Source organism: Carcharhinus amblyrhynchos, chromosome 13, assembly GCF_965287045.1.
Source record: "Carcharhinus amblyrhynchos chromosome 13, sCarAmb.v2.hapA, whole genome shotgun sequence".
In the NCBI taxonomy this organism is placed as follows: Eukaryota; Metazoa; Chordata; class Chondrichthyes; order Carcharhiniformes; family Carcharhinidae; genus Carcharhinus; species Carcharhinus amblyrhynchos.
This window is the reverse complement of record NC_137336.1, coordinates 66843731-66987909: the sequence shown is the minus strand read 5'-3', so window position 1 is coordinate 66987909 and position 144179 is coordinate 66843731. Positions and strand designations below refer to the sequence as shown.

General features: G+C 42.5%; 1 protein-coding gene and 1 pseudogene across 1 annotated transcript; both read right to left on the bottom strand.

The window, feature by feature from the left end:
* Window positions 1-83701: 83701 nt before the first annotated feature.
* LOC145351564 (fibroblast growth factor 18-like) lies at window positions 83702-141528 on the bottom strand. The gene is made up of 5 exons (XM_080201157.1): window positions 141434-141528; window positions 141219-141255; window positions 137757-137934; window positions 90373-90479; window positions 83702-84119 (listed from the first exon to the last, which is right to left on the bottom strand). The coding sequence occupies exons 1-5, from the start codon at window positions 141463-141465 to the stop codon at window positions 83853-83855; spliced, it is 621 nt and encodes a 206-aa protein (XP_080057283.1). The 5' UTR covers window positions 141466-141528; the 3' UTR covers window positions 83702-83852.
* LOC145351619 (small nuclear ribonucleoprotein-associated protein N pseudogene) lies at window positions 106694-107343 on the bottom strand (annotated as a pseudogene).
* Window positions 141529-144179: the final 2651 nt, after the last annotated feature.

Genomic DNA, 144179 nt, shown 5'->3' with positions numbered 1-144179 from the left:
TTAAAGTGAATTAATAGGATTAGTGAATCACACAGGGCAAATGTGTAGTTAACCTCTTGTGTAGGCTCCCTCAACGTTGATCCAGATTGAGGCCGTCCTCATGTGTGCGGAACTTGGCTTTTTCAGGAACCCGGGATCTTGGGTTCATGTCACACTATCTGTAACCCCCACGACTTGTCCGGGCTTGCAAAATCTCACTAACTGTCCTGTCTGGAGACAATACACACCTCTTTAACCTGTGCTTAATCCTCTCTCCATTAACATTGTATGTACCTTTCAGGCTTGATTATCTGTAAAGACTTGCATTCCAATCATTATTTTGTAAATTGAGTTTGTGTCTTTATATGCCCTGTTTGTGAACAGAACTCCCACTCAACTGATGAAAGAGCAGCGCTCGGAAAGCTTGTGGCTTGTGCTACCAAATAAACCTGTTGGACTTTAACCTGGTGTTGTGAGACTTCTTACTCTGCTAATCTTTCACAGATCATTCCACATTCCCTATGCTATATATAGTTTCCCAATTGGTCAGATCAGACTATTGGAGTTTTGCGACATTTTGCAGCAAGTAATCAGTGTGAATGTGAATGTTGAACCATCACCAGGATAAAATAGATGTATGCTCAGAGTCTTTATGTAGAAATAATACAGGACACAAACTATCACTGATCACTCCACACATCATATGCCTAAGTCAAAGGGACAGACTTATCTGTCACATGGTGAGAAACATATATTTAAACCTTATTTAAGTCATATATTGTAGTATAATGTGAACGTTTTATACAATGGTTGGGCATTAAAGGAGTTAAAATATATCCTGGAAATGGTTTTTGTAGTACGTAAAGTTTGCAAACCTCAAGCCCAGGTTATGTGCTCAAGTCTCTGGATAGGGGTTTGAACCCCTGAACTTTGAATTGAAAACTGTGAGTTCAATTATGGAATTAAGATTTACACTCAAGTCTTTCCCGGTTATATTTTCAGGAACAGGAGGATGTGTTGGTGACTGGAATATTACGGATGTCTGGCAGAGCCCACAAGCTGCCCAACCTGTTCTCAGGATATTGCTCATCAACGTCAGTGGTGACATCAACTCGGGTTGGCTCTTGTATCTGTCCATTCTTTGTTCCACTAAACAAGTGTGAAGGAAATCCTGATGGATCATCATCTCAGTGGATGATTTGTGAACAAGGCAACACGAGCTTTAAGTGAGAGTTAGAGCATTCATTGATGTCAGGAAGCACTTCCTCACACAAAGGGTGATGGAAAATTGGAGCTCTGCCTCTGCGAAGTCTGATGATTCAGATGTTGTGTTGCAGTGGCGGGGGCGGGGGGGTCAATTGAACACTTTAGAACAGAGGCTGACAGACTTGGGTTAAGCAAAAGCAATAACAGTTACAAAATCAAGGCAGTAAATGGGAATTAAGATCAGAATTAAGAATGGCTGAATAAGCTTGAGGGGCTGAATGGCCTCTTACTGTTCCTATGTTACTATGTTATTAGATAGAAGCCAAAACATCTTTCCAAGCAGTGTGAACAGCAGCCTTTAACTGCCAGAACACAAGTTTCCATTGAAGTGGATTGGTTGAGCCTTGCAACACAGCACACATACAATATTCTGAAATTATGCTTTGAGCAAAAGTACTTCTCCAGCAGCAAAGCAATACATCGTTTTAATAAATATAAGTGATGGGCCAGCTGCTAGGAGATGAAACTGGAGATTTTATTGCCAGTTGGATTGAAAAAGAAACCTGCATTTGCAGATTTCATTATAAACACTACCTTAATGGGATTTGTTTTACATTCATTTATGGGATGTGAGCATTGCTGGCTAGGCCAGCATTAATTGCCCATCCCTAGTTTCCCTTCAGAAAGAGATGGTGAGCTGCCTTCTGGAACCGTTGCTGTTGCCGAGGAATAGGTACACCCACAGTGCTGTTAGGGAGGATGTACCTACTCCTCGGGATTTTGACCCAGTGAGAATGAATGAAGATATATTTCCAGTGTTCTTTTCCTGTTGGTTAACACTTCAGCGATCACGGGCATTCGGCCTCTGATCTTTGGGTAAGCGTGCTCCAAGGCGGCCTTCACGACACACGACAACGCAGAGTCACTGAGCAGAGACTGATAGCCAAGTTCTGCACACATGAGGACAGCCTCAACTGGGATCTTGGGTTCATGTCGCACAATCGGTAACCCCCACAACTTGCCTGGGCTTGCAAAATCTTGACTAACTGTCCTGTCTGGGGACAATACACATCTCTTTAACCTGTGCTTAACCCTCTCTCCACTCACATTGTCTGTACCTTTAAGACTTGATTACCCGTAAAGAGTCGCATTCCAACCATTATTTTGTAAATTGAGTTTGTGTTTTTATATGCCCTGTTTGTGATCTGAAATCCCACTCACCTGATGAAGGAGCAGCGCTCCGAAAGCTAATGGCTCTTGCTACCAAATAAAACTGTTGAACTTTAACCTGGTGTTGTGAGATTTCTTACTGAATATATTTCCAGGTCAGGATGCTGAGTGATTTGTAAGGGAACCTCCAGGTGGTGGTGTTTCCATTTGTCTCATGTCCTTGTCCTTCTGGATAGTAGTGGTCATGGGTTTGGAAGGTGCTGTCCAAGACACCTTGGTAAATTCCTAGAGTGTATCTTGTATATGGTACACACAGCTGCCACTATTCATCAGTGGTGGTGGAAGTGAATATTTGTGTTTTGGTGCCAATCAAGTGGATGCTTTATCCTGGATGATGTCAAGCTGGAGAGTATTCCATCACCCTCCTGACTTACACCTTGCAGATGGTGGACAGGCTTTCACGAGTTTGGAGGTGAGTTATTCGTAACATGATTCCTAGCCTTTAACCTGCTCTTATAGTCACAGTATTTATATGGTTAACCCAGTCCAGTTTCTAGTAACCGCCAGGGTGTTGATCATGGGGAATTCGGAGATGGTAATGTCACTGAATGTCAAGGGGCAATGGTTAGATTTTGGATATGGTCATTGCCTAGCACTTGCAAATGTTACTTGCCACTTATCAGCCCAACCCTGGATATTGTCCAGGTCTTACTGCATTTGGATATGGACTACTTCAATATCAGAGGAATCGTGAATTGTGCTGAACATTGTGTAATCATCAGAAAACATTTCCACTTCTGACCTTAAAATGGAAGGAAGGTCATTGATGAAGCAGCTGAAGATGGTTGAGCCTAGAACACAATGCTAAGGAACTCCAGCTGTGATGTCTCAGGACTGAGATGATAGACCTCCAACAACCACAACCATCTTCCTTTGTGCTAAATATGACTCCAACCAGCAGAAGGTTTTTCCCCTGATTCCCATTTTAATTTTAAGATTAACAGGTGTCTTTAAGATCTGCAGTCCAATATCCTCCCAACTGAGATATTTCGACTCCAGAGTGTAACTTAGCTGCTGATTGGGGAGCTCTCGTGTGAGGTGAGTTTGGGGCAACCTCAAGTCCATTTCTCAGTGAGCAATGTTTCTACAACTGCAATAGCATCCATCACCTACACAGCAACACATAGCAGCAAGTTTAACTCTCCATTGTACTTGCATGGACACAGCAATCACATTTCTATTAGCATGTAGCTAATAGAAATAAAAGCCCTTACAACAGGCCACCATGCTACATTTTTGCAATCCAGTAAAAATGGCAAGAATATTCCTTGCCCAGTGGGCTTCCCAACCAAACTGGAAGAACAAGGAAAAGTGATCTCCAGGAAGGTGAATATTTCACTGCATTATTCAATTATTTTCCTGAAGTTCCTTTCACGTACAAAAGGTTTATTTATGTTGCAGATGGTGTTTAGTACAAGCTAAACACCACACACTGCTTCGAAAGGATAACAACACGAGAGCTAATCTAGCCCCACAGGTGCAAAGTGCTCAGTTGGGCCCAAGTAAACTGACCAATGAAACACTATGAGCAGCAACTTTCAACTTACTACAAATTCAAACAGCTGATGGTTAGCACTCTGAGGCTGATGTTAACAACTACCATTTTTAATCACAGTGCTAAGCTTTTAAGTGCTAAGGATTGTATCATTGGGAGGGACAGTTGTTAGCATGGCTGCTTCACGGTGCCAGGGACCCAGGTTCGATTACTGGCTTGGGTGACTGTCTGTGCGTGTTCTCCCTGTGTCCACATGGGTTTCCTCCAGGTGCTCTGATTTCCTCTCACAGTCTAAAAGACATGCTGGTTAGGTGCATTGGCCATGCTAAATTCTCCCTTAGTTTACCTGAACAGGTACCAGAGAGTGGTGATTAGGGGATTTTCACAGTAACTTCATTGCAGTGTTAATGTAAGCCTACCTGTGACAATAAATAATGAACTTAAAACTTAAAAAAAAGCATCTGGACAGAACAAGGAGATGGTATGTAAACCCTACATAAATAACATTTGAAAAACTCCATTCAAAGTCCTCAAGATGACAAGTGCCTCTCTGATTGTCAGACTTAGATGAGAGGAGGTTTTTTTTCAGGTGTATATGGGGTGTGACGCTTATCCCTAATTGCCCTGGAGAAAGTGGTGATCACTTGTTTTTTTGAACTGCTTGAACCTGTCCAATTTGCACATGCACACCCACAGTGCTGTTCGGGAGGGACTTCCAGGATTTTGACAAAGTGACAGTGAAGGAACAATGATATATTTCCAAATCAGGATGCTGTGTCACTTGGAGGAAAGCTGCCATGTGGTGGTATTCTCATGTCTGCTGCCTTTGTCCTTCTAGATGACAGTGGAAAGTGCTGAAGGAACCTTGTTGAGTTGCTGCAGCGTATCTTGTACATGGTGCACGGGGCTGCCACTGTAGACCGATGGTGGATGTGGAGGGATGCAGGGTTTATTCTGGTGCAGTGAAATAGATGGGAGCACTTGACCATCCGGAAAATATCCCAAATGGAGACAGAGGTGTGAAAGTGGCCACTCCTATGAAAGAGAGTGGATATACCATTTCCTCTCACATATAACAAAAGCTAAAATGATTTTAACACCAGACATTGAAATGCAATAGCATGCAAGGCTACGAACCAAAGAAAATGGGATTAGAATAGATAGGTGCTTGATGGCTGGTGCAAACATGATAGACCAAAGGGCCTCTTGCTGTGCTTTAAAACTCTTAGCAGTGCAGAAGTCCAGGCTTATCATCCATGCATTTCAGGTCTGCATCCTATCTCAGATTTTCTGATTACCTTTGGATATCATTTCCCAACTCCCAGTTTCCTCGTTTTTCATGGATATCCAACATTGTGGACCCTTCACCACTCAGAACTAACTCCTTGGACCAACTTTGGTAATCTTATTTACTATCTTCAAATTCCATGGGATTAAAGTCTTTTCGCTGCCAAGGAGAATCAGCTGAACTTCTTCAACCATTTCTCATAACTCTAAGAAGCTGGATTACTCCTCATAAGGACATACCTTCTCTCTGACTGGCTGATTCTCAGGATTTGACCCTCAGTTCACAACATAACCTCCTCCGATTTCTATTCTGTCCCTGTCTTCTTAATTCATGTGCTTATTTATTGTAATCCCTAAGCTTTACCCCCAGTCAACAAATGCTCAATCTAATAGCTACATTGATCATTTTAAATTGTCTACATTAAACTGTACTTGACACTGATTGATCTAATTACCAGAAAGCTCAAAACCCTCTTCAGTCTGGTTATTCATATTATTTATTCCGTCTCCTCTGTCTTCCCCATGGACATATCCACTGGAATTCTACCACCCAGCCCGTCACAGGAATCGGAGCAAGCGAGGAGCAGACATTGGAAGGTCCGTTGACTTTGGGCAAGGCTGTAAAATCCCACTCATTGGCTAAATAAAAAATGGCAGACACTCTCAATGAATCTCTTTGCAACCTAATAAAGTTCCAAGTGATGGCTAGTTTAGCAGAACTGGTTTTCAGCAAATTCCCTGATTGTCACCATATTCTGCTTTTGATGGTGTGACTTTTGACATTTAACATGAATCATAGAATCATGCAATGCAGAAGAGACCCTTTGGCCGATCGAGTCTGCACTGACAGACATCAACATGGGGCCATTTTGATAATTTTGGTATGAAAGGGGTGTTAACAGGGATGCTTAACAAGTGATCATTGAGAATTTACATATTAGTCATGGGCAAGTACCCATTATTTTCCAACCAGCAAGCACAGGTCTATAAATGATTCCTATGATATCAGCTGGATTTGCCCAGCTCACTATGAAGCATCTTCCTCGGGGCTTGTAATACGACCCAACCAAGGGGTCATAAAACATAGATAGGAAGTGTGGTGAGAGGGCACGGTTGGAGGGAGCTGACTCACAAGCAATTTAGGAACAGTAACCAATAGACAATCTACACAAACACAGGAACAGGAGTCAATCATTCAGTCCATCCAGCCTGTTCCAGCATTGACTGATCTGTATGTCAGTCCTATATACACGCCTTGTTTTCATATTCCTTATCTTCCCCCCCACCAAAAAAACTATTGATCTCAATCTCGATACTTTTAATTAACCCAGCATCTATAGCTGTGGTGATTGTCCCTTCAGGGATCCAGCTGCAGAATAAAGGTCATGTGATCCAGGAGCCAATAGGGAGCAAGTGGAGGATCGCCCTGGTGAGCTGAGTGAATATGGTTTTTTTTTGCTAAACTGGTGAACAAGAATTATTACAATAACCTACTGTAGAATTTTCACCATTCTCTGTGTGAAAAAGTGCTTCCTGATTTAATTCCTAAATGACCTTGGCCCCCTCATCCTAGACTTCTGGAGCAGGAGAATTCACTTTTTTTGTATCAGCTGGATCAAATTCTGATATTTTAGTGATCTCAATTAGAGCATTCCTCAGCCTCTGAAACTCAAAGGGATTTATGCAAAGTGAATCACATTATCCTCTTTATTACTCTGATGAATTTGAATGTGCCTCTTTCTAAGGTTAGAATGTGACTGTTGGGGATGTGGGCCCTGATTTTACTGGTGCACCTTGGGTGGGCGTGCCGGTAAAATTCCAGCTGAGGTGTGTAGATCTGAATGCAGTACTGCAGCTGGGACCTAACCGGAACTTTTAATAACTTTATACAGCTGAACTAGAACTTGCACTCCTTTGTATTCCAGACCTCGGAGATAAAGGCCAACATTCCATTTGAAATTATTTTTTGTACCTGTCCACTGGCCTTTCAGTCAGACGCATGTGAGGCTTCTTTTATTCAACAGAACAACTGAAACATTATGGTTGTGATTGGGTTTCAGTGCGATTGCCAGCTGGGGGGCGAGACAGGGGGAGGGGCAGGGGGAGAGAACTGCCTTGTTTATCCTACACCTGATTTTCCTTTTTGCTCAACATTCTCCTTGTTCCTCAGGGCATGTTTGCAAAGCGTCACCACATTTAGCAGGTGTCGCCAGAGAGACAGTGAGAAAGAGAAATTAAACATCCCCAGGAAGTGGCTTCAGCTTTCATCTGGCATGTTTACTGTGTGGTTGCACTGTTAAAAGGCCAGTGTATTTACACCTGCTTTAGCTATTTTGTATGCTTGAAATAACCCACAACCTGTCCCAGTTCCAAAAAAGAACTTGAATCTTTTTTTTGGTTTGGACAGTTACATAGTCGCATGTGAGACACCTTCCCTGAAATGTTTATGCTCTGCTGGCAGAAGATGCAGATTCAGTGGTTAAAGGAGCAGAATTCTGCATCTGCAGGTGGCTTTTGTTCAAAAAAAACTTTTAAAAATCCTAACTTGCCCTCCCCAACAAACAAAAATACCTTGAGCCATTCTTTAGGTGGGGGGTGGTGTACTTCTCAAATCTAATCCAGGAATCGTACAGAAAAAAAATGGGAGGTGGTGGTGTAATGGCATTGTCACTGGACTAGTAATGCAGACACCCAGGACAAGATGTGGGGACCTGGTTTCGAATCCCACCACAACAAATGGTGAAATTTGAATCCTATAAGAATCTGGAATTAAAAGTCTAATGATGACCATTGTTGATTGTTGTAAAAATCCATCTGTTTCACTAATGTCCTTCAGGGAGGGAAATCTGCCACCATTATCTGGTCTGTCCCACAGGGATGTGATTGACCCTCATGCCAAAGGCAGTTAGGGATGAGCAATAAGTGCTGGCCCAGAGAGTGATGCACACAGCTCACAAAAATGACTTTAAAAAGGGAGAACATTCTGCCTATTGCACTGGCACTGTGGAAGAATAATCCAATTGGTCCATATTGCTTGGGAGCTTTTCTTTATTTATCCAATTTCTTTTGAAAGTTCCTATTGAATCTGCTTCCGCTGTCCTTTCAGGCAGCAACTTCCAAATTGGAGCAACATATTAAAAAGAATTCTCCTCAACTTGGCTTTTCAGTCAGTGATCTTAAATCGATGTATTCCGTGTTAATATTAGATGAAAAGAGTTTGATTTACTGCTATCAGCATACAGGAGACCTACAAGTTAATCCTGGAAATAAATCACTTCCCTAATTCTCCATGAAAGAAAATGATTCCATCGCTTCTATCTTGCTGAATCTTTTCTTGGAATGTTCTAGAAAAACCATTAGGAGTCCAACTACAGTTGGTGCCTAAGCCACCTTTGCTGAGCTGAGGAGCATTAAATTACACTTTGCTTTTAGTACAAAGCTGTTTGTTTTCATAGCATTCCCAATCCCAATGAAACTGAAACACATCTGTCAAAGTTATGCCTTTTTTTTTCAGTCAGTGATTTCTCAATAATGACTCTGCATTTACATCCAAATGAGTACCACAAGCATTAACTCATTGCCCAGGAACCTCCCTGAAGGAGAGAAGTGGGACACTTCAAAGAATGCTCTGGTACTAAAGTTGCATTCTGCCCCGGGCACTGCCAATATGTGTGTCTCACCAAGTCAAAGACCACAGCTAGAGAAATTGCCTTCATACCACCATTATATCTGTGCGTGTGAGGAGTCCTGCCCAAGGAGGAGCTTGGCTCCAGGTGAAGATTCATTTTGGATCAGCTCCAACATGAGCTTGGCAGTCTAAGTGAGCTTTAGGTTACTGTACCTCAGCAAAGGTCATCCAAGTCCTGGGATCCCATCGGCAAAAATATGGATTCCCCGGCCTGCAGATTAAATAATCTGCCCTTTCATTTACCTGTGACTTTCAGTGAATTTTCCATCCATTCACTGTCAAATGCTTCTTCCTCTTCTGACTCTCAACTGCCTTCACACAGATCCATGGGACAGAGGCCTCTCACTCCGCCAGCCACTCTCCTGAAACGTGTTGATGTTTTTAGGGCTGGCTGGAAGGCTCTGCATTCTCCTCATCCAATGGACTGCTCTTCACATGAGAGTCAAAACAGCAATCATCACCAAACTGTTGGTCAATGTCTTTAGGCCAGGGGCAACATCAGGTGGAACAATCATCAGATGCTGAAATAAACACAGCAAATGTTTCACTGAAGGCCTGAATTTCCAAATCCATTGGCCCATCCCCCAGATCTCTTTGCGTGACAGCAATAGAATGATAATCAGGAGAAAGAGCGGGATGCTGCGTTCCAACAATCCACTTGATGGGTTCTGCAACACAAAGGGTTTCACTGAGAAATATGTATTTTTTACTCTTTCATGGGATACAGGTGTCACTGGCAAAATGAGCACATCCGATCATGAATGATGGTAAACAATTAATCAACGAACAGGGGGGAGGAGGATCCACAATTATCCCAACTTCAACGATGGCAAACCCAGCACATCAGTACAAAAAAAATGCTGAAACATTTGCAGAGAAGCCGAGCCGGTAATCCATTTTGGGATCATCCTGAGGTCCGGATTCCTTGCTGCTTTCTCCCTCACCTCATGGCATCTAACTTCACCTGTCAGCCTGTTAAAGACCCTCCTCCTCCCTGCAGAATGAAGCCTACAGGGGCCACCCCGTTCCCTTGATTGATGCTCTCCCCCAACATCGCCACCTGCAGCCAAAGGCCGCAATACACACTGATCCCACTTAAACTCAAGAAATAGCTGAAGACACTGAATACAACAGAAGTCTTGATTAGCTTCAGAACTTTCTGCCCCCCCTAACCATGCTGCTCCAGTACAACTACAACACTGGCATCCAACCAGTAATGTGGAAAATTGTCCAGACCTGTCCTGTAAACAAGAAATTTCCACCCCATCAGCCTGCTCTCGATCATCAGCACAGTGATAGAAGGGATCATTAACAGTGTTTTATAGTGGCAATTACTCAGCAATAACCTGCTCACTAAAGCTCAGTTTGGGTTTGCCAGGGCCACTGTGATGAAGCACGCTCACAGACTTCATCAGGAACACAAAGAGTGTTTATTAATGAGGAAAAACTGTACCATGATGAGGAAATCCAACCCCAACCCCTCCTCACAGCTGCCCTGGAGCAACCCACTGCTGCCCCAGTCCCTACATGTTTTCTACTTATATTGAGATTGTCTTCTGCCCAAGATAGAACTCCACTCCCTGGGGCGATTACCCATTCTCAGTTCTAATTGATCCCTCAAACCAGATGGTCCTCTTGTTGCCCTTAGAGGGTGGCATGATGGCACAGTGGTCAGCTCCATCCCTCACAGTGCCAGGGACCCGGGTTCGATTCCCACTTGGGTCGCTGTCTGTGCGGAGTCTATGTGTTCTCCCTGGGTCTGTGTGGGGGTGCTCTGGTTTCCTCCCACTGTCTGAAAGACGTGATGGAAAGATACATTGGCCATGCTAAATTCTCCCTCAGTGTACCCGAACAGGTGCCGGTGCAATGTTAATGTAAGCCTACTTGTGACTAATAAATAAATAAATAAGGACAATCATCACAATCACTCAGCTCCTGACCTCATTTCAGTCTTGGATCAAAAAAGGACAAAAGAGCTGAATGCCTGAAGTGAGGTGAAAGTGATTGCTCTTGACACTAAGGCAGCATCTGACTGTCATCAAGGAGGCCTGGCAAAACAGGAGTCAATGGTTGTAGCCTTCCCTGGCACAAAGGAAGATGGTTGTGGTGGGTGGAGGTCAATTATCTCAGTTCCAGGACATCATTGCTGGAGTTCTCAGGTTAGTGTCGTAGGGTCAAACATCTTCAGCTGCTTCATTAATGACCTCCCTTCCATCATAAGGTCAGAAGTGGGGATGTTTGCTGAAGACAGCACAATGTTCAGCACCATTTACAAACTCCTCAGATACTAAAGCAATCCATGTCCAAATTCAGTGAAGGCACATATTCATACATAAGGCCCATATTCAGGCTTGAACTGATTGCTGGCAAATAACATTCAATCCACACAAGTGCCAATAAACGTCCATCTCCAATAAGAGAGGATTGAACCTTTGCCCCGTGACACTCAATGACATTACCATTGCTGAATTCCCCCACTATCAATATCCTGGGGGTTATTATTGACTAGAAACTGAACTGGACTAACTATATAAATACAATAGCTAAGGTCAGAAGCTAGAAAATCCTGCAGTAAGTTACTCACCTCCTGACTCCCAAAAGCCTGTCCACCATCAACAAGGCACAAGTCAGGAGTGTGATGGAACAGCACTCATTAAGTGGCATATCATGCAGGAAATAACAGTTTGACTGACAACCCATCAACCAAATTAACCACTGACTCCCTCCACCACTGACGCACTGTAGCAGCCATGTGCATCATCTACAAGATACATTGCAGGAACTCACCAAGGCTTCTTAGACAGCTATGACCCATGACCATTACCACTTGGAAGGACCTAGGAACACCCCCACCTGGAGATTCCCCTCCAAATCACTCACCATTCTGACTTGGAAATATATAGCTGTCACTGTCACTTGGTTAAAACCCTGGAATTCCCACCTTAACAGTTCTATGGGTGTAATTACATCTCGGGGACTACAGCGATTCAGGAAGGCAGCTCACCACCACCTTCTCAAAGGCAACTGAAGCTGTGCAATAAATGCTGGCCTAGCCAGCAATGCCCACAACACTGAACAAATGATGAAAGAAATAGGGTCGGGTTAGTAAGGCTACAAAGAATATAAGTGAGGCCGATGCGTTATAACAACAAACTTCATTATCACTTTTCTTTTCAAGTCTGCTTTTTTGACCTGAATGAGGAGCCTAATGAATATTGAAGGAGCTCTCTGTGAAATATAAGCCCCAATGTGTAGGACAGTTATGGGACCACCCAATCTCAAGACTTTTCCTCACTGCTGCCACTGTTTGTGTTCTCTCCAGCCCCACTATCCTCGCCACCACCACACACACTCAGTGGCCCTGGCGAACACCATATCCACCTGTGCAAATAACAGAAACTGCTGGATAAATTCAGCAAGTTTGGCAGCATTTGTGGAGAGAAAGAGAGTTAATGTTTCAGATCTAACTGATCCATCTACACCCATTAGTTGCCCCAGCAAATATCCACTTGCTGAAGCGAATGCCTGTATTCATTTTCTCCATGGGGAAAGTTTCCTAGTGGCACACCAGCTGCTAACAGCTGTCCTGAACATGTAGATAAAGTACAAAGCCCAACACCTGACATCAAACACTCCCAGGACAGCACTGGGTTAGATACAGAGTAAAGTTCCTGCTATATTGTTTTCCATTAATCACTCTCAGGACAGTAACAGCACAGCTTTGCTAAGGCTACTGGGGAGAGTTTAAACTAGAAAGGTTGGGGGGGTGGGAATCAAATTGAAGTAACTGGGAGGGAGGAGGTTAGCTCACAAACAGAGAGAGCTTGTCGACAATATGAGAGGGAGGCTAGGCAGGTGATAGAGAAGGGGAGCGCTCAGACTGAAGGTTTGAGATGTGTCTATTTTAACACAAGGAGTGTTATGAACAAAGTGGATGAGCTTAGAGCGTGGATCACTACTTGGGAATGTGATGTGGTGGAGATTACAGAGATTTGGACGACTCAGGGACAGAGCCAGGTTTCAAATGTTTCAGAAGGGACAGGGAGGGAGGCAAAAGAGATGGGAGAGTGTTGATCAGAGATAGTGTCACGGCTGTAGAAAAGATGGACGCCGTGGAGGGATTGGCTATGGAGTCTCTGTGGGTGGAAGTTCGGAACAGGAAGGGGTAGATAACTTTACTGGCTGTCTTCTATAGGCTGCCCAATAGTAACAAGGATGTTGAGGAGCAGATTGGGAAACAGATCTTGGAAAGGTGTAATAATAACAGAGTTATCATAATAGGAGATTTTAATTTCCCAAATATTGATTGGAATCTCCCTAGAGTAAGAGGGCGGCACAGTGGTCAGCACTGTTGCTTTACAGCTCCAGGGTCCTGGGTTCGATTCCCGGCTCAGGTCACTGTCTGCGTGGAGTTTGCACATTCTCCTCGCGTCTGCGTGGGTTTCCTCCGGGTACTCCAGTTTCCTCCCACAGTCCAAAGATGTGCGGGTTAGGTTGGTTGGCCATGCTAAGAAATTGCCCCTTAGTGTCCAGGGAAATGTAGGTTAGAGGGATTAGTGGGTATAATCTGTGGAAATATGGGGTGGAACCTGGGTGGGATTGTGTTCGGTGCATACTCGATGGGCCGAAGGGCCTCTTTCTGCACTGTAGGGTTCTATGAACAGATGGGGAGGAGTTTGTTAGGTGTGTTCAGGAGACTTTCTTGACACAGTATGTGGATAAGCCTACAAGAGGAGAGGCTGTACTTGATTTGGTATCGGGTAATGAACCTGGTCAGGTATCAGGTCTCTCAGTGGGAGAGCATTTTGGGGATAGTGATCATAACTCTATCTCCTTTACACTAGCATCGGAGAGAGATAGGATCAGACAAGTTAGAAAAGTGTTTAATTGGAGTAAGGGGAATTATGAGGCTATCAGGCAGAAAATTGGAGGCTTAAATTGGAAAGAGGTTTTCTTAGGGAAATGTACGGAAGAAATATGGCTAATTTTCAGGCAATATTTGTCTGGAGTTCTGCATAGCAACGTTCCAATGAGAAATGGAAGTTATGGTAGGTTACAGGAACTGTGGTGTACAAAGGCTGTAATAAGTCTAGTCAAGAAGAAAAGCTTACAAAAGGTTCAGAGAGCTAAGTAATGTCAGAGATCTAGAAGAGTATACAGTTAATAGGAAGGATCTTAAAAAGGAAATTAGGAGAGCCAGAAGGGGTCATGAGAAGGCCTCGGCAAGTAAGATTAAGGGAAACCTCAAGGCATTCTACAAGTATGTGAAGAGCAAGAGGATAAGACGTAAAAGAATAGGATCTATCAAGTGTGTTGGTGGGAAAGTTTGTATAGAACTGGAAGAAATAGTAGAGGTACTTAATGAATACTTTACTTCAGTATTCACAATGGAAAAGGATCTTGGTGGTTGTAGTGCAGATTTGCAGTGTACTGAAAAGCTTGAGCATGTAGATATTAAGGAAGAGGATGTGTTGGAGCTTTTGAAAAGTATCAAGTTAGATAAGTCGTCGGGACCGGGTGGGATGTGCCCCAGGCTACTGTGGGAGGTGAGGGAGGAGATTTCAGAGCCTCTGGCGATGATCTTTGCATCATCAGTGGAGACAGGAGAGGTTCCAGAGGATTGGAGGATTGCGGATGTTATTCCTTTATTCAAGGAAGGGAGTAGAGATAGCCCAGGAAATTATAGACTGGTGAGTCTAACCCCAGTGGTTGGTAAGTTGATGGAGAAGATCCTGAGAGACAGGATTTATGAACATTTGGAGAGGTATAATATGATTAAGAATAGTCAGCATGGCTTTGTCAAAGGCCATGCCTTGTCATGCCTTACGAGTCTGATTGAATTTTTTGAAGATGTGACTAAACACATTGATGAAGGAAGAGCAGTAGATGTAGTTTATGTGGACTTCAGCAAGGCATTTGATAAGGTCCCCCATGCAAGGCTTATTGAGAAAGTGAGGGGGCATGGGATCCAAGGGAACATTGCTTTGTGGATCCAGAACTGGCTTGCCCACAGAAGACAAAGAGTGGTTATAGATGGGTCATATTCTGCATGGAGGTCGGTCACCAGTGGAGTGTCCCAGGGATCTGTTCTGGGACCCTTGCTCTTTGTGATTTTTATAAATGACCTGGATGAGGAAGTGAAGGGATGGGTTGGTAAGTTTGCTGATGACACAAAGGTTGGAGGTATTGTGGATATTGTGGAGGGATGTCAGAAGTTGCAGCGAGACATTGATAGGATGCAAGACTGGGTGGAGAAGTGACAGATGACTTCAACCCAGATAAGTGTGAAGTGGTTCATTTTAGCAGGTCAAATAGAATGACAGAGTATAATAATAATGGTAGGACTCTTGGCAGTGTGGAAGATCAGAAGGATCTTGCAGTCGGAGTTCATAGGACTTTCAAATTGGCTTCGCAATTCGAGGATGTGGTTAAGAAGGCGTATGGTGTACTGGCCTTCATCAATTGAGGAATTGAGTTTAGGAGTCGAGAGATAATGCTGTAGCTGTATAGGACCCTGGTCAGACTCCACTTGGAGTACTGTGCTCAATTCTGGTCGCCTCATTACAGGAAGGACGTGGAAGCCATAGAAAGGGTGCAGAGGAGATTTACAAGGATGTTGCCCAGATTGGGGAGCATGCCTTATGAGGATAGGTTGAGGGAGTTCGGCCTTTTCTCCTTGGAGAGGCGAAGGATGAGGGGTGACCTGATGGAGGTGTATAAGATGTTGAGAGGTATTGATCGGGTGGGTAGTCAGAGGCTTTTTCCCAGGGCTGAAATGGTTGCCACAAGAGGACACAGGTTTAGGGTGCTGGGGAGTAGGTACAGAGGAGATGTCAGGGGTAAGTTTTTCACTCAGGGTGGTGGGTGCGCGGAATGGGCTGCCGGCAACAGTGGTGGAGGTGGATTCGATAGGGTCTTTTAAGAGACTTTTAGATAAGTACATGGAACTTAGTAAGATAGAGGGTTTTAGGTAAGGCTAGTAATCTCTAAGGTAGGGACATGTTCGGCACAACTTTGTGGCCGAAGGGCTTGTATTGTGCTGTAGATTTTCTATGTTTCTATGTTAAATACAGAGTAAAGCTCCCTCTACACTCCCTCTATATTGTTTTCCATCAAACATTCCCAGGACAGCCCCTGGGGTTAGATACAGAGTGAAGATTCCTCTACATTGTCCCCATCAGACACTCCCAGGACAGGTACAACACAGGGCTTAGGTACAGAGTAAAGTGCCCTCTATATTGCCTCCATCAAACACTTCCAGAACAGGTACAGCGCAGGGGTTAGATACAGAGTAAAGCTCCCTCTACACTTTCCCCATCAAACACTTGCAGGACAGGTAAAGCATGGGATTAGATACAGAGCAAAGTTCCCTGTACACTGTCCCCGTCAAATGCTCCCAGGACAGGTACAGCACCAGGTTAGACAGAGCAAAGTTCCCTCTACACTGTCCCATCAAACACTCCCAGGACAGGTACAGTGGCAGGTTAGATACAGAACAAATCTCCTTCTACACTGTCCCCATCAAACACTTACAGAACAGATACAGCACGGGGTTAGATACAGAGTAAAACTCCCTCTACACTCTCCCCATCAAACACTTCCAGGTCAGGTACAGCACAGGGTTTGATACGGAGCAAAGTTCCCTATACGCTGTCCCCATTAAACATTCACAGGATAGGTACAGCATGAGGTTAGATACAGAGGAGAGCTCTCTCTACATTGTCCCCATCAATTGGCATTCAGGTGGGAAGGCCACTCCCCAGGCGCCAACTCAATTTTCAGGTTTGCTGACAACATCACCATGGTGGGTCAGATCTCAAACAATGTTGAGACAGAGTCCAGAAATGAGAAATCTGGTGAACTGGTGCGGTGATAATAATCTCTCCTTCAATGTCAACAAAATGAAGGAGATTGTCATTGAAAATTTGCTAAGGCTATGCAGGGGGGTTTAAACTGATTCAGAGGGGGGGGGTGGGATCCTGAGTAGCAGGGATGAGATTAAGGGGGTCATAGATGAGGACTGTAAAGCACAGCATCGTGGGGGTGGAGTAGAGCATGGTTTGAAATGCGTATACTTTAATGCGAGGAGTATTCGCAATAAGGTGGATGAACTTGCAGCGTGGATCAGTACCTGGGACTTTGATGTTGTGGCCATTTCAGAGACATGGATAGAGCAGGGACAGGAATGGTTGTTGCAGGTTCCGGGGTTCAAATGCTTCAGTCGGAGTAGAGAAGGAGGTAGAAGCGGGGGAGGAGTGGCATTATTAGTCAAAGACTGTATCACAGTGACAGAAAAGAAGTTTGATGAGGACTTGTCTGTTGAGGTAGTATGGGCTGGGATTAGAAATAGGAGAGGAGAGGTCACCCTGTTGGGAGTCTTTAATAGATCTCCTAAAAGTTCTAGAGAGGTAGAGGAAAGGATTGCAGAGACGATCCTGGACAGGAGTGAAAGTAATAGGGTAATTGTTATGGGAGACTTTAACTTTACTAATATTGATTGGAATAGCTATAGCTCTAGCTCGTTAGAGGGGTCAGTTTTTACACAAAGTGTGCAGGAAGGTTTTTTGACTCAGTATGTAGATAGGCCAACTAGAGGTGAGGCTATATTGGATTTGGTGCTGGGAAATGAGCCAGACCAGGTGTTAGACTTGGAAGTTGGTGAGCATTTTGGTGATAGTGACCACAACTCGGTTACGTTCACCTTAGTGATGGAAAGGGATAGGCATGAATCTAGGGGCAGTAGTTATAGTTGGGGGAAGGGTAATTATGAGGTTATTAGGAGAGAATTAGGGAGCATAGGTTGGACTAGGAAACTACAGGGGCTGGGAACATCCGAAATGTGGAGTTTATTCAAGGAACAGCTACTGCGAGTCCTTGATAAGTATGTCCCTGTCAGGCAAGGAGGAAATGGTCGAGTAAGGGAACCGTGGTGCACTAAAAAAGTTGATTCGCTGGTTAAAAGGAAAAAGGAGGCTTATGTCAGGATGAGGCTTGAAGGCTCAGGTAGTGCACTGGCAAGCTATAGATTAGCCAGGAGGGAGCTAAAGAGTGAGTTAAGAAGAGCTAAAAGAGGACACGAGAAGACTTTGGCTGATAGGATTAAGGAGGATCCTAAAGCTTTCTTTAGATATGTTAAGAATAGAAGATTGGTTAGGGCAAGATTAGGGCCAGTCAGAGACAGCAGTGGGAAGTTATGTGAGGAGCCGGAAGAGATTGGAGAGGCATTGAACCAATATTTCTCTTCGGTATTCACGCAGGGAGACGTAAATGTAGTTGTGGAGAGCACTGGGTTACAGGGTTGTAAACTGGATAGTATTGAAGTAGATAAGGAGGATGTGCTAGATATTTTTGAGGGTTTGAAAATAGATAAGTCCCCTGGGCCGGACGGGATTTACCCTAGGATTCTCTGGGAGGCAAGAGAGGCGATTGCAGAGCCTCTGGCTCTGATCTTCAGGTTGTCGTTGGTCACAGGTATAGTGCCAGAAGACTGGAGGATAGCAAATGTTGTCCCATTATTTAAGAAGGGGAATAGACACTTTCCAGGGAATTACAGACCGGTGAGTCTTACTTCTGTTGTGGGCAAAGTATTAGAAAAAATTATTAGGGATAGGATTTATAGTTATTTAGGGAGTAATGAATTGATTGGAGATAGTCAGCATGGTTTTGTGAAGGGTAGGTCGTGCCTTACTAACCTTATTGAGTTTTTTGAAAAAGTGACCAAAGAGGTGGATGGGGGTAAGGCAGTTGACGTGGTATATATGGACTTTAGTAAGGCATTTGTTAAGGTTCACCATGGAAGGCTTCTGCAGAAAATGCAGATGTATGGGATTGAGGGTGATCTAGTTAATTGGATCAGGAATTGGCTAGCTGATAGAAGACAGAGGGTGGTGGTTGATGGAAAGTATTCGTCATGGAGTTCGGTTACAAGTGGTGTGCCTCAGGGATCCGTTTTGGGGCCACTGCTGTTTGTAATTTTTATAAATGATCTGGATGAGGGTATAGAAGGATGGATTAGTAAATTTGCTGATGACACCAAAGTTGGAGGAGTGGTAGATAGTGAAGAGGGGTGTCATAGTTTACAGAGAGACTTGGACAAGTTGCAGAGCTGGGCCGAGAGGTGGAAAATGGGGTTTAATGCGGAAAAGTGTGAGGTAATTCACTTTGGCAGGAATAACAAACGTGTAGAGTATAGGGCTAATGGTGGGACTCTGAATAGTGTTGACAAACAGAGGGATCTAGGTGTATCTGTGCATAGATCCCTGAAAGTTGGAAATCAAGTCGATAAGGTTGTTAGGAAGGCATACGGCGTCTTGGCGTTTATTGGTAGGGGGATTGAATTTCAGAGCCGCAACGTCATGTTGCAACTGTACACAACTCTGGTGCGGTCGCACTTGGAGTATTGTGTACAGTTCTGGTCCCCACGTTATAAGAAAGATGTGGAGGCATTGGAGAGGGTGCAGAGGAGGTTTACCAGGATGTTGCCTGGTATGGAGGGAAGGTCCTATGAGGAGAGGCTGAGGGATTTGAGGTTGTTTTCGTTAGAAAGAAGGCGGCTAAGAGGAGACCTTAATGAAACGTACAAGATGATTAGAGGTTTAGATAGGGTGGACAGTGATAGCCTTTTTCCTCGGATGGAGAAAGCTAGCACGAGGGGGCATGGCTTTAAATTAAGGGGGGGTAGTTATAGGACGGATGTCAGGGGTAGGTTCTTTACCCAGAGGGTGGTGAGGGATTGGAATGCCCTGCCTGCTGCAGTTGTAGATGCGCCAAGTTTGGGGGCGTTTAAGAGGTCCATGGATAGGTTTATGGATGGAAAGGGATTGGTTTAGGTTAGAGGGTCATTGCTTTTTTCTTAATTGGTCGGCGCAACATCGAGGGCCGAAGGGCCTGTTCTGTGCTGCAACGTTCTATGTTCTATGTTCTACTTCAGGAAGCGTAAAGGAGAACATGCCCCTGTCAACATCAATGGGACAGTAAGAAGTCTCACAACACCTGGTTAAAGTCCAACAGGTTTATTTGGCAACACTAGCTTTCCTTCATTAGGTGGGTGAGGGCTTATGTTCACAAACAAATCAGATATAGACACAAACTCAATTTACAAGATAATGGTTGGAATGTGAGTCTTGACAGGTAATCGAGTCTTAAAGGTACAGACAATGTGGGTGGAAAGCACAGGTTAAAGAGATGTGTATTGTCTCCAGCCAGGACAGTTAGTGAGATTTTGCAAGCCCAGGCAAGTTGTGGGGGTTACAGATAGTGTGACATGAACCCAAGATCCCAGTTGAGGCCGTCCTCATGTGTGCAGAACTTGGCTATCAGTTTCTACTCAGCGATTGTGCTTTGTTGTGTGTGGTGAAGACTGCGTTGGAGAATGCTTACCCGAAGATGAGAGGCTAAATGCCCATGACTACTGAAGTGTTCCCTAACTGGAAGGGAACACTCCTGCCGGGTGATTCTCAAGCAGTGTTCATTCATCCGTTGTCCTAGCATCTGCATGGTCTCCCCAATGTACCATGCCTTGGGACATCCTTTCCTGCAACGTATCAGATAGACAACTTTGGCCGAGTCGTAAGTGTATGTACTGTATACCTGGTGGATGGTATTCTCATGTGAGATGGTGGTATACGTGTCGATGATACAGCACGTCTTGCAGAGGTTCCTGTGGCAGGGTTGTGTGGCGTCGTGGTCACTGTTCTCCTGAAGGCTGGGTAGTTTGCTGAGGATAATGGTCTGTTTGAAGTTGTGCAGTTGTTTGAAGGCAAGAAGTGGGGATGTGGAGATGGCCTTGGTGAGATGTTTGTCTTCATCAATGATATGTTGAAGGCTCTGGAGAAGATGTCGTAGCTTCTCTGCTCCGAGGAAGTACTCAATGGGGAAAAAATAGAAAGGGTTGAGAGTTTCAAGTTCAGATCACCAACAACCTGTCCTGGTTCCCCCATACCGACACGGAAAGCCCACCAAAGCCTCTACTTTCTCAGAAGACTAAGGAAATATGGCATATCAGCTACTTTTAGAAAGCATTCTTTCTGGTTGTGCCACAGCTTGATATGGTTCTGTTCTGCCCAAGACTGCAAAGAATTACAAAAGGTCGTGAATGTAGCCCAATCAATCACACAAACCAGCCTCCCATCCACTGACTCTGTATACCCTTCCTGCTGTTTGGCAAAGCAGCCAGCATAATTAAAGACCCCACACAGCCCGGACATTCTATCTTCCACCTTTATTCTGTTGGGAAAAAGATACAAAAGTCTGAGGTAAAGTACCAATCGACTCAAGAACAGCTTCTTCCCTGCTGCTGTCAGACTTTTGAATGGACTTACCTTGCATTAAGTTGATCTTTCTCTGCACCCTAGCTCTGACTATAACACCACATTCTGTACTTTCTTGCTTCCTTCTCTATGAACTGTGTGTTTTGTCTGTATAACATGCAAGAAACAATACTTTTTACTGTATGTTAATACATGTGACAATAATAAATCAAATCAAATCAAATGAACCTAACCTGCATATCTTTGGACTAGTTAAGTTTGGACTAGGAAGTAGCCAGCTCAGTCAATGTTTTTACTATTGAGCCACCCTTGGTGAGGGACTGAAGCCTCCCACCCAGAGTACATTCTGTGCTCCTGCCACTTCAACACTGAGGACTACTGATTCATCAGCTGAAGGAGGCCGTAGGAAGTATCAATAGCAGGATTCCTTGCCCATGAGACTTCTTGAGGTCTGGAGTCAACACACCCAGGGGCATTCCCCTGATCATAAACCTTCAGGTCCAGAACCTCTGGCAAAGTGAATTGCTGTTGGCCAACCATGTCCAAGCAAACACTCATTGAACCATAGGATTCCTACAGTGCAGATGGAAGCCATTTAGCCCACCAAGTCTGAACCAACTCTCCAAAAGAGCATCAACTCTCCGAAAGACCCAACGCCACACCCATCCACCACCAGTCTATTCCTATGAGCCCATGTATTTGCCACACTAAAACAACCTAATGCACATCTCTAAACACTGAAGGGTAAATTTAGCATGGCCAATCCAACTAACTTTCACATCTCAGACTCCTAGTTTTCTTGGAATGCAGCAAAGGATTGCCCTCGATTTTGGTGTCAGCCTTAGGCAGAGCAGTCATACCTCAGAGTCAAGGGTAAGTGGTTCACATCTCACTCCAGACACTTGACAAAAACCCAGCATCGGGGAAATGCTCCATCTTCCAAGGTGCCTATTTTTTGGTTGAGATGTTAAGTTGAGGTCCCATCTGCTATCCTCAGATGGATATCATGTCACTATTTGAAGAGAGACAGCAGAATTCTCCCTGGTGTCCTGGCCAAAGCATATTTCTCAATCAACATCCATAACTAACCATAGTCATAGAAGACTTTTGGTATCTCTCACCATGAGAAAGAGACCAAGAGAACTGGTTCAATAGCTTTAGAGGCACCTCACCACATCAAGCACAGAGAAAAGTGAGCAGTAAGGACTCTATGAATTACCACACCTGGTACGGGGATTGAAACCATACTGTTTGGTGTCATTCTGCACCGCATTCTAGACATTAAGCTAACTGAGCTAACCAGCTCCCGTCCTCCATCAAGACACTAAAACAGATTTTCTGGTCATTATCACGTTACTGTTTTTTTTGTGCTGTGCACACATTGGCTGCTGGATTTCCTGCATTCCAACACTAATTATGCCTCAAAAAGTTCTTCGTTGGTCATGAGGCACTTTGGAACGTCCCTTCGTCATGAAAAGCACTGTCGGAATGCAAGTCCTTTCTTTCTATATATAGTTTGGGAAGCCTGGCTGCGAATGTGAGCCTATCCCCTCCCCAACCCCGTCCTAATATTTTTTTTTAGTCAACAAATGTAGGCAATGTGGAGCGGATGATGGATCTTACTGAAAATAGGTTGCGGTTAGGCAGCTCCTCAAAGAGCTTTCTGCACATTCCAGCTTGAAAAATGAAGCCCAACTCACCAGTTCCCTCACATTATTCCCGGCTATTTTTACACATCCTGGAGAATCAGTGACCACAGTTTCCACAAAGTACCGAGAAATGTTTCTACACTCAGTTACTACATGATCTCTCAACAAGGGATAGCGGCAGCTCCTGACTAGTGGGTTGTTTTGACTGGATGTCAGTCATGTTGGAAAAGAAGCAAGCATTTGATTCTTGCTGAGTTCATTGAATCCCTACTGCAGAAGGAGGTCGTTCAGCCCATCGAGCCTGCGCCAACAACAATCCCACCTAGGCCCTACCCTTGTAGCCCTGCTGGGCACTGAGGGAAAATTTAGCATGGCCGATCAACCTAACCCAATATCTATGGAGTGTGGGAGGAAACCCACGCAGACATGGGGAGAACGTGCAGACTCCACACAGACAGTGAGCCGAGGCCAGAATTGAACCCTGGTCCCCAGTGTTGTGAGGCAGCAATGCTAACCACTGTGCCACCATGCCACCCATAAACATTTGTATGAAAAATAAAGAATGTAACTAATTCACAATCGCAAAGAGCTCCACAACCGATGGCGTACCTTTGGAGCTGTAACCATTGGTAATATGGGAAACGCAGCAGCCAATCTACGCATTGCAAGCTCCCAGAAATACCAATGTGATCAGTTGTTATACGACATGAGGGATAAATAATTACCAGGACACTAGGTAAATCCTGCTGCTCTTCTTCAAATTGTTACTATTGGATTCTTCACAGGCCTCAGTTTGCCATCTCACCTGAAAGACAGCACCTCAGACAGTGCAGCACTGCCCCAGTCCCTCACTGGACTGTCAGCCTATGGTTAAGTTAAAGTAGGGCTTGAACCAATCGACATGACTGGAGGCTACTACTGAGCTGAGGCTGATTGGAATAGAGTTATATATAGCACATCTCTCAAAACATCCCAAAAACGCAGCAGATGATGTTCTGAAGGCAACATGAACAAATGATTCTATGTAAGTTTAATCTCCAAAATCTCCCCCGCCCCTGAAATAGTGCTGTCCTATATAACTGGTTTCAGAAACACCAGATATATTCCATTCTTGATTTGCATATCAGGGTGCGTTTGCTGAAAGCACTTTGTGACTGGCCTTCCTTTCAGACCCAATGAAAGGAAGATCTCCATTGTGGATCCATCGCCACTCTGAACAAGACTCCAGTGTATGTTTTAAAAAGCAGTGTATGTTTTAAAAAGACAAGTTACGTGGGTAAGATGGGTATAAAGGGATATGGGCCAAAAGCAGGTAATTGGGACTAGCTTAGTGGTTAAAAAAGAGACACCATGGACAAGTTGGGCCAAAGGGCCTGTTTCCATACTGTAAACCTCTGTGACTCCATGTTTCAAGCAAGGTCTTCAGTGGGGATGGATGGGTGGGACAGGGTGGAGAGGTGCAGGATAAAATCCTCTCTTCCACACTGGGACATGCTTTGTTGTAGAAATCTTTTCACCATAAACTTCAATGTCCAAATCTAATATACCACTCCAGCAACTCAAGACACTAACCAATTCCTCCTCCGGCATCTCCACATCATTCAACATTACCATCACAATAAAATCCCTCATTTACAACATTCTGGAGGTTATCATTGGCCAGAACCTCGGAACTGGACTCGCCAGATAAATACTGCAGCTATAGAGCAGGTCAGAGATTGGGAATTATGCAGTAACTCATCTCCTGACTCCCCAGAGCCGGGAACACACATCCTGTAAATGAATTAAATAAGGGAGATTGGCTTAGAATGATGTTCAATACACAACTTTCACAGGAGATAGTCAGTGCCCCAGTTCAGGAATTATTGCTATACATAGTGACTAATGAGGTGAGAAGGAAAATGGGCAATAGGTGCCCATAAATTCCACCAGCTCTAAAATGCCCCTCCAAGGTATCGCTATTTGCTTTTAATCATTGCTAGATCAAACATCCTGGAACTCCCTCCCTAACAGCACTGAGTGTGTACCTATATTACAAGGACTGCAGCAGTTCAAGAAAGCAGCTGTTCAAGGGCAGCTTCTTCTCTGCTGCTGTCAGACATTTGAATGGACTTACCTTTCATTAAGTTGGTCTTTCTCTACACCCTAGCTATGACTGTAACACTACATTTGGCACTCTCTTGTTTCCTTCTCTATGAATGGTATGTTTTGTCTGTATGGTGCACAAGAAACAATAATTTTCACTGTATGTTAATACATGTGACAATAATAAATCAAATCAAATCAAAATCACAGGAGTGCCAAAGACCTGATGATAAAGAATGGTGTAACTAAAGGACTGCGGCAGGTTTGGGATGGGATTAGCTCCTGAGCTAATTTAATGAAGAGATGACAAAGAGCAGTAGATGTCAGCAAAATGTTAGGAAAAGGCATAGAAAGTTGCCTGGCAGGTATAACTTTATCAGCAGCAGAAAGGCAGAGAACACAAACGTCCCAATATCTGTCAAACAGCCAGCCTTCTGGGAACAGCGCAAGGGAAGGCTGCAGGAAAAGCACTCCATCTGCGCTAGCAAGAACTACAGAGCAACTCAACAGTCAGCAGAAAAATACCACTGGCCTCGGTGAGGATCAGCCATCTGCCTGGCTTCCTAATGCCAGGAGAATTTCCCTGTCATCCACAGGGGAGGATGTGAGGAATGAAGATCATTGTGGTGAAGAAAGCTTTGAAAAGTTGGAAGTCTTGACTGAAATAAACATTTATTTTAGTTCATTCTTGGGATATGGGTGCCAATGGTCTGCATTTTCATATTTGCCCTTGAGAAAGTGATGGAAAGTTGCCTTCTCAGACCGCTGCAGTCCTTGTAATATAGGTATACCCACAGTGCTATTAGGGAGGGAGTTCCAGGATGCAAAGCACCTATTGCCCATTTTCCTTCTCGACGGAAATCACATGCTTGCCAAAGGTTCCTTGCAAATTGAAAAATAGGGCTCTAACATTAGAAAAGGTTGTGTGTTGGTAGACTGAGGAAGGTTGTGAAGTCAGTATCAAGAAGATCTTTATTTTTATGCTCTTCAAATATGGGCAATGCTGTGCATCCCTAGTGCCACTGGAAGCATTAGGAGTCAACCAGTTAGCAAGGGATTCAAGTCAGTGTATCAGACCAAGCATGGATGACATCTCTCTACTCCAGGGGACATCAGTGAAGTAGTCAAGCTTCAGCAGTCATGGCCAATGTCTCTGATGCCAATCATAATATATCGGATTAGTTGAGCTCATTTTTCCATTGTGAGGTGTGACATTTGATGTGTGACGATCAGTGTCAGAACCAGCAGCCTATTGCATGTAGCTTATGGTCTGAGGCTTTTACTGCAGGCATTACAGAGGAAGTTTGAATAATATATTTTCACACATTCAGGCCAATTAGAAAACTTTAGTTCAGCTGAAGTATAATTTAGAATGGAAAGGGAAAAGATTTGGACAAAGGATATACAGCTCCAAATTTTCTCCAGGGATTTTTCCAAGCTCCAGCGGGCATCCAGCGGAACCCAACTGAATGAGACAATGACCCGGGTACAGCTACATCATGCCAATTCTGGAGTTTCCCAGTTAGCATTTTAAGGAATGAATGATTTGTTTACCCCTAACAATGCCAGTGGAGCTAATATGGTCAATCCAGCAGTGGGATTTCTCACTGCTGGCATTGCCACTTCCTCAGTTAAATCAGATCCCAGTACAACTGAAAGTCAAAAGGGACATCAGTTTTGAAAAGGATCCATGTGAACTTTATCTCAGTGTAGATCTTTGCTAGGGAAGTGGTGTGGAGTTAAATTGGATTATCTCCTTGCAGAGGGCACCATGAGGCAGCAGCTTAGATTGCTGGATCTTCCAGCAGAATGGGCAGTGGATGAGACAATTTGCCTAGACTAGTAAGGATTGAAAACTTCTGGGGAGAAAGAGCAAGGGGAAAAGGAGGCTATTAAGAGGACGGGCAGAGTAAAATTCTTCAATTGCTATGAAATCCTGCACAGGGGATGGTCAGTGTTCTCAGTCTCAACTGGAACTAGGCCACCATAATAAATCCCAGCTCCTTCATGGGCTGAAGATAGGGGAAAAGATCACCCAGGATTCCTAGTCCTGACTGCAATCCAGTGGCCATTGAGAGAAAGCAGCATCAACCTTCATTAGGAGGCCTCACACTCAAGGAGTGGTCAGCAAGATGATCAGCAAGAATGAAAACCTCAAACACATCCGAATCAGCCCTGATCCAGTCAACCTAGTTCCATGTGTACACTCACTCAAAGCTATAAACATCTGGACACAAATCTTTGAGATGATGGTTTACCCTGTGATTCTCAACTCTTCATATCTCACTTTCAAGTCTCGTTGTAGCAGCATCATTCGCATAGAGCAACTCTCGGATGAAGACTTACTGCACTTCTGTTTGGATTTCAGGAAAACAGTGACCACAACACCACACATACTCTTGCAACTTGACCAACGTTGTCTACCTGATATGCTGCAGGAAAGGATGTCCCGAGGCATGATACACTGGGGAGACCGTGCAGACACTACGACAACAGATGAATGAACACAGCTTGACAATCACCAGGCAAGCGGTCATGGGCATTCGGCCTCTGATCTTTGGGTAAGCGTTCTCCAAGGCGGCCTTCACAACACACAACAGCACAGAGTCACTGGGCAGAAACTGATAGCCAAGTTCTGCACACATGAGGATGGCTTCAACCAGGATCTTGGGTTCATGTCACACTATTTGTAACCCCCATGACTTGCCTGGGTTTGCAACATCTCACTAACTGTCCTGTCTAGAGACAATACACATCTCTTTAACCTATGCTTAATGCTATCTCCAATCACATTGTCTGCACCTTTAAGACTTGATTAGCTGTAAAGACTCGCATTCTAATCAGTATTCTGTAAGCTGAGTGTGTGTCTTTATATGCTCTGTTTGTGATCAGAACTCCTACTCACCTGACAAAGGGGAAAACCCCGAAAGCTAGTGGCGTTTACTACCAAATAAACCTGTTGAACTTTAACCTGGTGTTGTGAGACTGGATTTCAAGTGGGGAAGGCTGAACAGCTTCCATCAGTGCTGGTATATAGGTAGGCATCCACTGGAGATCAACTGTAGACATACGACAATAGCAAAAGGGAAAATATGTCAACAAGAATCAATGCCAAAACACAACCCTCTTCAATCCCAATGCCAATCTCAAAGAGTTGTGATGTTGCCCTATCGTAACTGACCGTACCCATCATGTTGTCATGGAGAAAGAAGTCCACATTGAACAGCTTCAACCAGCAGTCAGTTTTCTTCAGCAGCTTAAATAGACTGCTTTTGCTCACATAATCAAATGCCTTGAAGAGCTTAACAAAGGCAATATGGCTTGATCTCCTTTATTCACGCATTGCTGTTGCAGCTACTGGACTGAAAAAGTCATGTTTATTGTGGATCTTCCCATTCAGGCACATGCACTAACACAAGCATACATCCACATGCACATACTCAGATACATAATGCAAATACACAAATACACATTGGTATGCAGACAAATATATACATATTCATACACATACAAGCACCATATACACACAGAAGCACACATATGCACACAGATGTGCATACATTCATGTGTATACATTTGCATATAAACAAATACCCACAAAAATTCTCATACACATACATACTCAAGGATACACAATACACATACATTACACGGGTACACATCACAGATCTGCACACACATACACATGCAGATACACATACATGCACACGCAAGCAAACACAGGCATGCACACAAACACAGCCATGTGCACACACACAGGGAAACATGATGGCTGGAATTCTCTGACCTTGCTCATGGCTGGGATTCTCCAGCTCCGCTGGAATGATTGGAGTTTTGGCTGAGTACCAAATTTGTTGTTCTTGCTGGCAGCAGTGGTGGGGTGAATGAGATTTGAGAATTCAGGCTATATATGTATAAGCACACATGATGTGGGTATGCCGGCGTTGGACTGGCGTAAACACAGTAAAAAGTCTGACAACACCAGGTTTTAGTCCAACCTATTTATTTGATAATATACTCACAAGCTTTCGAGGGGACTGCCTCTTCGTCAGGTGAATGGAGAGTTCTGGCCTCAGACAGAGCATATAAAGCACAGACAGTTTAGAGATTACTGATTAGAATGCGAATCCTTACACCTAACCTGCTGTTCAAGACCTGAAGTGGCTGATAATGTGAGTGGAAGGAGCACTGATCACAGTTTAAAGAGATGTGTATTGTCTCCAGACAGTACAGTAAGTGAGGTTTTGCAAACCCAGGCAAGTCACGGGGGTTACAGATAGTGCGACATGAACCCAAGATCCTTGTTGAGACCGTCCTCATGTGTGCGGAACTTGGCTATCAGTCTCTGTTCAGCGACTCTGCGCTGTCGTGTGTCATAAGAACATAAGAACATAAGAAATAGGAGCAGGAGTAGGCCATCTAGCCCTTCGAGCCTGCCCCGCCATTCAATAAGATCATGGCTGATCTGTTGTGGCTCAGTTCCACTTTCCCGCCCTCTCCCCATAACCCTTAATCCCCTCTCTTATCAAGAACCCATCAACTCGCTTCTTAAAAATATTTAGCGAGGCAGCCTCCACCACTTCAACGGGCAGAGAATTCCAGAGATTCACCACCCTTTGAGTGAAGAAGTTCCTCCTCAACTCCGTTCTAAACCGCCTCCCCTTTATCTTGAGGCTGTGCCCCCTAGTCCTATTGTCTTTTTTGAGCGGGAAGAGTCTCTCCACCTCTATCCTATCCATCCCATTCATCATCTTATACGTCTCAATGAGATCTCCCCTCATTCTTCTAAACTCTAACGAGTACAAGCCTAGTTTATTCAGCCTCTCCTCATAGCTCAATCCCCTCAACTCCGGTATCAGCCTAGTAAACCTCCTCTGCACTCCCTCCAGGGCCAAAATATCCTTGCGCAGGTGCGGCGCCCAAAACTGCACACAGTACTCCAGCTGCGGCCTCACCAATGCCCTATACAGCTGCAGCAAGACCTCCCTACTTTTATATTCAATCCCCCTCGCTATGAAGGCCAGCATCCCATTCGCCTTCCTGACCACCTGCTGCACCTGCAGGCTGGGTTTTTGCGACTCATGCGTGAAGGCCGCCTCGAAAGCTTGTGAGTATATTATCAAATAAATAGGTTGGACTAAAACCTGGTGTTGTCAGACTTTTTACTGTGTTTAAGCACACATAGTCATACCTAAATAGGATCAGATACTGATGAATACATAATATATATAAAGCAAACAGACACATACATGAACACATGTACATGTACATACAAACATGCATAAATATATGCATGAAACATGCTCACAGTTATAATTTACATACACACAGGTACACATACACACATATACATGCATACAAAAACACACTATACACATTGAAATACATGCATACTTAGAAAGCTACATACAAGAAGTATGTAATGGTTACCTTAGTGGACTAGTATTCCAAGCACCCTGACTAATGATTTGGAGAAATTATTTCAAATCCCATCAGAGCAGCTGGAAAAAATAAGTTCAGTTAAATATATATATTTTAAATGAAAGGCTAGTTGTAGTTCTGGTGACAATGAAGCTGGTGGATGGCCTGTTTCACTAATATCGTTTAGGGAAGGAAATCATACGTAGGCCAGGTAGTCCTTATCTGGCCTACATATGACTCCAGAGCCACAGCAATGTGGTTGATTCTTAACTGCCCTCTGAAATAGCCTAAGCAAGGCACTCAATCAAACCATGACTCAAAAGTCCAATAGTACTAAAAACCTTAGGGAACACACACTAATGACTTATGTAGAGGCATGTCGAAGGCCAACCCAATGCTGTCAACTCTGCAAAGTCTTCCTTACCAACATCTGGGGCTGGTGCCAATATTGAGAGAGCTGTCTCACAGACTAGTCAAAAGCAGCCTGACATTGTCATACTCACGGAATCATACCTTACAGATAATATTCCAGACACCACCACCACGATTCCTGGGTGTGTCTAGTCCCACCAGCAGACACAGCAGAGTTGATAGTAGCTGAATTGGAATGGCCCAAGAAGTCCTGAATATTGACTCTCACATCAAGTCAAATTTGGGCAACCAAGTTTTCTGCTGATTCCCATGAACCGTTCCCCCTCAGCTGATGAATCAGTACTTCTTCGTGTTAAACAACAGTTGGAGAAAACACTGAGGGTCGATATGGTACAGAATGTACTCTGGTGAGGGTGTCTTCAGTGGACATCACCAAGAGTGTCTCAGTAGCACCTCTACTGACCAGACATATTCCATTCACAAGAAACCGGACAAATCCAACCTGGCCAATTACCACCCTATCTGTCTACTCTCGACCATCAGTGAAGTGATGAAAGGGGTTATCAACAGCACTATCAAGCGACACTTTCTCAGCAATAACCTACTCATGGACACTCAGTTTGGGTTCTGTGAGGGTCACTCAGCTCCTGACCTCATTATAACTTTGGGTACTCTTCATCATGTTGTGTGGCACCATCACTGTGCTAAATGGGGCAGACTTTGAACAGATATTGCAACTCCAGACTGGGTATCCCTAAGGCACTGTGGGCCATCAGTAGCAGAATTATAAACAAAATCTGTAACCTCATGGCCTGGCATATTTCCCAGTCTCCCTTTACCACTGGGCCAGGGGATCAACCATGGTTCAACGTGCAGGAGAGCATGCCACAAGCAACACCAGGCATACCTAAAAATAAGGTGTCAACCTGGTGAATCTACAATACAGGACTACTTATGTGCCAAGCAGCATAAGCAGCAAGTAATAGACAGAGCTAAGCAATTCCACAACTATCGGACCAGATCTAAGTTCAGCAATCCTGCCACATCCAGACATGAATGGTGGTGGACAATTAAACAACTCACTGAAGGATGAGACTCCCCAGATATCCCCTATTTCTTGAAAAGTAGAGTTAAGAGAGAAATCAGAAAGGCAGAAAGGAGACACAAGGTTGTTTTGGCAGATAAGGCAAAGGAGAATCCAAAGAGCTTCTACAAATACATAAAGGCCAAATGAGTAACTAGGGAGAAAGTAGGGCCTCTTCAGGATCAACAAGGTCATCTATGTGCAGATCCAGAAGAGATGGGTGAGATCCTAAATGAAAATTTCTCATCAATATTTGCTGTTGGGAAAAGCATGGATGTTAGGGAACTTGGGGAAATAAATAGTGGTGTCTTGAGGAGTGTATGTATTACAGAGAAGGAGATGGTGGAAGTCTTAAAATGCATCAAAGTAGATAAATCCCTGGGACCTGATGAAGTGTATCTCAGGACATTGTAGGATGCTAGGGAGGAAATTACCGGTCCCCTAGCAGAGATATTTGAATCATCGATAGTCACAGATGAGGTGCCTGAAGATTGGGGGGTGGCTATTGTGCCTTTGTTTAAAAAGGGCTGCAGGGAAAAGCCTGGGAACTATAGGCCAGTGAGCCTAATGTCTGTGATACATAAGTTGTTGGAAGGTATTTTGAGACACAGGATCTACAGGCATTTAGAGACACAAGGACTGATTAGGGACAGTCAGCATGGCTTTGTGAGTGGAAAATCATCTCATAAATTTGAATTTTTTTGAGAGCAATGCAGTTGATGTTGTCTATATGGACTTTAACAAGGCCTTTGACAAGGTACTGTATGGTAGGTTGTTGCATAATGTTAAATCTCATGGGATCCAGGGTGAGGTAGTTAAATGGATACATCATTGGCTTGATGATAGAAGCCAGAGGGTGGTTGTAGAAGATTTTTTTGCAAACTGGAGGCCTGTGACCAGCGATGTACCTCAGGGTTCGGTGCTGGGTCGTTTAATTTAAATAAATGCGAAGTGATGCATTTTGGTAGAATGAATTAGGGCAGGACTTATTCAGTTAATGGTAGGGCACTGGGGAGAGTTACAGAAGAAAGAGATGCAGGGGTACATGTTCATAGCTCCTTAAAGAGTCACAAGTGGACAGAGTGTGGAAGAAGGCATTCAGCACGCTTGGTTTCATTGGTCAGATCATTGAATACAGGAGTTGGGACGTCTTGTTGAAGTTGTACAAGACATTGGTAAGGCCACCCTTGGAATACTGTGTGCAGTTCTGGTCACCCTATTATTGAAAGGATATTATTAAACTAGAAAGCGTGCAGAAGAGATTTACTAGGATGCAGCTGGGATTTGATGGTTTCAGTTATAAGGTGAGGCTGGATAAACTGGGACTTTTTTCTCTGGAGCCTAGAAGGCTGAGGGGTGATCTTATAGTGGTCTCTAAAATAATGAGGGGCATAGATCAGCTAGATAGTCAATATCTTTTCCCAGTGGTATGGGAGTCTAAAACTAACGGGCATAGGTTTAAGGTGAGAAGAGAGAGATACAAAAAGGCCCAGAGGGGCAATTGTTTCACACAGAGGGTGGTGAGTGTCTGGAACAAGCTGCCAGAGGTAGTAGTAGAGGTGAGTACAATTTTGTCTTTTACAAAGCATTTGGACAGTTAAATGGATAAGATAGGTGTAGAAGGTTATGGGCCAAATGCGGGCAATTGGAACTAGCTTAGGGGCTTAAAAAAAAGTGGCATGGACAAGTTGGACTGAAGGGCCTGTTTCCATGCTGTAAACCTCTATGACTCTATCCTCAATGATGCAAGAGCCAAGAACATCAATGCAAAAGATAAAGCTGAAGCATTCACAACCATCTTCAGCCAAAAGTGCTGAATGGATGATACATCTCAGCCTCCTCTGGAGGCTCCCACTATTACAGACATTAGTCTTCAGCCAATTCAATTCACTCCACATGATATCAAGAAATGGCTGAAAGCACTGGATACTGCGAAGGCTATGGGCCCAGATAATATTCCACCAATAATACTGAAGACTTGTGCTCCAGGATTTGCTGTGCCCCTAGCCAAACTCTTCCAGTACAGGTTCAACACTGGCATCTACCTGACGATGTGGAAAATTGCCCAGGTATGTTCCGTACACAAGAAACAGAACAGATCCAACCCAGCAAATTACCATGGATGGAAGGGGTCAACAATAGTGTTGTGTGGCGGGGATGGAAGTGTTGGCAATGGATTGGAACACTATGGTTATAAGAGCAAATCAGAGGCAGAGAGTAACTCATCTAACTTCCCCAAGTCTTCCCATCATCTACAAGACAAAGTCAGGAATACCCTCCATTTGCCTAGATAAGTGCAGCTCCAACAACACTCAAGAAGCTCAGCACTATCCAGGCCAAAGGAGTCCGCTTGATTGGCATCCCTTCTACAAAAATTCACTCTCTTTACCAATAACACACAGTGGCAGTCGTGCACCATCTACAAGATTACCTCAGCAATTTGTCAAGTCACCATTGACATTACCTTTCAAACCCCAGGCCTCTACCACCTAGAAAGATAAGATCAGCAGATACCCAGGAACATCACCACCTGGCAGTTCTCCGTCAAGTCACACCATCCTGATTTGAAATATATTCCTATTCCTTCAGTGTCGCTGAGTCAAAATCCTGGAATTCCATTCCTATCAGCACTGTGGAGACACATGGAATGCAGCAGTTCAAGAAGGTGACACATCACCAACTTCTCAATCCCAATTAGGAATGGACAATAAATGCTGGTCTAGGTAGAGACATGGGATTACGTGAATCACTAAATAAACTACACATGTGCAGGCACTGGTGAGGGGATTTGACTATCATCCCCTCCTCCCCAGTATAGCTGACATAATAATTACCAGTCCCCCAGCTACTAGTCTGAGGTCAGCTAACTTAGCCAAAGCCAGAAATTGAACCTGGGGCAAGATGGTCAGTGTAGGTCAAATGTAAACTTACCCCATTAAGAGCTAAAACGTGAGCCAACTCCTGCTTCTGTGTCTGATATAAATCACTAAAAAAAAATTGAGCAGGAGTCACCTAAGGAAAGAGTAACTGGAGATATCCCTGGGAAACTGTTTCCCATTTGACCTGAACAGAGTTGTTTTCAAGACCTGGATCAAACGAAGCTTGAGGCTTTTTATTTACATATCTCTGCAGGATTTTGTTTGCTGAAATAACTGACAAAACCGTGTAATTCCAACCCCCCTCCTTCTAAAAAACACTCTGATCTTTTCCTTTGGCTACTTATAGAGTTTGTGCAATCCAATCCTCAGTGCAATGTTTACACTGTGTGGGTAATGGATCCAGCCTCAGTGGTTAACAGTCCAGAATTCTTCTGTGTCTGCCTTTTTGCAGACTGTTTTTCAAAAATGCTAATATTTTACTTTGACTGTTTCTTGAGGCTGGAATTCTGAGAAATATGAGCTTGATATTTGATTTGCTCTGATGTGTCACCCCATTCAATTTGTATAATTCTTGGTCGGAAAGGTGATTTCTGATGGAAAGATGAGTATAACTGTGATGTGAATAACCATCATGAGTATAACTATGATGAGTGTCACTATGATGAGAATAACTATGATAGGTGTAATTATGATGGGTATAATTATGATGGGTATAACTATGATGAGTATAACCATGGTGCGTATACAATAATGAGTGTCATTATGATGAGAATAACTATGATGGATATAATATGACCAGTATAACTGCGATGAGTATAATTGTGATGGGTATGATTATGATGGGGATAGCTATGATGAGTATGACTATGATGGATATATCTATGATGGGTATAACTATGATGGATATAACTATGAAGAGTATAAATACGATGGGTATGATTTTTGCTGAGTGACACTATGATCGGCATTACTATGATGAGTGTCACTCTGATGGATATACCTACTATACATGTAACTATAATGACTGTCACTATGATGAGTGTCAATATGATGAGTGTCACAATTATGGGCATAAGCATGATGGATATAACTATTATGAGTATAACTATGATGGGTATAACTATGATGGCGAAAACTATGATGGGTATCACTGCAATGGATAGAATTATGATGAGCGTAACTACAATGAGTATAATTGCAATGGATATAACTATGATTGGTAAAACTATGAGGACTGCCACTATGATGAGTATAACTGTGATGGGTATAAATCTGATGGGTACAACTATGAAGAGTATCACTAACATGAGTATAATGATTCTGAGTATAAGAATGATAAGTATAATAATGATGAGTATAAAAATGTTGAGTATAACTATGATGAGTGTCACTATGATAGGTATAACTATGATGGGTCTGTGATAGGTAGAACTATGATGAGTATAACTGTGATGGATATAACTATGACTGGTAAAACAATAAGGAGTGCCACTACAATGAGTATAATTGTGATGGTATAAATATGACGGGTACAACTTTGAAGAATGTCACTAACATGAGTATAATGATAATGAGTACAAGAATGATAAGTATAATAATGATGGGTATAACAATGAGTGTCACTGATGAATATGAGTATAATGAGTATAACTATGATGACTCACTTTAATGTGTATAACTATGATGGGTATATCTATGGGTATAACTATGATGAGTATAACTGTGATGGGTACAACTATGAAGTAATGATGATGAGTTCAAGAATGCTGATTATAATTATGATGGGTATGATTATGTATGATGAGTGTCACTATGATGGGTATAACTATGGTGAGTGACTCTATGTTGGACATAACTGTGGTGAGCATAAGTATGATGGCTATAACTATGACGAGTATAACTATGATTATTGTCACTATGATGGGTATAACTTTGATGAGTTCAACAATGATGGATATAACGATGATGGAGCGAACCATGGTGAGTATGATGATGATAAGTATAACAATGATGAGTGTAACTATGGGTGAGTATAACGATGATGAGAATAACAATGGTGAATATAACGATGATGAGAATAACAATGGTGAATATAACGATGATGAGTATAACGATGGTGAATATAACGATGATGAGTATAACGATGGTGAATATAACTATGGGTGAGTATAACGATGATGAGTATAACGATGGTGAATATAACTATGATGAATATAACGATGATGAATATAATGATGATGAGTATAACGATGATGAATATAACTATGATGAATATAACAATGATGAATATAACGATGATGGGTATAACAATAGTGAATATAACGATGATGAGTATAACTATGATGAATATAACGGTGATGAATATAACGATGAGAGTAGAAATATGATGACTGACACTATGATCAATGTCACTATGATGGGTATAATTATGATGAGTGCCACTATGATGGGTGTCACTATGTTGAGTGTCACTATGATGGTTTTAAACAAAATGAGTGTTACTATGATGGGTATAACTCTGATAAGTGTCATTATGATGAGTATCACTAAGATGGGTACAAATATAATGGGTATAACTATAATGGAAAAAAAACTATGATGAGTGTCACTCTGATAGGTATAACTATGTTGGGTATATGATGGATATATCTATGATGGGTATGACTGTGATGAATGTAACTAGTATGATTTTAGCTATGATGAGCAGAACTATGATGAATATAACTATGATGAGTATACCTGTGATGAGTGTTACTATGATGAGTGTAATTATGATGAGTGTCGCTATGATGGGCATGACTATGATAAATGTCACTTTAATGAGTATAATTATGTTGGGTGTAACTATGATCGGTATAACTGTGATGGTTATAACTATGATGGATACAACGATGAAGTAATGATGATGAGTACATGAATGATGATGAGTATAACAATGATGAGTATAACTATGATGGATATGACTATGAATGATGAGTGTTGCTATGATGTATATAACAATGATGGGTATAACTGATGGGTATAACTATTATGGGTATAACTATGATGAATGTCACTAAGATGGATATAATTGTGATGAGTATAAATATGATGGCTATAGCTATGATGAGTATAACTATGGCCATTGTCACTATGATGAGTATAATTATGATGAGTATAACTATGTTAAGTGTAACAATGAGTGTCACAATGGTCAGTGTAACTATGATGATTGTCACGATGATGGATGTAACTATGATGAGTGTCACTATGATAGGTATACCTATGATGGTTATAACTATGATGGGTATATCTATGATGGGTATAACTATGAGAGTGTCGCTATGATGGGCATAACTGATGAGTTTAACTATAATGGATATGAGACATTGACAGATGCAGAGCTGGGCTGAAAAGTGGCAGATGGAGTTTAACCCTGATAAGTGTGAGGTGATTCATTTTGGTAGGGCAAACTTGAATGCGGATTACAGGGTCAACGGCAGAGTTCTGAGGAATGTGGAGGAACAGAGAGATCTTGAGGTTCATATCCACAGATCTCTGAAGGTTGCCACTCAAGTGGATAGAGCTGTGAAGAAGAGCCATGATGGATGTCACAACGAAGAGTGTCATTATGATGGATGGAACTATTATGAGTACAACTATGATGTGTCACTATGATGGGTATAAGTCTGATGAGTGTAACTCTGATGAGTGTGGCTGATGAGTATCATTATGATGAGTATAACTATGATGAGTGTAAATATGATGAGTGTCACTATGGTGGTATTGCTATGATGAGTATAACTATGATGAGTACTACTATGATGACTGGGCCTATATGGGTATATCTATGATGGGTATAACTATGATGAATGTAACATTGATGAGGAAACTATGATGAGTGCTACTATCATTAGTATAGCTATGATGATGTAACTATGATTAGTGGCACTATGGTGAGTATAACTATGATGAGCATCACCTTATTGTCGCATCAATTCACCTCTATCTCATTTCTGCACTCTGTCTTGTCATTGGTTGAGGTCCGACCAATCATGGTGTCATCAGCAAACTTGAAAATCGAATTGGAGGAGATATATCTATGGTGAGTGTCACTATAATGGGTATAACTATGATAGGTGCAACAATGATGAATGTCATGATGTTGAGTGTCACTATGATGGCTATAAATGAGTGTCACTATGATGGATGAACCTATGATGACCATTACTATGATGAGTGTCACTATGATAGTTATAAATATGACAGGTATAACAATGATGAGTGTCACTATGATGGGTACATCTATGATGGGTATAAATATGATGGATATATCTATGATGGTTATAACTGATGAGTATAACAATGATGAGTGTTACTATGATTACTATAACTATGATGAGTGTCACAATGAAAAGTGTAACTATGATGATTATAATTATGATGAGCGTAACTATGGTGAGTATAAATATGCTGGGCATGACTACGATGAGTGTAATTATGATGAATGTCATTATGATGGATATAACTATGATGAGTATAACTATGATGGGTATAACTATAATGGGTACAACAATGATCGATAGAACTATGATGAGTATAACTGTGATGGGTATAACTATAATGAGAATAACTATGATGAGTGCAACTATGATGAGTATAACTGTGATGAATATAACTATGATGGGTATAACATTAATGAGTATAACTATGATGGGTACAACTGATGAGTGTCACTTTGAGTATAACTATGATGAGTATAACAATGATGAATATAACTACGATGAGTGTCACTGTGATGAGTATAACTATTATGGGTATAATCATGATGAGCAAAACTATGATAAGTCACTAAGATGGGTACTACTATGATGAGTATCACTACGATGAGTATAATTATGATGAGTGTAAATATGATGGGTATAACTATGATGGGTATAATTGTGATGTGTATAACTTCGATGAGTGTAACGATGATAAGTATAACTATGATGAGTGTTCACATGATGAGTATAACAACGATGAATGTAACTTTGGTGAGTATAACTATGATGGGTATAATTGTGATGTGTATAACTTTGATGAGTGTAACTATGGTGAGTATAAGGGAAAACTGAAAAGTTTGCAGGAAAGACATGTGCCGGTTAAGAGGAAGGATGGGAAAGGTAGGATTAGAGAGCCATGGATTACTAGGGATATTGAGGACTTGGTCAGGAAGAAACGAGAGGCGTATGTTAGGTCTAAGCAACTGAGAACGGAGAGAGCGTTGGAGGAATACAGAGAGAGTAGGAGGGAGCTCAAATGGGGAGTTAGAAGGGAAAAAAGGGGGCATGAAATGGCTTTGGCAGACAGGATTAAGGAAAATCAAAAGGCATTTAGATCGGAGTTGAGGAGGAACTTCTTCACTCAAAGGGTGGTGAATCTCTGGAATTCTCTGCCCGTTGAAGTGGTGGAGGCTACCTCGCTAAATATATTCAAGTCACGGGTAGATAGGTTTTTGATAGACAGGGGAATTAAGGGTTATGGGGAGAAAGCGGGAAAGTGGAACTGATCCACTTCAATCAGCCATGATCTTATTGAATGGCGGAGCAGGCTCGAAGGGCGAGATGGCCTACTCCTGCTCCTATTTCTTATGTTCTTATTTTACTCCTACGTTAGGAACAAAAGGGTGGTTAGAGGAAAAATCGGTCCTCATAGGGACAGAAGAGGGGAACTGTGCTTAGAGTCGGAGGGAATGGGGGAGATCCTGAATGAATACTTTGCGTCAGTATTCATGAAGGAGAGGGGCTTGATGTCTGGTACTGTCTTGGAGGGAGCTGTAGACCAGTTGAAGGAAATATCCATTACAAGGGAGGAAGTGTTAGGGCTTTTAGGTAGCATAAAAACTGATAAATCTCGGGGCCTGATGGCATTTATCCTAAGCTGCTTAGGGAGGTGAGAGATGAAATTGCTGGGCCTCTGACGCAAATCTTTGTCTCTTCTTTGGACACAGGTGAGGTCCCAGAGGACTGGAGGATAGCAAACGTGGTATCATTGTTTAAAAAGGGTAGTAGGGATAACCCTGGTAATTATAGGCCGGTGAGTTTGACGTCAGTGGTAGGGAAGTTGTTGGAGAGGATTCTTAGGGATAGGATGTATGTGCATTTAGAGCGTTGCGATCCGATTAGGGATTCGCAGCATGGCTTTGTTAAGGGGAAGTCATGCCTTACGAATCTGGTAGAATTTTTTGAGGAGGTGACAAAAACGGTCGACAAAGGACAAGCTGTTGATGTCGTATGTATGGATTTCAGTAAGGTGTTTGACAAAGTCCCTCATGGTAGGTTGGTTGAAAAGGTTAAGGCTCATGGAATACAAGGACAGGTATCTAGATGGATTGAGAACTGGCTTGGTAATAGGAGACAGAGAGTAGTAGTGGAAGGGTCTTTTTCTAGCTGGAGGTCTGTCACTAGTGGTGTGCCGCAGGGCTCAGTACTGGGACCTCTTCTACTTGTAATATACATAAATGACTTGGAAGGGGGAGTACATGGTGTGATCAGCAAGTTTGCAGATGACACTAAGATGGCTGGACTGGCAGACAGTGAGGAGCAGTGTCAGGCAATACAGCAGGATATAGATAGGTTGGTATATTGGGCAGATAAATGGCAGATGGAATTTAAACCTGATAAATGCGAGGTGATGCATTTTGGAAGAAATAATGTAGGGTGGAGTTATATGATGAAGGGTAGACCTATAAAGGGTATAGAAACACAGAGGGACCTGGGGGTGCAAGTGCACAAGTCTTTGAAGGTGGCAGTACAGGTGGAGAAGGCTGTGAAGAAAGCTTATGGTATGCTAGCCTTTATAGGAAGGGGTATAGAGTACAAGAGCTGGCGTCTAATGTTGCAGTTGTATAGAACATTGGTTAGGCCGCATTTGGAGTATTGCGTCCAGTTCTGGTCGCCTTACTACCGGAAGGACGTGGAGACTCTGGAGAAAGTGCAGAGGAGGTTTACCAGGGTGCTGTCTGGTATGGAAGGACTGGGGTATGAGGAAAGATTGGGCAAATTGGTGCTGTTTCCCTTAGAAAGATGGACAATGAGGGGAGATCTAATGGAGGTGTATAAGATTATGAAGGGTATAGATAGAGTAAACAGTGGTAAGCTTTTTCCTAGATTGGAAACAAATATTACAAGGGACCACGGGCTTAGGGTGAGGGGGGCGAGGTATAATTCGGATGTTAGAGGGAGGTTTTTCACACAGAGGGTTGTGGGGGTATGGAATGCACTGCCAAGTAAGGTGGTGGAGGCAGGCACGCTGGAGTTGTTTAAGGGATTCTTAGGGGCATGAGCGGAATAGAGATGGAGGGATATAGGAGACTGTTTTAAATTAGGATCAAGAGCCTTGGGACGTCCTTGGGAATCTATTGATTCCTATGGACCTTCCAACATATTTTCTGGTTCACTTGTTTTACTTTTGAGCTTCTGGGGATTCCCTTGAATGTTTGCATAAGATGTGCATGTTATTGATGTTTTTCTCTTTTAATCCACAGGTGATTCGGTCTGCCTTGTTGAACAACAAGGGGCATACACGTGGTGGGTCGTGCAAGGGCTGCTCTTGGATGTTTTGAGAGTAGCCTAGTGCTTCACGTCATTAGTGTACGCTTAAACTGGACCAGCTGACGGGCAACACGACAGCTCAGTGACTATCACTGTTTGCTGTGCAGGTACATGGATTTGGGCCAGTATCTGTGAGAGTTTGCGCATTCTCCCCGTGCTTTGAGAAGGTGACCAAAGAGGTGGATAGGGGTAAGGCAGTTGACGTGGTATATATGGATTTTAGTAAGGCGTTTGATAAGGTTCACCATGGTATGCTTCTGCAGAAAATGCAGATGTATGGGATTGGTGGTAATTTAGGTACTTGGATCAGGAATTGGTTAGCAGATAGGAGACAGAGGGTGGTGGTTGATGGTAAATATTCATCATGGAGTTCGGTTACGAGTAGTGTGCCTCAGGGATCTGTTTTGGGGCCACTGCTGTTTGTAATCTTTATTAATGATCTGGATGAGGGTATAGTTGGGTGGATTAGTAAGTTTGCTGATGACACCAAAGTCGGAGGTGTGGTAGATTGTGAGGAAGGGTGTCGAAGTTTGCAGGGTGACTTGGACAGGTTGCAGAGCTGGGCCGCGAGGTGGCGGATGGAGTTTAATGCGGAGAAGTGTGAGGTAATCCATTTCGGTAGGAATAACAGATGTGTTGAGTATAGGGCTAACGGGAGGACTTTGAATAGAGTGGAGGAGCAGAGGGATCTAGGTGTACGTGTACATAGATCCCTGAAAGTTGGGAATCAAGTAGATAAGGTTGTTAAGAAGGCGTACGGTGTCTTGGCGTTTATTGGTAGGGGGATTGAATTTAGGAGTCGCAGCGTCATGTTGCAACTGTACACAACTCTGGTGCGGCCGCACTTGGAGTACTGTGTGCAGTTCTGGTCCCCACATTACAGGAAGGATGTGGAGGCTTTGGAGAGGGTGCAGAGGAGGTTTACCAGGATGTTGCCTGGTATGCAGTGGAGGTCCTATGAGGAGAGACTGAGGGATTTGGGGTTGTTTTCACTGGAAAGAAGGCGGCTAAGAGGGGATCTTATAGAAACATATAAGATGATTAGAGGTTTAGATAGGGTGGATGGTGATAGCCTGTTTCCTCGGATGGAGAAAGCTAGCACGAGGGGGCATGGCTTTAAATTAAGGGGGGGTAGTTATAGGACGGATGTCAGGGGCAGGTTCTTTACCCAGAGGGTGGTGAGGGACTGGAATGCCCTGCCTGCTGCAGTTGTAAATGCGCCTAGTTTGGGGGCGTTTAAGAGATTGGTGGATAGGTTTATGGACGAAAAGGGATTGGTTTAGATTAGTGGGTCAATGTTTTTTTTTTAAAATAAGACTGGTCGGCGCAACATTGTGGGCCGAAGGGCCTGTTCCGCGCTGTAATGTTCTATGTTCTATGTTCTATGTTCTATGTTCTTGCGTGGGTTTTCTCCGGTTTCCTCCCACACCCCAAAGATGTGCTCTCAGGCTGATTGGTGTAACAAATTATCCCTAAATTAGTCTCCCCTCAATCTGGTTTCCAATGTGGAGTGCCATAAGCGCAGACAAGGGTCATGGGTGGAAGAGGGGACTCACACCGTTGAAATGGCGGTGCGGGCTCGTTGGGCTGAAGGGCCTGTTTCCCGTGCTGTGTTGTTCTTTGTTCTTTGTTCTTTGTATAACTATGATAGATATAACTATGATGAATACAACAATGATGAGAATAACTATGATGAGTGTAACTATGATGAATGTCACTATGGTAAGTATAACTATGATGGGTATAACTACGATGAGTAAAACTATGATGGCTATAATTGTGATGGATATATCTATGATGGGTACAACTGATGAGTGTCACTATGATGAGTATAAAGATGATGAATATAACAATGATGAGTATAATTACGATGAGTGTGCAACTATGATGACTATAACAAAAATGAATATAACTATGATGAGTGTTACTAAAATGAGTATAACGATGATGACTACAACTATGGTGAGTATAACTATGAAGGGTATGTTTAAGATGAGTGTCACCATGATGAGCATAACTACGATGAGTGTCGCCATGATGAGCATAACTACGATAAGTGTCGCCATGATGAGCATAACTACAATGAGTGTCACTATGATGAGTATAACTATGATGAGTGTTAATATGATGAGTATAACAGCGATGATAATAACTATGGTAAGTATAACTATGATGGATATAACAATAATGAGTATAACAATGATGAGTATAACTCCGAAGTGTCACTATGAAAAGTGTAACTATGATGAGTATCACTATGATGGGTACAACTTTGATAAGTATAACTATGGTGAGTGCAACCATGATGAGTGTCACTGTAATCAGTGTAACTCTGATGACTACAACACTGAAGAGTGTCACTATGAAGAGTGTAACTATGATAAGTATCACTATGATGGGTATAATTATGATGAGTATAACTGTGGTGTGTTTAACTATGATGAGTGTCACTATGATGATTGTAACTATGATTGTTAATATGATGAGTATAACAACAATGAGTTTAACTGAGTATAACTATGATTAGTGTCACTACAATGAGTGTTACTATCTTGAGTACAACAATGGTGATACAACTATGATGAGTGTCACTGTGATGAGTGTTCACATGATGAGTATAACAACAATGAGTATAAAATGCTGAACATAACTATGAAGGATATAACTATGGTGAGTATAACTATGATGGGTGTAAATATGATGAGTATAACTATTGTGAGTATAACCATGATCAGTATAACTAAGACAAGCGTCACTATGATGAGTGTAACTATGCTGAGTGTCCCTGTGATGGGATATATAATATGATGAGTATAACTGTGATGAGCATAACTTTAACGAGTGTAACTATGAGTATAACCATGATGGGTATAATTATGGTAGGTATAACTAGGATGAGTGTCACTATGAGGAGTGTCACTATGACTAGTGTAACTATGATAAGTGTAACATTGATGGATATAACTATTTTGGGTACAACTGTGATGGGTATAACTGTGATGTGTGTAACTAATGAGAACAACTATGATAAGTATAACAATGGTAAGTATAACTATGCTGAGTATAACTATGGTGAGGATAACTATTATGAGTGTCACTATGATGAATGTAAATATGATGAGTGTTATTATGATGAGTGTAACTGATGAGTATAATTATGATGAGTATGATTATGACAGGTATAACTATGACGAGTGTAACTACGATGTGTATAACTATGATAAGTATAACTATGATGAGCATAACTATTATGGGTATAACTATGGTGAGTATAACTGTGATGTGTGTCACTTTGATGAGTGTAACGATGATGAATATAACTATGATGAATATAATTATGAGGAATGATAATTTAACAATAATGAATATAACTATGATGAGCGTAACTATGATGAGTGTCACTATGCCCAATGTAACTATGATGAGTGTAACTATGGGAGATAAAGCTATGTTGGGTATAATTGTGATGCGTGTACTTATGATGAGAATAACTATGATGAGCATAACTATGATGGCTGTTAATATGATGAGTATAACAACATTGAATATAACTATGGTGAGTATAACTATGATGAGTGTCACTATAATGAATGTAAGTATGATGAGTGTCCATAGATGAATGTAACTATTATAGGTATAACTATGATGAGTGTTATTATGATGAGTGTAACTATGGTGAGTATAACTATGAAGAGTGATGATATGATGAGTATAACAACATGAATATAACTATGATGAGTATAACTATTTAGAGTGTCATTTTGATGAGTATAACTCAACTATGATGAGTGTTACTATGATGAGTATAACAATGTGAGCACAACTATGGTGAATATAACTATGATGAGTGTCATTGTGATAAGTATAACTATGATGAGTATAACTATGATTATTATAACTATGATGAGTGATAATATGATGAGTATAACATCGTGAGCATAACTATGATGTATACTCATGGGGGATGGCTGGTGGAAAGAAAATTTCTCTTACTGGGAGAACCTGACTGCAATGGAAGGGGTTTTGGAGAGGTTTGCTATAGCAGGGCCATTAAGTTTTCAGGATCGTTTGCATAGCCTTGTGTCATTTTAATTGGGGTTGGGTGGCTAAGGGGCTGTTTGGTTGTTGTGTGTAAGATTTCATGGGTATGCCTGTTGGGAGAGCTGGATCGGGGGCAGGGGATCTTTTGGCAATGATGTTGATGGATGAGCTGGGGTTTGGAGGGGTTCCTTTTAAGGGTTAGTGTGTTGGGTTCAGGTCCATGAAGCGTTTAAGGAGGTGGTCGTGGGGAGGGGTTTGTATGTCCATCCGCGTTGGCTTATTTTGAGCTCTGAGGGATGGGAAAACACTTTTATTTTGGGGATTTGGACTCCCACTGTGGTGTCAGTGATTTAATATACAGGTGACATTTCCTTTGCTTTGCTTTGGATTCTTTTCTTTGTTTTGTCAGCATTCTTGTCATTTTTATTTTGGTTTTGGACTGTTGAGGGCTGGTTGGATATGTCTTCAAACTAGAGTTTGATAGAGAGGGTATGTGTCCCGCTTTCCTCTTGCTCCACTGTTTCTCCTTTTGGTTCTTAGATCTATGATCTATGATCCAATGTTTCTCCTTTTGGTTCTTATTCAGTTCCCTTTGTTAATGAAGTAAGACTTTCATTAACACTGCAATGAAGTTACTGTGAAATTCCCCTAGTCACCACACTCCGGAACTATTCGGGTCAATGCACCTAACCAACACATCTTTCAGGCTGTGGGAGGAAACCAGAGGACACCCACGCAGATGTTGAGAGAACGTGCAAACTCCACACAGACAGCCACTCAAGCCGAGAATCAAACTTGGGTCCCTGTCACTGTGAGGCAGCAGTGCTAACCACTGTGCCAATGTGCCACCCTATGATGGGCATAACTATGATGAGTATAACTATGAAGAGTATTGCTGGCCTCCATATCGCTGGCCAGCGATCAGGAAGCTGGCAGTGCAGGGCCACTGTGCATGCACTGATTTTCACGCTGATAGATCCGTTCACTATGCTGCCAGCTTCTCCCAAAATAGGTCCCACCCACGGATTTTCAGATGGAATCACGCTGAAGCACTCTACAGTGCTCAGATTGTCGGGGCAGTTAAGCATGGCTAATTAACCTAACCTCCACATCTTTGGATCGTGAGACGAAGCTGGAGCATCTGGAGGAAACCCACACAGACACAGGGAGAACATGTAAATTCCACACAGACAGCACCCAAGGCTGGAATTGACAGATCGGCTCTGAAAATCATGCTGAATCATTCCATTTTCACGCAAATTGGGAATTTAGAATTCCTTTGGGAGAATCCCGGTCCTGGAAATTCAGACCAAACTCTCACTGTTGTTTGCCTCTCTTTGCTTATTTAATGTGCTCCTTAAACCCAAGCAGTTTGATTAGCACATTTATCTTTATCTGACTTGGGTTCAATGCTGTTTGACAATTCTGCTGTGAAACACCTTATTAACTTTGTTAAAAACCCTATATAAATGAAGCTTTTGTAGTATTGCATCAATTGAAATGATACCAGACAGTATATTAATGAAGGCCTGCTGTAGTATTGCACCAATGGCATCAGGGCTGGTGCTTGAAGAATGGGGTTTTCACAAGGGACCTGTGGAAGACCAAGAGAGAAAGAAAGTCCAGGGGCAAGAGAAACTACACTTAGACAATATATACCATTTCCTGAATATCATCATGATGGATATAGTGTTGTATAGTGAAATACTTCACTTTCAAGAATACACAAAGCTCCTCATCCAGGCAAAGCATTAGGGGGTAGCATAGTGGTTAGCACACTTGCCTCACAGCGTCAAGGACTTGGGTTCAATACCAGCCTTGGGTGCTGTCTGTGTGGAGTTTGCTTATTCTCTCTATGTCTGTGTGGGTTTCTTCTGAGTGCTCCGGTTTCCTCCCACAGTCCAAAGATGTGCAGGTTAGGTTGATTAGTCATGGCAAATTGCCCCTTAGTGTCCCAAGATATATAGGTTGGGGGATTACTGGGGTAGATATGTGAGGTTCGGGGTAAATGGGGTATGAGTCAGTGCTTACTCAATGGATCGAATGGCTTCCTTCTGCACAGGAGAGATTATATGAAACATTTAGTCCACACTCTCCCAGAGCAGCAACAGCACCAGGTTAGATGTAACCCTGTTGCATCAACACTGTCCCCATCAAACACTCCCAGGAGAGGTACATCAGGGGGTTAGATACAGAGTAAAGCTCCCTCTACACTGTCCCCATCAAACACTCCCAGGCATACAGCACAGGGTTAGGTTCAGAGTAAATCTCCCTCTACACTGTCCCCATCAAACACTGCCAGGCCTGGTTCAATGTAGATTAGATGTAGAGCAATGCTTTTTCTAAATTATCCATAAAATATTCCAAAGGGAAGTATGAATTAGATAGAGTTAAGATCCCTCTAAATTGCTTCTTCAGATATTCTATGACTAGGCATAGCATGGTACTGAGCAAAGCTCCCTCTAGAGTTTTACAACAAATACTCCAAGGACCATACAGCACAGTTTGGAGAGGAAGAGGAACCTCACTATGCACTGACACATAAAGCACTCTCAGGCCAAGTGCATTCTACAAATTGATATTATTGAAAGTTCTCTGTATACCATTATGTTTAAATTTCTGGTGAATATGGCAGAGTTAGATAGAGTGAAGTACTTTCTACACATTTGCACCAAGCACTCCCACGTCAGCATACTGCAAATGCTTCCTCTGCACTTTTAACAACACACCCGGGACAGGTAAAATATAGCTAAGATACGGAATAAATCTCCCTCTACACTGTCCCCATCAAACACTCCCAGGAATGATACAGCACAGGGATAGGTATAAAGTAAAACTTCTTGTAAACTGCGCCTCTATCACTTTCAGGAAAATCCTGTCCACATATTAAATTTGCCTCTATACTGACATTTCAATCCCCAGGTAGAGCAGTTCATATCTCAATTACACTTCTACTCTGTCCCCTTTCTATAGCACCTTTCCATGCGAGCACAGAAAATGTAACATCTGCCTTTTTACCTCCTCTTTTCTCGCTGTCCAAGGCCCCAGACTCTCCTACCAGTTTGTATTCCTTTCAATTTAGTCTATTGTATTCGCTGTTCACTATGTAGTTTCTACATTGTGAAGGTCATTAGCAGATTGAGTGATGACTTTATAGAACTCTTCCATTTGGTCTGCAAGATTGACCCCCAATCTTCTAATGTTCTGTCATTTCAATCCACCGCTGGCTCTCACACTGACATCGCTGTCCTTGGCCTGTCCAGTGTTCCAGTGAAGCTGTTAGTATATTTTGTGTTTAATGGGGACTGTTTTAAGATGTAATGTTTTGTAACAAGCAGTTGGTTTGTATGGTAGGGATACAGAAAGGACCCCTGCAGTGTTTTCTTTAAATTAAAGTAATGGAAGGTGAGTTAGGGATACAGGATTGTGTGATACTAGAAGTGGGAGGAGCTAGGTTTGTAACAATGAGAAAAACAGCTTGATGTTTAGTTGCTCACTAGAACTTATAAAGAAGAGCTCTGCTCTCTTTCTCCACAGTTTCTTCCTCTGCAAAACCTCTCTGAAGGTTTCAAGACTGTTAATTGAATTAAAGCAAGTATGCCGAGGTTTGCTGACTGTATTTAAAGTGTGCTTTAGATCTATTATGGAAATATTGCTTAACTGGAATTAAAATAACGATAAGTTAGAAATTAGAGTGAGAGTCATAGAATCCCTAAAGTACAGAAGATCATTTCGCCCACTGAGTCTGCACTGACAACAATCCCACCCAGACTCTATCACTGTAACCCCACACATTTACCCTGCTAATCCCCCGGCTAAGGGTCAATTTAACATGGCCAATCCACCTAATGCACACATCTTTGGACTGTGGGAGGAAACCGCAGCACCAAAGGAAACCCATGCAGACAAAGGGAGACTGTGCAAACTCCACACAGACAGTGACCTGAGGCCAGAATCGAACCCAGGTCCCTGGTGTTATGAAGCAGCAGTGCTAACATTGTGCCACCTGCCACTCTGGTTGCTTCTTTTCATGTTCAAAAATTGTTCAAGCATTAAAAGTTAAACTGCTTCATTTTGATTGGATTATACTTAAACTGTATTATGAATGAAGCTTGCTTTGATAAAAAAAATCCTTAATTTGTAGTGGAATGAAGCATCCTTTGATCACACTTAAGCCAAAATAAAAAAATTGTTGGGGTCTAGTTTGGCTTCACAATATATCTGGAGTTCTGATCTGGCACCCCTATAACCATCAGCTGTATCAGAGGTGATGAAGTCTTTTTAATTATTTTTAAAACAGTGACCCTCGTTCTAGATTCTCCCACAAGACGAAGTATTTCTCCACATGCAAACTGCCAAGATCCCTCAGGGATCTTACATGTTTCAATCAAGTCGCCTCTTAATTTTTTAATCTCCAACAGATACAGCCTAACCTGTCCAACCATTCCTTATAAGGCAACTTGCCCATTCCTGGTAAATCTTCTCTGAACTGATTCCAACACATGCACATCCTTCCTTAAATAAAGAAGCCAATATTGTACATAGTGGTTGATATGGTTTCGGTGTTGGGATCCCTGTTGTTGTGTTACACATTAACCATTTGGACATGAATATGGGGGGGCATGATTGGAAAATTTGCAGATGACACAAAGATTGGCAAAGTAGCGGAGGGTGTAGAGGATGACGATAATTGACAAAACAATATTGAGGGTTTTTGAAGTGGTTGGTAAAGTGGCAGTTGGAGTTTAACATAGAGAAGTGTGAGCTAATGCATTTAGGGAGGTCAAACAGTTGTAGGGAATACATAATAAATGAGAATATACTGAGTGATCGATGAAGTGAGAGATCTTGGTGTACAAGTACACAGGTCCATAAAGGCAGCAGTTCAAGTATACAGGTTGTAAAGAAGGCATATGGAATGCTCTCCTTCATTGGCAGAGGTATAGGATATAAAAGTAAAGATATAATGTTGTGATTGTATCAAATACTGATGGGGTCACAACTAGAATATCGTGTATAGTCCTGGTCACCATGTTACAGGAAGGATGTAATTGCTCTGGACAGAGTGCAGAAGAAGTTTACGAGAACATTGCCAGAGCTAGAAAAGTATAGTTATGAGGTAAGTTTGGATAGATTGGTGTTATTTTCCTTGGAAAAAGAAGGCTGAGGGATGAATTAATTGAGGTGTTCAGAATTCTGAGGGGAAAAGATACAGTGGACAGAATAAAATTGTTTCCCTTGATGAAAAATCTCCTTAAATACGTCACTGCAACTCTGTTTAACCTGTTTCCCAGTTCACCTTAGCCAGTTCTGCCTTCATACACTCATAAATATAAACCACTAGTCAGGGATCTACATTCCATCCTTTCAAACTGAAAATGAAATTCCATCATGTTATGATCACTATTACCTAGAGGCTCTTTTACCAAGAAGTTATTGGTTAATCCTGTGTCATTGCACAATAACAGATCTAATATGACATGTTCCCTGGTTATTCCCTGCAGAATGCTCTGCTCTAATAAATTACCCCAAAAACTCATCACCCAGGCTACATCTGTCAATTAGACTTTCCCAATCTACAGATAGGTTAAAGTCATCCATGATTATTGTGGTACCTTTCTTATCTGCTCCGTTTATTTTCTCCTGCATTGTCTGTCTTTCAGTGTTACTAGGGGGTCTATAAAGGACTCCATATGTGACTTCTTACATTTACAATTTCTTATTTCTACGCAAACTGATTCTACACCTTGGGCTTTCAAGCTAAGGTTAGCTCTCAGCACTGAATTAATGTCATCCTCAATTAACAGAGCCATCCCACCATCTTTTCCTAGCTTCCTGTCACTCTGATATATCAATCACCCTTCAACATTCCCTATTTAGTTCCTAGCCTGGTCACCTTTCAACCTTGTTTCTGTAATGCTTAATACCAGCTAAGGGCAACAGGGTGGCACAGTGGTTAGCACTGCTGCCTCACAGCACCAGGGACCCGGGCTCAACTCTGGCCTTGGGTGAGTGTGCAGAGTCTGCACGTTCTCCCCATGTCTGTGTGGGTTTCCTCCGGGTGCTTTGGTTTCCTCTCATGGTCCAAAGATATGCGGGTTAGGTTGATTGGCCATGCTAATCGAGCCTAGGTGGGATTGTTGTCGGTGCAGGCTCAATGGGTTGAATGACCTCCTTCTGCATAGTAGGAATTCTGTGATTCTATGATGATATTTATTTCTATCTGTTTTAGTAATTCATCCATTTTGTTACAAATGCTGTGTACATTCAGATTATAGAGCCTTAAACACTGTTTTTTCACAATGCTTGCAATCTCCTTCATCATCTGCTGCTGCACTCTTATATTTGTATGTTTTGTCCTTTCCTGTTACTCTGTTAATCTTTACCTAAATTGCTGTACTGCTCTATAAATTGTTACTTCCCTTTCTATTATTGTATTTCCTCTCACGTGATCCTTTCTCCCTGCTATTTTGTTTAAAGTGCACTACTCGGAAACTCAGCAAGGTTCCTTAGACAACACTTTCCAAACCCCAATCACTACCATCTGAAAAGACAAGGGCAGCAGGTACCTGCGACACATTACTATCTGGATGTTCCCCTCCATATCCTGACTTGGAAATATATCACCGTTCCTTCACTGTCACTGGGTCAAAATCCTGGAACTCCCTCCCTATCACTAGAGGGAATGAAGAGGTTTGAGAAGGCAGCTCACCACCACCTTCTCAGGGACAATTTGGGATGGGCAATAGATGCTGGACTTGCCCATGAAACCCATGATTGAATTTCTAAAAAAAACAGAATTATACAGAAAACACCATATAGAAATAGGCTATTCAGCCTGACAGGCCTGTGGCTGTGTTTATAGCCCACACAAGCCTCCTCTCACCTCACTTCACCTGTGTGAATGTCCTGGAATCCCTTTATCACTCATGTACTTGTCTAGATTTACCTTTAAATTCATTGATTCTATTTGCCTCAGCCACTCTGCTCCACTTTTTTTTATTACTTTGGATAAATAAGCTTCTCCTTAATTCCTCATTAGACTTATTAGTGACTATTTTATATTTATCAATTTGATCTTCACCATGAGTGGAAGCATCTTCTTTACAAATATTTATTTTGACAGTGGAAAGTATTGTTTCTTGTGCACTTTACAGACAAAGCAGACTGTTCATAGAGGAGGAAAGGAGAGAGTGCAGGATGTAGTGTTCCAGTCATAGCTAGGGTGCAGAGAAAGATCAACTTAATGTGAGATAGGTCCATTCAAAAGTCTGGTGGCAGGAGGATGAAGCTGTTTTTGAGTCGGTTGGTATGTGACCTCAAACAATTATAACCATAGGAACCCTACAGTGCAGAAAAAGACCATTCGGCCCGTCGAGTCTGCACCGACCACAATCCCACCCAGGCCCTATCCCCATATCCCCACGTATTTACCCACTAATCCCTCCAACCTACGCATCCTGGGACACTACGGGGCAACTTAGCATGGCTGATTAATCTAACCCACACATCTTTGGACTGTGGGAGGAAACCGGAGCACCCGGAGGAAACCCATGCAGATACGAGGAGAATGTGCAAACTCCACACGGACAGTGATCCGAGCCAGGAATCGAACCCAGCTCCCTGGAGCTGTGAAGCAACAGTGTTAACCACTGCGCTACCGTGCCGAACATTAGATCATAATGTTCCAATGCGCTGGACAGAGTAGCTGCAGAATCTACACTCCTGTGACCGGTTTTGCTGTAGAGGTTTATGCATGAGGTATTACAAAATTTTAGAAGTCTTGGCTGCAATGGGCCTACATGAACTGAATGGAATGGTGTCCGTGATATCCCCTGCTCTTCAAACAGTGCCATTAGCACCTCATGTGAAAGATGACAATTCCTCTCAACCACACGGCAGTTTACCCACTGAGGTCCTTGAGTGGGTCTTGAACCCACAACCCTTGACTCAGAGGCAAAAGCGCTGCCAAAAGAGCTAAGTCAATGTCTTCAAGTGGAGGATTCAGCAACAAAAATAGATTCTGGATGATTCAACGTATGTATGCACTCAGCCAGGATGAAACAGAACCGGATAATCCCAGCTTCCATCCCTGTCTGTGTGGTTTCGTCTTTTGCTCTAGTCTGGCGCTAACATTCCCCAAATGGTTAAATGAATCAGATTTGTCATCCTTATGAATTTAAATCAAACATCATCTTAATGTCTGGATGAACAGCTGCTCTGTTGTCAAACGTTGCAGAAGGGGGTCGAGTTGAAAAGTATTACACACATTTGATCTCAAACAGACCTGACAGCTTTGAACTGCTGCCAAGGGAGGTCAAAGAAAGGGGTTCTGTCTTCTGTGAATGGGCTTTTCCACCTCACTTGGCTATTGGGCCAAGGCCTCCCTCTGCTTCGAAGCAAGAATTCAGTCTGTCCTCCACCCAATGTAAAGAGCAGCCAACACAAAGAAGAATTTCCCTGCAATTATGCGGTTCCTCGAACAGATGCACTGAGGAGGAGGAGGTACTTTGTGCAAGAAAAGTACACAATGAGAATTCCCACCTCAGCTGCCCCAAGAATAGAATTCTATCAAAAGGCATTCAGCACATTCTTGCCACTGGCCAGGAATTTACTCCATTATGGACTCTATAGCTCCAAAGAAAAATTCTACATTTTTCCTCTTCTGAAAATAAGGCAAGGAAACTAAGACTACAGCTTTGAGCTACCGCCTTTGACCGGCTCACCTTCTTTGATATCACAATTTTAGGGGCCCCAAAGCTCTGTGATGATCACATTCCATACAGCCTTCCAATCAATTCAAATCCCTATAAATATACCCATCTTCTGAAGGCCTGAAGTATTGACAGTTCTTCTCAAATTCTGTTCCAAACATTTGTTAAGGGTGAAAATTCTTCCCAATATCAAATCCTAGGAATAGGAGGAGATCATTTAGTCCCTCAAGTCTGTTCCCCTATTCAGTGAGTTGCCCTGTATCTTAAACTGGTTCCATAACCTTTTAAATCTACCAATCACAGTTTTAGTTTTCAGTTGACCCTAAATCTCAAAGCTTTGAGTTTTGGTGGAGTGAGTTCCAGAATTCCAGATGTGTGAAGGTGTGCTTCCAGGCGTCATCCCAAATGCTTCAGCTCAAACCTTAAACTTAAGTCGCCATTGTTCTTGACTCCCCACTTGAGGGAATTGTTTCTTTCTCCTCATTAACCCCATCAGAACTTTAAATCATTTTAAAAAGGTCACCTCTTAATCTACTATATTCAAAGCAAGGTAAGCCTCACCAATGCAACCTGCATGAGTGGTTTGGTTAATTTATACTCTTATCATTTGATGGTGAGTCCACCACCACTGAGGGAAGGGATATGATTAGTGATTCTATCCAAATAGCTTTTGGAACCTCCAAAACCTATTGGTTTCCACCTATTGGTTTGGAGGTTGGGTTGGAGGATGAGCTGGGATAGTCATTCTGTGCAGATGATTAACCAGAAGCTTTATGATTGCATTGCACTATTTATTAAGTTCCAACACGCTACTAGTGAGACCCTTAAAATTAGCTCTTTCCTATAAACTATCTTTACTGTAAGCCTCTTTACTGTGTGCAGTGCCGGACTCTACAACAAGGTATTGAAGCATGAGAAAATCCCAGAAAAGACTTGCCAAGATTTTACTACAATTGAGGATATATAACAATCAGGAATGATTGGTGGGGCAGGGGATCTTTCCAAGAACAATCCCAAAGTGGAGACTCAATAGATGCCTTCAAATTTATGAATGGTTTTGGTGGGATGGAGGTGGAGAAACTCTACCTGTCTCAGAGGCTTGGTGAGGTGAGAAATGTGACTTGGACTTTGCAGGTCAAATTATGATGAAATTAAGCTTAAACCTGATTAATAGTCCCTTAAACCTGATTAAATAGTCCCTTAGTCTCTTCAAGGAGCTGAATGGTCTATTGCTGTTCATAAAATATATAAATTTCTGCATTCTTCAGTTTATAAGCAGAGAATATAAGAACATAATAAGAACATAAGAAATAGGAGCAGGAGTAGGCCATCCAGCCCTTCGAGCCTGCCCCGCCATTCAATAAGATCATGGCTGGTGTAGAGGAGGAGGTGGCTGTGCACTGGTTATGGCTTACAAGGAATGAAAGGACAAAAGGAAGGAGGGACAACACGAGAGGACCGACACAAGATGTAAATCCATCGCCTATTGTATAACCATCCCCTATATCAAACATCCTGCTTTGAAACTACGCAATAATACAGCAAGTAAGGTTTAAAAAAACCACCAGGTCTATAGAATAACAGGCACCTGGTGAGATGCTATAAATAGTTTGGATGAAAAATGTCCACAGGGAGTCTGAAAGGTCTCAGCTGTAGCCTGTCATCTCCATGATAAGGTGGTGATGGCTGAGTGGCTAATGTTGTCATGGCAACACCTGCTCCCAAGTGGTGAGGCTGCAGCTGGGCCTAGTCTGAATTGGAAGCCTGTGCTTATATTTTGGGCAATGTTTGGGCATGAAAGATAGCAGTTGCCAGGTGAAAAATAAAACAGAACATTTCAGCTTCTTACTGCTTATTCAACTGTCCTAGCTTGTAGGCAACAGGTAGAGGGCAGACATGTAGACTTATTGAAAAGGGCACCAGCATCACCAAGCAAAAGAACAAGGGTTCTTCCACAAGCAATATAAAACAGTCACACATTGCCTCTACATTTTGTCACAGATTTGTAAAAATTATATTGGTAAACTTATGAACTTCTTATTCACAAAGCAATGAATAGATGCCATTCAAGTTGCAAACAATAAAACCTGTGTTTCTATGTCAGGCCCTTGTCAGGCCTCTTGAGGACCTCACTTCATACATAGGTTACTTTGAAGTGCAGTGGAAATAGATTGAATGATCATTTTCAAATTAGAATTGAATAATTAATTGAAGGAGAAATATCTGCAGGACCACAAGGAGAGAGCAATAGACTGGAAGGTTTGCCCTTTCAAAAAACGCACGATGGGCCGAATGCTTCCTTTGTACAGTACAGTGCCATGATTCTATCGGAACATATTATTGTTATAGAAAAGGCATAATAGCACAGTGTTAGCATTGCTGCCTCTCAGCACCAGGGACCCAAGTTTGATTCCGGCTTGGGTCTGCGCAGAGTCTGCACGTTCCCCCTACACCCACGTAGGTTTCCTCCGGTTTCCTCCCACAGTCCGAAAGACATGCTGGTTACGACATGCTAATTGGCCATGCTAAATTCTTCTTCAGTGTACCTGAACCGACACCAGAGTATGGCGAGTCGAAGATATTCACGATAACTTCTTTGTAATATTAATGTAAGCCAATTTGGTGATACTAATAAATCAACTCAAAAATAGGCATGATTTTTAATCATATTTCAGGACTGACAGGATGGTAAGAAATTGTATTTGCTTCCCTCTTACTGCTCACAATATCTGAACCCTTTATAATCATCCTAGATGGTCCATTATGCTCCCAGTTTATGAGTTTTTTGTGAAATTGGTCATGTTTCCTCCCACACCAATCAGAATAAAAATACTTCTCTGGGCCTCTCCAAAAAGCTGACACGAGGTGCAAAAAGTTTTCCAAATAGGAACAAAAGTGCCGGTAACAGAAGTTAGCCAAGGTAATGGAATTAGCAGCAGTATTAGGAGAGAAATATGTGTTTGAAAAGGGTACCTTACATCTGAAAGACTTCACGTACTGTGCCAACAATCCCAGAGTGAAAGTGCATGATGTGTGAATGCCAGTTACAGGTCAACTGTTAAATCAAATCTTTAGGGAGTCCAACACTAGGGGGCCATCAACATAAGACAATCACTAAAAAATCCAGTGAGAAATCCAGAAAAAACTTCTTCATTCAGTGAAGGAAGAATGTGGAGCGTGCAATCACAAGGCATGGTTAAGGTTTATCATATAGATACAGGCAGGTATGGAGTTGAATAACTTGGTTCCGTGACATCAATTCAATGTCAAGTGGTAATAAATCTGTCTCTGGGAGTGGGCTAAACCTGGTTGAAACTTATTCTCCTTTCTCAAGTGGATGTTGAAGACATGAAGCAGTTAGAGTTTGGCCCAATGTCCTGATCTAAGTTTATCCCCAAATCAACACCTAGTTGGTCATTATCACTTTCCTCTTTGTGGGAGTTTGCTGTGGCTGCTATATTACAGGAAGTACTTGACTAGCTGTGAAATACTTTGCAACACCCTGAGTTTGTGAAATTGTAGTAAGTTAGGCTATCTGGCTGAAATAGCGTGTGTACATCATTGTCCTGCACATCACCTTCTTTCCCAGATGACCATTCAGAAGCAGGGATACTGCTGGATGTGTTGTGACCTCTCAGCATCACTGAAGCCACTTGATAGCATCACAATTCTGTACGCAGCACAGACTGAGAGTCAAACCTGGGGCCTGCCCTGCTAGAGAGGAGGCTGTATTGATCTGATTCCTGTTCAAGGGTGCCCCCAAATTCCTCTGCAGTGTAGTCACTGTGAGAATGCAATGTAGCTCCTGAAGCTAATGTGTCTACAGCAAGATTCCATAAGGCATGTTGAGTTGAGTAAGCGATTGGTTTTGATGATGATGGATGAGGGATAAATGTTGGCCTCTGAGAAGATAGGTATAATTTTGATGTGTATAACTTTGATGGGATCTTTTACATCCAATGCATTATGAAACTCTCATTGCTTATCGTAAAAGCCCATCTGATTCAGCAATTTCCTTTAAGGAAGGAAATCTGCCATCCTTACCAGGTCTGTCCTATATATTACCCCAGGCTCACAGTGATGTGATTGACTCTGAAATGGTTGAGCAAGCCGTTCATTTCAAGGGCAATTAGGGATGGGCAACAAATGCTGGTCTTGCCAGCAATGCTCACATCCCATGAAGAAATAAAGAAAAATATATAAATGCAAGTTGTTGGGCTTTGAATGGCTTCTCTCTCAATTTAGCTGGGACAGCTTCGATGCTGTACATGAAATGTATTTGGGCAGGTTTCATCCTGTTGAGTTACCTAGCTGAGTTGGCAGGAGGGGAGCAGGTGAGTCACTTTGAGCAGACAATCCTGAGATGTGTTCTCCAATGTGACAGCTGAAGGCAGCACCCTCAATGTTTGTTTGTGTTTCGAGTCAGCTTGTTCCGAGGAAGAGGTCTGACTTTCCTGGTTTTCAAACCGTTCCCCCGCCGAACCTACGCCCAAACAGGAGCTAGTATTCCGACGTCTACCCACATCCCGGTGTTTGCTGAAGAAGGTCAGTGCAGAGCTGCAGGTCAGGTGTCAGTGATGGTTCAATGGCACCACTGTTGCCTCTGAGTCAGAGAGTTGTGAGTTCAATTCCCACTCCAGAGACTGGAGCCTGTAATCCAAGCTGGCTCATCAGTGCAGTATTGAAGGGCTTCATTGTCAGGGAGGGGCTTTTGGGTGAGACGTTAAATGAGGGCTCTCTCAAACAGATGTAAAAGGTTCCATGGTAACTATACGATAATAGAGGGGAGTTCTCCCAGTGTTATGACAATATTTATCCCTCAATGAAAAGGCAAATATTTATTCTCTACATGAACACTTTCCATCCCAATATGTTACAGCCTATTAAGATAACCTGCTGATTTATTCACCTTCATTTATTTCTCCAGCTTCCCCTAAATGCTCGTTCTCCAACATCTCCATCTTTAGTGAGTTTCACATCTTCCCATTCTCAACAAGACAACATGTACCTTTAACAGTAAGATAAAAGCAAAATACTGTGGATGCTGGAATCTGAAGCAAAAGTAGAAAATGCTGGAAAACCTCAGCAGGTCTGACAGCATCTGTGGAGAGGGAATAGAGCTAACATTTCAAGCCTGGATGACTCTTCTTCAGGGCTGAAGCCAATTGTGCAAGGAGTGAGGTGTTGGATGTGATGGAGGAGTGGACCAGGATATCCCAGAAAGAACAGTCCCTGCAGATTGCTGATGGGAAGTGAAGGGAAGATGTGTTTTTAGTAGTGGCATTATGCTGGAGTTGGCGGAAATGGTGGAGGATGACCCTTTGAGTGCAGAGGCTGGTGGGATGAAAAGTGAGGACAAGGGGAACCCTATCCTGGTTCTGGAAGAGTGGCAGGAAGGGGTGAGAGCAATGCGCAGGACATGGGTTGAGAACCCTATCAACCATGGTGGATGGGAACCAGGATTAAGGGAGAAGGAAGACATTTCGGCAGTATCATTTTGGAAAGTGGCATCATGGGAACAGATGTGAAGGAGGTAAAGGAACTGGGAGAAAGGGATGGAGCCCTTACAGGATTTGGGGTATGAAGAGCTGTAGTCAAGCTAGCTGTGGGAGTCAGTGCTTGTAATGGATACCTGTGGACAACACCAGAAATGGAGACAAAGAGGTCAAGGAATGGAAATGTCAGAGATGGATCATGTGAAGGTGATAGAGGGTGGAAATTGTAAGTGAAATTGACAAATATTTCCAGCTCCAAATGAAGCAGCACGGAAATAGTTGTCAATGTTGTGGAGGAGGCCGGAAAAGGAATGGAACAAGGGACATTCCACTTAACCCATAAAGACAGACATAACTAGGACCCGTGTAGGTACCCATGGCCACAGCTTTTATTTGGAGGAATTGAGACGCGTTAAAGGGGAAATTGTTGAGTGAGAGAACAAGTTCAGCCAGTTGGAGGAGAATGGTGGTGGATGGGGATTGTTTAGGCCTGAGAGCTCTCCGCTTCTCCCTCAACTACATTCAATCCATTTCCCGCGCCATTGTTCTCACCCCTTCTCCTTCTTCCCAGAGCCATGATAGGGTCCCCCTTGTCTTCACTCTCTTCCCATGGCACTTTCCCATGCAATCGCAGAAGGTGCAACATCTGCCTCTTTACCTCCTCCCTGCTCACCATCTCAGGGTCCAAAGACATGTTTCAGGTCTTTAATCTGGTTTATGGTGCCGTTGCTCCCAATGCTGTCTACTCTACATCAGAGAGACTTAAATGCAGACTGGGTGGCCACTTTGCAGAATGCCTTTGATCTGTCCGCAAGCAGGACCCAGACCTATTTTCAGAATACTTTAGCTGCCATCTTCATACTCAATCTTTCATTTGCCCCATATAAACATTTTTAAAATTGATTTTATTTCAAAGCTTGGCGTTTTCCATTTGAGTGTCTGTGAAGATCCTTGATTACTTGGGCAGCCTGATGCCATCAGTCCAGCTCCACCCTAGTAAAGAGGAGACATTACTGCATCTCTCAGTGAGACTTACTTCAGACTCAGGGGATAGCTTTCTCACCTCAGCGTGACCACATGTCCAGGACATTGTGTTTTGGCATAGTGTCACTGAGGAGCAGTATGCAGATGAGAAGTGGCAGGGAGGTGGTTCAAGGGTATCACCAGAGGTCATGGAGTTGGAATAGGAAGCCTAGTCATTTATTCTCCGAGTAAGGATGGTTCTCTTGAACTCTTTATTGGGTTTATTAATGACTATCTTATATTATGGCTTCATTGTGATCGCACTTGACAGTGGAAACATACACCAGAGTTGTCGGCCTCCTTGTGGCGTTTTTCTCAACTGTGGGAGGTGGCGCACCATTGGACTGGTGGCAAGATCTTCTGGTCCTGCTGTTGTTAATGGGACTTCCCATTGATTCCACACCATAGTGCCAGGAAACCCGCGGCAGAAGTGCACCATTGGCAGGACCAGAAGATCCTGCTGGCTTCCTTCAACTTCAGGTGTTTTACAGCCAATTAGATTTTATTTTAAGCAGTCAATCAAGATACAGAAAGGTCCAATAAACAGCTATGAGAAAATGACCAGCTTGTCTCTAAGTGATGTTCATTTGTAGGTTAAATATTGTTTGGGGCACTCCCTGTTTTCTCCCACAGGAACTCCCTGTTTTCATTCTAATACCACCATGATATCTTTTATATCCACCCTAGGGGACCAGCCGAGTCTTAGTTTATTTTGCAACCTGGAAGCTGTAACTCTGACAATGCAATGCTCCCTCAGTACTGCACTGGACTGTCAGCCAGGTTATGCGCTCAAGTCTCTGGAGTGGGATCGAAAACACAGGCATCTGAGTCAGACGCAAAATCGCTACTGCTGAGCCAAGGGTGACACCTGTGTGTATTACAAGGTCAAGGGGAAAAAGCGTGACCTGTGACTCAGTACTCTTGAATCAAAGCCAACACCATTCCTGTCCTCCTCCGCAAAACTAAATAAGATGTTGGGAAGACACGAGAGTAAATAGATTCTCTCTTTTAGCTCGTGCTCATGGCTCACACGTGTGGTCAAAGAAGAGTTAGTCAGAATTTCTTTTTAAAATATTTGTTCGTGGGATGTGGGCATCCGAAAAGTTTATTTACGACACCCACTCAACTGGTAGCTTCATGGTTCAGGAACTGACTGAGCATACTAGAGATTGTGAGATCAAACAGCTTAAATTCAGTAAAACTGCTTCTCTGAAGATTGGCTGTGTAAAATGACCAGTGTAGTTACATTTTAAAAATTAACCAAGTTCACTAATGTCCATCGGGAGAGAAGCTGCTATCTCGAACCATCTTTTCACATGTGTGATGTTTCTCAGGTTGTTATGTTTTGGGACCGTCCCTTCAATTTAGGATCAAATGAAAAGGTCATATGACCTGTTCTGATGTCTGTCTGGCATCAAGTATGGGTGACATGGCTGTTAAAGACAAAAGAGAGGCCAAGCTTGTTTTACTGGAAAGAAAGTGTAAGGTGAAGACAACAGCAGCCATATGTGGGTTTACAATGGATAAATTTAGTCTCCAAAACACCAGGAAAGTGGTGAGAATTTTGGGTTGTAAAGAATGATGTTTTAAGCTTACCATTTACTTCCAAGATCATAGAATCATCAAATGCCTACAGTACAGAAGGAGGCCATTTGGTCCATAGAACTGCACTGATAACAATCCCACCCAGGTTCTATCCCCGGATGTTCACATATTTACCTTACTAACCCCCTGACACTAAGGATCAATTTAGCATGGCCTAATCAACCTAAACCGCACATCTCGTGACTACAGGAGGAAACTGAAATGGCTTGGTTGACTGTCTGTGTGGAGTTTGCACATTCTCCCTGTGTCTATGTGGGTTTCCTCCAGGTGCTTCAGTTTCCTCCCACAATCCAAAAGATGTGCGGGTTAGGTGGATTGGCCATGCTAAATTGTCCCTTAGTGTCAGGAGAACTAGCTAGGATAAATGCATGGGGTTATAGGGACAAGGCCTGGGTGGGATTGTGGTCGGTGCAGACTCAATGGGCCAAATGGCCTCCTTCTGCACTGTAGGATTCTACGATCCTATGAAGCACCCGGAGGAAACCCATGCAGACTTTGGGAGACAGTTACCCAAGACTGGAATTGAACACTGGTCCCTAGCTTTGTGAGGCAGCAATGCTAACCACTGCGCCACTCTGCCTCCCACAATGAAATGGGATAAAAGGGAGTTGGGTTCTAAAGGATAGTTGATCAGTATTTCTAGCTGAATGCAAGGCCCATGTGATTCACATTGCCATAGAGATGGACTTTCAGAAGGGAAAGGTTTTTAAGATATCTGAAAACTTACAGGCACAAGCAGTCTGTCTGTATCTGGGAGAGAGAGAGCTCCCAGTCCCTATGGTTCTCCACAAAAATATGCCAAGTAAAGCTTACTCCTGACTGAAAAGACAAAATTTATGAGGATATGCAATGCAACTGAAATATTCACTTAGTTTGCACTAGAGGGAAAATCACCAAGGAAAAATATCTCACCATGAAAGATAGTTCTGGGTTGGAAGTTACCGAGCTGGGGAAGAAAAAGCATGGAATTAAACCCTTGGGACCTAAAAATCACATTAGACTGGGCCAGGTGAAATTGGATGAGTATTTAAGGGATAGTGTAGCGTCGACCTGTGAAAAGGATTATTCAGCGGTGTTAAAAGTAAAAGGAAAGTATCTGATCTTTTTTTTACAAAATCAGTTACCTACAACAATGATGTTTAGTCAAAAGTATTTTTAGTCTGTTTGTTACAGTAAAAATCTTAAAATGTGAAATATTGTCATTTCATTCGTTCATCTATCAACTTGAAGTTTGAATTGCTCTTTTTAAAGCTGTCACTGTCAACCAAGATAATAACAGTCTGATCTAAAGTTGGGTCTGGTCCCAAGCCACATAACTGACTCTTGATGTGACTCCTAATAACCTAGGGATGGCCAATAACAGTCATAGACACTGAGTGGGCCAATGTCACAGAGCTATTGTATTATAGGATTGATCTCTTGAGATTCCAAGGGATCTTGGAGCATAAAACCCTGTTTCTTCCTATGTGCAATATTTAAAATAGAGATGGTGATTTATTCAATTGGATCTAATGGAATGCTGCATTGCTAGGAGAGATTGTATCAACATTCAACTGAACTGGAGAGATTTAGCAGTAAATGTGTGCAAACTGTTTTGCGTATCACGTCCAGAGTCTCCTTCCCAAAACACGATGACATATTTTCGAAGTCACCTTTGTAAACTTCATGCATGCAGGAAAATATAGTGGTATATTCAGAGATGGAGCCACTTCCTCAAGTTATTTTTGACATGAAATACTGCAGCATGGGATGACAGGATCTTGACTTGCATCTGTGCATTTACCATTGTCACCCTCCTCTCAGCTCTGTGATGAGGAAGGTGTGTCAAATGTGAGGTAGACAATTCCCTACATCATGGAAATACATTTAGAAGAGTTACTCCTTCTACTGCCTGGTTACTAGGCAACAGAGGGAAACGTCCAAAAGAAGGTCAATTCATAAGTGCCTGCAATGGGTTTGATGCACTGGGGAGGGAAACCACAGAGAAACTAAATTCTGAACATAAGCAAGTACGGAATGAAGCAGGTCAGTTGATCCAGCAAGCCGATTCTTTTCAAAGGGTAAAGCTGCTCTCAATGGATTCAACACACTATTCGAATAGAACCTATTGAATTAATACTTTGCCAACACTTCTTGCTCCAAGACTAAATCAAGTGAAACTCCAGAAAGCTAATTTAACGTACCTCACCAGATGTTAGTCAGAGTAGGAATAGAAAGATTAGGCAGATGAATGTGTGGCTTCAGAGCTAATGCAGGGAGCAAGGATTTAGATTAGTGGATCATTGGCATCTCTTCTGGGGCAGGGGTGACATGTTCAAGAGGGACGGGTTACATCTGAACTGGAAGAGGAATAATATCCTGGTGTGGAGATTTGCTCGGGCCACCCGGGAGGGTTTAAACTAGTTTGGGGGGGCGGGGGAGTGGCCCAAAGCAGTAGGAAGACAGAAAAGAAGGTCGAGGATAAGAGGGCAATTAAATAGTAAAGGCAGTGTCATAATCCTAGTACTAGACAGGTCAGGCAAAAGCAGGACAGGCAGCAAGGGAAGTCTAGATTAAACTGCATTTATTTCAATGCAAGAAGCCTGAGGGGCAAGGCAAATGACCTCAGCGCATGGATGGTTATGAGGGACTGGGATATTGCAGCTATTACTGAAAAATAGCTAAGGGAGGGATAGGACTGGCAGCTCAAAGTTCCAGGGTACAGATGATACAGAAAAGATAGAACAGGAGGTAAGAGAGGAGGGGGCATTGCATTTTTGATCAGGGAGTACATCACAGCAGTACTGAGAAGGGATATTTCTGAGGGTTCACCCACTGAGTCTATATGGGTAGAACTGAGAAGTAAGAAGGGGAGATCACTTTGATAGGACTGTACTATAGGCCCCCAAATTAACAAATAAGAAAATTGAGGAGCAAGTATGTAAGGAGATTACAGATAGCTCCAGGAAAAGTTGGGCGGTAATAGTCGGGGACTTTAACTTTCCCAACGTTGATTGGGACAACCATATTTTTAGGGGCTTGGATGAGAGAAATTTGTTGAGTGTATTCAGGAAGAATTTCTCATTCAGTACGTGGATTGCCCGACTAGAGAGGGGGCAAAACTTGACCTCTTAGGAAATAAAGAAGGACTGGTGATAGAAGTATTAGTGAGGAATCACTTTAGGACCAATTACCATAATTCCATTAGTTTTATATAGTTATGGAGAATGATAGGTCTGGCCCAAAGTTAAAATTCTAAACTGGGGCAAAGCCAATTTTAATGGTATTAGACAGGGACTTTCAAAAGTTGATTTGGGGAGGGTGTTGGCAGGCAAAAGATATTTGATAAGTGGGAGGCTTTCATAAGTGTGTTAATCATGGTTCAGGCTAAGTGCATTCGTTTTAGAGTGAAGTGCAAGGCTGGTAGAAATAGGGAACCTAGGATGACGTGGGACATTGAGGCCCTGGTCAAGAAGAAGAAGGAGGCATATGACATGCATAGGCAGCTGGGATCAAGTGGATCCCTTGGAGAATAGAGGGAGTGTCAGAGTAGAGTTAATAGAGAAACCAGGAGGGCAAGAAAGGAACATGAGAAAAAGGACAGTTTAAGGATCCACAAGATCATTTATGTGCAGATCCACTAGAGATGGGTGAGATTCTAAATGAATATTTCTCATCAGTATTTACTGTTAAGAAAGGCATGGATGTGAGGGACCTTGGCGAAAAAAGTAGAGATAGTACATGTTACAGAGAAGGAGTGCTGGAAGTCTTAAAACATATCAAGGTAGAGAAATCCCCAGGACCTGATGAAGTGTATCCCAGGACTTGTGGAAGGCTAGGGAGGAAATTGTGGGTCCACTAGCACAGATATTTGAATCATCAACAACCACAGGTGAGGTGCCTGAAGATTGGAGGGTGGCAAATGTTGTGCTTATGTTTAAGAAGCGCTGCAGGGAAAAGGCTGGGAACTACAGGCCGGTGAGCCTAACATCTGTGGTGGGTGAGTTGTTAGAAGGTATTCTGAGATAACAGGATCTACAGGCATTTAGAGAGACAAGGGCTGATTAGGGACAGTCAATATGGCTTTGTGAGTGGAAAATCATGTTTCACGAATTCGATTGAGTTTTTTGAAGGGGTAACCAAGAAGGTAGATGAGGGCAGTGCCTTTGACAAGGTACCACATGGTAGGTTGTTGCATAAGGTTAAATCTCACGGGATCCAGGATGAGATAGCCAACTGGGTACAAAATTGGCTTGATGACAGAAGACAGAGGGTGGTTGCAGAGGGTTGTTTTTCAAACTGGAGGCCTGTGACCAGTAATGTGCCTCAGGGATCAGTGATGGATCTACTGTTATTTGTCATTTATATAAATAATTTGGATGAGAATTTAGGAGACATGGTTGGTTAGTTTGCAGATGGATGAGAATTTAGGAGACATGGTTGGTTAGTTTGCAGATGATATCAAGGAGAATGGCATAGTGGACAGTGAAGAATGGTATCTAGGATTGCAATGGATCTTGATCAATTGGACTAGTGGGCTGATGGATAGCAGGTGGACTTCAATTTAGGTAAATGCAAAGTGATGCATTTTGGGAGATCAAACCAGGGCAGGACTTTCTCAGTTAATAGTAAGGCATTGGGGAGAGTTACAGAACAAAGAGATCTAGTGGTACAGGTTCATAGTGCCTTGAAAGTGGAGTCACAGGTGGACAGAGTGGTGAGGAAGGCATTCAGCATGCTTGGTTTCATTTGTCAGAACATTGAATACAGGAGTTAGGACGTCTTGTTGAAGTTGTACAAGGCATTATTAAGGCCACACTTGGAATACTGTGTACAGTTCTGGTCACCTTCCTATGAAAAAGATATTATTAAACTAAAAAGAGTACGGAAAAGATTTACTAGGATGCTACCAGGATGTGATGGTTTGAGTTATAAGGAGAGGCTGGATAGGCTGGGACTTTTTTTACTGCAGTGTAGGAGGCTGAGGGGTGATCTGATAGTGATCTATAAAGTAGTGAAGAGCATAGATAAGGTAGATAGTCAACATGTTTTCCCAAAAGTAGGGGAGTCTAAAACTAGAGGGCATTGGTTTAAGGTGAGAGGGGAGAAATAGAAAAGGATCGAGAGGGAAACATTTTTCACACAGACGGTGGTGAGTATCTGGAACAAGCTGCTAGAGGCAATAGTACAGGCGGATACAATTTTGTCTTTGAAAAAGTATTTTGACAGTTACATGGTTAAGATTGGTATAATGATATATGGGCCAAATGCCGGCAATTGGGACTAGCATGGACAAGATGGGCTGAAGGGCCTGTTTCCATGTTGTAAAATTCTATGACTCTATGACTCTCAGATTACACCTACCACTTCAAACCAGCTCCTTCCATTCACACAAACTTTGATTCACTCTCAGCAGCTCAGGACAATCTCGTTCACTTGCTACTTGATCATCAGGTCTTGGGGATTTTGCACTCATTTTGGATGGAAGATTTACTTCTCTAAAGGGCATTCGTAATCCAGATGGGTTTTCACAACAATCCAGTGGCTTCCCAGTCACTATGACATAAACTAGATAGCTTTTTATTAATGAATTGAATTCATATTCCATCAGCTGCCATGGTGGGATTTGAATTCATTGCTTCAGAACATTAGTCCTGGTCTGGATTACTAGCACAGTAACACTAGCGCAATGCTACTTTCCCACAGTGGGGGAACTCAACATTGGCAATGGGGTGATGGTTAGATCCCGTCTTGTTGGATATAGTAATCACCTGGTATTTGTGTGTATTGCCACATTTCAGCCCAAACAGGAATGTTTTCTTGCTGCATGCAGGTACAGGCTGCTTTTGTAACTGTTTTATCTTGCCCCGTGGGTGGTGTGATATTAAGTGGATCCAATCACAGTGCAGACTGCTTTCATTCACATTTAACCAACAAGATACGTTTACTCTAATCCCAGTTCACCTCCTGTTCCTATCTTCCCCATTTCCTTCTTTATCATCCCTTAAACATAGCATTGCTAACCTCCTCCACCATTCCGTACAGGAATAAGATCCACATTCCAACACTCTGATCTGACAGTTATCTAAGGTAATGTCTTCTCCATTAAAACATTCCGGCCTTCTCAATCATAGAATCGTAGATCTTACAGTGCACAAGGAGACCATTTGGTCCACAAGTCTGCACCAACCACAATCTCAGCCAAGCCCTATCCCCATAACCCCATGCATTTACCCTAGCTGGTTCCCCCGGCACTAAGGGGCAATTTAGCATGGCCCATCCACCTAACCCACACATTTTGAACTGTGGAGGAAACTCAAGCAGACATGGGGGGAACATGCAAACTCCGCACAGACAGTGACCCAAGCTGGGAATCGAACCTAGGTCCCTGGCGCTGTGAGGCAGCAGTGCTAACCTCTATCACTGTGCTGCATGAGCCCTTCTCTATGCTCCCCCTTGCTAAACCTTTGTGATTTATGCATTATCTACCTCAAACTGATTATGGAACTCTCAAGGAATGGGTGACTGCCTCCCCCACCCCCTTTCCCCACCCCATTCCACTATCCCTCCAATGCTGCTGAGCGGTTTTGGATCTATGGCTTGTTCCTTTGAGAGACAGAGTGGGGATAAATACTTTTGAAAAGACCTGATAAAGGTTTTTTAAATTATGAAGGGATTCAGTACAATCATGTAAGGACGATGGAGATCCCTGTGCATCCCAAGACTAGAATTTCCTGCCCAATGTCAACAGACCTTTAAATGGTCCACCAAATTTTCTGTCCTGCCCTTTACAATTCCCGTGGCATTGTAGAAAATCATGCCCCAAAACTCAAGGCCATGGATAAGGAGAGTCTTCTTAAAGATTGGCAGGAATGTGGGAATTGCATCCACATTTCTGGATATATTGATAGGAAAACTCAATTGCTGGAGAAGATTTGCTGGATATGTGGGAGGAGGTTCTTAAGGGATATAAGCACTAGTATAAAGCATTTGAGCCAAATGGCCTGTTTCTGTGCAGTACATACTATGTAAAACACAAGATGCACATAAACTGGACTGATGACTTTCCCAAGCTACAAGTTCAGAGCAAGCATCGGTCTATTCCATGCCTCCAGCAGAATGCCCCCTGTGCAATTTGAGTAAACATTTACTCTGGCCCGACATTACTCTGTCTCCTCTCTCAATGTACAAATTAAAACAGTATTGATTCGCTGACTCTTTTCAGGCACCAGGACTGGCTGGGATCTCTCCTGACCAGATCACAGCTGCCGAGTTTTATAGAGCACACGCCATGTAGCAGTTAACTTGTTTCTCTTTCTATCCCAACTTATATATATCCTTCTGGGAGAATATGGGAAGGAAGTCAAGCTGAAAGTGTGGATTAAAATATTGTAATAAAACAAAAATAACAATCTGCACGGGCTCTCCTGTTAAAGAATGTTGATGTCCTGTCTGGGGAGGAGCTGGAAAGACAATCACTCTTTAGTTTCCACAATGGTTTATACTGCATATTAATCCTCCAACTTCTTTTATTGTTGGGTAGTGTCTGTCACAACTGAATTACATCATCTTGTTGAAGTATCTCCAAACTGAACTACTGAAAAATTCTCACACAGCGAGATTGTGATTGTCTTCCCATTTTGAGGTGAAGGAGTGGACTGGTTCCCCTGTAAGGGCATAGGATCCTCATTGGGATATCAATGGTGTCAATAACACAACATTATCGAGTCATCCATACAAGATCTCTGTAATTCTCCCAATTACCCATTTATCTGTCACCTCTGTCCTCACTATACTACATTGGCTCCCAGTCACCAGTATTTCTAATTTCAAGTCACTTGTGGTGAGATTTTAAGGAGTATTGTAAAGGAAGAGAACTTTATGCAGAAGTAGAGAGGTTTACTAAGAGAATTGCAGAATTTAGGATATAGAAGGTACAACCACCAGTGGTGGAAATCATGGATATGCAAGGGATATGCATTCGAAAAGTGCAGAGATCGCAGATCATAGGGATGGAGATACAGGGGTGTTTGAAACTTGTTATGATGGTGGAGAAAAATCCCTAGAATTATGCAAAGAAATATTGGACTTTAAAAAAGACCTGAGTTTTATATTTTAAAATGGACACCGACCCAAAGATGGCGCTAACCATTGACAGGACTGACTGCAAGGTGTTTCCCTAAGAGAAAATGGAATTCCTCCCTGTGTTTCCAGACGAGGTAATTCTAAAATCATCCAAAAACAGATTACCATCTCTGGTTAAAAATAGAGGAGCATAATGGCTAGCTTATCCAACACTTTGGGTACAACTGTCTAGACAGACTAGTGGATCCCAGTTTGAATACACAAAAGACAAGGGTTAAAGGAGCCAAGAGAGCTACCTAATGAGTGTCGGTCAATTGGTGTGTGTGTGTGTGTGTGGTGTTAGGAGAAACAACAGCTGGAAGTTTGCTACAGTGAAGGTGATACAGTAACCGAGGCTGGACTCCTGCAAAACAACCAACATTTGAAGGAACATCTAAAACTCTCTGTGGAAATTCTTCAGCCAGCCGGAAGGTCACAGCTGGAGACTGAGCTGAAATTCTTTACCGAATTTCAGAACACCTGAATCAAAGAATCAACTACTGAAATCAACCTGTATCGTCCACAACACATCATCATCAACTCCTCACAACTCAAGATTATTCCTGATAACTTTTTATTTCTATTTACTGACTATTGGATTGTTACACCTAACCCATATGAATGTAGATCCATGTGTTTTCCCATTTCCCCTGACCTTTTTAGTAGTTAATAAATTTACTCTATCTTAACTCAAGAAAGCCTGGTTAAATTGGCTCCTCTTTAAACATAACAAGCAAGTCTTGAAAAGTATCCAAGCGAAAGAGGACCTTGTTAGACTAAATCTTTGTTGTTACTAGCAGCGGGTGGGTTGGATTAAAACAGGGAGACAGTCATCACTGCTCAGCCAAGTTTGTAATAATTTGGGGGGGGGGGGGGGGGGGGGGTATCCCACCTGACTGATGACAAATCGAGGAGACGTGCCCAGATCAGCAACTTTTGGGGACCATCACCAGGGGCTGGTTGTAACTGTCCCAGTAACTGCTCAAAACTGTACAACAACCCCACATTCACTCATTCTCACTTTCTGCTCAAAGAATTGGCATTTTCCGACATGGAGCATGTGCTCACCTCTGAGATTATGGAGTCTGGACCCTACACAAGGACTCTGTGTTATCAGAACTTGGGCAGCATTATTTACACTCTTGTCTTGACCATCATGGAAATGTGTGGACATTGTGTGGAACATTGGTGTCTCCAATCAACTACAGCACACTCTTCTTGCAAATCATTTGAATTATAGAAGCATATAGAAATATAGAAGCATTATAGAAGGAAGCCATTTGGTCTTTAGTTCCTTTTCTAATCCTATTTTTTGCCAATGGCTCTTCAAATTTTCCCCTTCAAAACTGCAACAATTTTTGCAAGTTTCTCTTAAATCAGCTTTGATTGTCCTGTCAGACAATGCATTCCAAATGCTAACAGCTGGATGTGTAAAACAAAATGTTCTCACCTCTGGTCCTTTCTCCAGTAAGTGTAACTCTATGGCAGTGATTCTCCTGGCCTGCTCGAGCGACAAAGCAGGCCAGGAGAAATTAATTGCAAGTCTCCCAAGCTCTTTTTTTTAGCGCAATCAGCAATTGTAACATGGAAATGGCATTGAAATTGAGATTTCCATATGATTGGCAGACCTGGGATGGTATTCTTCAGACCACTGGCATCTCCCCCCTCTCCTGGGAGTGGTTCTCACCAGCAGGGTTTACAACTGCTCTCCATTAATGGGAAACAGGCGTCCTCACCTGCTGGTGAGGACAGAAGCCATTGAGCACCCCACCCCCCCCGCCACGAGGTCAGGGGCAAGGGGAGGGGGTGCCTCTGGGTAATGCCAAGGGGGTGTTGTTGGGGTGGAGAAGACTCGGGGGGGACAGGGCCTTTTGAGGGGGGGATTGGTGGACTGGACCCATTGCCAATCTGCACTAGGATTGGATTGAGAGAAGGAGGAAAGAGCGTAATTGGGTCTGTCCATGGGGATGGAATGCAGGGTGTGTTGATGCTGGCCACTGGGGGAATGGGGGCTAGATCAGGGCAGAACCAGTGGGGGTGCTGTAGGCCAGTAATTGGTGCGAGGGGGGGTGGTGTTGAGAAAGCCAGCAATGCGGGGGAGGGGTTGTCAGGAGGCCAGTGATCGGGGGTGGGGGGGGGGGTGCGGCGTGGTGGTGTCAGTGATAGGTGAGCTAGTGACAGAACAGTGCATGTGCAATGACCCACTCAGCACTATGTTGCCAGCGGGATGAGGTCCCGCCCTCTCCCCACTTTTCAGAGTGAATCTCAGTGAGGTACTCTGCATTGCTCAGATTGTAGGAGATTCATAAGTATGCCCAAAAAACGGGCAGGAACTACTCCCGTTTTTCCCACCTATTGGGCGCTTAGTTTTGTTTCGGGAAAATCTTGGATATGTCTTCTGTTTACTGTTCCTCTGACCCTGGAAACAGTTCTCATTATTTATTCCATTAAAACCCTCATGATTTAAGGAGAACAGACCCAGCTTCTCCGTCTCTGCACTTCACTGAAATCTCTCATTCGTGTTACAATTCTAGTCGATCTTATTTGCGGGCTCTGAGACCTTTATATCATTATGGTGATCTAATGCCCAGCATGAGGCACATTAATGCAGCTGGGATTATCCAGTGCTTTATAAAGTTTTAGCACACATTTCTTGCTTTTGTACTCCATGACTTTGTTTCTATTGCCAAATATCCCATGTGTTATTTCTTAACAGACTCCTCAATGTTATCCCACCTCCTTGAAAGGAGGTGCAGCCTCAAAGCTCTCTGTTCTTGGAACTCCTTTTAAATTTCACTCTCAGTTCATATGTTCCTCTGGACACTGGGAATCGCACAGTGTGGTCTCCCTCTCCTCTGGGAATAACACTGCATGTTGCCCTCTGTTCGGGGAATAACACTACATTTTGCCCTCTATTCTGGGAATAACACTACATGCTGCCCTCTATTCTGGGAATAACACTACATGTTGCCCTCTATTCTGGGAATAACATTACATGTTGCCCTCTGTTCTGGGAATAACATTACATGTTGCCCTCTATTCTGGGAATAACACTACATGCTGCCCTCTATTCTGGGAATAACACTACATGCTGCCCTCTATTCTGGGAATAACACTACATGTTGCCCTCTATTCTGGGAATAACATTACATGTTGCCCTCTGTTCTGGGAATAACATTACATGTTGCCCTCTATTCTGGGAATAACACTACATGCTGCCCTCTATTCTGGGAATAACACTACATGCTGCCCTCTATTCTGGGAATAACATTACATGTTGCCCTCTGTTCTGGGAATAACACTACATGCTGCCCTCTATTCTGGGAATAACATTGCATACACCCCTCTATTTTGAAAATGTCACTGTTTACCCCGCTCTGAACACTGGGAATAACATGTTGTACTTCCCTCTCTCCTGGCAATAACACTGCATGCATACCCACCACCAGCCACGGGGAATGAAACTGTATTCCTCCCTCTCCTTTGGGAATCACACTGTATAAGTTCCTCTATTTTGTGGGGGAAGGGGGTGAGTGGGGGGAGGGGGGAATGCTGGTTATTTAATGGAAAATCCTACAGGTTATTGCAGTCTATCCTCATGGATTGATTTCACCCACACACCCTCCACCCCCAGCACCTGCTTGCCAATGGTTAAATTCTGACAGGTTCAGAACATTCCAGGATTACTGGAGGTTTGTTCACAAAAACTCCACACACCTCAAAGAGCATGCAACTGCCAAAAGATTTGCTGGATGTGAATGAGATCAAATAAATGGGAGGTTTAAACAGATTGACCAATATAAACCAAGGTTTCTGATTCGGTTCCAGGGTCTTTGGCAGTCAGGCCCAGACTGCTAAACAGGTGCCAGGGGAATTCGTAAACATCCCTTTCCAGGATCCGGCAGGATTAGAAAGGCAGCCAGGTCTTGAGGCAGGCAAAGCAACCCAGAGGAGGGCAATTCTTAAGGGGATGCAGGATGACTCGTGATGAGGTATAGGGGGTTTGGAGGGGGGTGGGGTGAAATTGGAGGAATGTCCAGGGAATCATTCCAACCCTGACCAAAAAAAGATACGTTCCCCCAAAATGTCAGACACCAGCTTCCCTATCAGGATTCGAACAAGGGCAGTTTTGCACCCACTCTGTGCAATGTCTTGCAAACTGGTATATCCACGAGACAAGGAGAAATTTAACATTATTTCAATAAAAAGTACAGATTATTCTTTCTAGTTCAGCTATTTTCCACATTGTCTGGTTCTAGATAGTTGGTAACACAGAAAGTGGTTGCATCATTTGGTGTCTTTGAGAAAGTAGTCAAACAGGTGAAAGAGACCAGGGTCTGATGGGGTAAACACAGTAAGACATCTCACAACACCAGGTTGTGCGACTTCTTACTGCGTTTACCCCAGTCCAATGCCAGCACCTCCACATCATGACTACCATCTGATGGGGTAACCAGCGGTAACAACATGTGTGGTGGGGAATAGTAACACCACTCACAGCAATAACCATGTTATTTAAACCTGTAAACAAAATACAACGTGCAACCTTTTTCCTCTCTGAAGAAAAACTCAGTCCTAGATCAGCACTCTGGCAATGTCCCCAAAGGAGATTAGGACAAACTCTTGTCTGTAAATATAAGGAAGTGAGAGGTCAAAGCCCCAACTTAATTAAATGGCTGACCAACTAACCCAGGGAGCTGTTACTGAGCAATGGAGCTCGGCAAAAACTGAGACAAGTGGGGAGAATCTATCCTCGAGTTGAACTCTTGGGGTTTGGAACTGAGCATGAAACCTCAGGCTGCTGGCTATACACTCTTTAAATATCCATAACACCCAGAGGCTCAGAACTGCAAGCGAGGGCCCTGTCCATACACAGCTGAGTGCTTTGAAATACTAGACCGAATTCATTTTTTAATTTTATTCTTCATTCACAGGATGTGGGTATCACTGGCTAGGTCAGAATCTATTGCCCTATGCTAATTGCCCTTGAGAAGATGGTAATCAAGTCAGAGAGGTTTACAGTATGGAAACAGTCCTTCAGCCCAACTTGTCCATGCAGCCCAGTTTTTACCACTAAGCTAGACCCAAATGCCCGCATTTGGCCCATATCCCTCTATACCCATCTTACCCATGTAACTGTCTAAATGCTTTTTAAAAAAAACCCGCTTCTACTACTGCCTCTGGCAGCTTGTTCCAGGCACTCACCACCCTGAGTGAAAGAATTGCCCCCCTGGATCTCTCCCCTCTCACCTTAAACCTATTCTGTCTAGTTTTAGACTCCCCTACCTTTGGGAAAAGATGTAGACTATCTACCTTCTCTATGGTGCTGAGTTGCTGCGACATCTACAGTGTTATTATGGAGGAAGTTCCAAGATTTTGATCCAGCAGCAGTGAAGATACAGCGACATATTACCAAGGCAAGATGGCATGAGGCTTGGAGGCAAAGTTTCTGATGTATCTGCTGCTTGTGTCCTTCTACACGGTAAAGATCGTGGGTTTGGGAGGTGCTATCTAAGGAGCCGTGGTGAGTCCTTGCAGTATATCTTGTAGATGGCAAACATGGTTGCTACTGTTCATCGGTGATGGAGGGACTGAATGTTTTTGCCAGGGGTACCAACCAAGTGGGTTGATTTTCCCGAATGGTATAGAGCTTCCTGAGCACTGTTGGAGTCACACTTATCCAGGCAAGTGGAAAACATTCCATTACACTCCTGACTTGTGCCTTGTAAATGTGGACAGGTTTTGGGGGACCAGGAGGTAAGTCATTCGCTGCAAGATTCCGAACCTTTGACCTGCTGTTGCAGTTTTTATGTGTCTAGTCCAGTTCAGTTTCTGTTCAATGATAACCCCAGGATGTTATAGTGAAAGATTCAGTAATGGTAAAGCCATTGGATATCCAGGGGAGTTGGTTAGATTCCCTCTTATTGGAGATGGCCATCACCTGCACTTCTATGAAATGAATGTTACTTGCCTCTTATTAGCCCAAACCCGGATATTGTCCAAGTCTTGCTGCGTATGGACATTAGCTGCTTCAGCATCTGGGGAGCCCTGAATATTGTGCAATCATGGCGTGGCGTGGTGTGGCATACCCAATTGTTATGTTCTCTGCTATTATAGAAGTGATGCACAGAGATGGAGTACCACCATGCAGCTCGCTCTAGGTTGTAGGGAACAGGGTCTGGAATGAAAACTGGTGGGTGCGTTGTCTATGCGTTTCTCTCAGAATGCTCAAAGTGAGGGTACCAGCTCCTCCACCCCTCTCCCAGTGGCCACTGCATCTGATGACAATGCAACAAGGGAGGAATGCCCAACCAAGGGATGTATCATCCAATTTCACTACAGGACTACTGCCAAGATCATTATGGCCACCAGGATAGTGGGGTCAGTAGCTGCCTCCAATGTCACTGGCAATCAGGGTGAGGTGGATGTGGTTGCAGGGTACACACCAAGACAGCACCAGCAAAGGCAAGTTGAAGGCACCTTAAGCACAATGACAGAGACGTGTCATGGGTGATATTATTACATTATTTTCATTCATTATGTTGAAATTTGTGTTTCATTTGGCAACACTGTATTTTTTTTTGCTTCATTTACAATAACATAAACGTTGACTTTGCATCAACGGGCTGTGTTGGTTTGATGGTTGCAATAATCCAGATGCAGCACAAACTGTACTGTGGTGTGTGCTGCTGGTGTTTTGGGTTGGCTTAGCATATCCAAATGGTTTGTAAAGGAGACAGTACCATTGTCTCAAGTGAGCATTAATGTATTGGATTCCTAGGTGAATGTTATGCAGGATCAAAGCTTCCCTGGTATCTCTGCCTCTGATGGTAGTCATGATGTGGAGATACCGGCATAGGACTGGGGTAAACACAGTAAGAAGTCTTACAACACCAGGTTAAAGTCCAACAGGTTTATTTGGTAGCAAACATCACTAGCTTTCGAAGCACTGCTCCTTCATCAGGTGAGTGTGAGTTCTTTTCACAAACAGGGCATATAAAGGCACAAATGCAGTATAATGATTGGAATGCAAGTCTTTACAGCTAATCAAGTCTTAAAGGTACAGACAATGTGAGTGGAGACAGCATTAAGCACAGGCTAAAGAGATGTGTATTGTCTCCAGACAAGACAGTTAGTGAGATTTTGCAAGTCTAGACAAGCCGTGGGGGTTACAGATAGTGTGACATGAACCCAAGACCCCGGTTGAGGCTGTCCTCACGTGAATGGAACTTGGCTATCAGTCTCTGCTCAGCGACTCTGCACTGTCTGTGTCATGAAGGCTGCCTTGGAGAATGCTTACCCGAAGATCAGAGGCCGAATGCCCGTGACCACTGAAGTGTTCCCCAAAAGGAAGAGAACACTCTTGCCTGGTGATTGTCGAGCTCATTTATCCATTGTCGTTACGTCTGCATGGTCTCCCCAATGTACCGTGCCTCGGGACATCCTTTCCTGCACCGTATCAGGTAGACAATGTTGGCCAAGTTGGAAGAGTGGATAGTGTTCTCACGTGGCATCCGTGTCGATGATCTGGCACATCTTGCTGTGGCAGGGTTGTGTAGTGTTGTGGTCACTGTTCTCCTGAAGGCTGGGTAGTTTGCTGCAGACAATGGTCTGTTTGAGCTTGTGCGGTTGTGTGCCACAGTGAAAAACCACACTGACCTCCTCAGAAGACAAATATGGGACACAGTAGATAGAGTACCCTTTGTCATCCAGTACTTCCCCAAAGCGGAGAAGCTACATTATTTCCTCCGGAACCTTCAACATGTCATCAATGAAGACGAACATCTCGCCAAGGCCATCCCCACATCTTACTTTCAAACAACCGCACAAGCTCAAACAGACCATTATCCGCAGCAAACTACCCACCCTCCAGGAGAACAGTAACCACGACACCACACAACCCTGTCGCAGCAACCTCTGCAAGACATGCCAGATCATCGACATGGACGCCATCATCTTACGTGAGAACACCATTCACCAGGTGCACGGTACATACTCTTGCAACTCAGCCAACATTGTTTACCTGATACGCTGCAGGAAAGGATGTCCTGAGGCATGGTACATTGGGGAGACAATGCAGACGCTGCGACAACCAATGAATGAACACCACTCGACAATCACCAGGCAAGACTGTTCCCTTCCTGTTGGCGAACACTTCAGCAGTCATGTGCATTCGGCCTCTGATCTTCGGGTAAGCGTTCTCCAAGGCAGCCTTCACGACCCAGACAGCGCAGAGTCGCTGAGCAGAGACCGATGGCCAAGTTCTGCACACATGACGACGGCCTCAACCGGGATCTTAGGTTCATGTCACACTATCTGTGACCCCCACGACTTGCCTGGACTTGCAAAATCTCACTAACTGTCCTGTCTGGAGACAATATACACCTCTTCAACCTGTGCTTAATGCTGTCTCCACTCACATTGTCTGTACCTTTAAGACTTGATTAGCTGTAAATACTCGCATTCCAATCATTATTCTGTAAATTGAGCTTGTGTCTTTATATGCCCTGTTTGTGAAAAGAACTCCCACTCACCTGACAAAGGAGCAGCACTCCAAAATCTAGTGGCATTTGCTACCAAATAAACCTGTTGGACTTTAACCTGGTCTTGTAAGACTTCTTACTGTATCTCTGCCTCCTTCAGTGTTCCTGTTGTCTGCCTTCTAGTTCTCACCCTGCTCTTCCTAAGACCCATCACTGAAGTCATCACCCTGGCCTACGGAGCTGCCACACTTTCCTCATTTTCCATTGGGTCCTCCCTTGTCAGATCCAGGTTATACAGGGTGCAGAATGCCAAGACTATGAGGGAGGTATACTCCAGAGGTATTGCAATGTTTTCCCAGATTGATCCAGGCATCTGATGGTCCACTCCACAGCAGCATTGTGGAGATATGACTCTTGTTATATCCCTCTTCCACCTGTGCTGGTGGGTGCCAGGGTGGGGTCATGAGACACCTTTTGATGGATTGCCCTTGTCACCCAGAAGCCACCTATCCAATCATGCATGAGCAAGGAACAGTCTTGGTATCTGTGAGTGCTACAATATTTAAGAACTATGTCAGCCATCAGAGTAACGGGCACAGTGCGGTAGAATCTGTGTCCTGCGGTTGCAGACGATCTGCTCATTCACTGAGTGAAAGCCCTGTCAGTTCGTAAAGGATCTCAGCTCACCTGTTGGCGCCTTGATACCACATGAGTGCAATCTGTTGTACCCTGGACTCAGGGGAACCCAGCCATCACCATGAACCTCATGTTTTCTCCACCTGGGTGGCCCTGTCTGATAATGGATAAATGTGCAGACATGTTCTGGAAGATTGTGTCAGTGATAAGCTTGACACAACTGTGTGCAGCTGATTGAGACACCCTGCACAGATCCCCCACTGAGTCCTAGTAAGAACTAGTGGAGTAGAAGCTGAGAACCGCTGTGATTTTTAAAGTCATTGCGGTGACTGCTACTCAGTTGGAAATGCTTTTTGGCCCAATCATCTGGCACATTGCTTCCACTATGTCCCTGAACAGGTGGGGCCTCCTTCAACATTGGATCTTAAACATTTAGAGATAGTTGGAGCATTGCCTGGAGAGTCTAGCCACAGGGTATCTTCTGTCAATGATCCTACTTTCATCTCTCAGCTGGCCTTGCACCAAATGAACCTCTGCCTCTCCCCTCAAGGTCTCTCTCTGGGATGCTTCCCTCACTCACCTCAGCTCCTCTCCCTCTTGCATCTCTCTATCTCCTCAGAGGAGGCCCTAGCAGCTGAGTATACTAGCCCCATTAGATGAGATGTAGAAGAACATACGTCTTGCAAATAAAGATGCACTGTGCTGCAATCCTCAAGCAGAGCTTTCAGGGAAGATAAGATCCTCACATACAGCGAGGCAGGCTTGAAACATACAGAAATCAATGAAAATCTGGCATAACTCTGTACTTACACAGCAACAAAATCATAATGAGACTGAATGTGCTCGCAAGACAGAGCCTTTTATTCTGCCTTTGGATGAGAAGTTGATTAAAATGCATTGGTTACTCCCTCATTTTGCCTGTGCAATGGGCAAAGAATAGCTTGGGCAATGTAAAATCATCTTCTATTAGCTCCTCGCTGATCTTAGCTGGACCTTTAATTGCCAGCAAGGTAGGTGTCCACCTCAATAATGGTGACCATGAAACTACTATCATTGATGAAAACACATCTGGTTCCCTTTACGGAAGGAAATCTGCCATTCTTATCTGGTCTGGCCTATATACCACTCCTGATCGGAACAGGGCTGACTCTTAAATGACCTCTGAAATGACCTAGTAAACCATTCAGTTCGAGGGCAATTTAGAATGTCAACATCCTATGAGAGAATAAAAAAAACTTGAGGATTTTTAAGGAGAGGGATGGCATCTGTGACTAGGGAATTGAGTTTGGAGCAGAGAACATAAACAATCAGTTCCCCCAGTATTAAATTGCAGAAAACTTGCATTCAGTTGGTATTGGATGTCAGGTAAGCAGTGTGATAATTTAGCAACTGTAGGAGTTGAGATGTGGTGGTGCTATTGAACCGGGTGTGAACTAACACAGATTTTTCAGATGTCATTAAGGGGCCGCACGTAATTTTCCTTTGCCAATCATACTGGGTGTTTTGGTCAGGATGGGTTGTGAGTTGGAAGGGAACTTGGAGGTGATAGTGTTCCCACGCCTGCTGCCCTTGTGCTTTGAAGGTTACGGATTTGGGAGGTGTTGTCGAAGGAGTCTTGGAGGTTTGTTACAAGGCAGCGGGTAGATGGTACACTCTGCTGCCAGGAGGGAATGGATGTCACATGACAGATAGGCAACCAATCAAATTAGCTGCTTTGTCAATGGCTGTGTTTATTGGCTTACCACATGATCATTTCTGTTTCACTGAGGTTATTCTTCACTATATAATCTTTCATTCATTTATTGCTAATTTAAGTTTATGACTTCTGGACCTAGTTTTATTATTGAATTTAAAGGTTCTATTTTAATTAATAGTTTTAATCCAGTGCAGTTCCTCAATTCCAGAAGGTGTAATTTGAACTCCTGCAGGCATATCTTTATGGCGCTTTCCTTAGTCCGTTAGTTGGAGTACAGTTCGGGCGCAGTTCTCTTAATTCACTTTCCGAGATTGCTGACTCAGAAAGTTGTTCAAGACATGAACACACAATCTAGACTGACACTCCAGAGAGGAGTTGCTGAATCCACAAGTTCTTCAGTCTGAGATTATACAACTCTGAATGCTCAGAATGTTAAAATTGGGCAAACTTTAGATGACAAAGCACTTTCTCACTAACGGATTTTGGAACGATGTAACTGTTTCTGATGGGCCAGTATTTTCAGGACATTAAAGAAAACTTTCCAAATCTGAATCATCCCACTGAATTTCAATAACAGGAAGTAGGGAGATTAAGGTTCTAAGTGCAGACATGTTTAATTTTAACCAAACAAGCTACTTAAAATAGAAAGGTTAGGAAAATAAGAGGCGTTTTTACAGCATCAATCGCAGCTGCAGGATGTTCTAAACAGCTTCACAGCCAAGGCGGCATAATGGTATTGTCACAGGATTAGTAATCCAGATACCCACGGCAATGGTCTGGGAACCCAGGTTTGAATCCCTCAGTAAAATGTGAATTCAATAAATATCTGGAATTAAAAGTCTAATGATGACTATGGTACCATTGCTGATTGTCATAAAACCCATCTGGTTCATTAATGTCTTTTAGGGAAGGAAATCTGATCTTAAATGGGCCAGCATGGGCAATTAGGGATGGGCAATAAGTTAGGGAAGTGTAATCTGTTTAACTGATGCATTTTGAGGGACAAACGCTGGTCAGGATACTGAGGAGAACTCCAATGCAACAACAAGCCAAGAATCTGAAGATTATCTTGCAGTTTAACAGGACACATTTAAGAAAATGTCACCAGCCCATCATTTTCTGAAATCCAAGAGACAACTCCATTGCAGTTCACATTGAAGATAAAACAAAGCAGAATATTTGGAAGACTCAGAGCAATGTTTTCAATATGCTCTTGCATTTAATCACTGAGGCAGTATAGTTTGCTTCAAGGGATCTGTATTATACATAGAGATGAAATAAATATTTGCTCATAACATAGCTTTAACTGAAAAAGAATGTCTCTCTTTGATGTGTAGCAGCAATCTGTAGCACTGTCCAGAACAGTGGACAGTCATATTTTGGAAAAAAATAATCGTTTAGTTGCCTTGAGAAGCGCTTGAGATCCAAGAAGGGTTTCCATTCGTTGTATTTCCATATTGCAGAAGACCAATAGGCAGCAGCCCAGCTCCAGACAGGTCAGACTTGTATATCCATCAACTTGCTCAATATATTTTTGTTTTCCTCTCAAAAAACTATCTGTGAAGATGGGCTGCCAATTCCATTAGTTATATGTTTTTATTTCTGTCTTCTCTCCGGTTTTGTTTTGTTCCAACAGTTCAAATTGACAGCTTTCCTTTAAATAAGACAGGTTGATTACATTAAAAGGGTTGGAACAAATAGGTACAACTCTTCCCTTCCCCAGCACCCCCAACCTGTCATACAATATACAAAAATAGATCTTCCTTCTGTTTCTTATTTTATTAATAATAATGATGCAAAAATAATGTTCTGGGACAGTTCATTGTCTATGAGGTCCTTTAACTGGAAGTCAATGGTCGTATTCGTTTAGTCCTCTTGTTGACTGTGGTGAATTTAAATGGTGCCTGCGTCTCCCCCTGGATCTTAGGGTATCTTTTCATGAAATGTACTTCTTGTTGATTTTGTTGAGTTTTAGGTCCTTTCCTTGGCCTCCCCTTTTTGGTGAAACCTACGTACCAGCCCATATATTTTGCAGACATCAGGGCAGTGTAGTTGTTCTCCAGAACTATCTCAATGAAGACACACTCCTTGCTTCTGTCGCTGATCTGGAAGCATAAAAGGAAAATGTTGGCGGTTAGTGTTCTGCACCAGGGTTTGTTCCACTTTCTCCCTCCCACTGCTCCCTTCCCCAGCCCTCATTCTCTGCTTCATGATGTTCAGACCTGATTCAAAATGCTCAGCAAGGTGTGAGGACAGAGCCAACCCAGTCACTACCCAGCAATAAACAATAAAAGAGTCCATTAATCTGAGCCTGTAACCCTCCACTCTATCATCCGACAGCAAAGGCAATCTATAGTCCACTCCATGTTTCATCTGTCTTTGTAGTGCCTTGAGTCTCCCACTGTTTGTCTCTTTCTGTGGTGGCCACTTGGTAATGTGTAGGAAACCATCATGCATGGATGGAATGGAGAGGCACTTACTCTTGTTATATCACATTAGTTTGAGACACGGCTGCATTAGGCCACTGTACCCTCATGGCTAGGAGCCTGGCAAGTACAGGAACACAAGTCTTCAGTAATATTGCCAAAATATTGTCAGAGCCTGTAATCTTTATGGTATTAGATGCCTTTGGATGTTTCTTGATACCGAATGGAGTCAATCAAATTGGCTGAAGACTGACATCTGTGACACTGGGGTCCTCTGAAGAAGTCTGAGATGGATCATCCACTCGACACTTCTGGCTAAAGATTATAGAACATAGAACACTACAGCACAAACAGGCCCTTCGGCCCACGAGTTGCGTCGATCACATCAACACCTACCAATCTATAGACCTATCTATAACCCCCAATCCCATTAAACCCCATATACTCATCCAGAAGTCTTTTAAAAGACCCCAGCGAGTTCGCCTCCACCACCACTGACGGCAGCCGATTCCATTCACTCATCACCCTCTGAGTGAAAAACTTACCCCTAACATCACTTCTGAACTTCCCCCCCCGCACCTTAAATCTGTGTCCTCTCGTAGCAACCATTTCAACCCGGGGAAATAGCCTCTGAGAATCCACCCTATCCATTCCTCTCAACATTTTATAAACCTCTATCAGGTCGCCTCTCAACCTTCGTCTCTCCAGGGAAAAGAGACCCAGCTCCCTCAACCTAACTTCATAAGGCATGCCTCCCAGTCCAGGCAACATCCTTGTAAATCTCCTCTGTACCCTTTCAATAGCTTCTACGTCCTTCCTATAGTGAGGCGACCAGAACTGCGCACAGTACTCCAAATGAGGCCTGACAAGGGTCTTATAAAGTTGCAGCATTACCTCCCGACTCCTAAACTCAATCCCTCGATTAATGAAGGCCAGTACACCATACGCCTTCTTGACCACCTCCTCCACCTGCGAGGCCGATTTAAGAGTCCTGTGGACCCGGACCCCAAGATCCTTCTGCTCTTCAACACTACTAAGACTCCTGCCCTTGATAGTGTACTCGTTCATCCCGTTGGTTCTGCCAAAATGGACGACTACGCATTTATCCGCGTTGAAGTCCATCTCCATTATTGCAACTGCTTCAGTCTTATCTTTTGCACTGATGTACCGGGCTCCCCCATCATTGAGAATGAGGATATTTCTGGAGCCTCCAGTGAGTTGTTTAATTGCTCACCACCATTCACAACTGGATGTGGCAGGACTGCAGAGCTTGGATCAGATCACTGGTTGTGGGATCGCTTAGCTCTATCTATTACGTGCTGCTTGTGCTGTTTGACATACAAGTAGTCATGTTTTGTTGCTTCGCCATGTTGACATTTCATTTTTAGGTATGCATGGTGCTCTTCCGGGCATGTCATCCTGCACTCCCCATTAAACCAGGGTGGATCCCCTGGCTTGATGGTGTTGGTAGAGTGGGGATAATCCAGGCCACGAAGTTACAGATTGTGGTTGAGTACAATTCTGCTGCTGCTGATGGCCCACAACGCCTCAAGGATGCCCAGTCTTGAGCTGCTAGATTTGTTCAAAATCTATCATTCTATCCCATTTAGCACGGTGGTACTGCCCCACAGCACAATGAAGATTATTCATAGAATCACAGAATCCCTACAGTGCAGAAGGAGGTCATTTGGCCCATTGAATTGGCACCGACCACAATCCCACCCAGGCCCCATTCCTGCAACCCCTCATTTATAGAAATCATAGAACCCTACAGTGCAGGAAGAGGCCTTTCGGCTCATCAAGTCTACACCGAATACAATCCCACCCAGGCCCTACCCCCATATCCCTACATATTATACCCACTAATCCCTCTAACCTACACATCCCTGGACACTAAGGGGCAGTTTTAGCATGGCCAATCAACCTAACCCACACATCGTTGGACTGTAGGAGGAAACCGGAATACCCAAAGGAAACCCACGCAGCCACGAGGAGAATGTGCAAACTCCACACAGGCAGTGACTCAAGCCGGGAATCGAACTCAGGTCCCTGGAGCTGTGAAGCAGCAGTGCTAACCACTGTGCTACCACGCCACCCATTTTTACCTTTCTAATCCCCCTGGCACGAGGGTTAATTTATCATGGCCAAAAAAACCTAACCTGCACATCTTTGGGCTGTGAGAGGAAAGCGGAGCGCCGGGAAGAAACCCACGCAGACAAGGGGAGAATATGCAAACTCTATACAGACAATGACCCAAGGCCAGAATTGAACCCAGCTCACTGGCACTGGGAGGCAGTAGTGCTGACCTGTTATTCTCAACATGAAGGCAGGACTTTGTCTCCGCAAGGACTGTGCGGTGATCATTCTTACTGATACTGTCATGGACAGCTACATCCATGCACATAGGTTGTTGAGGATGAGGTCAAGTATGTTTTTCCCTTTTATTGGTTGCCTCACTACCTGCCACCGTCCTAGCCTATGTTCTTTAGGACATGGCCTCCTTGGTCTGTGGTGATATTACCGAACCAGTCTTAGTGATGGATATTGAAGTCCCCCATTCAGAGTACATTCTGTGCCCTTGCCACCCTCAGTGCTTCCTCTAAGTGGCGTTCAACATGGAGGAGTATTGAATCATCAGCTGAGGGGGAATGGTACATTGTAAACAGCAGGAGATTTCCTTGCCTACGCTCAATCTGAAGCTATGAGAACTCATGGGGTCCAGAGTCGATGTTCGGACTCCCAGGGCAACTCTCTCCTGACAGTATACCACTGCGCCACCACCTCTGCTGAGTCTGTCCTGCTGGTGGGACAGGACAATGATGACGATGGTGTCTGGAACATTATCAGTGAGGTATGATTTGGTGAGTGTGACTATATCAGACCGTTGCTTCACTAGTTTATGAGACAGCTCTCCCAATTTTGACAGAAACTCCCAGAGATTAATAAGGAGGGCTTTGCAGAGTCACGAGGGTTTGCCGTTGTCATCCCTGGTAGCCAGGTTGCTGCCTGGTGGTCCATCTACGTTCGTTCATTTTAGGCTTTGTAGCAATGGATAGAACGGAGTAGATTGCTAGGCCATTTCAGAGGGCGGTTAAGAGTCAACTACATTGCCGCGGGTCTGGAATCACATGTAGGCCAGACCATGGAAGGATGGCAGATTTCCTTCCCTAAAGGGAACCAGATGGGTTTTTATAACAATCAATAAAAAAGTTTCATGGTCACTATAATGAGATCAGTTTTTAATTCGAGATTTATTGATTGATTTTAAGTTTCACCAGCTGCTGTGTTGGGATTTAAACCCATATCCTTCACAGCATTAACCTGGGTCTATGGATGTCGAGTCCATTGATATTACCACTACACCACTGGTTTCCAAAATTTTAAAAAGCATTACTTTCCATGAAGAGTCCGTGGAGTCATCAAACTTGTTTTGCTGTCTAGTTAGATCATATCAGACCCAATGGTGTTAGATGCTATTCAGTTGGTCACACTCTTGTATCTGTGTCAGGAGTTTGTTGGTTCAAGTCCCACTTCAGGGTTTGTGTATGAAAATGCAAGGTGAAACTCCAGTGTTATGCTGAGTGATTGCTGTCTTCAGGATAAGATTCTGCAGCAAGGGCCTGTCTGCCCTCCTGTCATGTGAAAGATCCCATGGTACTATTCAAGACGGGCAACATTGATCTTGCAAACGATTTCTCAAAAATAGAGGGTGGGGTTTTCTGACTGCACTCGCCCCAAGATTGGAAAATCTCACCTGAGGTCAATGGGCCTTGGCATGGTCCGTGTCCCACCCGCTACAATTCCATTACAATTATCAATACAGACTTCTTTATCACAATGTGGTGATCACTTACATTACTGGATTATTAATCCAGAGAATATCAACTCCAACAGAACAAAGACCAGGAGTTACAGAACAAAGACCAGGAGCTACGAAGCAGAGGCCCGGAGTTACAGAGCAGAGACCCGGCATTACAGAGCACAGACCCAGAGTTATGAAGCAGAGACCCGGAGTAATAGAGACCGGGTGTCTGCTGTGCAACTTTGAGTCTCTGCTCAGTAACTCGGAGTCTCTGCTTCGTAACTTTGGGAGTTACAGAGCAGAGACCCAGAGTTACAGAACAGAGATCCAGAGTTACAGAAAAGAGATTCGTGTCTCTATTTTATCACTGATTCTAAGTGTTGGGCGGACTTGAAAGTGGGAGTCCTTCAGATCTGTGTTTTAGACCCGTTCTCAGTGCCCCCATATGCACTCTGTGTGCAAAAATATCAGTAATTCCAAATCATGCTGCACAAGCCTTATGGCGGGGCTTAACCCACCAGAAACCCTGCAGCTCTGATCGGTGCCTCCAACAGTGCATGTGCAGACAAAACATGAAAGAACAATGTTCCACTGCCACATCCCTTCTGGGCCAATAATGCCTCCCCCTGGTCCCCACAGACCCACAATTCTTCCTCCAACTCCTCCGCCTCAGCTCCAGCAGCAACCAAAAGAACAGCAAGATCGATCGGTTGCATCGCAAAAGCCATCTCATCACTCTGAAGGGGAAGGGGGAGGGGTTGGAGATGGAGAGGAACACATGTAGAGGCTCCCCAAAACCTCAACTCCCTCCCCACAACTCCCCCAGCCACATGCTTCCCAGAATCACAGCCCCCCCCCAATCTCCCCAGCCACATGCTTCCCAGAATCACAGCCCCCCCAATCTCCCCAGCCACATGCTTCCTGGAATCACAGCCCCCTCAACTCCCCCAGCCACATGCTTCCCAGAATCACTGCTCCTTGAAAAGTTGAGAGGCTGCAGCAGTGCAATTTGCAAGGGCTTTATGCTTATCCTTCAGCTGGAAGTGTGCTGAGTGTGTTTGGACCATGCAGCATCACAAGACCCGAGGTCAATGCTGAGACCCGGTTCCGTGCTGCAAGTCGGGCATCAGGGACCCTGCTGAGCAACTGCCCCCGCACCCCCCCATTCCCCCACACATTCGCAGAGCCACCACTGACCCGAGAAACAAAATGGCTGCAACTAAAGTGAGTAGCAGAGAGCCGTCGGACACTATGCACTTATCTCGTCACTAACACTCACTGATGGAGCATCCGAATCGGATTTTTGGAGCATGCTTGTTTTGCACCGATTCTGGATTGGCAAACGCAGTGGTAAAGGGGAAAGTGCTAGTAAAGTTTGGCATCCAGCCCATTAAGTCAATTTAATGACCATTTTGGACATGGTCACAATTGCATCCATTTTCGGGCCTTGGTAAAAGGGGAACTGGCACAGAGGTGGGCACGGATCATGCAACTTGCCTCATGCCTGACTTTACCAAGTTTTCACACCCGAAAACAGGTGCAACTTGATGGTAAGATCAAGCCCCTGGAGTTACAGAACAAAGATCCGGAGTTACAGAGCAGAGATCCGGAGTTACAGAACAAAGATCCAGAGTTACAGAGCAGACTTATAGAGCAAAAAGAATAATGGGCTTGGAGATCTAGAATGACAAGAAGGTGATCCCAAAACCCACAACCATCTAAATTACAGCAACACCATCTGAGCTAAGATGATCTTTATAAAACGTAAACTATCTACTGAATGATTTTTACTTCAATTCTTTTTGTCAGGCACAATAATGGAAATGGATCCCAATCACACTTTGGTCCAACTTCCAAATTGTTCATTTCAATCCGAGTATTGAATGGACCAGTGTTCCTTACTTTGGGAGCTCTTTCGTGGATATGAAGCATAATAATAGCACATAAAAGGATAGGGGTTGGAGGTTAATATAACATTTCGATCTAGACTTAGTTCAACAGGAATACGCATTTTGTTGTGAGATTTAGTTCATACTCAGAGACATAATTGTGGTGGAAGTGGGGTGTTATTGGGCACATCAGAGTGGAATTCAAAGGGAGGTCAACTCAAGATGCAAAGACCACACTTACCTTGCCCACAAGCTTTCCTTTCCTGTTCATGCAGAGGTAATGATCTGTCTCCTTCCCCTTGATCCTGACTTGGCTGCCAAACGTGTCTGTTTCCACTAAGAGCTGGGCTTGGAAAGTAAGAAGAGAGAAACGTTAAGACAGCTGAAATTTCACAACAGATTGATAAATCTTCAGCTATTAGTACAGAAGCTCTGAGACAGCAGGTTCGGCTGATAAAACAGTCATCCAAATATTGTAATCATCAAGATAAGAACATAAGAACATAAGAAATAGGAGCAGGAGTAGGCCAGCTAGCCCTTCGAGCCTGCCCCGCCATTCAATAAGATCATGGCTGATCTGTCGTGGCTCAGTTCCACATTCCCGCCCTCTCCCCATAATCCTTAATCCCCTCGCTTATCAAAAACCCATCAACCCGCGTCTTAAAAATAGTTAGCGAGGCAGCCTCCACCACCTCAACGGGCAGAGAATTCCAGAGATTCACCACCCTTTGAGTGAAGAAGTTCCTCCTCAACTCTGTTTTAAACCGTCCCCCCTTTATCTTGAGGCTGTGCCCCCTAGTCCTACTGTCCTTTCTGAGCGGGAAGAGTCTCTCCACCTCTATCCTATCCATCCCATTCATCATCTTATACGTCTCAATGAGATCTCCCCTCATTCTTCTAAACTCTAACGAGTACAAGCCTAGTTTATTCAGCCTCTCCTCATAGCTCAACCCCCTCAACTCCGGGATGGCGATGTTAAAATGCTACGTATGGGCTCCTCTACACTGTCTCCAACAAACACTTCCAGGACAGGTACAGCACAGGGTTAGATACAAAGTAAAGTTCCCTTCACACTATCGCATTGTATATGATCTCACATTGGAGAGGCAGTGGTATTTTCACTCAATTAGTAATCCAGAGACCCAGGGTAGCCCACGGTAGATGGTGAAATTTGAAAATAATAATCTGGAATTAGAAGTCTAATGTTTACCATTGTCAATTGTTGTTAAAAAAAACCCATCTTTAGGGAAGGAAATCTACCATCCTTACCTGGTCTGGTCTACACGTGACTCCAGACCCACAGCAATGTGGTTGGCTCTTAGCTGCCCTCTGAAATTACCTAGCAGGCCACTCAGTTTAAGGGCAATCAGGGATGGACAATGAATGCTGCCCTAGCCAATGACACCCACATCCCACGAAGGAATCTTTTAAAACGTCCATGGAGCTTTAGACCCTTTACTCGAACAAAGACAGCCCACCAATGTTGCTACTTTCTTAGAAGGCTAAGGAACTTCAGCATATCCACCACAACTGTCACCAATTTTTACAGGTGCACTATAAACAGCATTCTTTCTAGGTGTATCACAACTTGATATGGCTCCTGCTCTGCCCAAGACCGCAAAAAACTACAAAGGGCTGTGAATGTAGCTCAGTCCATCCGGTAAACCAACCCCTCATCCACTGACTCCTTTTACAGTTGCCGCTGCCTAGAAAAAGCAGCCAGCATAATCAAGCACCCCATGCACCCCGGACATACTCTCTTCCATCTTCTTCCATTGGGAAAAAAATACAAAAGTCTGAAAACTCATATCAACGGACGCAGAAAAGCTTATTCCCTGCTGCCATCAGACTTTTGAATGGTCCTATCATATATTCAGCTGATCTTTCTCTTCACCCTATCTGTAACAGTATATTCTGCACCCTCTCCTTTCCTTCTCCCTTATGTACTTTATGGTATGCTTTGTATGCACAATAAACAATACTTTTCACTGTATCCCAATATATGTAACAATAATAAATCAAATCAAACCAAATGAGAAGAGTTACTTCTGAAACACAAACATCCCTCAGTCTGGTAGGCACAAAAATTATAATAGGATTCATAAATGGCTAATCAGGCAGATCATGAGAGACATTGAAAGGAAATCAACATGTGGACAGAGGAAACAGTGGATGTGTGATATTTCATCATGCAGCCTATTACTGATGCACATTTACTCAGTGTATGCTGCATTGATCCTGCAAAGGTCAACAAACTGACAGCTTCCTCCGCTGTCTGTCTTTGCTGAGTCTTTCTGTCATTATTATTCTCTGTGTCTCTTTTTCCTCTTTTTCTCTTCCTGTCCACACGCCCTGCCGAGGTGTGGGATTTATTGATGAGGTTTCTTGCTTTCCCTGACCAGGAACACAGCTATATGGGAAGGGTTTGGCAGCACTTGCTCCAGGGATACTCTCTCCCTGTTAACCCCACGCTCTGCAATAGCTCTTTGCTTTTTCTCACTGTTGAGTGAGAGTTCTCCATGTGTACCAGTGATCATCACCTCCCATGGGAAGCTCCCGCTAAATGCAGAATAGGTTCGCTCAGTTACGAGTTGGATATGTACCAGAATTATCAAAGTAATTTTACATAGCACCTCATCACTACCCCCAAGGATTTCCACCAGTGATATCTGCTCCTGGCTGCTGGTCAGACTCGTCATTTGACCTGTCAAGTATTTCATTCAGCTGAATGCCAGGTGGGAAATTCAACTAAGAGACATGAATGCTGTTGTTCACTTAGCAACACTCCTGCATCATTGGCCTCGCAGGATTTATCAGCTATTTCCCATTTCACTTGCTACCTTCCTGTAAATATCCAGGCTACTCTATCAGTGCACGTCAGTAGTATACAACTAAATCCACAAGCACATTGTATCCAAGCACAACTATACCTGCAGTCTCACTGTACTGGGTGGCATGGTGGCACAATGGTTAGCACTGCCGCCTCACAGCACCAAGGATCAAGGTTCAATTCCGGCCTTGGGTCATTGTCTGTGTGGAGTTTGCACTTTCTCCCTGTGTCTGCGTGGGTTTCCTCCGGGTGCTCTGGTTTCCTCCCACAGTCCGAAGATGTGTGGGTTAGGTTGATTGGCCATGCTAAGTTGACTTTAGTGTCAGGGCGATTAGCAGTGTAAATATGTAGGGTTATGAGAATAGGGCCTGGGTGGGATTGTGGTTGGTGCAGACTCCTTCTGCACTGTGGCGATTCTATGATTCTATGAACTATATCCAGAGTCACCGTATCCATTCACAACTACACTCACAGACTCACTGTACCATGCACAAACCCACTCAGACACTCATTGTTTCCATACACAACTAGACCATAGAGTGACTACCCACGCACAACTACAACCACAGACACACTGCATCTGGGCTCAAATATACCCACAAACCCACTGTAACCATGCATCAATAGACCAGCATATTCCTTGCATACACAAATATATCAGCAGGTGTATACTACATTTGAGTTTGCCAAACTTCCAAAAGATTAAACTCCTGGATGCTGTTGTTAGAAACCCTATCATAGATACTTTGAAAAACTTTGAACATTTAATTTATGATTTATAAAACATTGAGACTGAATGAAAGTCTTTGGTGTTGTCAGTGTACCTGGGGGGTGGGAGGTCACATGATTAAAATTTCCGTGAATTGAGTTAGAAATCTATGTTCAACTAAACCAGCAGTCTCTATATTCATGTACACGTACATCAGTAGTCTCTCTGTATCAATGTACGTGTATATCAGCAGTCATGCTGTACCAATGTACGTGTATATCAGGAGTCTCAGTGTATCGATGTGCATGTATACTAGCAGTCTCATTGTATCAACGTATGTGTATACCAGCAATCTGACTGTCTCAATGTAAACGTATACCAGCAATCTCACTGTATCAATGTATGTGTATACGATAGTCTCATTGTATCAATGTACATATATACCAGCAGTCTCACTGTATCAATGTACGTGTACACCAGCAGTCACACTGTATCAATGTATGTGTATACTAGCAGTCTCACTGTCCAATGTACGTATATACCAGCAGTCTCACTGTATCGATGTAAGTGCATAGCTGCAGTCTCACTGTATCAATGTACGTGTATACCAGCAGTCTCACTGTATCAATATACATGTACACCAGCAGTCTCACTGTATCAATGTACGTGTATACCAGCAGTCTCACGGTATTAATGTACATGTGTACCAGCGGTCTCACTGTATTGATGTATCTTTATACCAGCAATCTCAATGTAAATGCATAGCAACAGTCTCACTGTATCAATGTATGTGTATACCAGCAGGGTCAGTATATCGATGTACATGTCACTGCCAGTTCACAATCAGCTTTGCCGTATCAATGTTTTGTATATACTAACAGACTCATTGGCCTGAATTTTCATAATGATGAGAAGGGTCTCCAGTGTAGGCAGGGACCCATTTCAAGAGGTCCTGTCTCTGAACCCAGCACCCACTATTTTCACCAGGGGGTAAGGAAGCAGGTTGTACTTTGCTCATCCATGGTTCATAGAGGAAACTGCACATATTAAAATGAAACTGCCTTCAAACATACCCATTTTTTGATGTCAAAAAACATCATTTATGGGATTTACACTTCCCAGGAGAAGGTATAAACTTACCAGAGTTGGAACTGTCAAGTCATCAAGGCATTTAAGTATTCTGCCCTCTAAATAAAAAAAAAATGCCATTTTGAAAAAGAATCAGTTCTTGCTATTTCACTGTGTCTATTGACGGTAGGCTGTGGACTATTATAAGATTGTGCTGCATGATTGATCTCACAACCTATCACTGTCACAATGGGATGCTTGTCAGTTGACAACTGGATTGGCAGCTCCAAGTTATTACCACTTCAAGTATTCGAAATGGGGCCATGAATACAAATATTTGCTTTTATTAGGGATCAAGCACTGAAATGAAATGTTTGTTTTATAATGGGTTAAGTCGTTGAAGGAATTTAAATGTAATGATTTTTAAAATTTAAAACAAAACACTAATTCATATAGACTGCAACAGACATTTAAAACTTTATTTTATTTAACCTCAACCCTGTGGTCTACCCACGATGGAGGGTATATGAGCAAAGGATGGTAGATGGGAGAAATGGGTTGACATGAGTTGACACTAAGTTGGTATTGGCACTATAAAGGATTATGGGTAATGCATAGAGGGACATAGGTTGGCATGGAGGGTATGAGGAACCATGGAGGTTGGTAGGAAGCATGAAATAGCATCTATTGTCACCACCCTATTTGCCTCCCTTTTCGCCTTTAAAGATCTAAGAACAAACACACCAATGTCCCTTTGATCTGTGGAACTTCCCAGTGTCAGACCTTTCATAGTATACTTCCTTATCAAATAAGTATCTTAATGTAGTTATCTAATGTAATCTTAATAGGTCTCCCATGTGGGACTTTATCAAAGGCTTTGTTGAAATCCATGTAAGCTACATCAACGACACTAACCTCATCCACACTCTTGGTTACATGCTCAAAAAATTCAATCAAATTTGTTAGGTATGACTTCCTGCATCAAACCTTGCCTCTCCAAATGGAAATGGATACTCTCCTTGAGAATCTTCTCCAGTAGCTTCCTAACCACTGATGTGAGACTCACTGGTCTGTAGTTCCCTGGCTTGTCTCTACAACCTTTTTTAAATAGTGGACCACGTTAGTTGTTCTCCGGTCCTCTGGCACCTCCTGGGTGGCCATGGAGGAATTAAAAATTTGGGTCAGAGCCCCTGCAATTTCCTCGCTTGCCTCCCATAACAGCCTGGGACACAATTCACCCGGACCTGGAGATTCATCCACTTTTAAACCTGCCAATACTTCCTTATTCCCTATGATAATTTTTTTCTAGAGCCTCATAGTTTCTCTCCCCAAGTTCCATAACTACCTCCTCATTCTCATGGGTAAAGACAGATGTGAAAAGGATACTCAAGGGTATATAATCCACATCTTGATTATAGAGATTACACCGTGATCCCTCACATCTTAATCTGTCATCTACATCACTATTAGATATATCTGTTATATATTTAAATAGTTGCATGTATGCTTTAAGAGTTGGTCACATAATTTGGTGGTGATGTCATTGGGGTGTTTCACAGGCTCCTGCTTTAATTTAATTTTCTACTCTGTACAATCAACAGTTCCTTTAATAAACCTGTTGTTAGTATTTTGAATCTACATGTGTAAACTACATCTTTTTCCTTTTGTTTAAAACCCCTAACATAGTTAGGACATTACAATATCACATATAGTTACATTATATAAATTACTCACCAATACATCATATTTACATTAGAAACGGAATCTATCACACAATTCATTTACATACATTGAACCGAACTATATCATACATTTTCCTGTTATATCAATTACAGTGGGATATATAGGTTATATGATACACACTTCTGTTATGTAGATTGTATTAGGATAAATCTCTCACAATTTTGATGTATATTGCAACATTATCATTTTTCAGGCTTTCTAAAGAACAAGATTTTTTTGTTAAAACCAGTGATCCTTCAAGTAAAAAACTGCCTAAACTCTGGATAGATTGCACACCTTTGATAAATAGCATGCAGTAAGAGACCTTTTACATCTAACTATTGGTTGGTTGAGTTTCATTTGATGTTAAAATCTTCAAACTCTAAAATCTGACTCCAATCTATCTTCTTCCAGGTTTTAATAGAGATCTTATCCTTTCATTGTTATGTCATGTTTATGGGATGGTCAGTATCTCAGACACTGTGTACTATGTGGAGCGAAAGAGTAAAACAAGTTGCTGATACCCTAGTGAAAAAGAAAATGATTGTTGTGAAGTTTCCAGTATGCCTATTGCTTACTGAGTCTCAGAGTACTTACAGTGTCTATAAAACTGGACTTTAAGAAGAGATATTAGACTTCTCTTGGTGTGAGACTGGAGCACTCAACTTACCATCAAAATACTCAAGATGGTTCATCTTAAAGCCTTATTAATGTTAAGCTTTATTTTTGTATCACAGTATCTTATTCAGTAATATTATATAACTGTATTTCAACATCTTTAATATTACATTGTTATATCTTAATAAAATCTTTATACTTTGGTACAAAATCCTCGAGCTCCTTAATACAAGCGGTCAAACCTAGACAGATTGTTCACATTTTGGTGCCCAACATGGGACAATAAGGTACAATTTTGTACAACGAATAAGTGTCCATACTACTGGATGAAATTGGCATGACATGTTTGGGGTCATGCGAATATCATTTAATAGTTCAAGGACAATCCTGCAAATTAGTTGTTAATGTGACAAAAAATTATATACATATTCAGACACAAAGGGTATATACCAAAAATAATGTTTTTGACAGCGGCTGATGAGGTTGATAGTTCCAGAAAATGGAAGGTTTGTTATTAAATAATGTTAGATAAAACATAGAAGTATATCTAGGCAGAAGTAGAATTTAGTGCTTCAATATTTAAATACAGATAGATTTGATGTGAAGTTGGGAATAAGTTAAAGGAGTTAACTAAAGTAAAGAAAATCTCTGAAAATTTCTGGCAATGGTTGGAAAGTAGGAGTCTTATTACGTTAATTTCAAGAGCTGAAAAGATAAGGGAGCAATTGGAGGATACACCAGTTGAGAATCAAATGAGAATAAAGCACAAAAGGGTGAAGAGGAGGAAGTCAAGAGCAACAGTAAAAAATGGGCATGTTACAGAAATTGGTGAAGGTAGCGAGACTATTCAATGATAGGCTGGGGCAGAGAAATGGGAGAATGTGCAGAATAAAAACAATTATAGCCACTCAAACCATAGCTGACATTATTCTAAAGGAAAGAGAGGCAAGTCAAAGTTTAGATCGGAGTTGAGGAGGAACTTCTTCACTCAAAGGGTGGTGAGTCTCTGGAATTCTCTGCCCGTTGAAGTGGTGGGGGCTGCCTCGCTAAATATATTTAAGTCACGGGTAGATAGGTTTCTGATCAACAAGGGAATTAAGGGTTATGGGGAGAAAGCGGGAAAGTGGAACTGATCCACTTCAGATCAGCCATGATTTTACTGAATGGCGGGGCAGGCTCGAAGGGCTAGACAGCCTACTCCTGCTCCTATTTCTTATGTTCTTATGTAAGGAAGAGATTGAAATGCTTAAAGAAGATATCTCAGAGGGGAGTCCCTGCAGTTTCACTGCAGTGAAACTGGGCAGGACGAGAATGAGAATGAAGATGCAGGCTGGGATGATCTCACACCAGGTGGAACAAACAGGGAAAATTCTCTGGACGTCATCATGATTGAGGTCCAAGGAGTCAATATCCATAATGACCCCACATGTACAGTCAAATCAAATGTGGAGAGAATTGAGGCCCAGGATGGAGCCCAGCTACTAGAGGTTGCAGGAAGTGTGACACAGTTCAAAAGAATCACCTGTAGGGGTATATCACTGGAGGAGAAAACTATTCTGGAAATAAATGCAAGAAAGGTTCCAGGACCTCAATTGCAACAAGCCATCAAACTATGGAATTGGTCCAGTGTCTGCAGGAATATGGAAAGGCAGGCAGCAGGGGTAGGCAATTGTTACTGCTATGTTCTGGAAAGCAAAAGGAATAGGAGGTATTTGAGGTCAGACTGCTATTACAAGTAATGATGAATTATAAGCAAGCAAAAGAGTTGCATCTGCAAACTTTCACTTAGTGATTACGGAATCTTTATGTAGCGTGTGTTTGTGTTTGAACCCCAGCTACCAGTTTGTGATGAATTATGATGGAGTGTTAATTGGGGCAATAATTACTGATTTTTTATTAAGTTGTAGACATCACTTAGTATCATTGACTTCTCCAGCAATGAACTACACGCAAAGGCATGGGTTCCTGCCTGAGTGGATAGGAAATATGAACAAAGCAGTGACAGCAATGAGAAATCTAATGTGATGATGTGGAGATGCTGGCATTGGACTGGGGTAAACACAGTAGGAAGTCTCATAACACCAGGTTAAAGTCCAACAGGTTTATTTGGTAGCAAACACTACTAGCTTTCGGAGTGCTGCTCCTTCATCAGGTGAGTGGGAGTTCTGTTCACAAACAGGGCATGTAAAGATACAAACTCAAATTACAGAATAATGATTGGAATGCGAGTTTTTACAGCTAATCAAGTCTTAAAAACAATATGAATGCAGAAAGCATTAAGCACAGGTTAAAGAGATGGATATTGTCTCCAGACAGGACAGTTAGTGAGATTTTGCAAGTCCAGGTAAGTCATGGGGGTTACAGATAGTGTGACATGAACCCAAGATCCTGGTTGAGACCATCCTCATGTGTTCAGAACTTGGCTATCGGTCTCTGCTCAATGACTCTGCGCTGTCGTGTGTTGTGAAGGCCGCCTTGGAGAACGCTTACCCAAAGATCAGAGACCAAATGCCCATGACCGCTGAAGTGTTCATCAACAGGAAGGGAACAGTCTTGCCTGTTCATTATCGAGCGATGTTCATTCATCCATTGTCGTGGCATCTGTATGGTCTCCCCAATGTACCATACCTCGGGACATCCTTTCCTGCAGCGTATCTGGTAGACAACATTGAATTGCAAGTGTATGTACCATCTAACTGGTGGATGGTGTTCTCACATGAGACGATTGTATCCCTGTTGATGATCTAGCACGTCTTGCGGAGGTTGCTGTGGCAGGGTTGTGTGGTGTCATGGTTACTGTTCTCGTGAAGGCTAAGCAGTCTGCTACGAACAATGGTCTGTTTGAGATTGTGCAGTTGTTTGAAGGCAAGAAGTGGGGGTGTGGGTATGGTCTTGGCAAAATGTTCGTCTTCATCAATGACATGTTGAAGGCTCCAAAGATGTCATAGTTTCTCCGCTCTGGAGAAGTACTGGATGACGAAGGGGTACTCTGTCCACCATGTCCCATGTTTGTCTTCTGAGGAGGTTAATGCAGTTTTTCGCTGTGGCAAAGTGCCACATCCTGTTCTTATAAGCACATCTTACAGTATCTGGAAGTGTCTGTGGCAATCCTCCTCAGCTGAGCAGATCCTGTGTATTCAGATGGCTTGTCCGTAGGGATGGCTTTTTTAACGTGTTTAGGGTAGAAGCAGGAGAAGTGGAGCATCATGAGGTTATCCATGGGCTTGCTGTACAGTGAAGTGCTGAGGTGACTGCCTTTAATGGAGATGCATGTGTCCAAGAATGCAACCGACTCCGGAGAGTAGTCCATGGTGAGTCTGATGGTGGGATGGAACTTGTTGATGTCATCATATAGTTGTTTCAGTGATTGTTCACCATGAGTCCAAAGGAAGAAAATGTTGATGTATCCAGTGTACAGCATCTGTCAAAGGTCCTGTGCGGTGAAGAAGTCTTGTTCGAACCTGTGCATGAAGATGTTGGCATATTGAGGTGCGAATTTGGTCCCCATGGCTGTTCTGTGTGTCTGGATGAAGAACTGATTGGTGAAGGTGAAGACATTGTGGTCCAGGATGAAATGGATGAGTTGTAAAATTGCATCTGAAAAGTGGCAGTTGTTGGCGTTGAGTACTGAGACAGTTGCAGCAATACCATCATTGTGGGGGATGCTGGTGTAGAGTGCCGAGACATCCATTGTAACAAGGAGTACTCCTGGTTCAACTGCTCCATGTGTGCAAAGTTTCTGTAGGAAGTCCATAGCATCGCAACAAAAGCTGGGGGTTCTTTGTACAATAGGTTTTAGGATGCCCTTGACGTAGCCGGAAAGGTTCTCGCACAGGGTCCCATTGCCCGATACGATGGGATGGCCAGGTGTGTTTGCCTTGTGTATCTTCGGGAGGCAGTAGAGATCTCCAATGCAGGGAGTACGTGGGATGAGAGCACAGAGGGTGCTCTGAAGGTCCGGATCAAAGATCTTGATCAGAGTGTTGAGTTGATGGGTGTGTTCTTTGGCCGATCTGCAGGTAACTGTAGGTTCCCCGTTGTTCAGTTGTTGGTACACTTCTTTGCAGTAATCCGTTCTGTTCAGTATGACGATGGCCCCTCCTTTGCTGGTTTGATGATAATGTTGCAGTTGGTCTTGAGAGTGCGGATGACATTGCATTGTGCTTGGGTGATGTTTGGGGCTGTCTTGAGATTGCAGCTGATGAACTTGATGTTGACTCACCTCCTGACGGCTTGGGTATACATGTCAAGTTGAGGGCAGCGGCCTTCCGGAGGAGTCCAATTCGACTCTTTCCTCTCCGGTTGTTGCACTGCAGATCTCTCTGTCGGCTGTTCCGGTTCATTGGCATCTCATTGTGTTCGCTGTTGGCCTCTAGGGGTTTGTGGAAGAACTCCCGCAGCCTCATTCTCCTGATGAATTCTTCTGTGTCCTCCACGACTTGCCTAGACTTGCAAAATCTCACTAAATGGCCTGGCTGGAGACAGTACACATCTCTTTAACCTGTGCTTAATGCTCTCTCCACTGACATTGTCTGTACCTTTAAGACTTGATTAGCTGTAAAAACTCACATTCCAACCATTATTCTGTAAATTGAATGTGTCTTTTTATGCCCTGTTTGTGAACAGAACTCCCATTCACCTGACAAAACAGCAGTGCTCCGAAAGCTAGTGGCGTTTGCTACCAAATAAATCTAATGTAATGTAGAGGAATACAGACCAACAGCAACTGTGGGACCTGCAGAGGCTGAGGCTGGATAATGAATGTTGAATATGAAATAACTGCCACAAGGTCAGTGGCTCTTCACCAATTCCAGATTTATTTGCAATAGTTAGTAATACTCAAACAGGTACTTCCCAGTACAGAGTATACACCCTGAATACCAATAACTCAGACACTCCACATTATACACCTCTGAAGGACTATCAGATACGACAGTGTTGATTACCACAATTAGGGAGCTCATATTCTAAAAGGTCCACCTCATGGAACTGGTTAAAGTCATTACACAAGATATGAAAGGAAATGGCATGTATTCCATTCCTGCCCTACAACGACACAGAGACCATGGAATTGGGGGGGGGGGGGGGTGCTAAGGAAATGACTGTAAATACTCCTGAGGAATGTGAGCACATTATACTCAGAATGCTATGAAAATGTAGTTCAAATACACAGCAGCCACAGCCAGAGGAGAAATCAGCCTGCCCAGCTACACTGGCCTCCACAGCAGGAGGCACAATACACCATAGCACCTTCCCATCCACCCCCACAACTGCCCCCAGAAGTGAATCCACCATACTGGCACCCTCACAGCAGGGGAGAATCCAATAGACTGACACTCCCAGTACAGAAGGGGATACGTACGAAGGCTTTGACCAATCAGAACCAATTTACTAACCCTGTCAACAGACCTCTTTGCATTCAGTACAAATTGTTGTTCCCTCTCAAATTTGGTATTCTTTCATGTGTCCTAATGAGTGCAAGACAAAAAGCTTCGACTCGATGCGTCTTTTCCCAGCAACGCAACTTCTGTACTATCAAGCAACCATTCGATAACATAATTCCTATTGCAAAAAAAAATTTTGCAGGACACAATTGGTTCTAACAACTCCCAAATATGACCAAATTAAAAGAAAGTAACAGAGCCTGTTGACTGACTGTTGATTTGAGAGATGAGTAAGTATGTGTCTTCAGTGATCCTAGCAATAGCATCATCACCTGATCCACGTACCTCCAATATTTTTTTGGTTAGTCCCACGAACCTCAGAATGCCTACACAAGTTTGTATTTACATTCTGTCAACAATAATATACTTGAAAGGGATAGTTTAAGTGTCTACGAATCGCTTGTTAAACTCTATCAGTTACAGAATAAAGTGTAACAGGAGTCCTTGCACAGTATGCAGACAATGTACTATTCCCTATAAAAACCATTGAAAGCTATTACACTTTGCTCAGAGACCTTTTGAATCGATTATGAGACAACAAGATAAACGGTGAACTCCAAAGGCAGCTCAAATAGTACAGCCCACAGAACAGTATTGTGGGCAAGGACATAGCCAATGGCCAAACCATGGAAAACATATGAAAAAGGAGCAGGAATGGACCTCTCTGCTCCTCAAGCCTGTTCCGCTATTTAATAAGATCTTGTTGATCTGATGGTAACCTCAAATCTGCCTTCCCCTACCCTCGCAGTAACCTATCACCCCCTTGCTTACCAAGAATTTATCTACCTCCGTCTTAAAAAAATCTGGCAGGAACTTGAGCCTGCACTTTCTGTTTATGAGATTGCCAGAGGGGGCTCAGAAATCCAGAAATTACAAATCTCGCCGACGAGATCACGATCTCCAACTTTCCCCACCCCTCACCGGTGACATAATCAAGTTCACACCTATAATGAGCATTAAGCTGATTTTAATAGATTTCAATAAATTTGAAAATAATTATGCACGCTTCTTGCCAAATTGTCCCCCTCATTAATTGTCGGCATGGTTTATCACAGGTTTACCCAAACATAAACCTGTCAACTGAATTCCTCCGGGGGAGGCCCGGGAGAGAGGGATGTAGCCTTGGCAATGCTCCATGCACAGGTTGGCACAGAAAGAAATCACACAACACCAGCTTAGAGTCCAACTAGTTTATTTGTAGCAAATGCCGCAAGCTTTTGGAACAGGCGGAATAGGAAGCTTTCGCCTCCTTCAGGCAGCTGGGAGTTCTGATCACAAACAGGGCACAAAGACACAAACTCAATTTACATGTATAATGATTGGAATATGAGTCTTTACAGCTAATCAATTCTTAAAGGTACAGACAATGTGAGTGGAGAGAGCTTTAAGCACAGGTTAAAGAGATGTGTATTGTCTCCAGACAGGAAACTTAGTGAGATTTTGCAAGTCCATGCAAGTTGTGGGGGTTACAGATAGTGTGACATGAACACAAGATCCCGGTTGAGGCCATTCTTACGTGTGTGGAACTTGGCTATCAGTTTCTGCTCAGCGACTCTGCGCTGTCGTGTGTCGTGAAGGCCGCCTTGGAGAACACTTACCCGACCGGTCATGGGCATTTGGCCTCTGATCTTTGGGTAAGCATTCTCCAACGGCCTCAACCGGGATCTTGGGTTCATGTCACACAATCTGTAACCCTGTGTGTGATCAGAACCACCTGACGAAGGGACAGCCTGTTCCGAAAGCTTGCGGCATTTGCTACAAATAAACTTGTTGGACTTTAAGCTGGTGTTGTGGGATTTTACTCCAATCCAACGCCGGCATCTCCACATCAGGTTGGCACTGCCAGTTTGGCACTACCAGGTTACTGGAAAGCAGGGGGAAAATCTTCCATTGGTTGGGGTCATAGAATATCATCGTCAAGAATATGGAGATGGTTCACATATCATACATAGTCAATTTGATAAATTATACTCAAGAATATCAGTCATGGCTCTATTAGAACATAGAACCCTACATTGCAGAAACAGGCCCTTCGGCCCATCGAGTCTGCACTGACCACGGTCCCACCCAGGCCCTATTCCCACACATGTACCCACTAATCCCTCTAACCTACACATCCCAGGACACTAAGGGGCAATTTTAGCACGGCCAATCAACCTAACCTGCACATCTTTGGACTGTGGGAGGAAACCGGGGCACCTGGAGGAAACCCACGCAGACACGAGGAGAATGTGCAAACTCCACACAGACAGTGACCTGAGCCAGGAATCGAACGCAGGTCGCTGGAGCTGTGAAGCAGCAGTGCTAACCACTGTGCTACCGTGCCGCCCTGTTATATAAATTACATTGCGATATATCACATTATAGATAACACTGGGATATATCACTCAATACTAAAAATGCAAGGGGATATAACATGGACTGAAACCCAGACTGCAATGGAACCTACCACTGAAAGATCTGTTATATAGAGTTTACCAGAATATATGAACACATTGATTATATTTGGGTATCTAACTCACAATGTTATATTGTTTACATGGGACATTTCATACAGAGATTTAATATAGACATTACAGTGGAATCTCTCTCTCACAGCTTTATACACACATTTAATTTGAATAAAGAAAATCCTGCTTTATCATAAAGGTTACATTAAATTCAGTTACTAAGAACAAATAGGATTACATGTAATATGCAGCATTGTTGGCCAAACTAATCCATGTTAGTGTTTATGTTTCATAGAATCATAGAATGGTTACAACACAGGAGGAGGCCATTTGGTCCACCAAATCTGTTCTGGCCTTCTGAAGGAGCAATTTATTGCAAATATTTCCTTTTCAGATATTGATCCAATTCTCTTTTGAAAGCCTCAGTTGAACCTTATCCACCCTCATCCCCCTCCCCCACCACAGACAGTGCATTCTACATCCTAACCTGCTGTATGAATAAGATTCTCATCATGTTGCCATCACTTATTTACCAATCACTCTCTGTTTGTGCCATTTGGTTCTCGATCCTTCCACCAATGGGAACACTTTCCACCAATCTACTCCTTCCAGATCTCTCTACGATTTTGAATATCTCTGTCACGTCTCCTCTTAAACTTCTATTCTCTGAGAACAGTCCCAACTTCTTTCTATGTAACTGAAGTTCCTCTTCCTGGAGCCCATTCTGGTGAATCTTTTCTGCACCCTCACTGATGCCTTCACATCTTTACTAAACTCTGGTGTCCACACAAGACACCATACTCCAGCTGAGGGCCAATTAGTGTTTTATAATGTAGATTCCAGAACTGCACTGTAACTGTGACCTAAACAAAGTTTTATGAGGAGGTGATGGCCTAGTGGTATTATCGCCAGGCTATTAATCCAGAAACTCAGCTAACGTTCTGGGGACTCATATCTGAATCCCACCATGGCAGATGGTGGAATTTGAAATCAGTAAAATAATATCGGGAATTAAGAATCTGCCGATGACCATGAAACCATTGCCAATTGTCCAAAGACCCCATCCAGTTCGTTAATGCCCTTTAGGGAAAGAAATCTGCCGTCTTTACCTGGTCTGGCTCACATGTGACTCTAGAGCCACAGCAATGTGCTGGACTCTCAACTGCCCTCAGGAAACTAGCAATGGGCAATAAATGCTGGCCAGCCAGCGATGCCCATGTCCCATGTCCCATTTTCCCAGCCTACCCTGCCTGCTGTTAAACTCCATGCTTGGCTCATTAAGCCTCTTTGACCATGTTATCCATCTGTCCTGCTAATTTAAGGGACTGTTGTACATGCACACCAAGGTCCCTGTGATCCTCAGTGCTTATGATCAGAACTCCCCACTCACCTGACGAAGGAGCAAATCCCTGAAAGTTAGTGGCATTTGCTACCAAATAAATCTGTTGGACTTTAACCCGGTGTTGTGAGACTTCTTACTGTGTTTACCCCAGTCCAATGCCGGCATCTCCACAAAATGATCCTCAGTGCTTCCCATCTTGTTCATCAGGTATTCCCCTATCTTGTTTTTCCTGCCCAAGTGGATAATCTCACACTTAACTAGGTTGAATTCAATTTCATAGAATCTCTCCAGTGTAGAAGGAGACCATTTAACCAATCGAGCTTCGCAGCCAAACATGCCACATACTTCATTAGCCCCAACATCTTGGTTAGATTTATTTTTATGGCCTTAGTGGTCACATGCCAGGTGGCGGAGGACCATGCATTCCTGGTGGTGGGGGTCCTATTCCTGGTGGCATTTCCCATTGGTGGACCCAACATGGCCTCACACCAGGAGGAGGACCCATCATACTTGGAGGTGTGCCCCTTATTCCATCCATGATGGGCCTCCAAGGCCTGGTGGATATTATTGATGTTCTGCTGCAATACTGGTTATGACTGCAACTGCTTCGACAGTTTCATGTGCCTCAGGTGTCATCACTTGCTGAGATGGTCCTCTCCCTCCTTGGACAGAACCTAATATCCCAGCTGGAGCCTGCAGCAATTGATGCTCCAGCAGGAACACCACAGCCTGCTGATTGGCCAATATCAGAACCAGCAAGAGGCGCACGAGCCATTTCAGTGGGAGGAGGTCTTTCCACAATCATGGAAACCATAGTTTCACCTCAAAGCAAGACCATTCCAGGAACACGGTTTTCCTCTTGCTTGGGCTGCTTGGAGTTTTTTGGTATGATTTTCCTGAATTCATTGCGGTAACAGAGGATGAGCTTCATGCGTTTGTCCAAAATTTTGAAGGCTCTAATGAAGGTGCGGCCCTCCTGAAGGATGTATCTCATCTGTAGCCCATATGCTGAAGCATCTTATGAATCATTGCTATCAATGAGTTATTACTGTCATTGCATTATAATTGTGAAATAATTGCTGTCAAGGAATCACTGCTGTGAACGAATATGAATTATTGCACTCCATGAATCATAGCCGTAAATGAATCAATGGGCCAGGGCTGTTAATGAATCAGTGATGTCACTGAATTATTGCTGTCAATGTGTAATAGCCATGAAAGAATTGTTTTTAGTGAATCATTGCTCTCACTGAATCATTCTTATCAATGAACAATTGCTATCTGAGATTCATTGCTATAAATGAATCATAGCTGTCAATGATCTACTGTGAACAAATCATAGCTTTTAATGAATCTTTGCTGTCATTGAATCTTTGTCACAAATGAAACTTTGCTGTCAATGAATTGCTGTTGGGGGAGCACTGTGGTCAATGTATCATTGCTGTCAATGAATCATTCCTGTCAATGAGTCTTTGCTGTCAATCAATATAAATCATTGCTTTTGATTAATTATTGCTGCCAATGGCTGTAATCAAGTCATTGTTCTCATTGAAGCAAATCTGTCAATGAATAATTGTTGTAAATAATTCTTTGCTTCCAAAAGCTCATAGCTATCAATGAATCATTGCTCGAAATGAATCATTCCTTTCTAAAAATCATTGCGATTAATTAATCATTCCTGTCAACGGATCATAACTGTCATATAATCATTGATACCAATCAGTTACTGCTGTCAATAAATTATTGCTCTCAATTTTTCACTGCTGTCAATGAATCATTTCTGTCAATGAATTGCTGTCAATTAACCATTTCTATAAATGAATCTTCGATTCAATGAATCATTGCTGATTGTGAATCAATGCTGTCAATTAAGCGCTCTCCCTCTGAAGAAGAGTCATAGAGACACGTAATGTTAACTCGGTTTTCTCTCTCCGCAGATTCTGCCAGGCCTGCTGAGTTCATTCATCAATTTCTGATTTGTTTAATTGTCTTAACATATATGTCAAATAAGAGCTTCTTTTTCTATTAATAGAATATGTGATGGTTGCTGACATTATTAGTTATAAGTACTTAGAATCAATAACGTGGAAACAGGCTTTCCAGACCAGCTGATGGTGTGTATGCTTCACATGTACCTTGTCTCACCCTTCTTCATCTAACTGTTAGCAAAATCTTCTATTCCTTTCTCCTTTATGCGGTTATCAGCTTTCCCTTAAATACCTCTGTGAAGTCACCTCAAAGCCCTTATGGCATTCAGTTGAACATTCTAAAATTCTGTAGGAAATTCAAGAGGAAGCTATTTTGCTATCAGATTTTTAGAACAAAGAACAAAGAAAAGCGCAGCACAAGAAGCCCTCCAAGCCTGTGCAATCATGACAAGTGGAGACTAGTGGAGTGCCGCAGGGATCGGTGCTGGGGCCTCAACTCTTTACCATTTACATAGATGATCTGGAGGAGGGGGCTGAGTGTAGGGTGACAAAATTTGCTGATGACATGAAGATGAGTGGAAAAGCAAATTGCGTGGAGGGTGTGGAAAGTCTGCAAAGAGATCTGGATAGGCTGAGTGAGTGGGCGAGGACCTGGTAGATGGAGTATAATGTTAGCAAGTGTGAGGTTATCCACTTAGGCAGAAATAATAGTAGGAGGGATTATTATTTAAAGGGCGAAAAGCTGCAGCATGCTATGGTGCAGAGGGACCTGGGGGTCCTTATGCATGAGTCACAAAAACCCAGTCTGCAGGTGCAGCAGGTGATCAAGAAGGCAAATGTAACGTTGGCCTTAATAGCGAGGGGGATAGAATATAAAAGTAGGGAGGTCTTGCTGCAACTGTACACAGCACTGGTGAGGCTGCAGCTGGAGTACTGTGTGTAGTTTTGGTCGCCACACTTGCACAAGGATATATTGGCCTTGGAGGAGTGTAGAGGAGGTTCACTAGGCTGATACCGGAGATGAGGGGGTTGGACTATGAAGAGAGACTAGATAGGGTCTAGAAGTACTTAGAAGAGAGAATAGACTGGGTCTGTACTCATTGGAGTTTAGAAGGATGAGGGTGGATCTTATAGAGATGTATAAGATAATGAAGGGGATGGATAGGGTAGAGGTAGAGAGATTCTTCCCGCTTAGAAAGGATAGCAGGACTACAGGGCACAGCCTCAAGATGGGGGGGGGGGGGTGGGGGGGGTAGTTTGGATCAGAGTTGAGGAGGAACTTCTTCACTCAAAGGGTGGTGAATCTCTGGAATTCTCTGCCCGTTGAAGTGGTGGAGGCTACCTCGCTAAATATATTTAAGTCACGGGTAGATAGGTTTCTGATAGACAAGGGAATTAAGGGTTATGGGGAGAAAGCAGGAAAGTGGAACTGATCCACTTCAGATCAGCCATGATCTTATTGAATGGCGGGGCAGGCTCGAAGGGCTAGATGGCCTACTCCTGCTCCTATTTCTTATGTTCTTATGATGCCTGAACTAAAAAATTTTCTGCCCTTATTCAGTCCATTTCACTGTATTTCTTTCCTATTCATGTATCTATCCAAATGCTAATGTGTCTACTTCCACCATCTTCTCTAGCAGGGCATTCCAGGCACCCACCACTCTCTGCATGAAAAAAGTCTCCCACACATCTCTCTTAAACTTTCCCAGTCTGGGAAAAAGCCTCTGACTATCTGCCTCTCATAATTTTGTAGATCTTTATCCCTTCAGCCTCTGTTTTAAGAGTGAAAACAATCCCAGTTTATTCAACCTGTCCTCATAGCTAACACCATCGAGACCAGGCAACATCCTGGTGACCTTTTTTGCACTCTCTCCAAAGTTTCTACATCCCTCTGATAATATGTTGACCAGAACTGCACGCAATATTCCAAATACGGCCAAACCAAATTTTTATATATCTGCAACATGATTTCCCAACTGCCGTACTCAATGCCCCAGCTGATGAAGGCAATCATACTATTTGCCTTCTTAATCACCTTGGCCACTTTCAGGAAACTGTGGACCCGCATGTACAGATTCTTTTGTATGTTAATATTCCTAAGTGTTCTGCCATTTACAGTATTATTCATAATTAGGCTCCCTCATTTGTGGAAACACTACATTCCCTCTATCTTTGCAATCAAATCCTTTTGTAGTCTTAAAGACCATGATGAGAAGATCCCTCAGCCTTTGGCTTTCTGGGAAAAGAGCTAATCTTTTCCGATTCACAGCATTGATATCAGCCTTGCAAATCACTTTGCTCTGTGATACACTTCCTGTATCTTTAATAATAGAGACCCAAATTATGCCTGGTATTCTGTGTTGTCCACCCAAAGTTCTACACAAGTTTCAAAAAAATGTCTAGAAATAAATTTAAACTATTAATGGCCTTGCTAACCTCTGTTGTTAGGTTTGTGTATTTCTACCCCTAGATCCCTAAGACCCTTTAATCAGTTTAAACTTTTACATTCAAAGAATAAATATGCAGCCTCTATATTCTTCCTGCCAAAATGCACTCCATCTCATACATCTCGATTCTACTTCTCTTCCCAATTATATAGGTATTCTGCAAGTTATTAATGTCTTGCCACAGTTTTCCTCAATACTGAATATATATTCTAATTTAGCATTGTGTGCAAAGTTTCAATTATATTTTTGATTACCAACTCCAAATCATTCAATAAATGGTTTAAAAGTTTATTTATCAGTATCACATTAGACTCACATTAACACTGCAGTGAAGTTACTACGAAAATCCCCTAGTCGCCACACTCTGGTGCCTGTTTGCGTACACTGAGGGAGAATTTAATGTGGCCAATGCACCTGTCCAGCACATCTTCTGGATCATGGGAGGAAACCGGAGCACCCAGAGGAAACTCATGCAAACATGGGGAGAACATGTAGATGGTGGCCCAAGCCAGGAATCAAAGCTGATACTGTGAAGCAGCAGGGCTAACCACTGTGTTACGCTGCTGCCCTAATGGTGAATACAGTGGATCCAGCACCAATTTTTGTAGAACAGTTGCTCAAATTTTACTATCCTGCCCACCACGGGAATTGAAGCAGGTGAGGGGCGGAACATGGAAAGGTCCGTTGACCTCAGATGGGATTTTACGGCTTTGGGATGAGCGAGGATGTAAAATCCCAGCCAGTGTTTCCAACATTTTCCCAATCTGAGCAGTTGTTCTTAACCCTTACTTTCTGTTTTCGGTTTCTGAGCCAGTTTGCTATCCATTCTGCCACCTGTCCCTTGATTCCACATATCCTGACCTTAGTCATGTCTCTATAATGTGGCATCTTATTAAAGGCTTACTAAAAATTTAAATGTATAACACTGAAAATACAAATAATCTGTGTGGAAAAGCCAAATATATTGTGTTACGGTACAAACATGGACATGTCATTTAAGGTCACAAGAAAGGATTGAATGATGAAAGCATGTCTGATCACTTGATCCTCTTTCTTGCAGGATGCTATCTCTAGTGTTGAAACACAGTCACGGATGAATTGTGCCCTTTTGTTTGTAATGGACAACTTCCTGCTATAACCACAAAGGGGATCAGCACTTAGAATTATTCAGGTATTGCAGCAGAGGAATAAACCATAATACCAGGAAAGAAACAGATAGCAAGATATGGAGAAAGCGTCTTTCTTAGAGGCGACTGTGCAGACTGAAAAAGGAGATTGTATTTCAGGATGTACTTGAATATAGCTGCAAATTAGAACAGGATCTAAACCAAACACATGAAGCAAACTAATGATCTGTAACTGATGAATGAAGCTCAGTCATCGACCAACTTTTTCTGCAGTTGAGCTTTCACTGATGGACCTTTCCTACAAATGAATCCTAGTGGTTAATTAACATTAGTTGCTGATGAACATTAACTAATGATGGTCCTAAACATATCTACGATGCGCATTAACGGTCACTGAAAATTAATTGCTGACGATCTTAATTATCATTGATTCTTCAAGGCGAGTACTGTTAGCTGTCAATGTATTTCAGATGCCAATAAATTTTAAATGCTAAAGAACTATATAACTTCTAATCTTCAATGTTGATTAATCTTAGATGCCAATTCTCTTTATTTTCTGATACACCTACAATAAATCTTAATCATAGCTGCCAATGAAATTTATCTGATGAACTTTAATGGCTGATAAACCTGAGTGGCCAAAGGAACTCAGAGGCTAATAAATCAAAGAGGTCAATGATAAAATCTGATGAAATTTAGTTGCCGGTGAACATTTTAGCTGACTATAAACCTGAGTTTATAGCATGAACCCGAATGAACCTTAGAGACTCACGTACCTGAAATGCCTTGAATCCCAGCTGTGATAATATTATTTGCTAATGAAACTTCGTTGTTGATCTATCTTACCTTGTATTAGCAGCAGCTACCTGGACAATTCTTAGTGAGGTTTTATATTTTTGGATATATTGTCATCACGCGCATTAACTATTCTGCTACTTTCATGCTTTTGATGAACTAAATCAGCTATAGGGAGTTCTGTGTGTCTAACAAATAATTAATTCTTAAAGCTAAACTAATTGTTGGTGTGAACCTAAGGTATGATTCCACTCTCGTGGCTAGTGGATCACAGTCTAGATGACTGGGCTGACAAATGTCAGATGGAGTTTAATTTAGATAAATGCGAGGCGACGCACTTTGGCAGATTAAATCAGGGCAAGGCTTACTCAGTTAATGGTAGAGTGTTGGGGAGAGTTATAAAAACAAAGAGATCCAGGGGTACAGGATAAAAGCTCCTTGAATGTGGAGTCACAGGTGGACAGGATAGTGAAGAGGGCATTCAGCATGCTTGGTTTCATTTGTCAGGACATTGAATACAGGAGTTGGTACGTCTTGTTGAAGTTGTACAAGACATTGGTAAAGGCCACACTTGGAATTCTGTATACATTTCTGGTCACCCTATTATAGAAAGAATATTATTAAACTAGAATAAGTGCAGAAACGATTTACTAAGATGCTACCGGGACTTTGTTATAAGGAGAGGCTGGAACTTTTTTCACTGGAGCATAGGAGGCTTAGGGGTGATCTTATAGAGGTCTACAAGATAAGAAGTGGCGAGTGGAATTCAATCTGGAAAAGTGTGAGATAGTGCGTTTTGTGAGGTTAAACAAAGCGAGGATGGGAAAATATTGAAAGGGGTTGAGGAAGTCAGAGACTTTCAAGTGCATGTCCACAGGTCCTTGAAGGTGGAAGGACAAGGGCACAAGCTGGTCCAGAAAGCACATGGAATGTTTTCTGTTATTGGGTGAGGTATTGAATACAAAAGCAGAGATGTAATGATGGATCTGTACAAAATGCTGGTTAGGCCACAGCTAGAATTTTGTATACAATCCTGGTCACCACATTGTGGGAAGGGCATAATTGATCTGGAGGGAATGCAGAAGAGATTTACAAGAATGTTTCCAGGGCTTGAAAATTGCAGCTCTGCAAAGAGATTGGATGGGCTAGGGTTGTTTTGCTTAGAATTGAGGAGGTTAAGGGGTGACCGAATTGAGATGTACAGAATTGTCAGATGCCTAGACAGAGGAGACAGGAAAGACTTATTTCCATCCCCCCCCCCACCCCCAGCTGAGGGGATAATTACCAGTGGGCACAGATTTTAGGTGATTGGTAGAAAGAGTAAAAGGAACATGAGGAAATATGTTTTCACCCAGAGGGTGGTGAAATTCACTATCAAAGTTGATGGTTGAGGCTGAAACATTCAACTCATTTAAAAGCTACCTGGATCTGTGTGCAGTTTTGGTCCCTTTATTTGCGTAAAGATATATTGGCCTTGGAGGGAGTACAGAGAAGATTCACCAGGCTGATACCGGAGATGAGGGGGTTAGCTTATGAGGAGAGATTGAATAGACTGGGCCTGTACTCGGAGTTCAGAAGGCTGAGGGGGGATCTTATAGAGACTTACAAAATAATGAAGGGGCTAGATGGAGTAGAGGTAGAGAGATTCTTTCCACTTAGAAAGGAAACCAAAACTAGAGGGCACAGCCTCAAAATAAGAGTGGGGCAGTTTAGAACGGAGCTGAGGAGGAACTTCTTCACTCAGAGGGTGGTGAATCTCTGGAATTCTCTGCCCATTGAAGTGGTGGAGGCTACCTCGTTGGATACGTTTAAATCATGGGTAGATAGATTTCTGATAGATAAGGGAATTAAGGGTTATGGGGCGAAAGCGGGAAAGTGGAACTGATCCACTTCAGATCAGCCATGATCTTTTTGAATGGTGGGGCAGGCTCGAAGGGCTAGATGGCCGACTCCTGCTCCTATTTCTTATGTTCTTATCTGCATTTGAACTGCTGTAATCTGCAAGGCTACAGATCAGGTGCTGGAAAATGGGATTAAAATGATTAGTTTTTTGGTTGGCACATACATGATGGGCTGAATGGTCTAAAAAAAAAGGTCATTCAGCCCTTCGAGCCTGCTCAATGATGGCTGGCCATCAAATTCAACACCCTGATCCTGCCTTCCTCCCATATCCCTCCACTACATTTCCTCTATAGCAAGAACATCCTTCCTCAGATAAGGACACCAAAACTGCACTCAGTATGCCAGGTGTGGCCTCATCAAGCTTTATATAATTGCAGTAAAACATCCCCATCCTGATACTGAAATCCTCTCACTATGAAGGCCAACATACCATTAGCCTTCTTTACTGCCTGCTGTACCTATGTGCTTACTTTCAGTGACTGATGCATGAGGACACCAAGTTCTCACTGAGTATCTGCCTCTTTCAATTGACATCCATTCAAATAACCACCTGCCTTCATATTTTTGCTACCAAAGTGGATAGCCTCACATTTATCCACGTTATACTGCATCCACCAGGCACATGCCCACTCACTCAGCCTGTCTAAATCTTGAAGCATCTCTGCATCTTCCTCACAGGTCACTTTGTGATCCAACTTCATATCATCTGCAAATTTGGAGAAAATACATTAATAGGAATTTATTTTCCTATTAATTAGTATATAATTTGGATAGTTGGGGTCCTAGCACAGATCACTGCAATATCCCACTAGTCAATGCCTGCCAATTGGAAAAAGACACATTTATTCCAACTCTTTGCTTCCTGTCTGCTAACCAGCCTTCTATCCATTTCAAAACATTACTACGTAAAGTTAAAGCGTATGGGAAAGTGGGTAATCTGCTATGTGAGACCTTGTCGAAAGTTTTTTGGAAGCCTAAGTAAACCACATCCATTGGTTCCCTCTGGTCAATTCTTCAAAGAATTGCAGCAGATTTGTCAAGCATGATTTCCCTTTTGTAGATCTATGTTGACTTTGTCTGATTATACCACTGCTTTCCAAATGCTACGCAATTAAATCCTTGATAATGGACTCTAGCAACTTCCCTCCTACCGCATTGGGCTCGCTGGTCTATAGTTCCCTCTTTACACTCTTATTCGCTTTTTGAGGAGCGGGCTTACATTAGCTACCGTCCAATCTGTATGAACCATTCCAGAGTTGAAAGAATTTTAGAAAATGGCCACCAACAGATCTACTATTTCTGGGACCACATCTTTACGAACTCTGGGATAAAGATTATCAGATCCTGGAGATTTATTTGCCTTCAGTTACATTAATTTCCCCAAAAGCATTTCTCTCCTAATACTGATTTCCTTCAGCTCCTGTTATAGTTCAGGTAAGAAACTCCAAAGTGTTTTATGGAGCCTGCCTGGATCATAAATTTTGCATCATGAATTTAACTAGAATAAGCATGATAGGTTTCACTTCAGGTATGATTCAAATGACCCACAAGGGAGCTCTTAGTAAACAAAGTTTACTTAAGAATATCATTAATGTGCATAGTAAGAATATTAGCAATAACTTCTGTCAGTTACAAACAACACCAAAACCACCACTATCCACTATCCATTAATGAATGTAGGAGTTGTCCAAATCAAACCAATCCCATACATAAGACCCTTTTCACATGTTTAACAAAGCATAGATTAATGCTCATATGATACTGCAAATGAGTCCTTTGGATGAAGTCTGCAGTTCTCTGGATAGACTCAGAACAGTTTGAATTCAGAACAGCTTCCCAAAACACCAAGGACTCTTGGCGAGCCACAAACAGCAGATTCCCCCTTTGAAAGGCAAGACCTTGCTTTCCGATGATCAGCAGAATGTCCAAAACCAGGGAGGGAGAGATTTCTCATCAGCTTGATATCCCTTCTAAAATTAAAACTCAAACCGCAGCTCCAAACTGAAAATAAAAAGCTCCTATCACCTGACTTGCCAACCAGTTTTTCCCTAACAATACAGAGTTATAAACATCCCAGTAAAAATAAACAAATCCCATTTAAGCAGCAATAAAAGGACATCTCCAGTTAAATTGGTGCCATAATGACACCAGCTAAAGCCATGAGTTGAGAAACACTAACCGTGAGTGCAGATATCATGATTTTAAAAAAACCCTTAAAGGTACACTAACATCACACTCCTCACTAAAACTTGTTTTTCTAGGAACTTCCAGTCCATTATTCATGCCTTCCTTTATGAAGACAGAAGCAAAGTATAAATTTAATTCCTCAGCCATTTCATAGAATCCATAGAATCCCAATAGTGCAGAAGAACCTGCACCAACAACAATACCACCCAGGCCCTATCCCCATAAGCCCAAGCATTTGCCCTGCTTGTCACCCTGACACTAAAGGACAATTTAGCATGGCGAACCAACCTAACCTGCATATCTTTAGACTGTGTGGAAAACCGGAGTACCTGGAAGAAACCCATGTACACATGGGGATAATGTGCAAACTTTACACAGACAATCACCCGAGGCTGGAATTGAACCTGGGTTCCTAGTGCTGTGAGGCAGCAGTGCTAACTACTGTGCCATAGTCCTGCCCTATTCCTTTGCTACTGGTTATAAACTCCCCCATTTTTGACTGTTTCTGGCGCTGTGAGGCAGCAATGCTAATCAGATCAGATGGATTACATTGGGTTACATCACTCACAATTATGTTGTGCCATTAATGTTTGGATACATTAAACTCAGTTTTGCAATATGGATCTGGTCTACTTATATCACACACAGTTCTACTATATTGAGAATACTAAAGCATATTACTCTTGATCATGCTTCAAAGAATTAACTGAGAAACTTTACAGTTCATTATATAGATTATATTGAATTTATCACTGTTATGTGTCAAGGCAGAAGCTCCAAAAAAGCTTTATAGATACTGCCTGAACCATAAGTTTTTTTACGTTGAACTTGGCTAGGAAGAGCTTGATCTGTTTTAAAGTATGATTCAAGAACCCACTGGGAGACTTTTATCAAAAAGTTTATTTAAGAATATAGTTAACACGTAGTAAGAAAATTGGCAAGAACTTTTAACAATTACAAACAAAGAAACAAAAAGAAAACAACCACATTAATGTATTAACCCTTAATTGAATATTAAAGGTGTTCCAACAAACCCAAATCTTTCACACACAAAACCCGTTTCACAGTCTTAACACTGTTACATCTCACTTGACTGGAATTGAGCCTTATGGAAGGCAAAATGTTGCCTTGAGATAACCAGCAGAATTTCCAAATAGAACAGGGAGACAGACACTTCAGCTTCTTTCTTGCTTGATGCCCCTGCTAAAACTAAAACCTAAACTGCAGTGTCTGAACTCTCAAAACTGAAATCTTAAACTCACTGGGAAAAAAACCTGTCCAAAAACACATGACCTTTTCTCCAAACAATTCAGGATCATAAAACTAATCCCAGGGTAAACACAAACAGCCCCATTTAAATTAATTAAGGAGGAGTAGAAGGACTCATCGTAGTCAAGCCGGCAACAATGAAATCACTGAAGCTGGGAGCTAAGAAACCACTGAAACTGTGACTGCAACAAAAAACTTTCTTAAAAGGACACCAACATCACAAATACACACTTTTTATTGTGTAGATTACATTGGGTATATCATTCACAGTCCAGTATATACATTACACTGTGGTATATCATTCACATGTCTCTTATATAGAATAGTATGCTTTGAATCTAACTGCTGATGAATCCAAACTGCCAATGAAACTTAGCATGATGAATCTTACATACTGATGAATGTAAGATACAGATGGACATTAGATTCAAATGCACTTTAGAATCCACTGAAAAATAGATGCTAATTAATCTAAGCTGCCAGGAATCTAAGTACAAATGAATCTGTAGCTGCCTGCTTGGCAGACAATTGATCAGTTGTTAGTGACATTATACCTATTGGCCATTTTGCTGCTGCGTATGTTCACTATTATAAACCTGACCTTTGACGCATGAAGTCACATGTTGTGATAATTCTGTACATGAACCAATCTGATGCTAAATAATCAATGAATGTTTTGAACTAATTATTGGGGCCGTGTGCTGTATTGAAGCCTATAGCATGACTTCATTCCCCTAACTAGTGAATCACAACCTGGTTAATTGAGAGATAACAGTCAGTGCAAATATTAGAGACAAAGGTTCTGAAATTCCCATCTCATCTGATATGTTAAGACTGAGATATTTTACACATAGTCTTGTTATTTAGGTATCTCACAGTTATGTTTATAATGGAGCATATCACTCACAATTTTGTTATATAGCTTACATTTCAAGAAATCACAAGAGCTCTGCTATATAGATCACACTGCGATATATCATTCACAATTTTGTTACATGGATTAAAGAACCTTATGGTTCTGTTATATGTGTTACACTGGGGTATATCACTTAACCTATAAATCAGAACTATCCTGAAAGATGTCTTACACAGCTTTGTTATATAAATTACACCGTGATATCTAGTTCAATTCTTTGATATGTACTACTATGGGGTTTATTACAAAGATTAACAACAAAAATTTGCCTTTGTGCAGTATCTTTAACATAATAAACCATCCAAAGGTGCTTCACTGAAACTTAAACAAAATTTTTAAAGCCATGTAATGATATTAGGACAGTTAATTAAAACTTAGTAAATTTTAATAAGGTAAACTTTAAGAAACTTCTACAAGGAGGAAAGAGTTAGAGAGGTGAGAAATCTTGGAGAAGAATCCAGAGCTTTGGTCCTTGGCAACAACTATTAGCATGATTAAAATCAAGGATGAGCTTGAGGTCGGCATTTCTTCTAAATCTGTTCATGGCATACGGGTGTGACAAGCCAGGTCAATATTTATTGCCCATTCACAACTGCTCCTGAGAAGATGATAGGGAGTCACTTCTTGTGCTGCTGCAGTCTGTATAGTGTAAGTAAATTCACTGTGCCGTTACATAAGAGTTCCAGGATTTTGGCCCAGTAATGAAGCAAGGAGCTGGTTCCAAGACAGGATGATGCATGAGCTGTAGGGGTATTTGCAGGTGGTTCCGCCCTTGTCTTTCTAGATAGATGCGATTGCAGGTTTGGAAGGTACCATCGAAGAAGCCTTGTCAAATAGATGCATTGTAAGTTACAGATGGCTCATATTGCGGCTGATGGAGAACAGAATGAATGTTTGAGGTGGTGACTGGGTGCCAATCAAGCAGGCTGTTTTGTTCTGGTTGGTGTAAAGCTTCTTGAGTATTGCTGGCGCAGCACTCACCTTGGCAAAAGGAGAGTTTTCCATCACACTCCTGACTTGTCTCTTGTAAATGGTGGTAGTTCTTTGTGGAATCAGAAAGTGAATTACTTGTCATACACACCCTCTGATCTGCAGTTAAAGTCCCAGTATTTATATGATTCGTTAGGGTTCAGGTTAATGGTGACCCTCAGAATATTTTGTCAGTGTGTTAGAAGTCAGATGGAGGTGGTTGGATTATAAAATGGAGCAAGCAAGCAGCAGTCCAATGCAGGAGTTTGAAAGTAGAGTTGGAAATTTTAAATTTAAGACATCGTCAGACGTGGAGCCAAAATAAGTCAGTAAACAAGGGACGTGGCATAAATTAGCATGTGTTTTTGGAGGGTTTCATGTTAACGTCAGATGGAAGAAGAGAGGTGGCAGGAGAATATTAGAATAGTCAAATCCAGAGTTAATAAAGGCATGGAAGAGGTTTTCACATTACATTTGGATAATTCACTCAAACCTTTGTTACTTCGTTTTATGTGGATATTTTACTTGTTTTATAGACTAATCTCTGATTTATCACACCACTTTGTTTATGTAAATTAGTCTGAGCTATATAATAGTTCTTCTATATATATATATCACACTGCATGAGGCACACGGGGCCAATGGTCTATAGCTGCTGATGAACTTCAGTGCTGAAGAAATTAGTTCCCAATGAATCAGAGCTGCTGGTAGCTCCTGGTGAACCTCAGCTGTGGATGAACCTTAAGCTTTTGGTAAACCTCAGTTCCAAAGAACCTGAGTTTCTAATGAATCTTATCTGCTGATGATGGACCTCAGTTCCTGATGAACATTAGTTGTCGATTACCTTGTTATCCTGATGAATCTTAACTGCTAATTAATCTTAGAGGTGATGAAGCATGATGTACTTTAGAAGCTGATGACTTTTATCTACCAATGAGCCTTATGTCCAGATCGACCTTAAATCCTGATGAATCTTAGCTCTGGATGGACCTTGGTTCCCAATGAAACTTAGTTCTTGATGAACTTAAGTTTTTTTAAGTATTTTTCCATTAGATGTGAATGTCACTGGCAAAGCTGCCAATTATTAGCTTTTCCTAATTGTCCTTCAGACGTTGGTGTGCATCCTATGCTGAAATGCTCCAGTTCACGTGGTGTAGGTAACCCACACTGCTGCTAGGGGGTAAATGCCAAGATTTCAATATGGTGACAGTAAAGTAAGTTGGTATATTTCCAAGTCAGGATGGTATATGACTTGGAGTGCACCTTAACAGCCAGTGAAACTTAGTTCCAGATGAACCTTAGATGCCGATGAAGTTGAGCTCCTGATGCACCTTATTTGTTCGTGAATTTTAATTCCTGATGCACTTTAGCAGCCGATGACCTTAGTCCCTGCTGAACTTTAGATGCTGATGGACCTTAGACGGTGATGTTTATTAGATACCGATGCATCTTAATTGCCGATGACTCTTAGTTGCCGATGAATCTTTGTGCTGTATTAATAAAGCAACAAGGGAAATGGCCATATTAGATTTAGCGATGAGTAACGAGCTTGGATTAGTAACTGATCAAGCACAATATTGCAGCTATGTCAGTAAAGGTGAACAGGCAATAGAAACAATGCGGGGAGAATTGGGGAATAGAAACGCATGCAAAACTTGATGCCTACAGACCACTTGCCAGCAGGTTAAAGTAGTGAATCATAGAATGGTTAAAGTGCAGAAAGGATATATTCAGCCTGTCATGTCCATTCTGGCACTTACCTACTTCCATTACTCAGTCTTTCTCCTGTAGCCCTTCATTTCCTTTAAGAAAATTATCCAATTCAATTTTGAATGCTATGATTGATTCTGCCTCCACCAAGATCCTAAACCATTCAATGCTTAAAAATGTTTTTCTCATGACTCCATTTCTACTTTTGCCAATCACCTTAAATCTTTGCCCCCTGATTCTCAATCTTCCATAAATGGGAAGACAAGTGCTAGATGAAATTTAATGTCAAGAAATGTGAAGTGATTCATTTTGGTAGGAAGTTTGAGACAAGACAATATGAAATAAAGAGTACAATTCTAAAAGGGGCGCAGAAGCAATGGACCTAGAATGATCTATGCACAAAGGTGGCAGGATGAGTTGAAAATGTGGTTAATAAAGTATGCGATTTTGGGCTTTATAGGAGCACAGAGTACAAAAGTAAGGAAGTTATGATAGATCTGTATTCAGCACCAACTGGAGCATTGCGGGCACCACATTCTAGGAAGGATGTGAAGGGTTTACAGTGGATACAGGAAACATTCACAAGGATAGCTCCAAGAATGAGGGACTTCAGTTACGCGGATAGATTTGAAATTCTAGGACTATTCTAGTTGGAGAAGCGAAGATTTGATAGATGTGTGGAAGGTAATGAAAAGTCTGGACAGACTAAATATGGAGCTCAGGTCCTCCCCACCTCACTCTGCCTACCCCCTGACAACAAGATCACCTCCCTTTCCAACATAAAAGCCTATAACCTAAGAAAATATAGCATCTTAATCCAATATTTGTTGTGGGGAGGTTAATACTATCCATTATTAGGGACACAGTTATTTACAATCATCACCTAAAGGGAAAGACCCAACATGAATTTGTTAAGAGTAAGTCATGCCTAATGGACCCTGTTGAATTTTTATAAATTGATTTAAAATTCTAATCCCTTGCTTTCAATTCTCTCCGTGGCTTTACCCCTCCCTCTCTCTGTCATCTCCTCAAGCTTCACAACTCTTGAGTACCTGCACTTACCTAATTCTGGGCTCTTGAGACACTAAAATATTTATAGGATCAAGAGAAACCAGGCAATTACTCTAACATTGGTGAGTAGTCTACTGCCTAATCCCCAATTCTCCAGACACAAACCTTTATATCTTTATATCTTTTAATATTGTCCAATTTCTCTGTGCCCATTTTTCCTTTATAATATTCCTGTGAAGCACCTTGGGATGTTTTATTACTTAAACGTGCCCATTAAAATATATAAGTTATTGTTGTAATAATACAGAAAATGCTGGATAAACTCAGCAGGTCTGACAGCACCTGTTGGGAGAGTTAACATTTTGGATCCATGTGATTCCTCTTCAGAGCTCTGAGGGCTCTGGTTCTGAAGAAGAGTCATACAGACATGAAAGGTTAACTCTGTTTCTCTCCCAACAGATGCTGTCAGACCTGCTCGCCAGAATTCTACCAGCCCATCGGAGCAGGAATCGGAGCAGGCGAGGGGCGGATAATGGGAATGTCCGTTGACCTCGGGAGGGATATTCCGGTCTTGGGTCGAGCGAGGCCATAAAATCCCACCGCTGAGTTTATCCAGCATTTTCTTTTTGGATATTCAGTATCTGCTGTATTTTGCTTTTAAGATATTGTTGGTATTGCTTGTGCAAGTAAATAACATGATATGTTAAAAACTTAACAAAAATCATTAAAGAGAATAAAACATTATGCATGTTGTATATATGAACTTCCAAAAGCATTATTTAAGCTGCTATTTAACACACCAACTGACAAAAATGAGAGCTTATGGAGATAACTTTTTGATATAGGTAAGGGAGGTAGGGGTTGGAGAATAGGGGGTACTGGCTTTATGCTAAGATCAGCAAGATATGAGTACGCGGTGGAAAAGTAAGTACTTTCAGTGAGCAGAAAGTTGCAAAGGGACATTGTTGAAGTTAACTTTAGAACTATAGCATGTCTGGGGAAATGTAAGGTTATCTATGTTGGACCTAAGAAAAGAAGGTTGGAATATTTTCTCTATGATAAGAAACTGGGAACTGCAGATGATGTGAGGGATTTCAGGTTGCAAGAAATTGCTTAAAGCTGCTGAACAGGTAAAACTAGTACAAAGTCTCATAACACCAGGTTAAAGTCCAACATGTTGGACTTTAACCTGGTGTTGTGAGACTTCTGACTGTGTTTACCCCAGCTCAACGCTGGCATCTCCACATCATGAATAGGTAAAACAACAGATTAAAAAGTTGAATAGAATGTTAGCTTTATTTCAAGAGGGCTGGATTACAAAGAGAAGCAATTTGTGTATGTTACATCTGTACAAGGCTCTGGCAAGAGCTCACATACAGCAATAGATTCAGTTCTGGGCATCAAATCTCAGGAACAATATATTAGCAGTACAGGAGGGGGTGAGTACAGATTCACAAGAATCAGTAGCTACAGGAGTTAAATTATGAGGACATTACATAGATGAGGCTTGCATTCCCTTGAGTATTGAAGCTTAAAGGTTCTAATTGCGATCTTAAGGGTGACTAAAGAATGTGCTAGGGCAGAAGGTGAGAAGTTATTTCTTGCTTGGGAAGCAGAGAAGAAGATGATGTCCTTTTAAAGTTAGAGCTAGATTTTCAGTAGTAGTATCAGCAAGTATTTCTTCACACAAAGGGTCATGGGAATATACGTCTCTCTTATCCAAAACTCTCAAGCTGAACATGGGAGATGAGGGCAATTGAAAAGTTCAGAAGTCAGATTGATTTTTTTTTAGGCAAAGCCATTAAGCTTTATGGAAGAAAGACAGGCAGAGGTAAGATACAGATCAACCAGCATCTAATTGAATGGTACTTCAGGCTGGAGGTGATGAATAGTCTATTCATGACCTATGCTCCTATGTTAGTGTCTGATGAACCTTAGCAGCTGAAGTACCTTAGTTGCTAATGAATCTTAGCTTCCAATAAACGTCAGTGATTGATGAAGGTTAGATGCCAATGAACCTTAGCTCCTGATGAATATTAGTTCCTGGTGAATCTTAGCTCCCATTCAGGAATAGCAGCCGCTGAATACTAGATGCTGATGCAGATCAGCTTTGACGAACCTGATTAACCAATGCACTTAGCTGCAAATGATCCTTAGCTGCCAGTAAATCTGAGCTGCAAATGAACACTAGTTGCTGAAGAGACTTAGCTCCTCATGAACATTAGCAGCAGATGAACTTTGGCTGCCAATGAATTCTAAATGCACAATTTTTTTGGCCACGTTACTGCTGAACTGTTCTGTTAAATGCCTACATGTTGTTGAGTGAAGTGAGATTCCAGCAGTAATTCGATGCTAAATAAACAATCAATTCCTTAAAGTAATCCATCTTTTCTTGAGATTTAACGTGCTCTGAACTCTCAGCAAAGATTTATCCTTGTGTCACAGTTTGAGAAGGATGCATCATCTGTGGCTACGTGAGGATGTGAAGGGTAGTTCCAAACTGTACAAATTTGCAACAATTAGTAATAGGTCAGATGCTCAAATGGGTTTTAAGAAGCAGCAAACAATGACGAAAAAAGAAATAGAGAGAAAGCTAGAATATAAAAATAGATAAGAGTTTCTTGGAGTATTTAAATAGGAAAAGAATAGCCAAATAGAGAGAGACTCAGGGAAGTTAATAACAAGATACAGGGAAATGGCAGAACTAGTGACCAGGTATTTTGTGTCTTTCTTCACTTAGATTAAGGCCTGATTTTACCTTTGTGATCCGCCCACAGTCAGCACAGCTAGAAATGGATATAAACCCACTCCTGGTTGAGATTGCTTTATTAATGTGATAGTACACTGGTGGCCAATTAAGGTCTGCCCAGCTTGAATCACATCTGCTATTTGAGTCCCCCATACACAGGATTGGGAATGTGTTGGGCACTGGGTCCCCTAAGGATCCAGCGATGGGGGTTTTAAACACAGAAGAGCTCCCTGAAAGCTGCCAGGTGTTGTGAAGGAAGCTGAGGGAGTTGTCTGGAAGGATCTGAATAACTCCCTGTTGTGCAGTCACGGCCTCAGCTCCTGGTGTTCATGGAAGGCGGAAGTGCATGTTGGGTCAGTATCCTGCCGCCTGTTTCTCAGGTGAGTGCCTGGGTGTCCTGCTGTAGAAGATCAGTGACAGACAGCAAATTCACATGCCCAAGGACAGCAAGAGAAGGTTGCTCTACTTGACCAAACAGTCCAGCACAGAGGTCACTGACAAGGTCAGTGGGTACACTGTGCTGTGCTGCATGTGACTTCAGTGCTGCAAAAGGTTCAATGATCATCTGAGGTCAATAAGGGTTAGTACAGAGATGGCATGGACCTATGCGGAGAAGTGTAGTCAAGTGCCCATTGTATGGTACGTTCTGGGATCTCAGGGTGTGTTATGACCCCAGTTGGTTTTCTAACTGGATGGGAAAATTCCAGAATGGGACCCTGCTCAAAACACTTTAACTTTTACTTTTTTAAAAAATGCAGGAACAGAGTTACAGGACCACTAATTTGTTTCAACAAGAAAAATAACATATTAAAAATAAATGGTTGCATTATGTTACAATACTCCCTTGTTCCCCCTTTAGCTTAAAAATACACATGAATTTTAACTTGGATTACAAAGTGCATCTTAAACTACAATAGTCTCAATAACACAAAGGCCCTTTAAGCACACAGATTGGCTGTGGTCAAATACACACTCCGCTCTGAACCAAGTTAGGATCTGTGGATTTCTTCTCAGAATATTAATGTTTCTAAACTCTACTTCAAACAAAACAGACTTTAAAATCTTCTTTTGCAACAACACTTTCTAGCAATGGTTTATATTCTGAAATCCAATCGAGGTTTTCCAAATGATTATTTTAAACAAACCTTCCAGTCCACTTTTAACAACAAATCCAGTATCCAGGGTTTACAATTTCCTTTTCAGGATTTTTTTTGACTTGACTGCTGTACAAACTGTTCATTTTAACTTTCACTCACTTTAACTTACAATTTCCAAACTCTATCAAAAATGGCATCAAACTTTTGATTTACCACAAGTCTGTTTTCCCATTTTAGCCCGGGTTACTGCAGTTGTCTCTTTCATTCACAGCACTTTGCCTGTTTCTCCCCCTGAATTCTTCTGAACAAAACCTTGGCCTCTGTTCTCTTAACTTCAGTTATTCTAAGGTCTCAATTCCCTGGTTATTTGGTTACCTGGTTCTTTGGGAAATCTGCCTCTTTGCAGCCCTTTTCTCCTGTACAGCTTCTCCTGGCAGAGTTGAGAGATGTTCACTCTCTCGTGTCCTGTCAGCAACTGCAAACAAATTCAGCTAAACTAAGAACAAAAAACCTTCCAGGAGATAGAGTACGAATAAGGCTTTCTACGTTGCCCTGTCAGAAGAGAATTCATTACACTGCAGAGCACCAAGGAATCAGTGGAGGAGTATCAAATCAGTTAAGCCCCATGAAGCATGATGTGCTTGGGCTAGAGTTCCACTGATCAGCTTGCTCTTCTTATCATGATGAGGTGGTGGTTGGGGGCGGGGTGTCATAGATGAAGGTTAAAGTGCAGGTTACAGGTGCATGTGCAATGGGGACTGAAAACATTACAGGCTCCTCACATCAGAAAATTAACTATTGCAGTCAGATTGCCCATTGAAGTTCCAATGCAGATGACAACATGCAGCTGATGTCCATTATCTCCTTAGCCCGTCTTGTGTACACAGTGACTATGATGGTTGAATTTACTGATCATTCACCTTCCTTCCACAGTTGTGCCCTCTAAGGAGCTACCAGCGAGGATTTCCAATTAAGCTCAGGGGAAGACATCTCACCTGCACAAGCACAACCAGGCACCCAGCACAGATGCTCACAAGGCGCTGGTGGGATGCTTCCCATTGTCTCTGTCAGCTTCTCTCCTTCCTGTACTCTGTCTCATCATTGTTTGAGATCTGACCCACTACGGTGGCGTCATCAGCCAACCTGAAAATGAAGTTGGAGCGGAATTTGGCCACACAGTTATCGGTGTATAAGGACTATAGTAGGTGGCTGAGGACATAGCATTGCGGGGCACCAGCATTGAGGATGATCATGATGGAGGTCTCGTTGCCTATCCTCTGTTGGTTAGAAGGTCTAGCATGCAGTCACAGAGGCAGGAGCTGAGCCCTAGGAGTTTAAAGATGAGTTTTGTAAGAATAATGGTGTTGAACGCTGAGCTATAGTCAATAAATAGGAGTCTGACATAAGTGTCTTTGTTATCCAGGTGTTGCAGAGTTGAGTGAAGGGCCAGGGAGATGGCATCTGCTGAGGACCTACTACAGTGGTAACTGAAGTGTACAGGATCCAGGCAATCTGGGAGACCGAGGTTGATCTGTGCCATGATTAACCTTTCAAAGCACTTCATAACGATGGATGTCAGAGCCACCGGATGGTAGTCATTAAGGCACACGGCTGCTCCACAGTATGAAATCCATTACATTTCTCCTTCTGTAATTCTGAAGAAGAATCTTATGGGCTCGAAATATAGCCATACAGTCATATGTTAACTCTTACTTCAGAGTTAACAAGAGGAAAATGTGATGGATTTCATACTGTTGGATCCATTATATTTCTCACTCTCTTTATCTCTGAAGAAGTGACATATAGGACTTGAAATATTATCTGTTTCTCTTTGCACAGATGCCAGATCAGCTGAGTTGATCCAGCATTTTTTGTTTTTATTCATTATTCAGAGTTCTTTAGAGTTCATTATTTAGAGTTAAGATTCAGGATGGCACCAGAGCTTTTTGCAAGCCGTCTCCAGCATATCCTTTACTCTCATTTTATGCTTTTAACACTCTTTTAGCTCTTCTAAACTCTCTAATAATGTTACCATATATTAAGTTGATTGTTCTCTACACCCTAGCTGTGACTGTATCACTATATTCTTCGCCCTCTCCTTTCTTTCTCCCCATGTACTCTATGAATGGTATGCTATGTCTGTATAGTACTTTTCACTATATCTCAATACATGTGACAATTATAAATCAAATTCTATTATGTATTTTACATTATGATCACACCCAGTTCTGTTATCTAACTTACACAGGGTATTTCATTCAAAGTTTTGTCATACAGATTAACAAAAATGTAAATTCTCTGTATCCTATTATATAGATTACAGTAGGATCAATCAGATCGAGTACAGGAAAGAGATAGAGAATTTGGTGAACTGGTGCAACTACAATAATCTCTCCCTCAATGTCAACAAAACAAAGGCGGTAGTCATTGACTTCAGGAAGCGTAGTGGAGGACATGCCCCTGTCTACATCGATGGGAATGGTCAACAGCTTCAGGTTTTTAGGTGTCCAGACCATCAACAATCTGTCCTGGTCCCTCCATGTGGACACTATAGTTAAGAAAGCTCACGAATGCTTCTACTTCCTTAGAAGACTAATGGGAATTTGGCACGTCTGCTATGAATCTCACCAACTTTTACCAATGCACCAAAGAAAGCATTCTTTCTGGTTGTATCACAGCTTGGGATGGTTCCTATTCTTTCCAAGGCTGTAAGAAACTGCAAAGGATAATGAACAAAGCCCAGTTCCTCACTCAAACCAGTCTCCCATCCATTGACTCTGTCTACACTTCCCGCTGCCTCGGAAAAATAGCCAGCATAAGTAAGGACACCAAGCATCCCCGACATATTTCTTCCACCTTCTTCCCTCGGGAAAAAGATACAAAAATCTGAGGATACATACCAACCGACTCAACAACAGCTTCTTCCCTGCTGCCATCAGACTTTTGAATGGACCTGCCTCGCATTAAGTCATCCTTTCTCTAGCCGTGACAGTAACATGACATTCTGCACTCTCTCCTTTCCTCCTCTATGTACAGAATACTTTGTATAGCGCGCATATACTAATACATGTGACAATAATAAATCAAATCAATCAGTAAAGGTCGGTCTGAGTTTCACACTCAGACTCTATACAATGGTATCACAAACAGTTGAGCCATAAAGATTATAAAGCACGTCATAATTGGGTTGTCTAAATTACATTGAGAGTTCTCAAATACATTGATTACACAGGGATCTATCACTCTTAATTCTCACATAGAGAGTACACTGTGATACATTACAAACAGATCTATTATATAAATTATGCAGAAAAATAATACACACAGTTCTGTTCTATAGGTCACACTGGGATAGATCACTCACAACTTTGTTCTACATATTACACTGGGATGTATCACTCAGTTCTGTCCTCTTGCATACACTACGATATATCACTCAGTTTTGGTCGATGTTATATTGGGATATTTCACGCACAGTTCCATTCTATAGATTGCACTAGGATATATCACTCATGATTCTGTTCAATACATGGGGATATAACACTCACAGTTCTATGCATTACACTGGGATATATTACTCACTGTTCTGTTCTATACATGGGGATATATCCCTGACAGTTCTATATCTTACACTGGGACATATCATTCACAGTCCTGTTCTATATCTTACACTGGGATGTATCACTCACAGTTCAATGCATTACACTGAGATATATTACTCACTGTTCTCTTCTAGACACGGGGATATATCCCTGACAGTTCTATGCATTGCATCATAGAAATCATCACAGAAACTCTACAGCACAGTATGAGGCCATTCAGCCCATTGACTCTGCACCAACCGCAATCCCACCCAGGCCCTACCCCCATATCCCTACAATATTTACCCACTAATCCCTCTGACCTATGCATCTCAGTACACTAAGGGCAATTTTAGCATGGCCAATCAACCTAACCCATACATCTTTGGACTGTGGGAGGAAACCGGAACATCCAGAGGAAATCCACACAGACACAAGGAGAATGTGCAAACTCCACATATTACACAGGGATATATTACTCACTGTTCTGTTCTATGCATGGTGATATATCCCTGACAGTTCTATACCTTATACTGGGATACATCATTCACAGTTCTGTTTTACAGTTGACACCGATTTTTCACAAATAGCTGTTAAATAAGACAGGGACATATCACTCACCATTCTCGCAAATATTTTACATGGAATTATACCCTCATAGTTATAGGTTACACTGCGGTACCAAATATATATAATTATGTTATATAGTGTACAACTAGTAATATGCTTACAGCTCTGTTACTGAAATTAAACTGGGATATATCACATGCAGCTCTCTATATGATTACATCATACATAATTCTGTTCTATAGCTAACACATATCAACATTCACTTATTCAGATTACATGATAATATTTAGTGTAGAATTTTGTTATATAGATTGCAATAAATATCTCACAGATATCTTATTCACAGTTCTGTACAACACACTGGGACATGTCACAACCAAATGTCTGATATAATTCACACGGAATATTCTGTTCTACAGAATACGCTGGGATTTGTCACACAAAATTACATTACATAATGTATCAAGCAGGAATGTATCACTTCAATGTCTATCATATAGATTACACTGCAATATTACACACATTTGTGTTATGTAGATTACATTGAGATACATTGCACATATTTCTGCAATACAGATTATACTATAATGTCTCAGTCACAATTTACTGTATCGATTATATTGGGGTATATCACACCCATTCTGCAAAATTGGTCAGAATACAATTTGTCTAAAATAGATTATAATGGAATGTATCACACTCTGCATTGTTATATAGATGATACTAGGATGTCTCAATCAGTCTGATATACAAATATATATTTAAAAGATTTCACTATGATATCTCACTCAGTCTGATACACACATATTTTTCACAGCGTCTTCTATTATGTAGGTTATGTAGATTACACTATTTAGATTACACAGAATTATGTATAATGTATATTCAACATTCTGGGGTCATCACTGACAAGAAAATTAACTTCATCAGTCATATAAATGGCTACAAGAGCAGTTCAGAGTTTAGGAGTTCTGTGGCTAGTAACTCGCCTCCTGACTCCCCACAGCCAGCCCACAAGGTACAAGTCAGGAATGTTATTAAATACTCTCCACTTACCTGGATCCATGCAGCTTTTAACAAAACTCAAGACGTTCTTCACAATCCAGGACAAAGCAGCCCGCCAGATTAGAACCCCATTCACCACCTAAAATATTCTTTCCCTTTACTATCAGCATACAGTGGTAGCAATGACTATCATCTACAAGAGGCATTGCAACCAAGCCTCCTTTGACAGCACCTCCCAAACCTATAATCCTCACCAACTAGAATAAGAACGGCAGCAGATGCAAAAGAATATCACCAAATGCAAGCTTCCCTCCAACTCACATGCCATCCTGACCTGGAACTAAGTTGCCTTCTTTAATTGTTGCTGGGTCAAAAATGTGGAACAGCCTCCCTAGCAGTATTGTGGCTATTGCTTCATCAAATGGACTGCAGCAATTCAAAGAGGGGGCTTATCACCACATTCTCGCAGGCAATTAGGGATGAGTAATAAATCCCAGTCTAACTAGTGGCATTCACATCCCATGAACAGACTAAAAACCTACACAGGAATATATCACCCACATTTTTATTCTATAAATTATCACATATATTTCTATTATGTAGATATGTGGAGACAGTTCTGTAATATCAGTTATCATGGGCTATATAAAAGTTATTATACAGATTACAAAATGGTAAATCATAAACAATTTATACATATATGAAACATTGTACTATATCACTCCCAGTTGTGTTTAATAAATTACATTGTTCTGATCTGTTATATTGTGATATATCACACACTGTTCTATTAGAACATTGACAGTTTGTTGTATAGATTATACCAAGATATCTCATTGTCAGTTTTGTTGCTTGGATTAAGCTGCATTATCTCAGACACAGATCTCTTACAGACCTTATACTACGATATCTCACTTTCTGTTTTGTAAGGTATATTACACTGCAATATCTCATGCACATGTATTTCAGAATCATAGAATCCCCACAGTGCAGAAGGAGGCCATTTGGCCCATCGAGTCTGTACCAATCACACTCCCACACAGGCCCTATCCCTGTAGCCCCATGTATTTACCTTGCTAGTTCTCCTGACACTAAGAGGCAATTTACCATGGCCAATCAACCTAACCCACACATCTTTGGACTTTATGATTTTGTGCAGATTACACTGAAATACATCACATAAAAAGCTTTGAAACACAGATGACTTTACTGAGATAACGCCTTGGCAGAGGCTACAAGAGCCAGTGAATGCGTGTAGTAAAGTCACTAACAGCCAGTTTATCAGATACAGGTATGGGTCATTTAATTATCTCACCTTTAAAAGGTTATTGCAACTGGAGTAAGAGGAGATTTTCCCCAACCAGTTGAGCATAAAGGACAAAGCTCAAGAGAAATGAAGGAAGCTAACAGGAATAGTTTTCTAGGAATTGTTTTATCCAATGTGTTGTGTAGTTTTGTTTTGTGTTCTGTTCATTATAAGAAGTATTTGAACTTTGGATGATAAGAGGACTACTGGAGAATGAAGGCTCCAAAATTGTGGGACTACGTAACAACAGATTACACTGGAAGGTATCACCCACAGTTCTGTCTTATAGATCACACTGAAATATATTACAAAGGGTCCGTTTAGATAGATTACACATGGATGTGTCAAACACAGTTTTGGTGTGTGAATTACATTGGTGTAAGTCTTAACTATAATGTAGATTAAAGTGGGGCACACAGCTTAGTGCAATAGAACAGGATATCTACATACAACTCTGAATGGATTTCACGTGGATACAGAACTCGCAATTTTGATATACTATATGACTCAAATTTGCACTGGAATGTGTCACTCACAGCTCTGTTATACCAATTTTTATAGTGTCATAGAGGTTTACAGCATGGAAACAGGCCCTTCAGCCCATCTTGTCCTTGTGCCCTTTTCTTTAAACCACTAAACTAGTCCCAATTGCCTGCATTTGGCCCAAATCTCTCTATACCCATCTTACAAACGTAGCTGTTTAGATGCTTGTTAAAAGATAAAATTGTACCTGCCTCTACTACTATCTCTGCAGCTTGTTCCAGGCACTCACCATCCTCTGCGAGAAAAACTTGCCCCTCGGACTTTTTTGTATCTCTCCCCTCTCACCATAAACCTATGCCCTCTAGTTTTGGACTCCTGTACCTTTGGGAAAAAAATGTTGACTGTCTAGCTGATCTATGCCCTTCATTATTTTATAGATCACTATAAGATCACCTCTCAGCCTCCTACTCTCCAGGGAAAAAAGTCCCAATCTATCCAGCCTCTCCCTGTAATTCAAACCATCAAGTCCCAGTGGCTTCCTAGTAAATTTTTTCTGCACTCTTTCTAGTTTAGTAATACCCTTTCTATAATAGGGTGACCAGAACTGTACACAGTATTCCAAGTGTGCCCTTATCAATGTCTTATACAACTTCAACAAGACACCCCAACTCCTATATTCAATGCTCTGACCAACGAAACCAAGCATGCCGAATGCCTTCTTCACCATTCTGTCCACTTGTGACTCCATTTTCAAGGAGCTATTAACCTGTACCCTAGATCTCTTTGTTCTGTAACCCTCCCCAACACCCTGAGTCCTGCCCTGATTCGATCTACCAAAATGAGCGATCTCAGTTTGACAGCTCCCATTGTCAAATAACTTTAACATTTACTCATGCAAGGAGACTGAACAATGTCATGAGTTATTGGACACTGTTTTACCCTAGCTTTATGCTGGCCTTTAGTAAGGTGGGGGGATGGGTCAGAACCTTGCACTCTGTGGAGGCAAAAGCAAGAGTTAAAACCCCTAGACAACGTGTGGAGTTAAAATCCAGCTGGTAGGTTTGGTAGAATCCATTGGATCCAATATGGATGCACGTACTGTAAGGATGGAAAGCACTGAGAATAATAAGATGGCCAAGATGTTTCCAATGAAAGGCAGTTATACAGAGCAAAGCAAATTGTCTCAGTGCCCTAAGGTTAGACAAGGGATAGAAAGTCCAACAGGATTGAACAGGACGGGACGGTGGCATAATGGTTAGCACCGCTGCCTCACAGTGCTAGGAACCCGGGTTTGATTCCGGCATCAGATCACTGTCAGTGTGGAGTTTGCACATTCTCACCGCGGTCTGTTTCCTCTGGGTGCTGCGGTTTCCTCCCACACTCCAAAGATGTGCAGGTTAGGTTGATTGGCCATGCTAAATTGTGTTGGGGAAAAGCAGGATAAATGTGGGGCTATGGGGATAGGGCCTGGGTGGGATTGTTGTCAGTGTAGGCTCAGTGGGCCGAATGGCCTTGTGCAGGGATCCTATGATTCGATGATTGGATGTAGAATTGCTTTCTGGTGACCCCTACTGGAAAGTGTAAACATTTGCTCGGGTATCATCTGAGGACACCATCCAGCTTGACCACGATGCTCATATGAATGCATAAATGCACTAGTGAGCAATGACTAATTGGTTGTGGAGCAGGAAGGAGCTGGAAAAGTGGGATGAAGAAACAGTATAGCAGAAACACAAACAAGGATCAACACCTTTAGAAGAAGAAAAAGGCAAGGAATAGGCAAAAAAAGAGAGAAGAAAATCAAGACAAAAGGTAAACAACACAATGCTGATGCTGCTTACCACAGATAAATACAGTTACGCCCTTGTCAAGACAGAAAAGCATCAGTGTAACACAAGATAGCATTTTTGCTATCACAGTGTATCTTGACTCCTGCATCAATATCTAGTCATGAGAGTTTAACTGGAGCTCCAGCTTCCTCGAGGTCAAGCAAAGAAAATCAATAACCACTCTGTGCTGCTGACAATCAAGTCATTTCAAGCAAAAACAGGCAATTTCTGGATGTTTTAAACACCTAACACAAGAATTTGGGAACGTCCTTAATTTAGGACAAGCATCGGAAATAAAACTGAGTCGGGAGGTGGGGAGGAGAAGCCTTTTTCAGATATTCTTATTGTAAGTCTTTGACTGAAGAAAAAAATCCTGTGCCTCCCATTCAAACCCAGTGATCAATCTAATTGATCGGATTTATACTTGTTGTGAATTATTCAAGCAACAAGGAGACTCAGAAGGTTACTGCTTTGTAAATTCCTCCCTGCCTATTTAAGCTATCAAATTAACAGCCCATAGTGAAATCTGAAAGTACATCCACCTCACTGATGAAGGGCTTCTCAGTGCAATTTTACTCCCTTTCCTCTCTCTGCGGATTTATGCTGAGGTGTTACTAGCATCTACCCTGCAACCTCTTCTCCGCGTGGCACTTTCCATGCTTGAGCCCAAACAATGAATGTCAGCCAGATATTCAATACAGGGACCCATCAGTGTAAACCAGATGTTGAGATCTGCAGCTCAGAAAAGGTTTCAGCCTAGATCGCAGCTAAGGCAGGTGCCCTCTGCTGGCGAATAGCAACACTGGTACCATTATTGGATGCGGTACCCCAGATCTACAAAAATAACCTTAAAATAAGGTTCCTTTTCCTGCTCTTGTTTGAATGACCTCTGCTGAATTGCGATTGGGGCACATGTTGGCTCAAAGAAGGCTATAGGAAACCATAGGAAATCTTCCCCAACTATACCAAGTTTTAACCTGACAGAGGAATGGACAAACAAATGCATACTCGTATTAAAATTTCTCAAAGCCGTCCCTTGTAACCTACCGCCACCCCTCCACCACTTCCCAAATTACTCAAATTCGTATGTTAACTGCAGTCAAACTTACTCCAGGTATTGGTGCTCTGAGTCTAAAGACTTTCGCTAAGAGCTTGGTACAGAAATTCCACTGCATTTTGATGTAGTGTTCATCATTGGAAGCTGTCTTTTGTTATGAGATATCAAACCATCTGCCTATTCAGATGGATGGTAAGGTCCTACGAAACACAAACAAAGGAGACAAAGGAGTATCAGCCTAGTATCCTGGCTGACATCCATGCAAATAGAAATGGTCGAAAACTTCAAGTTTTTAGATCCCAACAACCCGTCCTAGTCCCTCCCTGCCAATGCTATAGGTAAGAAAGTCCACCAACATCTCTACTTTCTCAGAAGACTAAGGAAATTTGACATGTCTGCTACGACTCTCACCAACCTTTATAGATGCACTATAGAAAGCATTATTTCTGTATGCATCACAGCTTGATAAGGCTAAGACTGCAAAAAACTACAAAGGGTCGTAAATGAAGCCAAGTCCATCACTCAAACTAGCTTCCCACCCATTGACACTGTGTACACTTCCTGCTGCCTTGGGAAAGCTGCCACTACAATTAAGGATACCACACACCCCAGGCATATTCTCTTCCACCTTCTTCCTTCGGGAAAAAGATACAAAAGTATCAACAGGGAACAGCTTCTTCTCTGCTGCCATTAGACTTTTGAATGGTCCTACCTCTCATTAAGTTGATCTTTCTCTACACCCTAGTCACATTTATGACACTACATTCTGTATTCTCTCCTTTCCTTCTCTATGCATGGTATTCTTTGTCTGTATAGCGCACAAGAAACAATACATTTCATTGTATGCTAATACATGTGACAATAATCAGATCAAATCATTGTCACAGAAAGCAAACGAATTTGACATTTATTCCCCTTTTTGTTTGTGGAAATATGCTCTGTGCCAATTGGCTGCCATGTTTGTTTACACAGCGACAGTGTTAGAAACTTCACCGTTCTTGAAACAGACTAAATAATTTGGGGGGGGGGGGGGGAGGAGAATGGGGGGAATTCATACATTTTGCTATAAAAACACAAGTTCTCTCATTGCCCTTTAAAAATCGTTTAATGATCTAAGCTGTTCACAAACAAAGCAGTGTCTAATTTCAGTTGGGCCCACCAACTGTCCTACCTTCCCCAAAGGCCCAAATGAGATCCATCCTCCCATTTCCCAAACCAATCGCTCTTCACACACGTAAACTGGGAGGATAAATGCTGGGAATCAACTGTTTCCCTCTCAAGGGCTAGTGAGAAAACAGGGCAGGCGAAAAATCAAAGATTATTTTAATGTCACCTGATCATGCCTGCAAGTGGCATTACATTCACAACTTGCCAACCATATTTATGTATTTTTATTTGAGCACCAGCAGAGGTCTCAGTTACACAGCTGGCACCTGAGAGTCTCACACCTGCCGTTTATGCAGCTTCAACCTGCTCTGAATTGCTTCTATTAACTAGTTCTTACCATACTTGTTCCCATCTTCGCCTTTGGCACTGATCTTTCTCCCCAGGACCTGCAGGTGTTTGCCACTGGTGCGGCTGTACAACTGGTACAGGCGCACATACTTGCGGCTTGTATCGTCCCTCAGCTTGGTGTGGTTCTCCACATGAGGCCCAAAATCTGTGTTCTCCTCCATCGAGGCCTGCAAAAGAGAAGAGAGTGACATTCAAAGCAAAAATAAATAAGATGTTGTCTATTCTTCCCACTATAAATTGTGGTCATTGAAGACTTGGTTGGAATTTTACCACCGTGCCTGCAAAGAGAATCAGAGCAGGCGAGAGGTGGGCAATGGAATGGTCCGTTGACTTCAGTAGGGATATTCCAGGTTCGGAGTGAGCGAGGTCATAAAATCCCACCCTGCGTGTATTCACACAAAGTATCATTCATCCATCATCCCTCTATACATTGACCTACTTTGACTCCCAGCTAAGCACTACCTCAATTTTAAAATTCTCATCCTTGTTTTCAAATATTTTCATGACCTCATCCCTCTCTAACTCTGTAACGTCCTTCAGTCCCATAAGCTTCTAATATACCTGTACTTATCAAATTCTGCCCAACGAGTATACAAGTTAGGAGCAGGATTTGGCCTTTTAGTAAGACCATGGCTTCTCTGGTTGTATATCAAATTCCCATTGTGTTTTGAATTGCCTCTTGAACATCTCTCATTTTAATTGCTCCGCAATTGCTGCCTGTGTCTCAATCTTCTTGCCTTAAACTCTGGAGTTCCTTCCTTAATTTTCTCTATCTTCATTTAAGATTCTCTATAAAACCTATTTATTTGAGTAAACCTTTGACCAAATGTTTCATTATTGCCTTATGTGGCTTGGTGTCAAATTTTGCTTTATCATGTTCCTGTGAACCAGCCTGGGGCACTTTATTACATTTTAGCTGTATACATAAACATACGTTGTTGTGTGTAACGTTCCACTGTTGCTGTGGCTCAGTTGGCAGCACTTTCTGCTCAGGTTTGGAAGGGTATACGTTCAAGGCCCACTCCAGAAAAAACAATTCAGTGCAGTATTGTGGGGCGTTGCACTGCCAAAGATAAAATCTTTTGGATGGGATGTTAAACTGAGGCTCCGTCTGCTTTCTCAGGTGCATATTAAAAAAATTCCACAGAACTATTTGAAGAACAGGTAATTTCTCCTGATGTCCTGGCCACTTATTACCCCTCATCACTAAAACATATTCCCTGGTCACTGCCACATCCTGATTTTATGACTTCACTTTACAGCACTTTTACACACTTTATAGCCAATGAAGTACTTTGGGATGTGTCATGACTTACACTGTAGGAAACACAGCAGCCAATGTGTGCTTAGATTGCTCCTATAAACAGCAATGTGCCAATGAGCAGATAAGTTGTTCTTTTTAAATGTCGATTGAGGGATAACACATCAGGGTGAAAGTGCCCTGCTCTTCCTTTCATGCTGTAACTAGGAACTTTTACTTTACCTAACATGGCTGTCTAGATTAGGTTTAACATTCTATTTGAAAGGCAACACCTCCTACATTGCAGATGTCAGCTCAGTGCTATATTGGATTATCTGCATGGAGTACTTGCTACAAGTCTATGGATTATGACATGATCCATGACATGGGCAGTACAGTGACACAGTAAGTAGCACTGCTGCCTCATAGTGCCAAGAACCTGGTTTTGATTTCCAGCTTGGTTCACTGTCTGTGTGGTATTTGCACATTTTCCCCATGTCTGCCTGGGTTTCCTCTGGGTACTCTGGTTTTCTCCCATAGTCCAAAGATTAAAAGTTAAATGTTTATTTGTTAATGTCACAAGTAGGCTTACAGATTGGACATGCTAAATTGCCCCTTAGTAGCAGGAGGTCTAGCCAGGGAAAATGCATGGGGTTATGAGGATTGGGCCTAGGTGGGATTATGGCCAGTGCAGACTTGATGGGCTGAATGCCCTCCTCCTGTGTTGCAGGATTCCATGAGCCACAAACTTCCCACACAGAGGGTAGAGTGCTACCAACTGAGGCACAAGCTAATGATGTTCCAATCTATGTTGAGGGCTAGCGCAAGAAAACATCTTTTGATGTTTGACACGATGAGCTTGGTAAGGCTTGTAAATACTCTGTTTGTAGTGAGTACTATTCATTCATCTGTTTAACATTAAATAAAACTACCTGCTGGATTTTAGTTTGTTATGGCATACATTCTTCCAGCTTACAACATCTAATTTTGCCTGTAGTTTGTGGATTCAAACTCCATCCCTGGGACCGCAACATAAAACCTTTCCTAATGCTTCAGTGCATATTAAGGAACTATTACACAACTATTTTGGATGAGTGTTTATACTGATCCAAGTTTAGCTACTTGTCACAGGTAGATGTAACAATCTATTTGACACTACTGGAAGAAGAGCAAGGAAGTTTTGATACAGCCAATATTCTTTTCAATTTCTACTCCATTCTTAAAATTACAAAGCAAATGGACAGGACAAGCCTTAAATCTGTCTCCTTGCTCCAAAAACTAATTCAAATTGAATCCAATCCATGGTTCCCACAAGACAGAAAACAAGATCCAAGCTGACAAGCAGCAGCATAATTGCACCTGATCCTGGGCTTGATCTGAAGCTTGATCCTAGCCAAAAGGCTGAGAAGCGAACATGGCCAATATTTATCCCTCTAACAACATCACTAAAATCCAGATGATCTGTCACTGTCGCTTGTATAAACCTAAGTCTTTATTTTCAGAGAGCTTCATTGTTGCAACAATCTCTTTGGCATCCGGTGAGCAAATTGGGCCCATTGATTTTACAGGGGCAGGTGCAGAGTTGGCCCAGCTTGTGGCGGATTGTTGCCATCTCAGGCTGCAACGATTCTCAGAGTATTCACTGACTTTAATTTTAAACGTTGCATCTTTTTTTCCAATTGTTATCTTAACTTTGATCTCTCAGTAGCAGAGCGGACCCATGGTTTGCCCTACCCCCTTCCCCTCCCCCACCCACTTTGTACCAAGGCATTAGGAGCGACTCTCCCAGGGTATGGCGGAGCAAGGCGTTCCTGATCTATCAACTACTCCGAGCTGAGAGTCAAGCCTGCACTTCTGGAGATATCCCAGTTATATATATTCACTCAGACTGCTGCTTTTGTTTGGTTTGGGGGTCGCATTAGTTTCATAACACCGATTCAATTATTGTACATTGTTTAAAAATGAGCTAAGGTACCAAACCAGCAAAAGACATACCCCTTTAAAGATACTGCATTAGTATAATGAAAACGAATAACATTTGCACCTTAAAATAATTGCAATTACGTTCAGTGTGCGGCCCAATTGCAGAATCGCACTGGACTTATTTTCTCATATTCTGGGAGAGAAATCGAATTATAAACATGCTCCTGTCCCGTCAAATCTAAGATCTAAAACCAGCACTCAGTAGCTTTAATAATATCTCATACTTACCTCAATTCCAAAGCACAGTAGCAACACGTGTAAACATCTGAATGGGAGAAAATACAGAAAAAAATAAGTGTTTCACGCTGCCAGATACTCATTTGCTGCAAATTTAATTTAATTCCGCCTTAAAAGAAGATTCCCCTTGTTCAATAAATTATAAGTATACTAATAAAATCATAAATTAAAACAGTAACTCGGTCAGAAAGTTGCAAGATGCTTACAGGCAAATGAACGTTGAACAGGCCGGATTCATAGCTGTGGATGTTCAAAGGGTATAAATAAAAAAAAATCTGATAACGATTGCAAGAGGAGAGAAAAAAAGGGGAACAGAAATAAATTAAAAGCGGTCAATCCGTTCGACTGCTGTTCGGTGCCACCTCATGGATTGGACTGTGGGGGAATCAGTCTCCCTTCTGGGACTTGGTGCTGATGCAAAAAGGCAGGAGGTATGCGAGGGTGCCTCAAGCTCCTCACAGCGGCATCAACCAACCTTGTCTGCAGCGCCAGGAGGTGGAAAGTAGTCGGTTCCTCAAGCTCATTTAATCAGCAGCCTCCCTCGATCAATTCCATCCAGGGACCCACCCTTCAACAAAACAGCCGCTGCCTTGCAGAATACATCTCTTGCACTTGAAATAATCCCTGGATAAAAAGGTGCAACCCAGGCGAATACTTGCTCTGACGGTCTTTTATTTCCTTCTGGAGAGGGCTAACGTTTATCCCTTGATCCGAGCTTCGACCCTTTCTCTCTCTCTCTCTCTCCGCTCTCTCTGCCTTCTGATTAATTCACCATGTGTCCTTGTGGGACCGAGAGAAGGCACACACATACACACACACATACACACACAGAGCAAGGTAGAGAAAGAGGTGTGACAGGCTTCCCACCACACCAATCCGGAGCATGCCAATTCCACATCAAAGGGAAGTGCCTGGAATTGCATGGAGTTGTGCAGCCCGGTGTCACTGAGACCCTTGCCTTATGCGTCCTGCCGGATCAGATCAACCCCATCTCTCTCTCTCAACATTACCCCCTACAGCATCGAGCAGGGATCCCACAATCACAGGGCAGCAGCGACTGAAACAGCAGCAGAGACTCACAAGGACAACATGATAGATTTATATCTTTTTTTTAGAAAGGCGAGGACGGTCTCGCTAAGGGAGTAAGACACGGAAATGAAATATTCATTCCAAGAATTATCGAGATCCTGGTAGGTGCTGCTATGTTGCCCACAAGAGCTGACACTGGCCTCTCCTGAGCATGACATCAGTGCTAACCCATCAGATCTCACTCCACCGTTTTTTTTGGAAGTACAGATTTTTTTCTAATATGAACTATGCTTGTTTTCCCTCTTTCCAGTGAGGTGTTTGAAGTATTTGAGTTACTGTGTTGAGCAACACAGCAATAAAATAAAGGGCAAGGAGGGAGAATAATAGTCAAAATAGTCAGAGACACACACAACATTCACAAATAAAAGGATAAACAGGAAGAGAGAAAGACAGATATATATGCATGTACTAAATAAATAGGAAAACAGAGTAAGAAGAATTGCTAAATATTGCTAGGAGCACAGACAGGCGGAGCCAGACAGGCCGAGAAGAGCACTAAGTAGGGAGGAGAGACGGGGAAAGGCGCAGATAGACAGAGACAGTACTAAATACACAGGGAGTGGCAACAGACCGAAGCAGATTCAGAGTGAAAAGCAGCGTCAGAGGATAGAGAGGTGTGAGGGGGGGAGGGCGAGACACGCCGAGCAAGACTAAAGTAGGCAGGAGAGTCGGATAGACGGTCAGACAGAGACAGAGAGGGGAAGTCAGAATAATAAATAGAGCAGGGAGACAGACAGGAAGGACAGAGAAAGATAAAGAGACAAGACCGAAAAAGGCTGTGAAACTTAGAGGGCTGTGCGACCTGCAAAGATGTTGGGGGGGGGGGGGGGGTCGGAGGATATCAGGTTTGTTTTCCGGACATTGAAAATGTCAGAAATTTAGTGAATATATATTCCTGCAAGGAAATTGCATCCTGGTATAGTCAGCTCAGTGCCTCAAACCCTCAGAATAATCAATTCAAAATTAGTTTAAAACCACTTGATGCCTACAAACGATTAATTTTTGGAAATAAAATGAACAAATAATTGATACATTTCCAAGTAAGTTTCCAGCAGTAGGAACTGTATAATAGAATCCCTACAATGCAGAAGAAGGCCATTTGGCCCATCAAGCCTGCACTGATAACAATCTCACCCAGGCCCTATCTTCCTAACCACAAGTATTTACCTTGCTAATTCCATCAACACTAAGGGGCAATTTACATGGCAAACCAACCAAACCCACACACTTTTGGAGTGTGGGAGGAAATCAGTGCACTCAGAGTAAATGCACGCAGACATGGGGAAAATGTGGAAACATGCATTCTCCCCATGTGGAAGGCTGGAATTGAACCCAGGTTCCTGGTACTGCAATACAGCAGTACTAACCATTATGCCACCATACCACCCAATACTGGAAGTTTAATTTCATCTTCATTCTTTAAACATACCAGGAATGTTTTAAGTTTGAGGCTTAAGGATAGAGTTCTCATTCATTTATCCCAGTGATATTAGTGCAATCCAATTGGAATTGGCCAAACCAGTCCACAAGATTGGGGAAATTTAAACATTAGTGTGTTAAGACTAAAGCCATTTCTGCTCATGCTTCGTGTAATCTTTTAAATTAATTGAACTTTTAATCCACCTGAATCTGCAGGTGGCAAGGTGGCACAGTGGTTAATACTGCTGCCTTGCAGCGCCAGGGACCCAGATTCAGTTCTGGTCTCAGGCGACTGTCTGAGTGGAGTCTGCACGTTCTCCCAATGTCTGCGTGGGTTTCCTCAGGGTGCTTTGGTTTCCTCCCACAGTCCAAAGATTTGTGAGTTAGGTGGATTGGCCATGTCAAATTGACCCTCATTGTTAGGGGGACTAACATGGATTATAT

What these genes read in the sequence shown, in the direction of transcription:
- LOC145351564 (XM_080201157.1), bottom strand. Translation starts at nt 141,465, where the DNA reads ATGAATCCGGCCTGTTCAACGTTCATTTGCCT. An exon ending in TACTGTGCTTTGGAATTGAG is followed by an intron (nt 137,935 to 141,218) that starts GTAAGTATGAGA and finishes TCTCTTTTGCAG; the next exon opens with GCCTCGATGGAGGAGAACAC. An exon ending in AAGGAAAGCTTGTGGGCAAG is followed by an intron (nt 84,120 to 90,372) that starts GTAAGTGTGGTC and finishes TTATGCTTCCAG; the next exon opens with ATCAGCGACAGAAGCAAGGA.